Source organism: Notolepis coatsorum, assembly GCF_963971535.1.
Source record: "Notolepis coatsorum genome assembly, chromosome: 6".
NCBI lineage: Eukaryota > Metazoa > Chordata > Actinopteri > Aulopiformes > Paralepididae > Notolepis > Notolepis coatsorum.
In genome coordinates, this window is record NC_140170.1 from 47,589,761 (window position 1) to 47,733,939 (window position 144,179).

The window sequence follows — 144,179 nt, forward strand, 5'->3', positions numbered from 1 at the left end:
GAATGAATGAAATATAATATATATATAGCCTACGGCGCGCGTAATGAATGAACGCAGTATGGCTTATTATTCCATAATTAAGCCTATAGGCTACTGTTCATTCGTAGGCGCACACAAGACTTGTTATGGAATATTAATGCAGTCTATTTCCACCGATTAGCTTTTGTTCTTATTTATTTATCCACTGTCATTTCAGTGTTGGTGTACAGGCTATATAGTGTATTTCAATATAAGTTTAATTGATTAATGATATATTCGAAGGAATGCAGGTTTATAGCTATATCAACCCCCTCCAATGTACAGTAAATGACCAAGTATGGTTTTGTCAATATTCCAATGTACAGTTTTGCTTGTACAGTGTAAGTCTATCCCCCATCCACCCCTCCTGCCCAACCTCCTCCAACAGTTTCTACGTCAAATGTACTCTCTTTTCTGGACTCTTTTTGTATCACAAACAGTACTGTATTTGCAAATCTGGTATGTCATAAATGTATAGATGTAGCAGTACTGTCTATCTGTGTCGTGTGTGTCATATATGTTATGATGAATTGAAAATGGGGGACCCTGATGTAAACAAGACAAAATTCTTTCTCTGCATGGTCTGCATCCCCTTATGTAATTGAGCTGTACTGTACTGTACCCATTCAGCAATCTGTTAATAAAGTTTTCAATCAATCAATCAATCAATCAATCAATCAAACAAAGGTCTGTCCCATTGTATACCAATCAATGGGATACATTGCATCTTGACCTGCATTTTTTCAAATGTATATAATTAATCATTAAAACAGATGTGTAACAAATAAGAAATACAAATTCCACAGAAGGCATTAAATAATTATTATTTTCAATCATTTCACAATAATTGCATAATTGTGTTTGAATATCTGAGTAATTAAAGTAATTACACATTTGTCCAAAATAGCTGGTTCAGATATGGTTAAGCAGCTGCCCTGTGATCAGATTAATCCATATTATTTATTTTTCCGACATCAAATGCGTAATTTCTTATCGTACAAATATTGTCATATTTATTTTAATTATGATTAAGTAATTAATTCCAAGGAGGCCTGTAGCGTTGACGTGAAGGAATCACTATGAAAATACAGTCTGTCAAGTTATAATGAAATTTTAAATTAGTGAATCAATCATGAGATTTGATCGTGGCTGAGAGCAGATTTAAGAGTGCTCCTCAGCACTCTTAAATCTGCTCTCAGCCACGATCAAATCTGATCTCAGGAAAATTTGGGGACTCCCACTCCCAGCCCTAATATGTCTTAAATGGGCCGAAGACGAAATTTTTTGTCGTAACTTCGTTCGGGAATGAGACCCAATGACAAGTTCACTCTGAGTCCCCAATGTGCTGGTAATATGTCTTAAGTCGCTGAAACGGTCGCACAAATGATATGATCTGATATCTGCTTGGAGAATGGCATTCTGTCTTAAACTCGAAACGCGCGTTCCCGTTCAGGTCATTTGCATACAAAACAACGCCTCCAGAGTTCCTTATAAGGCAACTAGTGACGCAGCTGTGTGAAAATGGAATGGCGGAAGTGCTTTGCGAGTCTTGCGAGCCATCAAAACTAGATTAGATGAATGTATTGGCATCATATACAGCTCATGGTACACCTGCCGCAGCGCGCACGCACACACACACACACGCGCGCGCAGTACTGTATATGAATGAATGAATGAAATATAATATATATAGCCTATGGCGGGCGTAATGAATGAACGCAGTATGGCTTATTATTCCATAATTAAGCCTATACTGTTCATTCGTAGGCGCACACAAGACTTGTTATGGAATATTAATGCAGTCTATTTCCACCGATTAGCTTGAGTTCTTATTTATTTATCCACTGTCATTTCAGTGTTGGTGTATAGGCTATATAGTGTATTTCAATATAAGTTTAATTGATTAATGATATATTCAAAGGAATGCAGGTTTATAGCTATATCAACCCCCTCCAATGTACAGTAAATGACCAAGTATGGTTTTGTCAATATTCCAATGTACAGTTTTGCTTGTACAGTGTAAGTCTATCCCCCACCCACCCCTCCTACCCAACCTCCTCCAACAGTTTCTACGTCAAATGTACTTTCTTTTCTGGACTCTTTTTGTACCACAAACAGTACTGTATTTGCAAATCTGGTATGTCATAAATGTAGCAGTACTGTCTATCTGTGTCGTTTGTGTCATATATGTTATGATGAATTGAAAATGGGGGACCCTGATATAAACAAGACGAAAATCTTCCTCTTGTCTGCATCCCCTTATGTAATTGAGCTGTACTGTACTGTACCCATTCTGCAATCTGTTAATAAAGTTTTCAATCAATCAATCAATCAATCAATCAAACAAAGGTCTGTCCCATTGTATACCAATCAATGGGATACATTGCATGTTGACCTGCATTCTTTCAAATGTATATAGTTAATCATTAAAACAGATGTGTAACAAATAAGAAATACAAATTCCACAGAAGGCATTAAATAATTATTATTTTCAATCATTTCACAATAATTGCATAATTGTGTTTGAATATCTGAGTAATTCTCCACTTGCACAAATTGAAAGTAGGCACTTCCGGCTGACTTCCGGTTGCCAATAGTACTTCCTGTCCCATCCAAATACATTGGTTTTAGCTACTTTTCTCCCCTTATTTAAACAACTTTGTCGGCACAGAGAGGCAATGAAACGTTTGTATTATTATAGTATAGAATGTATTTAATAAGCAAACGTTTGTCAGCAGGGTTTTTGGGCTGTATTTCATGTAAAAACGTTTACTGTTAGTTTCCTTGCTCAGCCAGCATTAGCCTTCATTAGCTAACAGAAGCTAGTGGTTAAACAGGCCGGATTAGCTTTGAGCTAACTATCTTTCCCGACCCATGTATTCATTCCATTCTAAACATAACGTTAGTTTACAAAACATGACCTGTCTATATAACGTTGAGGAACAAATTATAAGTGTGTGGGTGTGTCTTTTGGTGAACATTGGACTGCAAACAGAAAATGCATCACAGTTAGACAGTAGCTACTGTTAGCTGCCGTTCCGGATTAGCTTTGAGCTAACTATCTTTCCCGACCCATGTATTCATTCCATTCTAAACATAACGTCAGTTTACAAAACATGACCGGTCTATATAACGTTGAGGAACAAATTATAAGTGTGTGGGTGTGTGTTTTGGTGAACATTGGACTGCAAACAGAAAATGCATCACAGTTAGACAGTAGCTACTGTTAGCTGCCGTTCCGGATTAGCTTTGAGCTAACTATCTTTCCCGACCCATGTATTCATTCCATTCTAAACATAACGTCAGTTTACAAAACATGACCTGTCTATATAACGTTGAGGAACGTTATCTCCCGGGACGAGTAGCCACGTTAGTTAGCCAACAACCAGCCAGGCAGCGCCGTTATCTCCCGGGACGAGTAGCCACGTTAGTTAGCCAGCAACCAGTCCAGCTAACGTTAGGTTGCTGAGGCTATTAGCACATCGACAAGCTGCTGCAAACACTTATAATTTGTTCCTCAACGTTATATAGACCGGTCATGTTTTGTAAACTGACGTTATGTTTAGAATGGAATGAATACATGGGTCGGGAAAGATAGTTAGCTCAAAGCTAATCCGGAGGGCAGCTAACAGTAGCTACTGTCTAACTGTGATGCATTTTCTGTTTGCAGTCCAATGTTCACCAAAACACACACCCACACACTTATAATTTGTTCCTCAACGTTATATAGACCGGTCATGTTTTGTAAACTGACGTTATGTTTAGAATGGAATGAATACATGGGTCGGGAAAGATAGTTAGCTCAAAGCTAATCCGGAACGGCAGCTAACAGTAGCTACTGTCTAACTGTGATGCATTTTCTGTTTGCAGTCCAATGTTCACCAAAAGACACACCCACACACTTATAATTTGTTCCTCAACGTTATATAGACAGGTCATGTTTTGTAAACTAACGTTATGTTTAGAATGGAATGAATACATGGGTCGGGAAAGATAGTTAGCTCAAAGCTAATCCGGCCTGTTTAACCACTAGCTTCTGTTAGCTAATGAAGGCTAATGCTGGCTGAGCAAGGAAACTAACAGTAAACGTTTTTACATGAAATACAGCCCAAAAACCCTGCTGACAAACGTTTGCTTATTAAATACATTCTATACTATAATAATACAAACGTTTCATTGCCTCTCTGTGCCGACAAAGTTGTTTAAATAAGGGGAGAAAAGTAGCTAAAACCAATGTATTTGGATGGGACAGGAAGTACTATTGGCAACCGGAAGTCAGCCGGAAGTGCCTACTTTCAATTTGTGCAAGTGGAGAATTAAAGTAATTATACATTTGTCCAAAATAGCTGGGTCAGATATGGTTAAGCAGCTGCCCTGTGATCAGATGAATCCATATTATTTATTTTTCCGACATCAAATGCGTAATTTCTTATCGTACAAATATTGTCATATTTATTTTAATTATGATTAAGTAATTAATTCCAAGGAGGCCTGTAGTGTTGACATGAAGGAATCACTATGAGAACACAGTCTGTCAAGTTAATACAATTTTCAATTACTCAATCAATCATAAGACTGCTCCTCAGCACTCTTAAATCTGCTCTCAGCCACGATCAAATCTGATCTCAGGAAAATTTGGAGACTCGCGCTCCCAGCCCTAATATGTCTTAAATGGGCCGAAATCTGGCTAAGACGAAATTTTTGGTTGTAAATTCGTTCGGGAATGAGACCCAATATTATTTACACTCACCAGTACGGGTTCAGAAAGAAACATGCAACATATATGGCAATCACACATCTAATTAATGAAATATACAAAGCTAAAGACAGAAAGGAAAACACTATAGGTATTTTTTTAAACTTATCAAAGGCATTTGATACAGTCAATCACAATATCCTCCTGCAGAAGCTCTCACATCTGGGAATAAAAAACAATGCACTGCTATGGTTCACCAGTTACCTTAAAGATAGACATCAGTCTGTATCCTATAATGGGATAAATTCTCCTTTTCTTCCTTTACTTTGCGGTCTGCCCCAAGGTTCAATTCTTGGGCCTTTGTTATATTTAATGACCTCCCTAACGTCTCAGACAGGCTGTCGAAAATTTTATTTGCAGATGACACAAGTGTATTCTATTCACATAAAGATCCTGATACCATCATTAGGGTCATAAATGAAGAACTTAACAAACTATCAATTTGGTTTAAATGCAACAAATTATCACTAAACATTAAAGAAACTCATAAAAAAAAATTTTTCTCAAATGTGTGATTTTTAACTCTTAAGTAGTGATCAATGACATCCCCATAGCTAGGGTGTGTTCTACACCAGGGGTTCCCAAACTTTTCAGGCCGGGGCCCAGAAAATAAGGCGTCAGAGAGCCGCGGCCCAATGCACATCGTCTGTCTTTTTTTTTTTTTTTTTTTGCCAGGCGACCGATTTTTTAAGCCAAATATCACTTCAATCCTATTAAGTTAGTTCAAGTTAGTTATTCATTTATATGTGCTATTTATGAGAGGGCTAACTTGTTGCAAAATAATAATGATAATAATAATAGCCTCATTAAAATACTATTGTTGCTTCGGTTGTTTTCAGCGTTTTATGTGCATAATCTGTTATTTAGTTTGAAATGTTCGTTGAAATAAGTAGATTTTTCGTTTTTGTTTATTTATTAAGTTAATATAAAACCATATAGTCACATTTTAGAATACAATAGAAAATAATTTTAGAATACAACTAGAAACACTGTCCTGGCCTGCTTCTAAGTTCAGTGGCCTGACAAAAAAAATTTAAATAAAAGAAATGAAAAATAAAAAAATAAAAAATAAAAATAATGTTTTTTTAATTTTTTTTTTATTTTTTTTAAATCATCTCGCGGCCCATCCGTGGCTGCTCGCGGCCCACCTTTGGGTAGCGACCCCGACTTTGGGAACCACTGATAGGACAGTCGGGGTCGCGACCCAAAGGTGGGCCGCGAGCAGCCACGGATGGGCCGCGAGATGATTTTAAAAAAAAACAATTTTTTTTTTTTTTTTTTTTTTTTATAAATTTTTTTTTTGTCAGGCCACTGAACTTAGAAGCAGGCCAGGACAGTGTTTCTAGTTGTATTCTAAAATTATTTTCTATTGTATTCTAAAATGTGACTATATGGTTTTATATTAACTTAATAAATAAACAAAAACGAAAAATCTACTTATTTCAACGAACATTTCAAACTAAATAACAGATTATGCACATAAAACGCTGAAAACAACCGAAGCAACAATAGTATTTTAATGAGGCTATTATTATTATCATTATTATTTTGCAACAAGTTAGCCCTCTCATAAATAGCACATATAAATGAATAACTAACTTGAACTAACTTAATAGGATTGAAGTGATATTTGGCCTAAAAAATCGGTCGCCTGGCAAAAAAAAAAAAAAAAAAAACCAGACGATGTGCATTGGGCCGCGGCTCTCTGACGCCTTATTTTCTGGGCCCCGGCCTGAAAAGTTTGGGAACCCCTGTCCTAGATCACCAATATTTCCCATATGGGCTTCCTTTACAAACTGTGGTCTGATGGCTTGTTGTATTTTGTTATTGTATTTTAGTTTTATTATATATTCTTCCTGTCATTAGTTGTTTTCTCTATACCAGAAATCGTATGGCATGGGTGCCTGCTTCGGTGTCTATGTGTGTGTTTGTTTGGGGATGGGGGGGGGGGGGGGGGTTATATTTTATCTTGATATAATGTAATTTTGCTTCCTGGTGAATGCCACATGCAAGCCCCTAGAGGGTTTTTAGGCAATTCTCCTACACATCCCTTGTGGATTATATTGTATTATATATGTAATTGTTTTTATATGTGTAAATAAACAAACAAACAAACAAACAAGAATTACATTTTAAATGTATACATTTCTGGGTAAACAGGAAATCTATGTGAAGGTCAAGTTTTAAATGACTGGTCAAAGCCATATATTTTTGTATGCATACATCATAGGCTTACCCACAATATATGTGACATATACATTTAAAACCAGATACAGTAATAACAGACTAACCTGCTGGGTAAGGCTCCAATGATATATCCTGATGTCCAACTTTGGTTCCAGACAGACGCTCCTGAATGATGTTGGATGTCAGTGGCTTCACTTTTATACTAAAACCAAAATGATGGATCGATGTCCACCCACCCCACCCTTTCAGTACAATAGCAGGTGTATTGAAAAGTGTGACGTCTGAAAGGAGTGGTATTCACATTGTGAATAAGTCACATTTCAGGTATGACAGTATAGGACAGTGTTGAGTGTTGCCATTGTGTCATAAGTGAGTTTGTATGTACAGTATATCCTGGTATGCATATGTCATAACAATAGGTAGACAATAATAATGTCAAGTGACATCTGTAAATTGGACAATTGAATAGGCATAGTAATCATTAGGTAACCAAGTGTAATCAGCTTACAGTACATTACTGTGTTATGATATGATATGATATGATATTTGCATTTATAATGCAACCCCCAGCCAACTTTTACATCTGTCCGGGGCGCAGCCTGGGGAAAAATAATAGGAATAAATGGACAGGACAAAGGAGACAGGGAACCAGGCAGACGGACAGACAGAGGACATAAGAACACCCCAGACACACAACACAACAGCAAAGTAACTCAGTGATCATCCAGAGTGAAAAGGTGGGTTTTAAGCGAGGCCTTGAATGTCTGTACGGTGTTGGCAGACTTGATCTTGTCAGGGAGCTTATTCCACAGTGTCAGCACCATCACTGCAAAGGCCTGGACACCCTTTGTCACCAGTTGTTAACAAGTTGTCACTTGTTAAAGCTGTGACTGAATATTGTTTATTTAAAATGTCAGAAAACACAAAACATTCCAGACCATGATGTATGGTATTATTGTAATCATCATGAGCAGGAAGTACAAACGGTTCCACAAGGTACAGCTGCCCATGTCACTTCCCGATCTAGATTATAGACAAATCTGACAAGACTGACAATGAGGACAAATTATTTTAATTGATAATTATATTTCAATTAAGTTAAGACTTTTTAACACTTTTTGGGCAGTTCAACATTTTTATTTATTGCTGAGGACAATAATATGATTTCCAGGTATAGTTTCACAGTTTCGATGCACTTTAGGTTAGTAGGCTATACTGTACCTTTCAAAGGGAGCTTGCTTCTCTGCAAGTGTTTCCCTTTATACCACTCTCCTTTGTCCAGAGGAACAGAAGGCCTTATATACTATAAGGGGCTCACTTAAAGGAAGTCACTAAGGGACCGCTATGGACAGCAAGGATACCTTTCAGAAGGTATACTGTACCTTAGCTAAGGAAGTTAATTGTGTGGGTATACACATTTCCTTTAGATTAAACTCTTTATACATGTCTTTTATTTCAATTGTCTTGATTTGTACATAAAAAGCCGTTTTCCCTATATAGGACATGGTTTGTCCCAAGAATCAGTGATCATATACCATGAATTGTGAAGACTCACAAAACGTTTTCTTGTGTTCCTATAACCAAACATGCTGTATTTTACAGCTATTTCACCAACTCTGAACCTAAACAAGCTTTATTTTAAAAAGCAGTTTTACAGACTGAAACTGGGTGCTCACATTCAACCTACATCTTGATGACGTCACAAGTCTTCATCCTCTAGTCTGTTTTTGTGCACGTTTTTCATGTTCAGAAATATTGAATGGACTATGATGAATGTGCAGGATTCTTGTACTTCCTTTCTGGGGGTTTTCAAAATAAAAGTGCGACATTTATAGCAGCGGAAAACGTTTATTTTGTACATTATCTAACGTTAACACGAACCTAAACTAACTTTAGGTTAGTTGTAACGTTAGTTTAGGTTCGTGTTAACGTTAGATAATGTACAAATAAAACGTTTTCCGCTGCTATAAACGTTGCACTTTTATTTTGAAAACCCCCAGAAAGGAAGTCATTATATTTGTTTTAGTGACCGTCCGGTTCTGTGTTAGCTCCGGTTAGCTACGTGCAGTAGTTAGTATTATATTATCAATACCAGCCATTGGATTACTGTTTTCTAAATTGGGGAGGCTTTTAATCGTCAAGGTAAGAGGATTTTAAGTCATGGTATCCATAAACTTCAATTGGTTCGGATCCTTTGAATGAATGAGAATGTCCACAAACACGGCTTCACGTAGAAATCACTGAGTGCTTAGGCAAAAAATAGTTCAGAGTATATTTGCTTAGAAAACGTAATTGTCTAATTCAATTATTTTTTATTTCTCCACGTGGTAAATACACAGGTCACAACATGTTTACATGAATGTTTTGGAGTTGTATTTGGAGTGTATTTGGTAACTGTAGGACACTGTAAGGGAACGTCAGGCTATTGCATCCCCCCACTTCCAATGATGAAGCTAAGCTACGCTAACGGAGCGACTGTTCCCAAAGCTAAATGCACGCACAGAGACAAAAAAGGTATGTATCTTCTTGTCTAACTCCAGGGAAGATGTTAAATAAGCTAATTTCCCAAAATGTTGGAGTTTTCCTTTAATTTAGACAGATAAAACATTAGGAACAGGTTTCTTATTTACAATGTCAATTTGGTCCAAGAGGCCCCAACGGCAATACAAAAAAAATATATATAATTATAAGCCTCAGCTTCAGCCTACACCTTTTCTGTAATTTTATTTTCTTCATTTTTTTGGAAGTTCTACTACTATGCTTTGTAAAAGAAAAAAGACAAAATCATTCATTCATTCATTTATATATTGTGACAGATCTCCTCCCCCCTCCTTTGGATATGTGAAGGATGCGAGATATATCTGTCACTTAGGTAGCTGATTAGTACTGATAGTACACACCTGCACATAATTAGTGGACACACACCTCACGTGCACACACAATCGTCCCACACACTACATTAACACTGAGATAGAGAGGAGTGAGTTGAGTGGAGTAAGGTGTTGGAGTTGTGGTGTAGAGAGAGAGAGATTTTTGTTCAGAGTTGCGACGGTGATAGAAAGTGGAAGGAGAGGAGAAAGCGAGATAGGTGTTCTTTGTGTACTGGACCCTGGACTGGCTGAGATACCCCCTTGTGTACTGACCCTGGACTGGATGACTAACCTGAATTGTGAACAATCCCTTTTTCTGTCGATGAGCCTGCTTTGTGTTAATGACCCCCGGACCGGATCACAACCATTCTATTGCTTTGTCCCTCTGGATTCCACCCTAAATGCAATAAATACCTGTATTTATTGATATTGCTCGTGTGAACATTCGCATTTGTTTGTATTTAATTGAACCGTGGCGAGCCTGTATATATAAGTGTGTGTGTGTGTGTGTGTGTGTGTGTGTGTGTGTGTGTGTGTGTGTGTGTGTGTGTGTGTGTGTGTGTGTGTGTGTGTGTGTGTGTGTGTGTGTGTGTGTGTGTGTGTGTGTGTGTGTGTGTGTGTGTGTGTGTGTGTGTGTGTGTGTGTGTGTGTGTGTGTGTGTGTGTGTGTGTTCTATAGCCATCCCCAGTCTTGCTACTAGTGGGTTGTATTCAATACTGCAAAGTAACACAGTAACCATAACTCAGATTTCAGAAATATTTGAAATATGTCAATACATAGATTGCGTTTGAAATGAACATTTTATAAAAACAAGTATTGTTTTTTTTTCATAAATGAGAACCATGGGTTTTCCACGGATTTACGACAAAAAATGTCCTCTCAGACAGGTTTCTGCCAATTTAAGACATATTAGCGCTAGTAGCGCAATTCCCCAAGTTTTCCTGAGATCCGATTTGGCCGTGGCTGAGAGCAGAATTTAAGAGTGCTGAGGAGCACACTTACTGTATGATTGATTGACTGATTGAAAATGTTATTAACTTGACAGACTGTGTTCTCCGTTCGTAGTGGCTTTATTTGGGAGGAATCATAGTGATTCCTTCATGTCAACGCTACAGGCCTCCTTGGAATTAATTACTTAATCATAAAATAAATATGACAATATTTGTACGATAAGAAATTGCGCATTTGATGTCGGAAAGATAAATAATATGGATTAATCTGATCACAGGGCAGCTGGATTAACCATATCTGAACCAGCTATTTTGGATAAATGTATAATTACTTTAATTACTCAGATATTCAAACACAATTATGCAATTATTGTGAAATTATTGAAAATAATTATTATGTAATGCCTTCTGTGGAATTTGTATTTCTTATTTGTTACATATCTGTTTTATTGATTAATTATACATTTGAAAGAATGCAGGTTATAGCCAACATGATTGGTACAATGGGACAGACATTTGTTTGATATAGCTATAACTTGCATTCCTTCAAATGTATCATTAATCAATAAAACATATATTGAAATACACTATGTAGCCTAGTACACCAACACTGCAAATTACAGTGGATAAATAAATAAATAAATAAATAAATAAATAAATAAATAAATAAATAAATAAATAAATAAATAAATAAATAAATAAATAAATAAATAAATAAATAAATAAATAAATAAATAAATAAATAAATAAATAAATAAATAAATAAATAAATAAATAAATAAATAAATAAATAAATAAATAAATAAATAAATAAATAAATAAATAAATAAATAAGAACTAAAGCTAATTGCATGGAAATAGACTGCATTAATATTCCATAACAAGTCTTGTGTGTGCCAGTATGGCCTACGTGTCTAATGAATGAACAGTAGGCTTATATTATTCTAGTTACTTGTTTCATTAGGATTTAGTAGATAATATATATATGCTCTGCCCTACATACAGTATAAGTACAGACTGTACTTATACTGTACGTAGGGCAGAGCATATACCTAGTATCTACTAAATAGTAGCGGCAGGTGTACCACGAGCTGTACTATATGTGACCCAGACCAGCAACCGTGCCTACAAGTCGGCATCTTAGGTTCTTCAAAAAAAGGAAAACAAGTTAAAAAAAATTTGGTTTTGTTATTTTTCGTTTTTTTTATATATATATTATTACAGTTTGAGTGTTGAAGAACATATTTAGTATAACATCGAACAGATATAATAACTCTAATTGTAAGAAGTCTGTGTTTAAAAAAGGCTGTTTTGAGACAGAAGTCTGTCCTCTGCACGGAACTTGTGGGGGGCTGGTCATTTTTGCATGTGAATAGTCTGCACGTTGAGAGGTACGCCCACACTTTGTTTATATTCAGATTCACTGAGCCCAGCTAACATTCACACAGAGACATTAACGTTAACGATGGACGCACAGAGCTTGTCAGCTGCTCTCAACAGGGGAAGAGAATATATTGACCCCTCGGATTTAATGCATGAGTTCATTACGGACTACATACACTGTGACAGTACAAATGAGCGGCCAGCTGTATCGGAATCATCATCATCCGACGACGAGGAGGGAGAAGGAGGAGAAGAACTTGTTTTAGATTCAATAGCACCGGCTGCAGAAGATGAGGATGAAGAAAAAGAGATTTGCGTTGAAAACTGTAGCATTGGGCTTTTTCAGCTGAATCGACCATGCGATCAGTTGAAAATATGTCTGAGGAAGTAAGAAAGATACAAGCTTTCGATTGTAACAGCCAGAAACGGCGAAAGGAAAATTCCGAAAGACCTGCCTTGTCTTGTTAATTATTGGATTATTGGAACATGCCAAAATGTTTCAGAGATGACTCAAAAGACCAAGAAAGTCAACGGCGTACGCGTGGCTTCACGGACAGCATACAAATTCCACGACATTGTCGTCTGTCATCCAACGTTCTGTTTTATTTATGGGTAAGTGTATTTATGATTGTATATTGTATTGTATACGTAGATGTAGATGTATGTTTTGTGTGGTGTGTAACCACAATCGGATCTACAGGACAGAAAAGTAGCGATGTTCATTTCAAACGTAATTCAAGTATTAACATCATGAACATGTCACAACGGCATGTAGAATGTATATTATCATCAATACATTAGTTTAGCAATAGGTTAAAAGTGTCTAGATAGTTAAACTTTTCGATTTGGCCATTCTACCCGTGAGGGCGTCCATTTTGGATATTTTGGGAATTGTAGTCTTTTTGCTGCCATTTTGTAATGCACATCGCTAGCGTTGGAATTCTTAAAAACTACACTTCCTGAAGGGATCTATCGGGTTCAAGGTTCATAGTTCTGTATGAATTTCTTTAATAACGCTTATTATTCGGGATAATATAACACAAAAGGTAACGTTTTTGACAAATATTGAAAGGCTTTCAAGTTTCTCTTCCCTATTGTTAAAATGTAGGAACAATTAGATCTGAAATTAGTTTCAAAACGGTTGCACTGTGGTGAAAATAAAAAAGTATTTTTACTGCTTTACATGCTGCTATGATGCCTGAATTTCCCCAAGGGGATCAATAAAGGAATATCTTATCTTATCTTATATCAGTTTAGGAATGAACTGAGTGACGATATTCTATATTCATATTAAAATTGCATTTTTGTTTAGGATCAGCGATGGGCTTCTCAAAAGCCTTTTCAAACAATACAAGACTGATGGCCTGACACCACATGAGAGGAAGAAACAGCCGTGGACCCACAAGCGTTTTTTGTCTCTGGCCGACATAAAACGGGTTGTGACGTTTCTGATCAACTATGCCGTCCTACATGCGATCGTGTTGCCTGGTCGTCATGCTGGTCACAAGGATTACACTGCAAAGTTACTGCCAACCAATGTGACCAAAGCTTCCGTGTGGCGCCTCTACAGATGTATAGAAGGTATGTTATGTGTGTACAAACCAGTCCTACCAGTCCTAAGTACCGCATTAACAAGACATTGAGACATTACTGCTCAACGATCAACATCAACTTGCCGCCCCGCACCCCCCGTCCCCAACCCCCCGGTGACATAACTCCCACTTCTCCATTACAACAATAACTGTGAACCGGACTTGCATTGCTGCACTATACACTATTCCATCTATTGCAAGTCAACGCCCCCCCCCCCCATCCATCCATTAACAGAGTTGAAACTGTATATTGTATTAGCATGTCTATTTTTATCATGCACATCTTATGACTTCTTATTACCTGTTTTTTATGTCTATTTCATTATTAGTATTATTGCACAATCGATGCGGCCATGACCACCCGCATTTCACTGTATGCCCTGGTATGTATGTGACGAATAAACCTCTTGAATTGATTTGATATCTCTGTCTGCTGATTTGTCATGACATGATAATATTTCTATTACATACTATTATCATACTACTGCTACTACTATTATTATTACTACTACAAGATTCAAGATTCAAGATTCAAGATTCAAGAGTTTTAATTGTCACGGCATACAGGTATACAATGAAATGCGGCTGGTCTTGCCCGCGACGATGTGCAATACAGTGGTACAACATATAATAGAATCCAATAAAATACAGTGGTACAACATATTAATAGAATCCAATAAAACAGTGCAATAAACAGGTACATGGTGTGCCATCTCGGTATCTGTACATTAGTATTTACAGAGCATATAGGACATGCTAGTTAGCTTTAGTAGTGCAATACACTGTTCCTGATGTTATACTATTTTAAGTGGCCTTTCCTCTGGCCATAAGTGTGCGTGTGTGCGGCATGAGTGTTAAAGTGGCTGCTAGTGTGTGAGCGTGCTCAGCGTGCGTGTCGTGTATGTACTTGTGTGTGGATAGTTCAGTTTCTGTGTCTCTCGATGTTCATTGTTCAAGGCTCTGATGGCCTGGGGGAAGAAGCTTAGCCTAAGCCTCTCCGTCTTAGTCTCTAGAATTCGCAGGCGTCTGCCTGACCTCAGCAGCTGGAACAGGCTGTTATTGGGGTGGTGGGGGTCTTTCATTATCCTGCAGGCTCTGGATTTGCACCTCTTGTTGTATAGAGCCTGCAGGGGAGGTAGCGCAATACCCGTGGTACGCTCGGCTGAGCGCACCACACTCTGTAGGGCCTTCTTGTCCTGTGCCGTGCTGTTCCCATACCAGGCAGTGATGTTTCCGGTCAAGATGCTCTCTACAGCTCCTGAGTAGAAGGACTGAAGTATCTTCCCCGATACTCTGAACTTCCTTAACTGTCTCAGGTGGTAGAGGCGCTGCTTCGCTTTCTTTACTACTGTGCCTATGTGTGTTGACCATGTCAGGTCCTCTGAGATGTGGACCCCCAGGTACTTGAAGCTGCTCACCCTGTCCACGGTAGCCCCGTTAATCCTCAGTGGTGTGTGTGTCTCCCGCTGTCCTCTCCTATAATCCACGATCAGCTCCTTGGTTTTACCAATGTTCAGGAGCAGGCTGTTGTCCTGGCACCAACGTTCCAGTACCTCAACCTCCTCCCGGTAGGCCTTCTCGTCGTTGTCCGAGATCAGCCCCACCACCACCGTGTCGTCGGCGAACTTCACAATGGAGTTGGAGCTGAACTTGGCCACACAGTCGTGTGTGTAGAGTGAGTACAGCAGGGGGCTTAGAACACAGCCCTGGGGGGACCCGATGCTCAGGGTGATGGTGTTGGAGGTCTGACCCCCCACCCTGACCGCCTGGGGTCTTTCACTCAGAAAGTCCAGTACCCAGGCGCTCAGGGCGGAGCTCAGGCCTAGCTCGATCAGCTTGTCCACCAGTCTGGTGGGGACTATGGTGTTGAACGCTGAGCTGTAGTCAATGAACAACAGTCTCACATAGCCCCCCTTCTGACGGTCAAGGTGGGAGAGAGTGCTGTGCAGTACCTGGGAGACAGCGTCATCAGTGGACCTGTTTGTCCTGTATGCAAATTGCATAGGGTCCATATCGCTGGGGAGAGAGGCACAAATGTGGTCCTTGACCAGCCTCTCGAAACATTTCATGACCACAGAGGTGAGTGCCACCGGTCTGTAATCATTTGGACATGTTGGGGAGGGTTTCTTCGGTACAGGGATGATGGTAGACATCTTGAAGCAGGCAGGGACTACTGACTCCGCCAGGGATTGATTAAATATGGCGGTGAACACCGGGGCAAGCTGGTTTGCACAGGACTTAAGTATGCGTCCTGTTATACCATCTGGGCCTGCAGCCTTCCTGGTGTTCACCTGCATAAATGCTCTTCTCACACTGTGTTCCGACAACGAGAGAGCGCCCCCGCCCCCCCGCGGTTGCCCCCCCCCCTCCACAACAGCCGGTGCGCCAGTGACGTCACTAGCCAGAGGGCTAGCGGCGACACTGTCTACACCGAACCGAGCGTAGAAGGAGTTGAGTTTGTCCGCTAGAGAGGCGTCGTCGCTCCCCATTGCGGGGGCGCTGACTTTGTAGTCAGTTATTGTCTTCAGTCCCCTCCACAAGCCTCTTGTGTCGTTTTGTGCCATTTGTGTCTCCAGTTTCTCAGCATATGTCCTCTTAGCAAGTTTAACAGCCTTGCGCAGAGTGTAGACTGAAGCCTTGTATTCTTCCATATTTCCTGACTCTCTGCCCAGGTTATAAGCCGTGGTGCGTGAGTTTAGGGCTGTTCTTATAGTGCTGTCCACCCAAGGTTTCTGGTTTGGGAAAACCCGCGCCGTCTTTGTGGGGACAATGCCGTCTGCCACTGTTGTTATGTAGCTTACAACGGTATCAGCATACTCGCTGACGTCACTGGCGCTTTCTTCAAACATGTCCCAGTCTGTATCCTTGAACGCGTCACGGAGCTCGGCCTCTGATTCGTCAGCCCACTTTTTTGTCTCACGTGACACGACGGCTTCGCGTGATCGCTGTTTGTATGCTGGGATTAAAAAGATGGAGTCGTGATCGCTCGCGTTTACAGAGCCCATCAGTGGCGGAGCCGCTACAGCCTTGTAGGCAGCTCTGAACGGGGTGTAGCAGTGGTCGAGTGTGTTTCCCCCAATACAAAGTGTTTGATTTTGTATACATTTTAAGGCTCAAAGAAGCTTAAGACAATAACATCTGATTTGTCATGACATACTATTTCTATTACATACTATTATCATACTGCTACTACTAGTACTATTATTATTACTACTACAATACAAAGTGTTTGATTTTGTATCTGATCTGTCATGACAGCATGCCTGTCACAGCACTTAATTATGTTAATACTATTCAGGGGAGAGGTACGCTGGGAGGTATTGTTTACGCCCAGCAGAAACTCTGTGTAGGTGTTAAAATGTGCGCTCACCTTTGAGAGCAGTCTTCCCTGCTTCAGTGGGGGAAAAATACTGCTACAAGATTTAAAATGAGCACATCATAATAATAACATTTCTCAGATTTCAAAGTATGACACATCATTTGAAAGCTTACATTCTGTACTTTCACAATCTGGAAAAAAAAATCTGGCAAGGCCGTGCTCTCACCTCTGGCTGCGTGGTGTGGGGCAGTGTGGGCCCCAGGTAAAATACCGCCCGCGCCCCTGCGGACAGACCAAAAAGTCCCTCTGCGGAGAGGGGAGCCCTGAGGAGGGGAACTCTTCTCTCATCCTCAAGGGGAGACTGTTCCAACCAAAGATGCCTGTGAACAAGTGTTGACAGCATCCTAGCCCTCCCTGTAGTTATAGCTTGCGGCTGGGTCAAAAGCTGTATAACCTCAAAAACATGTGCGATGTTTTTGACGTCGGGTGGCCCTAAGGTCCCACCACCCGACACCATTTTGGACAGAAAAGCCGCCAAATGAGCAATGTTATTGGTTGCTGCTAAATTCCATCCCGCGGCAGTATAAGCTTCATCAGCCCACTCAGCCACCTGCTGGGCCGACTCGCCCTCTGGCGTCATCATCCGGGTGGGATACTGTTCAATCATGCCAGGGCAAAGGGCCGATGCTACCTGGCCCTCTAAGCACGGCACACCTGCCTTGCGCCCTGTCATCAGCCCATCCACCCGTATAAAGGGTAAATAAGCCTCAGCAAAACCCCCCACATTAGACACCGATTGACCTTCAGCAATGAAACGGTTAAGAGGAGGGAAGAGTGGCGACAACCCCGCCGGGGTACATGGGGAATGGCGTCCCAACATTGTAGCATTAGCATTAGCTGCGAACTCTAGGATACTTGGAAAAACACCCAAAAGAGAGTCATGACGACCATGTTTTCCCAAATATCCCGCCCCCTGCGCCAATACATCACTCGGTCCTCTCACGAGACAACGAGCAGTATTACCCATGCTAGTATCAATGCCTGATAGCGCAGGCCCTACCTGTGCACGACTTAGCTCGACTGCTAACCGCCGTGCAACGTCCCTCGTCAACGTCCCTCGTCAACGAGACGGGGAAAACCCAGGACAGGACCACTGCGCTGTTAGGATGTGCCGAGAAGGTTCCGGGGGCTGGTGAACTTCTGGCAAATTCCCAACATTGTGTAATTTCACCTTACGCTTCATAACAATCTCCAGTTCAAGAAGTGCACTTGAGCTGCTTCCGCTTGGAAACTAAATGAGGAAGGGTGAGGCGTGACCACTTCCAGCGTCATATAGGGACGCATGGGGGTGGCGCGGTCAATACTTGGAAAAACACCCAAAAGAGAGTCATGACGACCATGTTTTCCCAAATATCCCGCCCCCTGCGCCAATACATCACTCGGTCCTCTCACGAGACAACGAGCAGTATTACCCATGCTAGTATCAATGCCTGATAGCGCAGGCCCTACCTGTGCACGACTTAGCTCGACTGCTAACCGCCGTGCAGCGTCCCTCGTCAACGTCCCTCGTCAACGAGACGGGGAAAACCCAGGACAGGACCACTGCGCTGTTAGGATGTGCCGAGAAGGTTCCGGGGGCTGGTGAACTTCTGGCAAATTCCCAACATTGTGTAATTTCACCTTACGCTTCATAACAATCTCCAGTTCAAGAAGTGCACTTGAGCTGCTTCCGCTTGGAAACGAAATGAGGAAGGGTGAGGCGTGACCACTTCCAGCGTCATATAGGGACGCATGGGGGTGGCGCGGTCACGTGCAAGTGGGTGCATTTGTTTTTGTTTCTCGTGCACGCTAGGTGCGTGGAGATAAGGGGTTATCTCAGTAGCAGAGTGAGACGCGAGGCCAGTTGAAATGGAACTGCTTGACCTCCAGAGACAAGAGGGGTGGATTTATTTCAGGATTTATTTAATTGAATACAACATTTAATTTGCACTTGTTTTTTCATATAAATCTAACTCTGAGGCTAAATAAATAACCTGTGATATTGTGAATAAATATGTAAGGCCAGATAATAAAGAATGGGTTAGAATATGGAACAATATTTGCACTAAAAACAAATGTTCTCATAATGCAGTATATTTGTATATATATATATATTTTTTTTTCATATTCTCAACCTTTGAAACACTATCAAATGAAACTTTTTTTGTGGTCACTCAGAATCCCGGTATCTTCAGGTTACACAATCTGGCCCTCTTTGTGAAATTATCTTATTTGCCGTCTTCCCCACAATGATTGGAAGTCGATAGTGGATACTGTCTCGTTTACATGTTGTGACTTGTGTATTTACCACATGTAAAGCCCTGTTGTAACTTCTGTCAATAAAACCAATGTGACTAGCTAAGAATGACTGCTATGGACGACTTTGTAAGAGTGGAAGGTGATGATGAATTCTGGACAAATAAAAATCCAGAACCTTGTCTATTTGAACCAGAATTTACAGAGGAAGAGATACATGTTCTGGAAGCAGAGTGGGCAAGAAGTTGAGGCGGAGATGTGGTAAATACACAAGTCACAACATGTAAAACGTGACTTGTGTGTCTGCGCAAGTTGAACTAACCTCACCAAATTCATGTCCAAATAATACTATTCGACACATCGACAATCTTCGATTGACCACCAGCCTCTCTGATGGCTTTCTAAAAATGTATCGCCAACGTAAGTTATAGCATCATGGTTTGACCACCCCTTCACTTAATGCAAAATTGCAGTAACGTTATAGCTAATCACAATATAACTGCTAACGTAACAGTATGACCAGTAGCTTCCTGATGAATAACAACCTTATTTCCTGTCCTTTACTCTGTAGTCTGACTGCTTGTCGCTTATCCTGTTGCTACTAGGATGAAACCTTGGCGAGGCGAGCTTCATCATCTTGCCTGTCTGTGTTGAGGTGACACAATGGGCAAACTCTGACCCAATACAAGCCTGTGGAATAGTGCTGCTAAATATTTTTCAATGCTGGTAACACATCAGTGGACAATTTGACCTTGAAGCTGATTTAGTTTGGACTGATCTGGACTTTGTCCTTGTCAGTGTATGGTGTGCTATCATGTGTTTAAAAGTAGAATATAACTACTTGTACTTGTTTGTATTAATAAACACGTTTACTTGTCATGTCAGCAGGAAGCCTGCAAAATCAGATCTGCTGTGTTCTGTAGAGGTCATTCACATTGTATGTTAGAGGTAGTGGTGGGACTCAATACAAAATTGTCATCGAATTAATTCGAGACTTTTTTGTTAATTAATCAAAATGAATCACATTTTAATCGCATATCAATATTTGATGCGAAAAGCTATTTTTTTTAATTCAAATGAATTTTGGTATAAGTGAATCAATGAATATACATTATACATACGTTTACGCAGCAAAATCCTGTGTTATGATTCAAGGTAGGAATGCTGAGTCCAATAGTAGAAAGGAAGAAGGAGGCAGAGATGGTGTTGCTCTTCTCAAAATATGTGTTCCTTTATTATCAGAAACACTAGAGCAAGATAATGGAACGAGGAAGCATAATGTAGCCAGGCTACAACTGAGAGATAATTAAGGAAAGAGAAAACCGTTCTCACAACGGAGCAAAAGTATTAACAAAACATAATAACAAATTCGGACCAGATGTCCCACTTCTGCCCGCGGCCGACTGCTCCCAGTACCTCTGTTGAAGATCCGACAACAGACAGGAGAACAAAGGATTACTATAAAGGCAAAATACCCAGCAAACCACACGCAGTAATTAGTGACAACAAATCACAGGTGACAAACAATCAGAGCTAATTTGCAGAGAACAGGGTGAAGTACTCCAGAATGGCAGTAGGGTTTCCACTCCTGAGAGAGGATAGAAACCCCAAACGTTACAGTACCTCCCCCCGACGAACAGCACTTTCACCTAGGGGCCTCGGGATGCAGCCGACGAAAATCTTCGATAAGGCTGTGATCTAAAATATCCCTTTGAGGCACCCAAGAACGCTCTTCTACCCCGTACCCCTCCCAATCCACCAAAAACTGAAACCCCCTACCCCTCCGCCTACAACCCAGGATCCTCCGCACCGTGTAGACAGTTTGACCATAAAGGATGCGGGGCGGAGGAACCCCGGGAAGTGGCGGGGACAAGGGCAATGAGAGGAATGGTTTCAACAGGGACACGTGAAACGTTGGATGAACCTGCATGGAAGCTGGAAGCAGAAAGGGAGAGGGAGATCATAAGTGGAAAGCCAAACCCTCTGCCCAGGATGGAAAACCGTAGCCGGACGGCGCTTGCGGTTAGCCTGCCGCTGAGCCCTAACAGAGGCCTTCTGCAGCGCCGTCCGAACCCGGTTCCACGTCCCGCAACAGCGAGCCACGTGGGCCTGGACCGAAGGCACCTCAGCCTCCCGCTCCTGTTTGGGAAAAAGGGGAGGTTGAAAACCATACTGGCACTGAAAGGGAGACATACCTGTAGAGGAGAGGAGGGGATTATGCGCATACTCTGCCCACGCCAGCCTCCTACTCCACGTCGCTGGACTACCGGCAACGTAGCACCTCAGAACACCCTCCAGATCCTGGTTGACACGCTCCGTCTGCCCGTTGGACTGTGGGTGGAACCCAGACAACAGGCTGACGGAGGCGCAGAGGCTGGAAGCAAATGCCTTCCAGAACCTGGAGGGCGAACTGAGGGCCCCGGTCGGACACCATATCCACTGGAAGCCCGTGGACCCGAAAGACGTGCTGCACCACCAGGTCAGCCGTCTCTCGAGCCGAGGGAAGCTTTGGAAGGGGAATGAAGTGAGCCACCTTGGAAAAGCGGTCCAATACCACCAAAATGGTAGTGAAACCATTGGACGGGGGGAGGCCAGAAATAAAGTCCAGGGATATGTGCGACCAGGGACGTTTGGGAATAGGAAGCGGTCTTACTACGCTTGCACAACGGACAGACCGCCACAAAGGAACATGTATCCCCCTCCTCTGTAGGCCACCAGAACCTCCTACGGATATTCTGGTGGCCCCAGGGTGGCCGGTGAGGGGGGAGGTATGTGCCCACGGCAGCAGTTGCGAGCGCACAGCCTTGGGCACATACATCCGCCCCGGAGGACCCAGTTTATAAGAATTATTTAAAATGTTTATTAGCAACGCAGAGCTTTCAAACCATCCCGTATATCTGTCCGAAACCCTCATGCAACTATGAGCACCTTTGACATGTTTCTGTGATACTTGTATAACGAACGGTTCGGCCAGAACCAGTCCTTCATTGTCAATCTAGGTTGGTTTCCTATTGAGGAGCAAGTGACTGTGGATTCACTCGGTGCATCACTGTCACATTCCTAGGCCCGGTCCTGGCTGGACTGGGCAGGATGGTAACATTGGGCAGTGCCCTCCACCTAACATTGTGCAGTGCCCTCCACCCAACAGTGGCTCTCTACCTAACATTGGCTCTCTGCATAACATTGGTCTCCTACCCTCTGGTGGCCATCCGCAGACGGTGCGGTCCAGTACACTGGACATCCTGACTACTGTTTTAACCTTAATTAATAGTGTGATCAATGTGGTGTCCTGGTGTGTGCTGACATTGACTTTCCCTTCCCTGGTGTGATGTGGTGCACTGTTTTGGGTTGTTATGAGTTGCTTTTGTGTTTAGTTGTGTTTAGTTGTCATTGCTTATTGTCTAGGTTGTGTTGTGATTCTGTGTTGGCCAGGTGTTCTTGATTGTTAATTAGTTGGGGGTATTTAGGTGTCTGTCTGTCCTCCCTTCCTTGTGGCGACATTCCTCCTGTCTCCCTCCCCATTTCCTGTCCACGGCGTATTGCGCTGTCTTCCTCTAGTAAGTGTTAGTGTTTGTTGTTTTGTTTTGAGTAGTATGTTAAGTAGTTTCTGTATGTTCTTTGTATTGCACTTGGTTCTACAGTAAACTCCCTTCTCCAAGCTTCAATCCTCGGCTCTGCCTCCATTCCCTTCTGCAAACTGTGTTCTAACCTACCCCATCGTAACAGAATCTCGCCACCATTAATGAATGCAGCAAGAAGGGCAAGCGATACCATTCGGGTCGTCCAGAGCCTGATGGCCGGTGATATGAAGCGGTACTCACCGGCCAAGTGGGTGTTCCTGCTCCAGAAGATCGATCAGGTCGCCACGGAGAATCCGTCACTGGAGCCAGCGATGTGGGAGATGGCTGAACGTGTTACTGCCCGCATGGAGGAGTATAAGCCGGAGGCTAGGGTAGCTAGCCTGCCGACTGTTCTCAGGCTTACGGCCAGCCTAGAGCCCCCCACAGCCGTTGAGGCTGTTCAGATGTCCATCGCTGTTCAGACGTCCACAGCTAACCCAGACCCGCCCGTTAGCTCCGTGCCTATAGCTAACCGGCCGTCCCCAGTTAGCACAGCTCCACACGTTAGCTCCGCTCATACAGCTAACCAGACGTCCACAGATAACACAGCTCTGCCCGTTAACTCCGTCCCTATAGCTAATCGGCCGTCATCAGTTAGCACAGCTCCGCCTGTTAGCTCTGCCACTATAGATGGCCAGACGTCTCCAGTTGGCACAGCTCCGCCCGTTAGCTCCGATCATACAGCTAACCAGACGTCCACAGCTAACACAGCTCCGCCTGTTAGCTCCGTCCCTATAGCTAACCGGCCATCCCCAGTTAGCACAGCTCCGCATGTTAGCCCCGCTACTATAGCTAACCAGACGCCCACTGCTAACCTAGGCTCCAGGTTCACGGTGAGTCTGGTACCCGAGACGGACCAGATGTCCCCAGCTAGCACAGTCTCCACTGCTAAACTAGGCTCCAGGTTCAGGGTGAGCCTAGTACCTGAGATGGACCAGATGTCCCCAGCTAGCACAGTCTCCACTGCTAAACTAGGCTCCAGGTTATAATAATAATACAATAATTATAATAATAATAATAATAATGCAGGACCTGTTGCAGAGGTCTTTATTCGGCATGCAACGACACTCAATGTTTTAGTGGTACACACAGCGGTTAGTTTTTTTAGCACACACACCGGAACACACACGCATGCATTGTCTCTTTAGAATCGCCGATGCGATTCGTCTCTGCGATTAACCCATCCCGTCGTCCTTCCCCCCCAAGGGCAGCCGGGAGCAGACAGGCGTCAACGTGAGCTGCGCCAGGGGACCAATCCAAGTGCTCCTGTCCGTCTTCGTCAAGGACGCCACAGCGTTAGCGATCTGTTGTTGTGCATGTTTTTCCATTGGGTTTTATCTTATCGGGGGGGAAACCCTTGCGAGCACGGGGAGAACATGCAAACTCCACACAGAAAGGCCTGGGAGATACCCCACCTGGGTACCTGGCATCATGGAAACCTGGTGCCCAAGCGGGAATCGAACCCTGGACCTTCTTGCTGTGAGCTGTGTTAACCACTACACCACTGTGCCGCTATAATGCAGCAAGAAGGGTGAGCCTAGTACCTGAGACGGACCAGATGTCCCAAGATAGCATTGTCCCTGCAGCTAGTCAGGTCTCTTCAGCTAGCAGGCCTAGGAGGGCTATCTTGACAGGAGCTGCTAGGCTCTCCCTGACTGTTAGCTTAGCCTCGGCAGCTAGTCAGGCCTCCCCAGCTAGCACAGTTCCCACAGTGAATCCAGGGCCCACAGTTAGCCTAGCCCCTGAGGCTAGTATGGCTAACAAGGCCTCCGCAGCTGGTCCAGCTTCCACGCCCAGTCCAGCCTTTCCTCTGGGTCCTGACTCCTCATCCCGGGATCCTACACCACGCCTCGCCGCCGAGACCGATCCGGTCTCCACGCCCTGCCCGGCCTCTACACCTGGTCCGGCTGCTGTGCCGGCTCCCGGCTCCTCGACGGATCCTGGCTCCCCATCTGGTCCAGCTCTGCGCCGTGATCGGCGTCCTGGTCCTTGCCGTGGTCTTCGCCGTGGACTTCGCTGTGGCCTGTGTGGGATCCTGCTCCGGGGGTCGTCGCCGCCGCACCTCCGTTCCGGCTCTCCCGAACCGGTCCCTAGTCCGGCGGCTGGAGGGCCTCTCGTCCAGGATCCGGCTCCGGGGTCCAGCTCCCCTTCCCGGGCTTCTACACCTGTTGCCAGGTCGTCCCCCTCGTCGGGCCTCGGTGCCCATCCCCACCCCCCCTCGTCGGGCCTCTGTTCCCAGGGCCTGCCCCCCACCCCGGGTTTCGGCGCCCGTTCCCATGCCCCCTCGTCGGGCCTCTGCTCCCAGCTCCGGCTTCCCTCTCCAGCTCCCTGTTTCTTTCCCCGCCTCCCCTCTCCGGGCCTCTGTTCCCGTCCCCACCCCCCCTCTCCGGGCATTTGCGCCCGTTTTCAACCCCCCTGGCTGCTATGCCCCTCCTGGAGTTTTCGCTCTGCCTCCCGGTCCCTGGTCTTCGGGTCATCTACCTGGGTCCTCTCCGGGGTTCCGGCTTCCTCCCTCACCTGCTTATGGACGTTGTTTTCGGGGGTCTGGAAGCCCCCCGTTGAGGGGGGGGTACTGTCACGTTCCTAGGCCCGGTCCTGGCTGGACTGGGCAGGATGGTAACATTGGGCAGTGCCCTCCACCTAACATTGGGCAGTGCCCTCCACCCAACAGTGGCTCTCTACCTAACATTGGCTCTCTGCCTAACATTGGTCTCCTACCCTCTGGTGGCCATCCGCAAACGGTGCGGTCCAGTACACTGGACATCCTGACTACTGTTTTAACCTTAATTAATAGTGTGATCAATGTGGTGTCCTGGTGTGTGCTGTCATTGACTTTCCCTTCCCTGGTGTGATGTGGTGCACTGTTTTGAGTTGTTATGAGTTGCTTTTGTGTTTAGTTGTGTTTAGTTGTCATTGCTTATTGTCTAGGTTGTGTTGTGATTCTGTGTTGGCCAGGTGTTCTTGATTGTTAATTAATTGGGGTATTTAGGTGTCTGTCTGTCCTCCCTTCCTTGTGGCAACATTCCTCCTGTCTCCCTCCCCGTTTCCTGTCCACGCGTATTGCGCTGTCTTCCTCTAGTAAGTGTTAGTGTTTGTTGTTTTGTTTTGAGTAGTATGTTAAGTAGTTTCTGTATGTTCTTTGTATTGCACTTGGTTCTACAACTCTTCTCCAAGCTTCAATCCTCGGCTCTGCCTCCATTCCCTTCTGCAAACTGTGTTCTAACCTACCCCATCGTAACACATCACAGTGACGAAAGGGGCTACTCGCGGCCAATGCATATCACAATGTGCGTGCACATAACATATTTTATATTCTTACTGACGTTGTTAAACATTCAACTCATTTCACAATTCTTGTTACTCATTTCACCTAACGTTATACTTCCTAAACGATAGTGTTTTCGGTACTTTTCACCGTGTACTGACCTGAAAGCATAGGATATGATCAAGAGGAATGAAGACACGTGTTGCTCAGTTGAACTCCAAGACTCCTCTGGCGAGAGAGGGCGGAAACTGTCACCTAGGGGGACCTGGCGGCATCACCTGAACTACATGGTTCCGCTCTTAACACTTTGATTGCCTAAGGCTAAATTCATGATATACCATCCCTTGCCAGCTCTATTTGTCTATGGAGAAGTTCCCCTTCTTTGCAGGGCTATAACCTTTTAAATTCTATTGCTAAATTGCCATTATTAGGGCCCATTCAATGTCCTATATGTATTGTTCAGGGTGTATGAACGTTAAACTTTTTCATTCACATATTCATACTAAAATATGATCTAAAGTATAAGTATGTTTTCATCTCTTTCTGCAGCTTTCTCCAGAACATGATTTATAGCCCCAAATGCATTATATTGATGATCAAATACAGTTTGATAGCAATCGGCGCGATATAAAAAAAATCCAACTGGACGGACTTCTGGAAGTTACTACACGTCATCGGGGCCCTGTTTCTTGTACCTGGATAACTGAGTTAGCCGGATAACTTTAACTGGATAACTGGGTTAGCCGGACTTTCCGGTTTCATGTACGTGGATTTTCCAAATCACCATGACAACATATCCAAAAGTTTGAGCCTGGTCGAAAGCAGAGTTCAAGTTCAAGTTAGCCGGATCACGCAGAAACACGCCCCCGCAAAGAAGTGACAGCCCGTTTCCTGAAACTATTCCCACAGTCTACGATCTGCATTATACCATTCTGAATTACGTTTTTGTGCTCCATTCTTCCAGAGGGGGCTTTTGAAATGTAAAATAGACCCAAAATGCTGATACTAAATTCACTTTGTCCTAAATAATGCACGTTATATATACCGTGGCGACGGTGGCGCTCGCTCGTGCGATGTACACATTATGTGGTTATTTTAATTGTAACTGGGATTAAGATGTCTGATGAGATGCGCTGTTTGACGGATTTGAGAAATTGAATGAGCCGTTGACGTCACATTAATGAATGAGGATAAAGAGATAAACTTCATTCAAAACAAAGGATATTCTAAACACGGGTCTCTCGTTCATTAATGTATAAACAATGAATTTATCCCATCTGGCCCAGTGGCCCAGCGGTAGTGCTCAAGCCTGCCAACCCAGCGACCGGGGTTCAAATCCCGGTGTTTCCAATATGATTTTTTTGAATATAATATTAATGATTATACGCCAAAGTAGCCTGGTTTTAAGTTAAAATATTATAAATCTACATGCATTGAGGATGTCATTCTTTATATAGCTCTCAACGTGCACCAAATTGAATTATTCCTATATTGCAAGAAGAAGGAGACGACTAGGGTCTCGAACCCCGGTCGTCCGTGTGAAAGTCAAAAGAACAACCCGTTAGACCACATTGGAGATAAGTTAAAGATTGACTATACATCAATCAATGGGTAAGAGAGCCGTATCGTAATTCTGTATAACAGTTAACTAATTATTTTCGCTAGCAAGATCTCATTTGATTATTCAATCCAGCAGGCAAGTTTAAAGAAATATAATCTGATTGATTGAGGTAATGAGGGACTTAGAATTAGCCTATAGATAACGCATTTAACTTGTCGGCGAGGCGATTGAGCCGTATTGCAATCTGTCAATAAAGTCTTAAATCAATTAATCAATCAATGCCGTTGAGAATCAGGATCTCTGCCATCGATACGTGCTGGCTTTTTACCTAAAACGGCCGTGCGCATTTAGCCTGAGTCGCAAGTCTGGCTTGAGTTAACGAGACTGAATCCACCTTCGTGAAACAGGAAAATCCCGGCTTCAAACATCGGGTTAACTGAAGCTGGATAATGACATCTTGATCGACTTAGTTGAACCACGTACAAGAAACAGGGCTGATGTTGACCGGATGGGCGAGGGGGCGTTTATAATTCCGTGGGCAGCGTTATACCATTCATCTAATGTGGGTCAAATGTTCATCATAGCAGTTAGTGTCGAACACGGTAATATTACACGCTAAAACTCACCCCAGTCTCCGCGGGCCGTTGGGCGATCAGCGTGGGGTAGACAGTTTTCCATTATGGGATGTCGAAATACCCGGTCCATTTCCAGGTTGTATAATACTATATATGTCCAAATCATGTTGTTTATCGAGTTATTTGCAACCGATCGATGTCCAGTATATCAAGATGGAGTCCCGAGACCTATAGCGAGTGCCCGGAAGTAATATGGGTTATCAGCACTTCATCCACATAACTTCCTGTTTGGCGCTTCTGCCGATCGGCCACCAGATGGCGCTCTTGAACCGCTAGACGATTGAGAGGAGCTCAGAACTGTGTGTGAAGGCTGCGGATGGAAAATATGATTCCGATCACAGATTTTTTAAATATTGATATTAAAGACGAGTTACGGCGTCCTCTGCAACTTGAGCATGGCGGGGAAGGACTCCTAAACACGTTTTCGGCACTTAAAGTGTTAACTTCCTGTCTAATCAATTCTCCATCTCACAGTCAATGTGAACTTGGTTAATTATATTAACGTATAGCTGGTAATATAACGTTTACCATAATGCTTCTAATCATTTAAATTAGATACTTACAATTGCAAAAATTACACAAGATTATGCACATATTCTTGAGGATACTACATATATGCAGTGAAAGGGTTAACATACTGTGTATTGTCACAGTGAAAGGGTTAACCGTTTGGTAGTGTGGCAGTGAAAGGGTTAACAATTGTGTGTATTGAGCTGTACTGTACTGTACCAATTCTGCAATCTGTTAATAAAAAATGTCAATCAAGGCTAGACTAAATTAAATCTCAAGTGAGGTGAAAAGTGAACGTTTGGTAGATGTCTATGTCATGGCGTTCAAACAACGTCTAAGCTTAGACGTTTAAACAATGTCTAAAATGGGGTGAAAATTGAAAGTTTGGTAGACGTCTAAGCTTAGAGACACTCCGGCTCAGCTTCTTCTCCCAGGCCATCAGAACACTGAACACTGAACTCTCCACTCACAAGTACACATGAACACATGAACACATGAACACACACACACACACACACACACACACACACACACACACACACACACACACACACACACACACACACACACACACACACACACACACACACACACACACACACACACACACACACACACACACACACACACACACACACACACACACACACACACACACACACACACACACACACACACACACACACACACACACACACACACACACACACACACGCCCTGGTGTGACAAATAAACCTCTTGATCTGTTGATTGTTATTATATATATTTTTTTGTTTGACCCTTCGTTTGTTATTTATATTGTTTATTGTTGTGTCCCTGTCTTGTTGTACGTTATGTGAACAAAATAAAGAAAATTAAAAAAGATTGGATCACAAAAGAAAAAACTCTGTACCTACATCTGATTAGCACTATTACTCAGTAGTATAATTTATATATTTTTAGCCAGTTTAATCACCTGTACATTGTGTATATTATTATTGCACTTTACGGTTACATTTGCACTCTGGTTGGATGCCAAACCTCTTTTTGTTGTACTAGTCTGTACTTGTGCTGACTGTACAATGACAATACATTTGTATCTAATCGAATCGCATCCAATAACACACTATCTATTTGACTATTTCCCCTCTCGCTTTTCCTGTACACCATAGTGAAGTGAAATATCTATGACCGCTGTTTAAATATGCTAACAATGTGACTCTGGTTGCCTTCAGGGTAACACCAGTCCACTATAATTATGCTCAGTAATACATCAGCAGCCCTGTCTGTTGGTTTCAAGGCCTTTGTTATTGGTAAGAGACCTCCTTATACTACATCCATAGGCATAGATGGGTGGCAGGTCCCCCTCAATATTGAGAAGAGGTCAATTTGTCCCCCTCAAATAATATAGCTAATATGAAAGACAAAAGAAATAAGGGGGTCAAAACATTTATATATCCTTACCTGTAACTATAGAATAAATATCTGAAAGCAATACAGAACGCCTGAGAGCCTTACTGCATTATAATCCACTATGTGTGTCAGCGGGTACCTGAATGTTGTCTTTTCCTTTACATAAATAAAGACATTTCCACCATAAATTGTTGCAGAAAATGTACAAATTGGTGCAGAAAATACACCACAGGGGTGCACGACTCTTGCTCAAATGTGAATCACGATTCTTCTCTCTAAGAATTGAGATCACGATTCACACGATTCTTATTTTTCGTCATCATTTAAAAAAAGTTAAGTAATATGGATTAACCGTGCAGCCCATCATCCGAGTGTTCCATGTTCGAAAAAAAATCTAAAAATAAAATAGCCGCCTATTCTTGGTCCTCGCCCCACAATGGTGGAACAAACTTGCCACCCGTTAGGACAGCCGAAACCTGACCAAGAAGACACTTCAATCAATAGCTGAAATGAAAGAATTGAAATAACTCAAATACAAAACTAACCTTCTTACTGTCCTCTATCATGCACTCTTCCTACTATACTAATGTCTTTACTACTATGCACTCAACACTGCTTGATGTCATCATAGTTACTCAGCTGTGAGAGTTGTATACCCTTCCCGCTGACTTTGTAGCACAGAACTTGGAAGTCGCTTCGGATAAAAGCGTCCAGCAGATGCTAGACAAGAGCAAGCTTTTCTCACAAATATACACTCTGCCCGGGAATTGAACCGGGAACCTTTCAATTAGCAGACAACCACTTCTCCTGAGCCACTGTCGCTGGTTGTGACGTCACCTCAAACTTCCGATGCCCCGAGGGAGATTCGAACCCCGGTCTCCCACACCGCGGGCAGCAACACAGACCGCTATACCAAGAGGTGAATTCACTTCTTTGTACCGTGTCTATGAGTCTTTTGAGGATGTGAGAGTGAGTTTAACCCATAGCACTGCTACTCACCCCAGCCCTTCTTGACTGCGCTTCACGATACCATCCGTTACATATATAACCATTTAATTGTTTGGACAGCTCATGTATTTGTAGTTTTGAAATCAATCCAGTTCACTCAAGTGTGAATGTGTTACATCACAAGAAAGTAATCAACCACTACAGTATTTAACTATAAATGAACATAACAGTCCAATTCACAATCTTTAGATAATGAAGTTTGAAAACATCCCATCTTTGTACTCAAAGACTTATCAGTTAGCGTTTGATTGTTTGGCTGCCAGAGGGAAACGCTTTATCTCGTGTTGTAAAAGTATTCATAAAACAGAAACTGCCACCTTTGATCACTAAAGCCATTGACAAAACACCTGATTACAGAAAGGGTATGACAATCATTTTTATTCAGTTTAGGAATAGATAGTATGACAGAATTACAACAAAACGTACTTTCCTACAAGTAGAACATTTGGTTTCTTAAATGGTACATACAGTGGGGAAAACCTTCCTCGAAACGAATGCGCCAGTTTATTTTCTTTTTTTAAGGCATTCAGACTCTCAAGAAGTTAACACTGTAAAAAATTATTGCACTGAAAAAAGAGCAAGTGTGACAAATATTACAAGAATGTCATTAATGAGTTCATAACAAGTTTGAATCTTGTTTCAGAGGAAAATATTTTCCAATGTATGCAAAAAGTTGATTCGCCACTTCTTATCCAGAAAGACTCCGTGGTCCTCTTCCTTGTTTACATTAAGTTAAATATAAGGGCTTTAACTTACAATGTGCCTATTCTACACACAGTAGGCAAGTCACAACACGACCGTGTTCGATGCACTTGGCAGCACTGATGCAAATATTCCCAACCCCACCCACCCCACACACACACTTTTCATATGTGATTCGACATACGTTTTAAGCCCTGATTCATAATTTCCATCAGTTGCACTCGTCTTTTCATTATGCCTGCACAGAGAAATAAAACCGACGGGGGTTTAGCCTTTCCAGACTTCAAATATTACTTTAAAGCGTTCTCTTTAAGACCACTGATCACCTGGTTTGATTCTCAAGCAGCGGTATCCTGGAGACCATTAGAGGAGAAGATGGCCCCAGATAGACTGCACGATATAGTGTACACCAACATATCAATTAAGCAATGCAACTTAAGATTTGGCCCTCTTATTACACATGTGATCCGGATGTGGCGTGACACACAGAAAACGTGTACTAACCACCATAAATGGCACAGGCATTCTCCCCTATTTAATAACAATTTACTCCTTATTGAACAACAACCTATCAGAGGCTCACGGCGTCCCATGGAATGTTCCACTTGAGCACCACAGGTTTCACAATTTTTTTTATGACAAGGATACATCGAGAGGCTTCGTCTCTGACTTTTATCGCCACTTACTTACGTCCTCATATAAGGTCCTTCCCCTAGACTCTGTTTGGAGGAAGGATATCCCAGAGCTGGAAGTAGATTTTGACTGGGATGCAGTCTGGGAAAATGTTCGGCTATCATCACGCAACCCAGATCACCAACAGATTAATCTTAACTTTGTTCATAGGACTTACCTGACCCCTAGACCAGCGGTTCCCAAACTTTGTTGGCCGTGAACCCCCTGTCACCTCCCGACCTATAGCTGACGCACCCCCCAATGGGTTTCTGTTAGAAAAAATTGTTGCTGGGGGGGGGGCACGGATAGAGAGCAATGATTGGAAGGACTCCCTTCTCCTCCTTCCTCCTCGTGTCACAGGGCTGAGCTATGCGCGTGAATACCAAACCAAGCCGCATTTCTCGGAGACGCTCTCTGATTGGCCGATGCCTGTTTCTACACTGGTTAAGCTTAGGCACTCTTTCGAAGTTGGTTAAGGTTAGAGTTTGTCTTATATAAAAGAAGCCGTGAAGCCAGACCAGCACTCTCAGGTTCAAAATTTAATGGCAGCCTGAAACAAACATGTTTCGGAATTATGTATTCCTTCTTCAGTGTTATAGCTAGAGTTTGTCTTAGAGCATGGCGATAGAAAGCCTGGTAGTTTGCAGGCTGTTTAGCGTGGAAATGGACAAAGACACAGCTCGTCACGGATTGGGCAAACGCGTCAGTGGCCAATCAGAGAGCGTCAGTCAGTGCCAATCAAAGAGCGTCAGTCAGTGCCAATCAGAGAGCGTCTCCGAGAAATGCGGCTTGGTTTGGTATACACGCGAGCTAGCAGAGTGAGGAAGAGCGGAAGACGGCTGGTTCTTCAGCAGACAGCGGTGTGCTCTTCAGAATGTACCGGGAGAAACGTTTACTGTATCCCCGCGAGTATAATAAGCAAAAAGCAGTGCTTACTAACGTTATTAGTTACGCTATTTCTGACCGAATTAGTCATTCATTTGTAAATATAAAAGCAGATTATTTTTCATAAGGACTTGGTGCATGTTTTCCACGCTGAAATATGCGGTTGAAAACGTGTATAAATATGAACTAAATGCAGATTTTGTCATAAAAAGGGATTTACTATCACACAAACGGGAAGATAAGTGGTTAAAATTCGGAAACAGTTGTAATCTTTTAGATATATTGAGGTTATGCTCTTAGTGCTCGTCCTGAAAAGATTTCTTTTTTTTAAATATAAAAAATTAAGAATTATATGGCCTTGAACTTGATGCAAACATTTCCTGCTTAGCATTATAACTCTGCTAACTCGTTAGGGGGGCATAAGAGTTTTAAGAAAAATAAAAATAAAATCAAAAACAATTCCTTCTTCTCATATAAATAGGGCGTAATGGCTCAATCACTTTTGTGGCTCCCATCGCCCGTCCGCTGCTTACGAGCGGTGATCATCTCTTTTGACACCTTCTTGCAGTCCCGGGCCAGACCCAGGAAGCACATGAGGTTTATGAAGGCGGTGGTGAGGTTGAGCTTGACGCCGAACTCGCTGGTGCGGTAGTCGAAGGGGAAGGTGTGGTGGTAGTTGTGGAAGCCCTCCCCTGGGGAAAACAACAAGTGAACAAATCAGTGTTTTGGGGCTGAATAGAAGAAGCCCTCCCCAGGAAAACAACAGAACCATCCATATTTGGTAAATGGCTGCTTTTTTATATAGCGCTTTTATCCAAAGCGCTTTACAATTTGTTCCTCACATTTTTACCCATTCACTCACATATTCACACACCGATGGCGGAGGCAACCATGCAAGGTGCCAACCTGCTCATTAGGAGCAATTAGGGGTTGCTCAAGGACACATCGACACGCTGCCCGGGAGGGAATAGAAGAGTAGCAGAATGATACTCAAATGGTTGATATGTATGCTTTTATCATTATATAACGATGTCAATGATTTTAATTTGGTCAATTGTGCCTCCTTAACGTAGATACAGACACTAAATATATACAGTATATTGTTATATTGAGGTCATTGATTTGGTATATTTCTCACACACTTGTACCATGCATGTGCACAATTGACAAATATACATTATACCAAATCAATATTAAAATCAAGGACATCAACAATGAATTTTGTAAGTTTAATTAATAAATAAATAAATTAATAAATTAGACAAGATTTAGTTTAACAAAAAGGAACAGACGGTCTTGAACAGAGTATTTAGATAAAGGCTCTGTGAAATAAAGAGTGTTTAGATAAAGGCTCTGAAATAAAGAGTATTTAGATAAAGGTTCTGTGAAATAAAAAGTATTTAGATAAAGGCTCTGTGAAATAAAGAGTATTTAGGTAAAGGCTCTCTGAAATAAAGAGTATTTAGATAAAGGCTCTGTGAAATAAAGAGTATTTAGGTAAAGGCTCTGTGAAATAAAGAGTATTTAGATAAAGGCTCTGAAATAAAGAGTATTTAGATAAAGGCTCTGTGAAATAAAGAGTATTTAGGTAAAGGCTCTGTGAAATAAAGAGTATTTAGATAAAGGCTCTCTGAAATAAAGAGTATTTAGATAAAGGCTCTGTGAAATAAAGAGTATTTAGGTAAAGGCTCTGTGAAATAAAGAGTATTTAGATAAAGGCTCTGAAATAAAGAGTATTTAGATAAAGGCTCTGTGAAATAAAGAGTATTTAGGTAAAGGCTCTGTGAAATAAAGAGTATTTAGATAAAGGCTCTCTGAAATAAAGAGTATTTAGATAAAGGCTCTGTGAAATAAAGAGTATTTAGGTAAAGGCTCTGTGAAATAAAGAGTATTTAGATAAAGGCTCTGAAATAAAGAATATTTAGGTAAAGGCTCTGTGAAATAAAAAGTATTTAGATAAAGGCTCTGTGAAATAAAGAGTATTTAGGTAAAGGCTCTGTGAAATAAAGAGTATTTAGATAAAGGCTCTGTGAAATAAAGAGTATTTTGGTAAAGGCTCTCTGAAATAAAGAGAATTTAGGTAAAGGCTCTGAAATAAAGAGTATTTAGATAAAGGCTCTGTGAAATAAAGAGTATTTAGGTAAAGGCTCTGTGAAATAAAGAGTATTTAGGTAAAGGCTCTCTGAAATAAAGAGTATTTAGATAAAGGCTCTGTGAAATAAAGAGTATTTAGGTAAAGGCTCTGTGAAATAAAGAGTATTTAGGTAAAGGCTCTCTGAAATAAAGAGTATTTAGGTAAAGGCTCAGTGAAATAAAGAGTATTTAGGTAAAGGCTCAGTGAAAACACGTATATTTTAATGAGACAGAGGTTGGATTTTTAAATAAGATCAGATCCATCTGTAGCCTGCATGATGTAATGGTGCAATCCTTTTCCCCATTAGTTCTACTCCTCAGTGTGCAAACAAGATCAGGTCGACCTGCACGTGGCCTGTCCCACCAAACTAATTATTGTTCTAGTATATGAGAAAAGTTGCGTTTGAGATCAATGCGGCCGGCCCAGATGGGTGCACCGCTCGGCTGTACAAAGTGGGTAAACATGCCTTGTTGTGAAGGATCAGATTAAACCGAATATGTATATTTATTTATATATATATATTTAATTGTATTTGTATATCGTTTGATATCCCCTGTATATTCCTTGTACAATATGCATTGAATATCCCTTTAGTCTACTAAACAGCCCATAATAGTTTCATTCTACCATTGGACGAGAACCTGGCGCCAGGTTGCCATACCCCTAGGTCCAAGTTCAGTCGTGCCGCCTAACATGTCGTGGCAAGCCCCGGTTCCGCGCAGGAATATGTCGGGCGAAATACGAATGGTACTATTTGTTCATAGCGCATATATATATGGCGCAAGTAAAGTAGAACTTTCTTTTTAGTCCAGTTCTTTACCCTCCAACAGAGTGACAGACGCAAAGCCTCCCCACGACGCACGTGCGGTGTAGTAAGGCCTACTTGGCCCCAGAATAGGCATTGAGATATTGTGTAGATTAATAGTTGAATAGTCATAGTTTGGCACTATACCGTCGAGTTGGACGTATTCTATTAAGCTAATAATAGTCTATTTATGTATGGTGCATCGTTCGGTTAGAGTTCTAAAGTTATCAGTACCCCCATCGTTCCTGACGTTATCTGGACGCTTAACCAGGCTGGTCAGACCCCTAGTGGTGATTGCATCCGAGGAGCTCCGGGCCAAGAGCGACTGGACCTGTATATTGGATTACTCTACCCGGACGACGGCGAGCCTTCCACGGCTTGGATTATGCTTTGTGTGCTTTGATTATTCCATGGATAAAGGCCAACACTGCGGAGTGTTGGAACTACCCCCCGGAGAAGACTCCAGGTGAGACGGCGCTCTACACCAGTGAGGTCGCCTCACGTCTCTCCGTTGTGGACCGGCAGCTACCGTCCACAGAGGGTCCAGCTGTATTCGTCTGCGGTCCGAGGTTCTGTGGGCACCGTGTCCAAGACTTTGGATTCTCCCAAGACACCGTCGGCCAGATGGGATACCGCCAGCGGCTTCTCTAACCCCCCCCTCCTACTGTCTTACAACCAGCGGGACCCCCCCCCCCCCTTAGTGTATCCAGCTATAATCATTTAAGTACCATCGCTATCGTTTCCTAAATATTCCAGGTTGTATACTTACTCCCTGCGTAACCAGAGATTGGACATTCAATGTTGATTTACCTACGAATACTCATTTGCCATAAAAGTGCATATTTCATATTTCAAATCATAAATGTAATTAAGTGATCGTTGTATACACCCTTTGCTGTATTAAACCTTCGATTTGGTACATTTGTGTGGATTCGTTTCATCAGGTGGGAAAGTGTTCATCATACTTATATCTTGTACTGGATGGCCAGAAGTTAAAGTACATGAGGTAGTGGTATTAAATATCATATCTAACAATACAGTCAGGGAATTGTACCCCTCAGTTACAATTGGTCCTTCGAGCCGGAGGGTAACTAGTGTAATATTAATATAGTGTTATTAATATCGAAATGGCCTATGATGAACACTCCACGAAACGATCCTCCTAACCTAGAACGCCCGCGGCGCAGACGACAGACACCTCAGTACTTAGAGGCTTACACTGTCAGTCAACTACCTAGCCTTCGACAAACGGTAAACGCGGTAAAAGTAGAAAGTAAAATTATGTCTGACCTTAACGACCAGGTTTCCCCAACCACAGAGGCCCTAGTAGGTCCTAATGTAACTGACCAAGCTCACGGTGGGGACCAGGAGGGAATTGACATGCCTTTACCCCCCGCCACTACTCCAGAAGTAGTCCCCGACCAGCCCCGGGAGGAAGACAACCCTACAGAGAGAGAACTCTGCACGGAAGAAGAGGAGGAGAGCGCCAAGGAACTAGAGCTCCAGGACTCCCCAACGAGTACCCCCAGGAGCGGCTCACGCAGGAGCGGCTCACCTCCACAACCGCCTTCCCCCAGCGAAGCGGAGAGGATACTACAACAGGCGTTCCTCGTCAGCCTGACAGCCTCTACCGAACGCGACCGACTCCAAGCGCAGATGCTTAGCGAGCGCGAACACCTCCAAGCACAGCAACGGAGCGAAGAACAGCGCACACGTCTGGAGATGAGACGCTTCCAGACAGAAGAGAATATGGCAAGAGACCGGGCCGACGCCCAGCGTGCCGCTGCCGGTGCCCAAAGAGACGCAGAGCGCGACAGACTACAAGCGCAACTAATAGAGCAGCTGATCAAAAGGACAACACCCTCTCCCTCCGCTAGGGGTTCAAGGAACTCGTCGAGACAACAGTCAAGGGCAGCGTCACCACAACAAGCAAGCGACCCTGAACTTGACCAACAGACAGAGCCTATACCCCCCGCAGACCCCCTTCACAGACCGGTCCAAGCGAGACCCAGCTACAAGGAAGGAGCGGCATACACTGCGGAGAAGCTAAATAAACGATTACAGGATCTGGAAGATCTGATAGAGGAAGAAGAGGGAGAAGAGGAGAACCAAGCCCGACGACAGCACAGTACTCCACCGGACCAGGAGGTCCCATACAGTCCAGGCTATACCCCTGCGGCGCTGCGCTACAGACCCCCGACTCTATTCACGGGTGAGCACGACGCACGACCAGCCCCGAGGAACAGCACCTGGACCAGCGGGCCATGGTACCCTGCCAGTACCAGCCCACAGCGAGGCGTAAGAGGGGACTCGCCCAGGAGGTCTCTCCCCCAACGCTCGCCGATGTATCAGCCATCCACGGCGTCATACAATGCCACACCGTCATTCCCAGACTTCGCCTATGAGTCGAGCACAGTACACGGAGCTCCGGATGTGCTTAGAGACAATGATGGTGGATGTCGCTGATGAACGCCACAAGTATGCAATATTACTGAAGCACCTGAAAGTACCGCGAGCGCACAATATAGCGCTAGCCTATGCTACCTCTTCGACTCCATACACAGCGGCCCTTGCAGCGCTGGATCAGAGATATGGACGTATATGGGATTACGTAATCCAGGAGATAAGGCATATTGACCGCCTACCCCCAGCCACAGACAATCGCTCACTAGACGACCTGTCAATCAAAGTGCAGTCCCTGGTAGGGATGCTGGGAGCGCAACGGGAGAAGGGCATGCATGAGCTATACGCCAACTCTAACGTCGAGAGGATTTTGGAGAAGCTGCCACCCGCAAGACAGGAGCGCTTTAGGCGGCAGAGGGATTACCGGGATCCCAACGGCCCCGAGCCATCCCTCCTTGATCTAGCCGACTTCCTGGCGAGAGAAGTCAGCAGCTTACGACTGGACACCTTCGGGCGGAGCACGCCAAGCTCCAGAGAGGGACCCAGGAGAATAAATGATGGAAGAAGATCGGTGACTGTCATGCACCAATCAGAGTCAGTACCGAGCAGTAAGAGTCACAGCACCCCCTCGAGAAAAGAGAAGTGGAAGATAGCGTACTGTGAGAAAGAACACTGGCTGTCACAATGTGACCTATTCACAAAGATGAATGCAGAAGAAGTGAGCCAATGGATAAAGTCCAACCGGCGCTGTTATCGATGTGCGCGGCCCCACATGGCAGCCGAATGCCGCCTAAAGAAAAGGTGCAGCCGGTGCGATGGAGCCCATCTAGATATACTACACGAAAGTAACGGAAGACGGCCTATACCTGCACCACGGAGCGGCACCAAGGCAAGTGTCATGTACATTGACCCCGCCAGCAGCAGCGGAGCCCAAGTGCTCTTAAAGGTAGTCCGTGTGACATTGAGCTACCAAGATAAAGTCATGGACACTTACGCCGTCCTTGATGACGGGTCAGAGAAGACCCTTCTGCTCGCCTCCGCTGCGACTCAGTTGGGACTGCGGGGGAGCAAGAACGAAATGACGATTCGGACAATAAGAAGAGATTTAAAGACGATAAAGGGCGAGAATGTCTCCTTCACCATCGCAGCCAACGGGCAGCCAGAGCGACGGTACAAGATCACAAATGCTTTCACCAGCCAAGAAATAGGACTATCGCAGTACACCTACCCTGTCACCAAGTTGATGGATAAATATGTGCACCTGCGCCAATTACCTATCCCGCTCATAGACGGCGCTACCCCGACCCTGTTGATAGGCTCCGACCATGCAGAACTCATAGTCCCGATTGACCGGGTCCATACAGGCCCCTGAGGCTGTCCTGCAGCAGTCGAGACCCGCCTAGGGTGGACCCTACAAGGCCCCCTCGCTAAATCTCTCAACCGAACAGCAGCCACTAGCTGCTTCCACTCCAGAACGACAGAAGAAGACACCACTCTCCTGCAGCATGTCGAGAGGCTATGGACCCTAGAGACAATGCCCTTTAAGAACGAAAAGAAAGATATTCGCTCTAAAGAAGACATTTACGCCATCAACCTACTCGAGCAGGGGACAAAGAGAGTCACAGTCGGCGGAGTGATGAGATACGCAACTCCACTCCTGAGGCGAGAGGGAATGCCCACCTTTCACGCAAAGAAAGACGCCACGGAGCGCTATCTACTGAACACAGAGCGGCGCCTAGCCAAAGACCCCGCTCAAGAGAGTGTGTACCGAGCTGAGATTGAGAAGCTAATCACAGCGGGACACGTAACAAAGATTGACATTAAAGAGGCCGATCAGACGACCGAATCATGGTACGTGCCGCATCACAAGGTCCATCACAACGGCAAGGATCGCATTGTGTTTAACTGCAGCTACCAGATCGGATCCCAAAATCTGAATAAAGAGCACTTGCCCGGCCCCACACTCGGCCCCTCCCTACTAGGCGTGCTACTGCGCTTCCGCCAGGACAAGGTGGCTATAAGCGGGGATATCAAAGGGATGTTCTTGCAGGTGAGACTAGTAGAGGAGGACAAGCCTCTGCTACGGTTCCTATGGAGAGAGAAGATCGGAGATGAGAACCCATCCATCTACCAGTGGGAAGTACTCCCCTTCGGAACCACATGCAGCCCGTGCTGTGCTACCTTTGCACTACAGAAACACGTCACAGAGGACCCAGCAGCAGATGAAGAGGTCCAACACAGTGTGAAGAACAGTTTCTACGTGGACAACTGTTTACAAAGCGTCTCGACTCAAGAAGAAGCCGAGGCTCTCCTAATCAAGTTACGCGCCTCCCTAATCAAAGGCGGCTTTGATCTCAGGCAGTGGGCCAGCAGCGACCCGCACGTATTGCGCAGCCTCTCCTCCGCGGACAAGGCTGCCAGCAGCGAGACCTGGATGGCGACAATCCCAGGAGAAGCCCAAGAAATGACACTAGGACTAGTCTGGCGCTTCAAAACAGACTCGCTCCACTATAGACACAAACCCTTGGCTCCAGAGCAAGGAAGGTCGGCGGCGATACCGACCACCAGACGGAGTGTGTACAGAACACTCGCCAGACAATATGACCCGTTGGGATGTATTCTACCTTACACCACCAGGGCAAAGATGATTGTACGAGCACTATGGGACAAAGACCAGGGCTGGGACGACCCAATACCCGCACACCTTGCCTCAACATGGAGAGAGTGGGAGACGGAACTCCGCTCACTCCCAGGTGTCAATATACGCCGCAGCTACTTCCCATCCACAGTGAGGCCAGAGACATGCCAGATTGAGCTACACGTCTTCAGCGACGCCTCCGAAGTAGCCTACGGATCGGTGGCCTACTTGCGTGCCCAAGAGATGGGAGGAAAGATACACACTGCTTTCATCCTGGCCCACTCAAGAATAGCCCCACGTAAGCAACAATCTATCCCACGTCTAGAGCTCTGCGCAGCCCTTGCAGGAGCGCATCTAGCCACGTTAATCCAACGTGAACTCACCATTCCGGTGCATAGAACAATCTTGTGGTCAGATTCCACGACAGTACTCACATGGATCAAGTCTGATTCATGCAGATACAAGGTCTTCGTGGGAGTCAGAGTCACCGAGATTCAAGAATTAACAGAAGAAGCAAGCTGGCGGTATGTGGACACCACACACAACCCAGCTGACGTCATCACCCGGGGAATGTCTCTGGATGACCTAACCCGTCGCAACATCTACAGTGACGGACCAGCATTCCTCAAGCTCCCGGAAGGAGATTGGCCTACGCCCACCCCGAGGGAAGCAAGTAACGAGGAGGCTGAGAACAAGAAACCTATGTTCTGTGGACTGAGCACTGTCGCCTCCACAGACCCCAACATAGATGACTGCATTACCCTAGAGAGTGCGCAACAAAGAACATTCCTGCGGCACCACCCAGAGATTCAGTCCACCACTGACATGTCAGCAGCTGACTACGAAGAAGCAGAACTTCTTCTACTACAACGAGCCCAGAGAGACTCGTTCCCCGATGAGCTAGACTGTCTACAGGGAGGAAACCCCGTCCCATCAGACAGCAGACTGATTCACCTGGCACCAGAGAGTGACGCCCATAATCTCATCAGAGTGGGTGGTCGCCTGCGGAGAGCCCCCGATCTACCAGATGACATTAAGTACCCGATCGTCTTGAACAGCCGACACAAGGTCACAGAGCTGATCATAAAGAAATACGACGAGGATGTACACCACGCAGGAGCAGAGAGAGTCTTCGCGGAGATCAGACGTCGTTATTGGATATTGCAAGGGAGAGAAGCAGTACGGCGCTTCCAGCGAACCTGTCTAGACTGCCGTAAGTGGCGCGCGCAGCCCAGCATACCACGGATGGCTGACTTACCCCCCTGTCGCCTCCGAATCGGCGACAAGCCATTCCACTCCACAGGCATGGACTGCTTTGGCCCGTTGTATATAAAGAGAGGAAGAGGCACCGAGAAGCGGTGGGGTATTGTATTCAAATGCATGACCACCAGAGCGATACATATCGAGCTCCTTCCGACCATGAGCACAGACTCATTCCTTATGGCCTTCCGGAGATTCGCATCACGGAAAGGAAAACCGTCTACATTGTTGTCCGATCACGGGACCAACTTCAAAGGTGGAGAAAGAGAGCTGAGAGAGAGCTTCCAAGCTATGGGCCCAGAACTTAAGACCCACCTCGCTCCAGCCCAGATTGACTTCCAGTTTAATCCCCTGAACGCACCCCACTTCGGTGGAACCTGGGAACGAGAAGTACGTTCTATAAAGACAGCCCTGTACGCCGTACTCGGAGCCCAGACTGTGGCGGAGGAAGTCCTAATGACAGTCCTCACGGAGATCGAGGGAGTATTGAACTCAAAGCCCCTCGGTTACGTCTCCAGTGATGTAGCAGATGTCGACCCAGTCACCCCCAACACACTCCTAATGGGGCGGCTGGACCCCGCGCTACCCCAGACAATGTACAGGCCTGAAGAAGCGAACGGCCGAAGAATGTGGAGGTACAGCCAAGTACTAGCTGACAAGTTTTGGAGCAGCTTCCTACTTCACTACCTACCGTCTCTACAGACCCGCCAGAAGTGGGTAAAAGAGAGAGACAATTTGACAGAAGGAACAGTCGTCATGATTATTGACCAGTCACTACCCAGAGCTATGTGGCCGGCTGGCCGCGTAAGCAAAGTGATCACCGGTGCCGATGGCAAGGTCCGAGCAGCTGAAGTACTCGTCCAGGGGCGCACCTACACACGTCCCGTGGCGAGGCTCATAGAACTGCCCCGACTCCCAGATACTATCGATGATGACCATGACCCTATGACTTTGTGAGTTGACTGACCCTCACAGCGGACCTTGAGTGGTAGACAGTGCGGTTAATCTGTCTCTGCTTAGCTAATTAGGTGGGACTAATTAGGGGGCGGCTGTTGTGAAGGATCAGATTAAACCGAATATGTATATTTATTTATATATATTTAATTGTATTTGTATATCGTTTGATATCCCCTGTATATTCCTTGTACAATATGCATTGAATATCCCTTTAGTCTACTAAACAGCCCATAATAGTTTCATTCTACCATTGGACGAGAACCTGGCGCCAGGTTGCCATACCCCTAGGTCCAAGTTCAGTCGTGCCGCCTAACATGTCGTGGCAAGCCCCGGTTCCGCGCAGGAATATGTCGGGCGAAATACGAATGGTACTATTTGTTCATAGCGCATATATATATGGCGCAAGTAAAGTAGAACTTTCTTTTTAGTCCAGTTCTTTACCCTCCAACAGAGTGACAGACGCAAAGCCTCCCCACGACGCACGTGCGGTGTAGTAAGGCCTACTTGGCCCCAGAATAGGCATTGAGATATCGTGTAGATTAATAGTTGAATAGTCATAGTTTGGCACTATACCGTCGAGTTGGACGTATTCTATTAAGCTAATAATAGTCTATTTATGTATGGTGCATCGTTCGGTTAGAGTTCTAAAGTTATCAGTACCCCCATCGTTCCTGACGTTATCTGGACGCTTAACCAGGCTGGTCAGACCCCTAGTGGTGATTGCATCCGAGGAGCTCCGGGCCAAGAGCGACTGGACCTGTATATTGGATTACTCTACCCGGAGACGGCGAGCCTTCCACGGCTTGGATTATGCTTTGTGTGCTTTGATTATTCCATGGATAAAGGCCAACACTGCGGAGTGTTGGAACTACCCCCCGGAGAAGACTCCAGGTGAGACGGCGCTCTACACCAGTGAGGTCGCCTCACGTCTCTCCGTTGTGGACCGGCAGCTACCGTCCACAGAGGGTCCAGCTGTATTCGTCTGCGGTCCGAGGTTCTGTGGGCACCGTGTCCAAGACTTTGGATTCTCCCAAGACACCGTCGGCCAGATGGGATACCGCCAGCGGCTTCTCTACCCCCCCCCCTCCTACTGTCTTACAACCAGCGGGACCCCCCCCCCCTTAGTGTATCCAGCTATAATCATTTAAGTACCATCGCTATCGTTTCCTAAATATTCCAGGTTGTATACTTACTCCCTGCGTAACCAGAGATTGGACATTCAATGTTGATTTACCTACGAATACTCATTTGCCATAAAAGTGCATATTTCATATTTCAAATCATAAATGTAATTAAGTGATCGTTGTATACACCCTTTGCTGTATTAAACCTTCGATTTGGTACATTTGTGTGGATTCGTTTCATCAGGTGGGAAAGTGTTCATCATACTTATATCTTGTACTGGATGGCCAGAAGTTAAAGTACATGAGGTAGTGGTATTAAATATCATATCTAACAATACAGTCAGGGAATTGTACCCCTCAGTTACATGCCTGGTGCAAAATGGACATGCAGCAGACCACCACTGCACCAGCTAAAACCAGGATATCCTTCACAAAATAAACATTAGCCACTGGATTAGCAAGTTCCGCCCCACTGTGTGAATGCCAGACGACATCAGCTGCAACGGGGCTCCCAATGTGGCAGACAGGGCATATAATCATGCAGCAGCACAGAGTTTAAATATCAACAAGCAGCACAGAGTTTAAATATCAACAAGCAGCACAGAGTTTAAATATCAGAGAGCTCCAAAACACAAGACAAAACAAGCAGCACAGACAGAGTTTAAATATCAACAAGCAGCACAGAGTTTAAATATCAGAGGGCTCCAAAACACAAGACAAAAGTGCCAAAATAGCATATATTCTTACCATATATCCTTCTATATACCTACTTACACCTGCGTATAACCCATTATAACCTATATAACCCTGTATGCTATATAACAATAATGCTGTATACCGTATATATTTATTCTTACCGAATATATATATCTATCCACGTCCGTCTGTATACATACCCGCATATAATCCTTTTTACATATCTGTAGATAGTGATACTATGTCTATATTTGTAGTACATATCCCTTACCAACTCTTACTAATATAAGATTATCCTTTATTAATCCCTTTGGGAAAATTCAGGAGTTGAGTTACACTGCTGGCCAGTATGACTTACTACCATTGTGTCTTTATACCTGCATCACTGTAGATATTGATACTACTACGATTATTCAGGCAACGATTCAATGCATCATGAAATCTCTTCGATTAATTTTCTATCAGTTAATTCCCCAAAAAATTTTGAATACACAAATGTGGCTGGGGGAACTGATTGACTCAGCATGAATGGACTATAGGTCAATAAAAACAATATACACACAAAAAAAAAACATGAAAAAAAAAGTTATATATTTTTTCCGATTATAATCTATTCTAACATTTTCAAATCGATGCAGTTGAATCGTCACATTAGAATCGATGCATTTCGATTAATCAATGCATCATTACACCCCTTATACACCCCTATCAGTCACTGTAAAATATTGTTAAATGATTGTGCATATTGTATTGTGTGAGATGATGACTGAATAAACTACTACTACAACTCGCGGTCCTTCCTTCCTTCCTCACCTAGGGCGCTGAACGCGACAAAGCGGTTCTCCCGGGGGTTGATGTCGTGGTCGTAGGGCCGGTTGCCCCACCTGTGCGCGGCGCTGTTGACCAGCCAGGTGGCGTTGAGCCCCAGCGTGTACCTCATCAGCCCGGGCACGAAGTAGCCCACCGTCAGGGACTCGCCCCACAGGTACCAGGGCACCAGCATGGGCATGAGGAAGCAGAGCAGCAGCACGGAGAGCTTGTAGTGCCTGGGGAGGACAAAAGAAAGGTTTTAGTTTTTTTTATTTGTCAGAACAAAATACAGGATACTTTATAATGAAATGCTTAGTAAAGAGAAAGTAAGTAAAAAATTAAGAAGTAAAAAGTAGGTAAAGTCAATACAATACAGAGTAAAATGAGTACCAGTGAGGTAGAATGCAGAGGTACAAAACGTGGGGTATAGGGTGCAAATGAGGTATGAATGTGGCGCAGGGTTTGAAATTAACGGGGGCTTGGGGCAAGATGCCCTCAAAAATGGACCAAATGCCCCCGAAAATCAGTTAAGGGGGGCAGAAAAAGCCCCAGACAGTTTATCAATTATATATATAAGCACCCGCAAAGCGCCAATGGCGGGCAGATTTGAACAAAATAGTCATGTAAAATAAAGGACAGTCGCCTTTTTGTAGCCCTCAATCTCTCCTTGTTTACACTGCTTGCACTGTAACGTTACGCCCGATTAGCTAACGTTAGCTTAATAACGTTAATGGGTTATAAATATGTGGAACCATTTCAAGAGACTGGCTAGGCTACAGTATGATGCGGGGGCTGTAGACAGTGGTGAGTTGTTAACTTGTTCCGTGTGCCGCAAGTATGTCAAAAAGAAAAACAGAAACAACACGTTTGTCATTGTCGTGTTACTTCACAGTACAAATACGTGAGTCCTCTGCTGTGGTTGTGAGTAGGGCTGTCTTAAATACTTCGAAGCTTCGTTCGATGGGCATGGGATTCGAATATGAAAATAAATTTTGATTATGTAAAAAAAAAAATTAAATGTTTTTGCTAAATCAACTCTGCCTCTCTTTGTTAATTACAACAAGCAATGCTGTCTGTTATTTAAGATGAGGTGTTATTTAAGATGAGGTCGGACTCTGCACTGACAGATTTGTGTTCATTGTGCTGCTTTTATAAAGCCTCAAATGACGGCTTACAATATTTCAAAGCAAAGTGTTTAGTTTGTCTAAGATTTAAAAAGGTTTAAACTTTACAGCACTCACAAAGTTGAACAAAGTGCTGTACAAGTCCCACAACATAAAAACATAAAAAATAAATGTAATACTCAATTTTAAATTTTATTTCGAAGCTTCGAATTAAAATCGAATCTCGGCCCCGAAGCTTCGAATTCCAAAAAAGAAATCGAAGGTCAGCCCTAGTTGTGAGTATCCTTTATTAGCTTAACTCCATAGCAACATCACACTAGGTGTATCTCTATCGCCCCTCCCGTACCTGCCCCTTGACCCAGAGTATGGTGGCCTGTACGCGTGTATGCCTTCTACAACGCTGTTCCGTTTCCGCATTGCCGTTTTGCGCTCTGATTGGCCGCTGAAGCACGCCCCCCAAGTGATGTGCGAACAGCCAGCAGCACTGCCCTGCAGCCTTCGCCGAGCTCTAGTTCTAACCAACTGTGAAAAGCCCCAACTTGAAACATGGAGTGGAGCGCGATGGAGATCAACCCCAAGGTTGGAAAATCACTTAGATTTCATAAATATTTACCCGTTTCTCATACGGTTAACGATTCAGAAACAATCTCCGTGTGTTTATGTCGTTGCAGATGCTCAACAAGGTGGGTTTGAGGCTGTCATGGCGGCGAAAGTGTCTTTATTATTTTGATTAGTTAACGTTATCATTAGCAGGTAAGTTATGAAGTCATTGTTTATCATAAAACCAACAGCATGACTGGCTCGTCTATTCTGTGCTAGATCAAGACACTATTTCAATAATGGATGACGGTGCGGAATTATCTTTTTAAAGCAGAGTAGGAGTAGAAAACAATTCATGAAAGTAGAAGATATAGGTGTGCAACCTTGCTAGCTGACGTTATATCTACAGAGTACTAACTGTTCTCGGTGGCGTGTATGCTTTCACCGTCATCCATTATTGAAATAGTGTCTTGATCTAGCACAGAATAGACGAGCCAGTCTAACATCGCGCAGCTGGCGAGATTCATGTCCCGGATAATGACGGGCGGTGCGGAGCTGACCGAAGTGCAACGTGATCAGCTTGCCCAGGCGACAGGAGCCATCCTGCATCTGATCCAGCTGCAGGCCGTCGCCGCTGGGAATGTACGCGCCCTGACCACTCTAGCCCAGTGCCACCTTTGGCTGGAGCAGGCGCGTGTGCCGGAGAGGAAGAGGACTCCACTTCTGACGGCACCCCTCTACGATGCTGGGTTCTTCGGGTCGGCGTTGCAGCTGATGACCTCAACCTGCAGGGAAATGCAGGAGGAGCGTTCCGTGCTCCAGCCTCATTTCCCCCCGCCCGATGTCACCGGTGGAGTCAGACGGAAGGCTCGTCGTCGAGGTTCCGCCGCCGAAGACGCCGCTGCTACCACCGCCACTGCTGGCCGTTCAGCGAAGAAGGCCAGGAGGAGAGAGGGCGCCTCGGCCACTGCAGCCGGCCCATCCACGCTCGGAGGTGACGGTAGGGATCGTCATGACCAGCCTCCAGTCCTTTACCGTCCCTCCGGGGCTCCCCGGGGTGGCAAGTCCCGAGCGGCTCGTGGCAGGCGTCGCTAGTGACTTTTTCCCTCTGTTGGTCCCCCATGTTCCCTTCCCGGCCCGGGCCCACCATATGATTTTTGTTAAATAAAAGGTCCCTCCTGGGAGGGACTGGTTTTGTTACAAACTGTGTGTTTATTCACTACATATGATGGGGAAACGATGTGTGAACCTTTCGCTAGTGTGGGTTTGATAGGAGGGCTAGACTTGTTGGTTGCTACATTTTCATGTTATAGAGCATAAGCAAGGCCTGCAGCTTACACTCGGTTGAAAAAGGTTTTTCTGCCTCGACCTGAAGATTAGGTATTCACATAAAGGTAGAGGTTAGTTGTGTGCTCTGTTGCTTAAACAGTGATATTGAGCCGCAACACTGTTGTGTTGGTCTGCAGTAATGCTCGTGTGTGTAAAGGTACCGCGGTTTTTCAGGCCGCTCTCTCTCTCTATCAAATCTTCTGTGTCTTGCAACATAAACACGGGTGTCGGGTTCACACATATATAACTTTGGCCTTGTTATAAACCCTGTTCACAGACTTGTCTGTGGCTAGCGTGCATTGAGTTAGCTTTGTGCTGTTCATTAGCATACTGGCTACTTAAGGTATCATATGGCTATTTGTTGTTGTCGTATTCGAGGGTTGGGCTTGCAAGGGGGTACCGGATAAACCCCTTCTTCCCTCTTCTGATTGGTAACCTTTTTTTTTACCCTCTTTTTCATTCGGTCCGGCCAAGCTGTTAGGCAGCTTGGCACGGGGGGGGGGGGGAGGGTTTCCCTGACTCCGCACCTATTACGGGCAGTTGAGTCATGGGTTTCCCCCCGTCATAAAATACGTCACTGGGCACGTTTCTATTGGACGACGGCTTCCGTGAGTTTTTTCAGACCCATGTGTGGTTCTGTCATTGTCAAGTTGTCGGGGCAGAGCGAAGAAACTTTTTGTTCTGCTACGCTCGATATACATGTAACTTGAGTCTGTTGGTCACATGGCTCAATGTTACCGTGACTTTTCAATTCATGGCTCACGTGGGAAGTCTCTCTGAGGATTCCCGTCTCCTCCCTGTGGTGAGGGTGGCGGGATGTAAAAATGAAAACAATTTTTACCCTCAGCCGTGTCACGTGGGATTCATGTCAGTCTGTGTTTCTTTCTTTTTTAATAAAAAGAGGAAAGAACGTGAAGCACGGCGGCTCCTTGTCGTTCTCCCAGGCGACTTGGAGGAACAATGTCTGGTGTCTTGTTAGACTATCCATTGATGTGTTTGGGTCTCGACGCGTACATAGTGCTGGCTCGGGGTGTTTCTGATAAGAAGCTAGTATGATATAGAACGATAGGTTATGAATATAACCGTAGTTCTATGAATATTAGTGACGCTCAGCGTCTGGACGCCACTGCAGCCTTTGATCTTGCCTTGTGTTGAAAGATTGGGAAGGAGGCGAGTGTGGGGCCACACACCTGCTTATGAAGGTAGCGGATAGGGGTGTGGCCAGACGAATGTTGGTATGTAAAGGTACATTGTGAGTTTTTATTCAGTGCATATGCACGAAGTGAGGTTAGTGCAGATGACGCTGAGCGTCACTAGTATTCATAGAACTACGGTTATATTCATAACCTATCGTTTTCACCTGAACTAACAGCTTTATTCCGATCACGTTTTTTGCCACCGATAACCGATCGTCTATGAGTCATATCGGCCGATACCAATCGTTTTTGGTTTTCTTATAGCAGCTGGCAGTATTATAATGTAGGTCTAACACAGGCATTCTCAAAGTCCGGTATAAATGATCTAATCTAAGAAATTAAGTAAAGTGAATAGTACTGGGTGTTAAGCATAACAGTATCTACGTTAATTTACTTCTGACCATTATAGTCAAAGTAATTTCCTATGAACTGAAACTTATAAGATGTTCTCAGTATTCAGTTACAGCTATGAAGCACGATAGCTAATTAGCCAACAGCTGCAAAAACAAATTATGTTAATTAAGACATTGATATCAGGAGCCATCTGTAGCTACTGCTAGTCGGCTAGATCAGGGGTTCCCAAACTTTTCAGGCCAGGGCCCAGAAAATAAGGCGTCAGAGAGCCGCGGCCCAATGGACATCGTCAGTTTTTTTTTTTTTTTTTTTTTTGCCAGGTGACCGATTTTTTAAGCCAAATATCACTTCAATCCTATTAAGTTAGTTCAAGTTAGTTATTCATTTATATGTGCTATTTATGAGAGGGCTAACTTGTTGCAAAATAATAATGATAATAATAATAGCCTCATTAAAATACTATTGTTGCTTCGGTTGTTTTCAGCATTTTATGTGCATAATCTGTTATTTAGTTTGAAATGTTCGTTGAAATAAGTAGATTTTTCGTTTTTGTTTATTTATTAAGTTAATATAAAACCATATAGTCACATTTTAGAATACAATAGAATAGAATTTTAGAATACAACTAGAAACACTGTCCTGGCCTGCTTCTAAGTTCAGTGGCCTGACAAAAAATAAATAAAAAAAATAAAATAAAAAAAATAAAAAATAAAAACAATATTTTTTTTTATTTTTTTTTTATTTTTTTTAAATCATCTCGCGGCCCACCCGTGGCTGCTCGCGGCCCACCTTTGGGTCGCGACCCCGACTTTGGGAACCACTGGGCTAGATAACGTTAGACAAGTTGTCTAAGACAACGCCTCATGTATTAAACTAAAGTGAATAGTTTACCGGGTAATTTAGTTTAAAGTTTAACAGTGACATTAGCTAAGTAGCTGACGTTAGCTCACGGAACAATAATAATAATAATGCAGGACCTCTTTAGGAGGGTCTTTATTCGGCATGCAACGAACTGGACATGCAATTGGAGCGGCACACACACACCGGGATACACACACACATGCATTGTCTTTCCTCAGTCGCCGATGCGCTTGAGACTCTGCGCTTGACCCATCCCGTCGTCCTTCCCCCCATGGGCAGCCGGGAGCAGATAGGGCGTCAACGTGAGCCGCGCCCCGGGGACCAATCCAAGTGCTCCTGTCCGTCTTCGTCAAGGACACCACAGCGTTAGCGATCTGTTGTTGTGCATGTTTTTCCATTGGGTTTATCTTATCGGGGGGGGAACCCTTGTGAGCACGGGGAGAACATGCAAACTCCACACAGAAAGGCCTGGGAGCAGTGGCGTAGCGGAGGCCCCCGCAACCCCCCCGGAGCTTAGGGGGCCCCACCCCCACTGTAGGCTATCCTCTTAGATGTCGTAACGCGCGGGAACAACAGGGCGCAGTGTGGCAGTGTGAGGAGCCCAGTATGGTTATGCGGGGCTGCAGCTGGATGCATCTCGCGCTGCTATGATTTGCTCACCTGCGATAGGGCTAGCTGATAACTAATGTTCATTGACAGCGTTCAAAACACAGCGGGAAGCGCCAGTAAAAATGCCGCAAATATCCAAGCGGAACAGGAGACGGCAAAGCTACGAAAATCAGGCAGCAAAGGTAGACTGACTCTAACGTTACTGAAGAATGCATCGGCAGTAAGCTCCCCACCCAGGCCGGCCGCCGCGCCGCGTCCACCGCTATCAACACGCCGGTCCCCCGGTCAGCTTCGCGTCAAGTCCAGGCAGACAGACAGCCCAGCCAGGATAGGCGGAAGGTGAGCTGGACATTAGGGTCGGCTGTTATGGGATGGACCTTGTGCGGAGCGCGCACAATTTTCTCACTTTATTATTGATTTAGGAGAGTGGGCGGGGCCTCATGGTCTGACCTGCGGGGGGGCCTTGACATATTGTGCAACGCCACTGCCTGGGAGATACCCCACCTGGGTACCTGGCATCATGGAAACCTGGTCCCCAAGCGGGAATCGAACCCTGGACCTTCTTGCTGTGAGGCGAGAGTGTTAACCACTACACCACCGTGCCCCTATAGCTAGTTAGCCAACAACTGCGAAAACGAAGCCAAAATGATATCAGACGTTGATATCAGGAGCTATCAGTAGCTAGCCAGCTAGATAACATTAGACAACGCCCCATGCATTAAACTAAAGTGAATAGTTGACTGGGCCATGCTTCAGTTATGTTGAAAGAGGTGCTCATGCACTCGACTCTTGCCGGAGCATTTGTTGACATGGGTCTGTGGGGGGGGGGGGGGGGGGGGCAAGGCGTGCAGCAGCAGCAGCTGTGTGTGCCTGAGAGAAAAGACAGCAAGCTAGAACTCCGCTGAGAATTGGATCATGTTTTCCGCGCGTGTCATCGATCGGTTTTCACGATTGGCAAAAATAAAGCATTATTGGAAATTCACCGATCCCATATTTATACTGAATATCGGCCGATACCGATCGATCGATCGGGGCATCACTACAGGAACAGATTCTGGTTTTCATCTGAACTAGCAGCTTTATTCAGGAACAGATTCTGGTTTTCATCTGAACTAGCAGCTTTATTCAGGAACAGATTCTGGTTTTCATCTGAACTAGCAGCTTTATTCAGGAACAAATTCTGGTGTTCATCTGAACTAGCAGCTTTATTCAGGAACAGATTCTGGTGACTAGCAGCTTTATTCAGTAACAGATTCTGGTTTTCATCTGAACTAGCAGCTTTATTCAGGAACAGATTCTGTTTTCATCTGAACTAGCAGCTTTATTCAGGAACAGATTCTGGTGTTCATCTGAACTAGCAGCTTTATTTAGTAACAGCCTGGTTTTCATCTGAACTAGCAGCTTTATTCAGTAACAGCTTGGTTTTCATCTGAACTAGCAGCTTTATTTAGTAACAGCCTGGTTTTCATCTGAACTAGCAGCTTTATTCAGGAACAGAGCCTGGTTTTCATCTGAACTAGCAGCTTTTTTCAAAGAAAACTAAAGGAACGGAGCCTGGTCACTTGCCAGACACGGTCACGTTGGGCACCTTTTAGACTTAGGAATAAATGCACATCAGTAAGAAATGACAAATTTATTCTGTAGTGTGGTAGTGAAAGGTTAACCTTCTGTAGTGTGGTAGTGAAAGGGTTAATGATGATTGCGTTTCCACTACTCTACTAGGGATTTATTGGAAGCTTTGCAAGCCATTGATCCCAGGAGCTCAACTGGAGGGGATCAATTGGATCTTCTCCTAAAACTGGCTTCAGAGGATTTATCACAGAGCAATTAACGCACACTCAATCTTTCCATCAAGTGTATTCACAAGTGTTTGAATAACAGCACATGTATTTCCATTACATAATAGGTGGCAATGATTTGTTTGTCATTTGCTTATGTGTATGATTCTTAACTGCGTTTTTATTTTGTTATTGGTGTGTATGTATATATGTATATTAGTATTTGTACTCCTGTTGGGGCCTCTTGGACCAGATCGACATTGTAAATAAGAAACCTGTTCTTAATGTTTGAACTGGCTATAAATAAAAAATAATTATGAGGAAGAAAGGTATGTGTTTTTACAATACAGTCGTGCAAATATACATATAGGCTATTTTTTGGTTGTCGTTTGACTTAAGTAACACCACGACAAATTACTTCGCTGTAAATTACATCAAAAGATGCCAGGTCACACTGGCGTTTCTTTCCCCTGGAAGACCTGAACTTCCCTGATGCAGTTATGGGTCATGTTTTGGTCTGATGACGAGTCACTTGACAAGAAACAGAGACACAGCACCTCACTATCTCAGCAGAGACACAGCGCCTCACTATCTCAGCAGAGACACAGCGCCTCACTATCTCATAAGAGACACAGCGCCTCACTATCTCAGCAGAGACACAGCGCCTCACTATCTCAGCAGAGAGCAGAGACACAGCGCCTCACTATCTCAGTGGAGACACAGCGCCTCACTATCTCAGCAGAGAGAGCAGAGACACAGCGCCTCACTATCTCAGCAGAGACACAGCGCCTCACTATCTCAGTGGAGACACAGCACCTCACTATCTCAGTGGAGACACAGCGCCTCACTATCTCAGCAGAGACACAGCGCCTCACTATCTCAGTGGAGACACAGCGCCTCACTATCTCAGCAGAGACACAGCGCCTCACTATCTCAGTGGAGAGAGCAGAGACACAGCACCTCACTATCTCAGCAGAGACACAGCGCCTCACTATCTCAGTGGAGAGAGCAGAGACACAGCACCTCACTATCTCAGTGGAGAGAGCAGAGACACAGCACCTCACTATCTCAGCGGAGACACAGCGCCTCACTATCTCAGCAGAGACACAGCGCCTCACTATCTCAGTGGAGAGAGCAGAGACACAGCACCTCACTATCTCAGCAGAGACACAGCGCCTCACTATCTCAGTGGAGAGAGCAGAGACACAGCACCTCACTATCTCAGCGGAGACACAGCGCCTCACTATCTCAGCAGAGACACAGCGCCTCACTATCTCAGCGGAGAGAGCAGAGACACATCGCCTCACTATCTCAGCGAGACACAGCGCCTCACTATCTCAGCGGAGACACAGCGCCTCACTATCTCAGCAGAGACACAGCACCTCACTATCTCAGCAGAGACACAGCGCCTCACTATCTCAGCGGAGAGAGCAGAGACACATCGCCTCACTATCTCAGCAAGACACAGCGCCTCACTATCTCAGCGGAGACACAGCGCCTCACTATCTCAGCAGAGACACAGCGCCTCACTATCTCAGCGGAGACACAGCGCCTCACTATCTCAATTCAATCAATCAATTTCTTTAATGACCACCCAGCCAGGCTGGTGGAATTTGGTGTCAGTGCATAGCATAGCAGTTCCAACATAAAACATAGAACATATAACATCACTTACAGCGTACATAAAAGAAAACACAATTACATAGATACAGTTCAGAGTTGTCCATGTCCATGTCAGCAGAGGTAAGGGGGGTTGCGGGGGGTACTACAGGGAGGGGGGGGGGTGCTACAGGGAGTTCAGTGTCCGTATGGCAGTGGGGAAGAAGCTGTTTTTGAACCGGGATGTTTTGGTGGTCAGGGATCTGTAGCGCCTCCCGGAGGGCAGCAGCTGGAAGATGTGGTGTGCTGGGTGAGTGGGGTCGGAGATGATTTTCCTGGCTCTCCTGATTGTGATTTGGCGGTGGAGTGATTCGAGAGAAGGGAGGGGGTGCAGATTATTTTTGAGGATTTATTGATGATTCTTTGTAGTTTGTTTTTTGAGTGAGTGTCCAGATTGCTGTACCAAACAGTTATGGAGAAGGTGAGGATGCTTTGTATAATGGCCTGGTAGAAACGGAGCAAGAGATGTTTATTGACTCTGTATTTCTTAAGCTGGCGGAGGAAGAAGAGTCTTTGATTTGCTTTTTTGTGTCTCAGTGTCTCAGTGGAGACACAGCGCCTCACTATCTCAGCAGAGACACAGCGCCTCACTATCTCAGCAGAGACACATCACCTCACTATCTCAGTGGAGACACAGCGCCTCACTATCTCAGCAGAGACACAGCGCCTCACTATCTCAGCAGAGACACAGCGCCTCACTATCTCAGCAGAGAGAGCAGAGACACAGCGCCTCACTATCTCAGTGGAGACACAGCGCCTCACTATCTCAGCAGACACACAGCGCCTCACTATCTCAGCAGAGACACATCGCCTCACTATCTCAGTGGAGACACATCGCCTCACTATCTCAGTGGAGACACAGCACCTCACTATCTCAGTGGAGACACAGCGCCTCACTATCTCAGTGGAGACACAGCGCCTCACTATCTCAGTGGAGACACAGCGCCTCACTATCTCAGCAGAGAGAGCAGAGACACAGCGCCTCACTATCTCAGCAGAGACACAGCGCCTCACTATCTCAGCAGAGACACAGCACCTCACTATCTCAGCAGAGACACAGCGCCTCACTATCTCAGTGGAGACACAGCGCCTCACTATCTCAGCAGAGACACAGCGCCTCACTATCTCAGCGGAGACACAGCACCTCACTATCTCAGCAGAGACACAGCACCTCACTATCTCAGTGGAGACACAGCGCCTCACTATCTCAGCAGAGACACAGCGCCTCACTATCTCAGCGGAGACACAGCGCCTCACTATCTCAGCAGAGACACAGCGCCTCACTATCTCAGTGGAGACACAGCGCCTCACTATCTCAGTGGAGACACAGCGCCTCACTATCTCAGCAGAGACACAGCGCCTCACTATCTCAGCAGAGACACAGCGCCTCACTATCTCAGCAGAGACACAGCACCTCACTATCTCAGCGGAGACACAGCGCCTCACTATCTCAGTGGAGACACAGCGCCTCACTATCTCAGCAGAGACACAGCACCTCACTATCTCAGCAGAGACACAGCACCTCACTATCTCAGCAGAGACACAGCGCCTCACTATCTCAGCAGAGACACAGCACCTCACTATCTCAGCAGACACACAGCACCTCACTATCTCATAAGAGACACAGCGCCTCACTATCTCAGCAGAGACACAGCGCCTCACTATCTCAGTGGAGACACAGCGCCTCACTATCTCATAAGAGACACAGCGCCTCACTATCTCAGCAGAGACACAGCGCCTCACTATCTCAGCAGAGACACAGCGCCTCACTATCTCAGCAGAGACACAGCGCCTCACTATCTCAGTGGAGACACAGCGCCTCACTATCTCAGTGGAGACACAGCGCCTCACTATCTCAGCAGAGACACAGCACCTCACTATCTCAGCAGACACACAGCACCTCACTATCTCAGTGGAGACACAGCGCCTCACTATCTCAGCAGAGACACAGCACCTCACTATCTCAGTGGAGACACAGCGCCTCACTATCTCAGCCGAGACACAGCACCTCACTATCTCAGCAGAGACACAGCGCCTCACTATCTCAGCAGAGAGAGCAGAGACACAGCGCCTCACTATCTCAGTGGAGACACAGCGCCTCACTATCTCAGCAGAGACACAGCGCCTCACTATCTCAGCAGACACAGCGCCTCACTATCTCAGCAGAGAGAGCAGAGACACAGCGCCTCACTATCTCAGCAGAGACACAGCGCCTCACTATCTCAGCAGAGAGAGCAGAGACACAGCGCCTCACTATCTCAGCAGAGACACAGCGCCTCACTATCTCAGCAGAGACACAGCTCCTCACTATCTCAGGCAAGAGAGATGACAAAGGAATGCCAATTGCATCATTAAAAAAAATCCCACATGTAGCCTATCTTGATGTGCATTCTTTAAGTTTTTTTTTCTTTCGTCCGGTTGTGGGACTCATGGTTGAGCCTCCTCGAGGTGTCAAAAGGCCTAATTTTAACAGGAAAACCTCTTGTATTTGAAACCCTAATCTCGCCATCACCCTCTCTTCAGCGGCCCATGTATCGTTTCGGAGCGCCTGCTTATCTGTTGACATCAGCAGCAAACCCGTGTTGGGACAACCTACACCGGCCTGCATTTACCATCCCGATATTTGCTCAGTCATGACTCTTTGCGGTAATAATGACCTTCTGGAATAGCGAGACCCAAGTGGGATACACTCGGTCCAAAAGGGTCCAAAACCGGAGAATCTTTCACACAAGACCCATTTGACACGGCCCTGGCTTTTAAAACTACATAGGGAAAGTAGGATGAGAGGGCTATAGTTTGAAGATGATCCAAAAGAAACCAACTTCCCTAGACAAGGTGTTCAGAGTGACATTGAATATATTCCATTTGCAAGATTTGTCAGTTTTTCAGGCTTTGAAATGCTCTTATTTTACATGTATACATTATTATGCACTATTTATCATTTATATTCTCTTCTAGAATTCCCGGCGAACATTTTTGTAACCATAAACAAGACGATTCAAATAAATGTAGTTGAAAGGAATATGCAAACATTATGGGAAATGCACTTAGCGTCTTCTCCAGAGTCGGAGAAGAAGATGCCAGTTTCCCCTCGGTGCGTTCACTAGAAAGTGATCCGACTGAGAGCTAGCCGAGCACAACCCTCATAGGACAACCCTAGCTGTTGGCCAAAAACAGTCCATAGCTGCTTCCATTCATTTGTGCTAGCACTGCCCGATTTCTTTGATTTCCTGATAGCTTTCTACTGAACACAGAGAGGAAATTGGTTATCCATCTTATCGTCTGACTGTGGAGAGCAAGATATTTCCTATAATGTTGGCATGTGCCTTTAAGTAAAAAGTATAGTTCCTTCTAAAATGTATTGGGAGTAAAAGTTCCCCCTGGAATTAAAATACACAAGTATAGCTACTTCTGCATTTGTACCTCATTGTCTGCATTTTTACTCATTGTACATCGTCTGCATTTTTACTCATTGTACAGTGTTATTCCTCTTTTACTGTATGAAGCACATTCTCAGGGGCTCATACAGAACCAAGCATTTCACTGTAAAGTACATGTACCTTATATGTGAGAAATAAAAACAAACTTGAAACTCAAAAACTGTAATCAAGTACAGTATTTGAGTAAAATAACTTGGCTACCTTCCTTCTCATCTCTTTTGAACCGTCATCTTGCATAGGCCAATGTACAATAAACTGCAATGTTAATAAGTATCATCAGTGGAGGCGGCTACGTGGCGTAGTGGGCAAGGCGCTCACCACGAAATCTGGAGACGCTGGGCTTGCCTGTTCGAGCCCAGCGCTCCACATTTGCTTTCAGTTTAGCTGGTCGTCCGTACTAATACACATTGGCCGTATTAGGGGGTGGGAAACTGATGGGTGGGGATCGGGCGTTGTGGACAGCGACTCCTACAGGTCGGTTGGTGCGCCTGCGCAGTAGAATCAGAAAGTGTCGGGGGCAGCGTGAGCCTCCCACGCGTTACTCCTCGCCACTGAGAGATCAGGCTACGCAGGTGAAAAGATGCGACTGCTGTTACCTCAAGTACCGGAGGGGACTTGTGCTATGTATGACTTAGTCCACATTGCAGCCGGCTTGTGGGAGGCAAGAAACAGCGTTCGTGACAGGGGAGGGTTGAATTGGATGATACGAAATTGGGATGGGAGAAAATATAGAAAATGGGATAAAAAAGTGGATCAAAAAAAATTATCATCAGTGGTTTTAAAATAGCATTGAGTACCTTAAATTATAGTAATTAACATAATCTGTAAACTAAAACTTGCTCACGGCCATTTCCCCAAGGGGATCAATAAAGGAATATCTTATCTTATTTTGGACCAAGATAGAAATGGGGGATTTAAGGCCTTCACACGTCTGGGGTACAAAGAATTTGGGGGACATCTTCGGCTTCACTTCTTGGCGAGTCACCGCGCACGCTTTTGAGAATCGGCTCAAAGTTTGCAGGTACCTTTACAAGCTAATCAAAGTACACTAAATACAGCGGAGACATGTTCGTACCCCGCAGAAGGGGCCCGGGTGCAGCAGGTTACCCCCCGCCCTGATGGGACATACCCCAGTCGTAGGGCTGGGCGATATGGCCTAAAAATAAAATCTCCCGCTTTTTTCACACCACATCCGATTTTAATAAAAAAAAATCTCTTAAAAACGCCAGGGAAATCATTCAAATAAGCTTTGTTTTTATTTGACACAAAAGATTTATCAAACCAAGATGAATTTCCCTATTGGGATTGAAGTGCAAACCTAACTTTCACCAATCTTCACTTAAATAATTTTTTTAATAATATATATATATTATATATATATATATTATATATATATATATATATATTAAACTAAATAAGACTCGTGCACATCTAGTTGGACCTCGACTGGAGGTGCAGGTCAGCGCAAGAGAGATATATAACTAAAGGGAGAAAACCTTCAAAATGAAAGAAGGGACCGCACACTCCTAGGACTGGTTTTTGCTTTTTTATTGCACAACGTGTTTCGCTTCCGCTTCATAGCACCTGAGGAAGCAGAAGTGAAACACGTTGTGCAATAAAAAAGCAAAAACCAGTCCTAGGAGTGTGCGGTCCCTTCTTTCATTTTGAAGGTTTTCTTCCTTTAGTTATATATCTCTCTTGCGCTGACCTGCACCTCCAGTCGGGGTCCAACTAGATGTGCACGAGTCTTATTTAGTTTAATATATATATATATATATATATATATATATATATATATATATATATATATATATATATATATATATATAAAAGGTTACTCTTGATCAAACGAAGATGAATGTCCCGAATGGGATTAATAGTGCAATAACTTGCCTTTTCACCAAACTTCACTTAAAAACAAATAAAGGTGCCTCTTGATCATCAACCAAGAATGAATTTCCCTATTTAGGATTAATAAAGTGCAAATCTAACTTTCACCAAACATGACTTTTTGTAAAATAAAAAGGTGACTCTTGAGAAAGAATTAGAATGAATCGATTTATCGCCCAGCCCTAGCCGCCAGTCGTCGCCCTCTCCCTTTTTCGTTTTCTCATCTTACCTCCTCTGGAACATGACCACCTTGTCCGCCCTCAGGTCGCCCATCTCCAGCTTGCCGCCCTTCTCGATGACGTCGGGGTGCTTGCGCACCAGCAGCCAGCCAATGTGGGAGAAGAAGAAGCCGCGCAGGGCGTTGTGGGGGTCGGCGTCCGTCTCGGAGAACTTGTGGTGAACCCGGTGGTCCCTGGCCCACTCGTAGATGTCATTCTGTGGACGCGGAGTCAAGTTAAAGTTACACCTACTGTAGACTTCAGTATATTTTATTCTATTTTTTTTATTCTATTCTTAGGCAATTTGATTTTTTTGTTATTCTTATTCGTGACCCGTCTAAATGTTGAGCGGTTTGCAGTGTCCCTCTGGATAATAAAAGTATTTCTATTCTATAAGTTCTTTATGGTCAAATGCACAACGATACAGGGGGCATTGCAGGTAATGAAATGTTTGCGTTTCAAGCACAATTAAGAAACTACAATGAATACAGGAATGGTAACAATAAGTAGTAGTAGGATAGAATATGAAATGAGGTAAGATAAAATTGTCATGCGTATAGTGTATGTGCATGTTAAGGTGTGTGTGTGTTCAATAAGGGTTATAAGAGATGTATATATATATATATATATACACACACACACGTGCATAGGGTTGGGTACCAAACTCTATACTTTTAAGGGTACCAACCGAATTATATCAGTACTACAGAGTACCGATTCACGCTAGATCAATCTGTACCAGATTTCTGTACCTTTACATGCAATATGCTATGAGGGAGGCTTTTCCACATATATATTACAGTCTTATCCCTTGGGTCTTTGGAAAGACCAGGCGAGGTTAGAGGAGTTTGATTATATTTACCGAGGATGGCCAGATAATGTTGATATTTAAACATTAAAAAAAAACATAATGAGATTTTAGGAACTGGTACCGGTTAAAATGTGAACGGTACCCAAAACTATACTTGCGCAGGACTCAAATATCTATACTGTATGGCCTGGAAATGCACAACTAGATTCATCATCACCAGATTAAGGGGCCCAGCAGCGAACAAAAGCGATTAGATGTATAATGCTCAGATCAAATGTAAATATATCCGTTGAAATCCAAGGAAAAATCATCTGCATACTGCATTCTATAATGTGACCAGCGCTGGTAGGATTTGAATGTGAATTCACCAATAAGAGTGTTTCTAAACTCAAAAAGCTCTACGTAAAAACATGTTGACGAGAGTATTAAGCGTCTAACGAATATCAATAGATCCTTTGCTAGCTATTGCTGTCAAGGCACTGACGATGATGATGATGATGGTGATGATGATGATCTTTCTAGGGATGCACCGATACTGCTATCGGATATTGGTCCGATAACTGGGCTAGAATAGAATAATGGTATCCCGACAATTTCCCTCAAGCTAAAATCCGATACCAAGAAACGCATCTAACGTGCCAGAAATCAAAGCAAAAGTGGCAATATAACTGAGAGGGTACACATACCCTCATCTCGCACCTTGCTGCCCATGCGCATGTCCAGTTAATTATATTGTATATTGTTTACACTTCCTTTTTATTTGATTACTTCTCCACTGTAGTATAATTCTGTGACCTGTACCATGTCTTCTACTACCTGTACCTCCCCTCCCCCTCCCCCATGCTGCTATGATGCCCGAATTTCCCCCAAGGGAATCAATAAAGGAATATCTTATCTCATCTCTGACACGTTAACTCTCCCCAATGGAGAAAAACATATTATATCTCAATAATCTTTGTCCAATACCATTAAAAAGTAACAGACCGGAACTCTAAATCATAAAAAGTTGGGGGGGACCGGTGTGTCCCTAAATGCCTCCCCCCTTCCCTCGGTGTGTCCCTAAATGCTTCCCCCTTCCCTCGGTGTGTCCCTAAATGCTTCCCCCTTCCCTCGGTGTGTCCCTAAATGCTTCCCCCTTCCCTCGGTGTCCCTAAATGCTTTTCCCTCCTTCCCTCTGTGTCCCTAAATGCTTTTCCCCCCTTCCCTCGGTGTGTCCCTAAATGCCTTCCCCCCCCTTCCCTCGGTGTGTCCCTAAATGCCTTCCCCCCCCTTCCCTCGGTGTGTTCCTAAATGCTTTCCCCCCCTTCCCTCGGTGTGTCCCTAAATGCTTCCCCCCCCTTCCCTCGGTGTGTCCCTAAATGCCTTCCCCCCTTCCCTCGGTGTGTCCCTAAATGCTTCCCCCCCCTTCCCTCGGTGTGTCCCTAAATGCTTTCCCCCCCCCTTCCCTCGGTGTCCCTAAATGCTTCCCCCCCCTTCCCTCGGTGTGTCCCTAAATGCTTCCCCCCTTCCCTCGGTGTTTCCCTAAATACTTCCCCCCCCTTCCCTCGGTGTGTCCCTAAATGCTTCCCCCCCTTCCCTCTGTGTGTCCCTAAATGCTTTCCCCCCCCTTCCCTTGGTGTGTCCCTAAATACCTTCCCCCCCCTTCCCTCGGTGTGTCCCTAAATGCATTCCCCCTTCCCTCGGTGTGTCCCTAAATGCCTTCCCCCTTCACTCTGTGTGTCACTAAATGCCTTCCCCCCTTCCCTCTGTGTGTCCCTAAATGCCTTCCCCCCCCTTCCCTCGGTGTGTCCCTAAATGCATTCCCCCCCCTTCCCTTGGTGTGTCCCTAAATGCCTTCCCCCCCCTTCCCTCGTTGTGTCCCTAAATGCTTCCCCTCCCTTCCCTCGGTGTCCCTAAATGCCTTCCCCCCCCTTCCCTCGGTGTCCCTAAATGCTCCCCCCCCCCCTTCCCGCGGTGTGTCCCTAAATGCTTCCCCCCATTCCCTCGGTGTGTCCCTAGATACTTCCCCCCCTTCCCGCGGTGTGTCCCTAAATGCTTCCCCCTCTTCCCTCGGTGTGTCCCTAAATGCTTCCCCCCCCTTCCCGCGGTGTGTCCCTAAATGCTTCCCCCCCTTCCCTCGGTGTGTCCCTAAATGCCTTCCCCCTTCCCTCGGTGTGTCCCTAAATGCTTCCCCCCCCTTCCCTTGGTGTGTCCCTAAATGCCTTCCCCCCCCTTCCCTCGGTGTGTCCCTAAATGCCTTCCCCCCCTTCCCTCAGTGTGTCCCTAAATGCTCCCCCCCCCCCTTCCCTCGGTGTGTCCCTAAATGCTCCCCCCCCTTCTCTCAGTGTGTCCCTAAATGCTTCCCCCCTTCCCTCGGTGTGTCCCTAAATGCTTCCCCCTTCCCCCGGTGTGTCCCTAAATGCTTCCCCTCCCTTCCCTCGGTGTCCCTAAATGCTTCCCCCCCCCCTTCCCGCGGTGTCCCTAAATGCTTCCCCCCCCCTTCCCTCGGTGTGTCCCTAAATGTTTCCCCCCCCTTCCTGCGGTGTGTCCCTAAATGCTTCCCCCCCTTTCCCTCGGTGTGTCCCTAAATGCTTCCCCCCCCTTCCCGCGGTGTGTCCCTAAATGCTTCCCCCCCTTCCCTCGGTGTGTCCCTAAATGCTTCCCCCTTCCCTCGGTGTATCCCTAAATGCTTCCCCCTTCCCTCGGTGTCCCTAAATGCTTTTCCCTCCTTCCCTCGGTGTCCCTAAATGCTTTTCCCCCCTTCCCTCGGTGTGTCCCTAAATGCCTTCCCCCCCCCTTCCCTCGGTGTGTCCCTAAATGCCTTCCCCCCCCTTCCCTCGGTGTGTCCCTAAATGCTTTCCCCCCCTTCCCTCGGTGTGTCCCTAAATGCTTCCCCCCCCTTCCCTCGGTGTGTCCCTAAATGCCTTCCCCCCTTCCCTCGGTGTGTCCCTAAATGCTTCCCCCCCTTCCCGGGGTGTGTCCCTAAATTCTTCCCCCTCTTCCCTCTGTGTGTCCCTAAATGCTTCCCCCCCTTCCCTCGGTGTGTCCCTAAATGCCTTCCCCCTTCCCTCGGTGTGTCCCTAAATGCTTCCCCCCCCTTCCCTCGGTGTGTCCCTAAATGCCTTCCCCCCCCTTCCCTCGGTGTGTCCCTAAATGCCTTCCCCCCCTTCCCTCAGTGTGTCCCTAAATGCTCCCCCCCCTCTTCCCTCGGTGTGTCCCTAAATGCTCCCCCCCCTTCTCTCGGTGTGTCCCTAAATGCTTCCCCCCTTCCCTCGGTGTGTCCCTAAATGCTTCCCCTCCCTTCCCTCGGTGTCCCTAAATGCTTCCCCCCCCCTTCCCGCGGTGTGTCCCAAAATGCTTCCCCCCCCCTTCCCTCGGTGTGTCCATAAATGTTTCCCCCCCCTTCCCGCGGTGTGTCCCTAAATGCTTCCCCCCCTTTCCCTCGGTGTGTCCCTAAATGCTTCCCCCCCCTTCCCGCGGTGTGTCCCTAAATGCTTCCCCCCCTTCCCTCGGTGTGTCCCTAAATGCCTTCCCCCCCTTTCCTCGGTGTGTCCCTAAATGCCTTCCCCCCCCTTCCCTCGGCGTGTCCCTAAATGCCTTCCCCCCCTTCCCTCGGTGTGTCCCTAAATGCTTTCCCCCCCTTCCCTCGGTGTGTCCCTAAATGCTTCCCCCCCTTCCCTCGGTGTGTCCCTAAATGCTTCCCCCTTCCCCCGGTGTGTCCCTAAATACTTTCCCCCTTCCCTCTGTGTGTCCCTAAATGCCTTCCCCCCTTCCCTCGGTGTGTCCCTAAATGCTTCCCCCCCCTTCCCTCGGTGTGTCCCTAAATGCTTTCCCCCCCCTTCCCTTGGTGTGTCCCTAAATGCCTTCCCCCCTTCCCCCGGTGTGTCCCTAGATACTTCCCCCCCTTCCCTCGTTGATAGATACTTCCCCCCTTCCCCCCCTTCCCTAAATGCTTCCCCCCCTTCCCTCGGTGTGTCCCTAAATGCCTTCCGGTGTGTCCCTAAATGCTTCCCCCCCCCCTTCCCTCGGTGTGTCCCTAAATGCTTCCCCCCCTTCCCTCGGTGTGTCCCTAAATGCTTCCCCCTTCCCCCGGTGTGTCCCTAAATGCTTTCCCCCCCTTCCCTCGGTGTGTCCCTAAATGCTTCCCCCCCCTTCCCTCGGTGTGTCCCTAAATGCTTTCCCCCCCTTCTCTTGGTGTGTCCCTAAATGCCTTCCCCCCTTCCCCCGGTGTGTCCCTAGATACTTCCCCCCCTTCCCTCGTTGATAGATACTTCCCCCCTTCCCCCCCTTCCCTAAATGCTTCCCCCCCTTCCCTCGGTGTGTCCCTAAATGCCTTCCCCCCCTTCCCTCGGTGTGTCCCTAAATGCCTTCCCCCCCCTTCCCTCGGTGTGTCCCTAAATGCCTTCCCCCCCCCTTCCCTCAGTGTGTCCCTAAATGCTTCCCCCCCGCCTTCCCTCGGTGTGTCCCTAAATGCTTTCCCCCCTTCCCTCTGTGTGTCACTAAATGCCTTCCCCCCTTCCCTCTGTGTGTCCCTAAATGCCTTCCCCCCCCTTCCCTCGGTGTGTCCCTAAATGCATTCCCCCCCCTTCCCTTGGTGTGTCCCTAAATGCCTTCCCCCCCCTTCCCTCGTTGTGTCCCTAAATGCTTCCCCTCCCTTCCCTCGGTGTCCCTAAATGCCTTCCCCCCCCTTCCCTCGGTGTGTCCCTAAATGCTCCCCCCCCCCCTTCCCGCGGTGTGTCCCTAAATGCTTCCCCCCATTCCCTCGGTGTGTCCCTAGATACTTCCCCCCCTTCCCGCGGTGTGTCCCTAAATGCTTCCCCCTCTTCCCTCGGTGTGTCCCTAAATGCTTCCCCCCCCTTCCCGCGGTGTGTCCCTAAATGCTTCCCCCCCTTCCCTCGGTGTGTCCCTAAATGCCTTCCCCCTTCCCTCGGTGTGTCCCTAAATGCTTCCCCCCCCTTCCCTTGGTGTGTCCCTAAATGCCTTCCCCCCCCTTCCCTCGGTGTGTCCCTAAATGCCTTCCCCCCCTTCCCTCAGTGTGTCCCTAAATGCTCCCCCCCCCCCTTCCCTCGGTGTGTCCCTAAATGCTCCCCCCCCTTCTCTCAGTGTGTCCCTAAATGCTTCCCCCCTTCCCTCGGTGTGTCCCTAAATGCTTCCCCCTTCCCCCGGTGTGTCCCTAAATGCTTCCCCTCCCTTCCCTCGGTGTCCCTAAATGCTTCCCCCCCCCCTTCCCGCGGTGTCCCTAAATGCTTCCCCCCCCCTTCCCTCGGTGTGTCCCTAAATGTTTCCCCCCCCTTCCTGCGGTGTGTCCCTAAATGCTTCCCCCCCTTTCCCTCGGTGTGTCCCTAAATGCTTCCCCCCCCTTCCCGCGGTGTGTCCCTAAATGCTTCCCCCCCTTCCCTCGGTGTGTCCCTAAATGCTTCCCCCTTCCCTCGGTGTATCCCTAAATGCTTCCCCCTTCCCTCGGTGTCCCTAAATGCTTTTCCCTCCTTCCCTCGGTGTCCCTAAATGCTTTTCCCCCCTTCCCTCGGTGTGTCCCTAAATGCCTTCCCCCCCCCTTCCCTCGGTGTGTCCCTAAATGCCTTCCCCCCCCTTCCCTCGGTGTGTCCCTAAATGCTTTCCCCCCCTTCCCTCGGTGTGTCCCTAAATGCTTCCCCCCCTTCCCTCGGTGTGTCCCTAAATGCCTTCCCCCCTTCCCTCGGTGTGTCCCTAAATGCTTCCCCCCCTTCCCGGGGTGTGTCCCTAAATTCTTCCCCCTCTTCCCTCTGTGTGTCCCTAAATGCTTCCCCCCCTTCCCTCGGTGTGTCCCTAAATGCCTTCCCCCTTCCCTCGGTGTGTCCCTAAATGCTTCCCCCCCCTTCCCTCGGTGTGTCCCTAAATGCCTTCCCCCCCCTTCCCTCGGTGTGTCCCTAAATGCCTTCCCCCCCTTCCCTCAGTGTGTCCCTAAATGCTCCCCCCCCTCTTCCCTCGGTGTGTCCCTAAATGCTCCCCCCCCTTCTCTCGGTGTGTCCCTAAATGCTTCCCCCCTTCCCTCGGTGTGTCCCTAAATGCTTCCCCCTTCCCCCGGTGTGTCCCTAAATGCTTCCCCTCCCTTCCCTCGGTGTCCCTAAATGCTTCCCCCCCCCTTCCCGCGGTGTGTCCCAAAATGCTTCCCCCCCCCTTCCCTCGGTGTGTCCATAAATGTTTCCCCCCCCTTCCCGCGGTGTGTCCCTAAATGCTTCCCCCCCTTTCCCTCGGTGTGTCCCTAAATGCTTCCCCCCCCTTCCCGCGGTGTGTCCCTAAATGCTTCCCCCCCTTCCCTCGGTGTGTCCCTAAATGCCTTCCCCCCCTTTCCTCGGTGTGTCCCTAAATGCCTTCCCCCCCCTTCCCTCGGCGTGTCCCTAAATGCCTTCCCCCCCTTCCCTCGGTGTGTCCCTAAATGCTTTCCCCCCCTTCCCTCGGTGTGTCCCTAAATGCTTCCCCCCCTTCCCTCGGTGTGTCCCTAAATGCTTCCCCCTTCCCCCGGTGTGTCCCTAAATACTTTCCCCCTTCCCTCTGTGTGTCCCTAAATGCCTTCCCCCCTTCCCTCGGTGTGTCCCTAAATGCTTCCCCCCCCTTCCCTCGGTGTGTCCCTAAATGCTTTCCCCCCCCTTCCCTTGGTGTGTCCCTAAATGCCTTCCCCCCTTCCCCCGGTGTGTCCCTAGATACTTCCCCCCCTTCCCTCGTTGATAGATACTTCCCCCCTTCCCCCCCTTCCCTAAATGCTTCCCCCCCTTCCCTCGGTGTGTCCCTAAATGCCTTCCGGTGTGTCCCTAAATGCTTCCCCCCCCCCTTCCCTCGGTGTGTCCCTAAATGCTTCCCCCCCTTCCCTCGGTGTGTCCCTAAATGCTTCCCCCTTCCCCCGGTGTGTCCCTAAATGCTTTCCCCCCCTTCCCTCGGTGTGTCCCTAAATGCTTCCCCCCCCTTCCCTCGGTGTGTCCCTAAATGCTTTCCCCCCCTTCTCTTGGTGTGTCCCTAAATGCCTTCCCCCCTTCCCCCGGTGTGTCCCTAGATACTTCCCCCCCTTCCCTCGTTGATAGATACTTCCCCCCTTCCCCCCCTTCCCTAAATGCTTCCCCCCCTTCCCTCGGTGTGTCCCTAAATGCCTTCCCCCCCTTCCCTCGGTGTGTCCCTAAATGCCTTCCCCCCCCTTCCCTCGGTGTGTCCCTAAATGCCTTCCCCCCCCCTTCCCTCAGTGTGTCCCTAAATGCTTCCCCCCCGCCTTCCCTCGGTGTGTCCCTAAATGCTTTCCCCCCTTCCCTCGGTGTGTCCCTAAATGCCTTCCCCCTTCCCTCGGTGTGTCCCTAAATGCTTCCCCCCCCTTCCCTCGGTGTGTCCCTAAATGCTTCCCCCCTTCCCTTGGTGTGTCCCTAAATGCTTTCCCCCCCTTCCCTCGGTGTGTCCCTAAATGCTTTGCCCCTTCCCTCAGTGTGTCCCTAAATGCCTTCCCCCTTCCCTCGGTGTGTCCCTAAATGTCTTCTCCCTTCCCTCGGTGTGTCCCTAAATGCTTTCCCCCCTTCCCTCGGTGTGTCCCTAAATGCCTTCCCCCTTCCCTCGGTGTGTCCCTAAATGCTTTCCCCCCTTCCCTCGGTGTGTCCCTAAATGCTTTCCCCCCGTTCCCTCGGTGTGTCCCTAAATGCTTCCCCCCCTTCCCTCGGTGTGTCCCTAAATGCTTCCCCCCTTCCCTCGGTGTGTCCCTAAATGCTTCCCCCCCCTTCCCTCGGTGTGTCCCAAAATGCCCCCCCCCCCCCCCTCCCTCGGTGTGTCCCTAAATGCTTCCCCCTTCCCTCGGTGTGTCCCTAAATGCCTTCCCCCTTCCCGCGGTGTGTCCCTAAATGCTTCCCCCTCTTCCCTCGGTGTGTCCCTAAATGCTTCCCCCCCCTTCCCGCGGTGTGTCCCTAAATGCTTCCCCCCCTTCCCTCGGTGTGTCCCTAAATGCCTTCCCCCTTCCCTCGGTGTGTCCCTAAATGCTTCCCCCCCCTTCCCTCGGTGTGTCCCTAAATGCCTTCCCCCCCCTTCCCTCGGTGTGTCCCTAAATGCCTTCCCCCCCTTCCCTCAGTGTGTCCCTAAATGCTCCCCACCCCCCCTTCCCTCGGTGTGTCCCTAAATGCTCCCCCCCCCTTCTCTCGGTGTGTCCCTAAATGCTTCCCCCCTTCCCTCGGTGTGTCCCTAAATGCTTCCCCCTTCCCCCGGTGTGTCCCTAAATGCTTCCCCTCCCTTCCCTCGGTGTCCCTAAATGCTTCCCCCCCCCCTTCCCGCGGTGTGTCCCTAAATGCTTCCCCCCCCCTTCCCTCGGTGTGTCCCTAAATGTTTCCCCCCCCTTCCCGCGGTGTGTCCCTAAATGCTTCCCCCCCTTTCCCTCGGTGTGTCCCTAAATGCTTCCCCCCCCTTCCCGCGGTGTGTCCCTAAATGCTTCCCCCCCTTCCCTCGGTGTGTCCCTAAATGCTTCCCCCTTCCCTCGGTGTGTCCCTAAATGCTTCCCCCTTCCCTCGGTGTCCCTAAATGCTTTTCCCTCCTTCCCTCGGTGTCCCTAAATGCTTTTCCCCCATTCCCTCGGTGTGTCCCTAAATGCCTTCCCCCCCCTTCCCTCGGTGTGTCCCTAAATGCCTTCCCCCCCCTTCCCTCGGTGTGTCCCTAAATGCTTTCCCCGCCTTCCCTCGGTGTGTCCCTAAATGCTTCCCCCCCCTTCCCTCGGTGTGTCCCTAAATGCCTTCCCCCCTTCCCTCGGTGTGTCCCTAAATGCTTCCCCCCCTTCCCGCGGTGTGTCCCTAAATGCTTCCCCCTCTTCCCTCGGTGTGTCCCTAAATGCTTCCCCCCCCTTCCCGCGGTGTGTCCCTAAATGCTTCCCCCCCTTCCCTCGGTGTGTCCCTAAATGCCTTCCCCCTTCCCTCGGTGTGTCCCTAAATGCTTCCCCCCCCTTCCCTCGGTGTGTCCCTAAATGCCTTCCCCCCCCTTCCCTCGGTGTGTCCCTAAATGCCTTCCCCCCCTTCCCTCAGTGTGTCCCTAAATGCTCCCCCCCCCCCCTTCCCTCGGTGTGTCCCTAAATGCTCCCCCCCCTTCTCTCGGTGTGTCCCTAAATGCTTCCCCCCTTCCCTCGGTGTGTCCCTAAATGCTTCCCCCTTCCCCCGGTGTGTCCCTAAATGCTTCCCCTCCCTTCCCTCGGTGTCCCTAAATGCTTCCCCCCCCCCTTCCCGCGGTGTGTCCCTAAATGCTTCCCCCCCCCTTCCCTCGGTGTGTCCCTAAATGTTTCCCCCCCCTTCCCGCGGTGTGTCCCTAAATGCTTCCCCCCCTTTCCCTCGGTGTGTCCCTAAATGCTTCCCCCCCCTTCCCGCGGTGTGTCCCTAAATGCTTCCCCCCCTTCCCTCGGTGTGTCCCTAAATGCCTTCCCCCCCTTTCCTCGGTGTGTCCCTAAATGCCTTCCCCCCCCTTCCCTCGGTGTGTCCCTAAATGCCTTCCCCCCCGTTCCCTCGGTGTGTCCCTAAATGCTTTCCCCCCCTTCCCTCGGTGTGTCCCTAAATGCTTCCCCCCCTTCCCTCGGTGTGTCCCTAAATGCTTCCCCCTTCCCCCGGTGTGTCCCTAAATACTTTCCCCCTTCCCTCTGTGTGTCCCTAAATGCCTTCCCCCCTTCCCTCGGTGTGTCCCTAAATGCTTCCCCCCCTTCCCTCGGTGTGTCCCTAAATGCTTTCCCCCCCCTTCCCTTGGTGTGTCCCTAAATGCCTTCCCCCCTTCCCCCGGTGTGTCCCTAGATACTTCCCCCCCTTCCCTCGTTGATAGATACTTCCCCCCTTCCCCCCCTTCCCTAAATGCTTCCCCCCCTTCCCTCGGTGTGTCCCTAAATGCCTTCCGGTGTGTCCCTAAATGCTTCCCCCCCCCTTCCCTCGGTGTGTCCCTAAATGCTTCCCCCCCTTCCCTCGGTGTGTCCCTAAATGCTTCCCCCTTCCCCCGGTGTGTCCCTAAATGTTTTCCCCCCCTTCCCTCGGTGTGTCCCTAAATGCTTCCCCCCCCTTCCCTCGGTGTGTCCCTAAATGCTTTCCCCCCCTTCCCTTGGTGTGTCCCTAAATGCCTTCCCCCCTTCCCCCGGTGTGTCCCTAGATACTTCCCCCCCCTTCCCTCGTTGATAGATACTTCCCCCCTTCCCCCCCTTCCCTAAATGCTTCCCCCCCTTCCCTCGGTGTGTCCCTAAATGCCTTCCCCCCCTTCCCTCGGTGTGTCCCTAAATGCCTTCCCCCCCCTTCCCTCGGTGTGTCCCTAAATGCCTTCCCCCCCCCTTCCCTCAGTGTGTCCCTAAATGCTTCCCCCCCGCCTTCCCTCGGTGTGTCCCTAAATGCTTTCCCCCCTTCCCTCGGTGTGTCCCTAAATGCCTTCCCCCTTCCCTCGGTGTGTCCTTAAATGCTTCCCCCCCCTTCCCTCGGTGTGTCCCTAAATGCTTCCCCCCTTCCCTTGGTGTGTCCCTAAATGCTTTCCCCCCCTTCCCTCGGTGTGTCCCTAAATGCTTTGCCCCTTCCCTCAGTGTGTCCCTAAATGCCTTCCCCCTTCCCTCTGTGTGTCCCTAAATGCTTTCCCCCCTTCCCTCGGTGTGTCCCTAAATGCCTTCCCCCTTCCCTCGGTGTGTCCCTAAATGCTTTCCCCCCTTCCCTCGGTGTGTCCCTAAATGCTTTGCCCCTTCCCTCAGTGTGTCCCTAAATGCCTTCCCCCTTCCCTCGGTGTGTCCCTAAATGTCTTCTCCCTTCCCTCTGTGTGTCCCTAAATGCTTTCCCCCCTTCCCTCGGTGTGTCCCTAAATGCCTTCCCCCTTCCCTCGGTGTGTCCCTAAATGCTTTCCCCCCTTCCCTCGGTGTGTCCCTAAATGCCTTCCCCCCTTCCCTCAGTGTGTCCCTAAATGCTTTGCCCCTTCCCTCGGTGTGTCCCTAAATGTCTTCTCCCTTCCCTCGGTGTGTCCCTAAATGCTTTCCCCCCTTCCCTCGGTGTGTCCCTAAATGCTTTCCCCCCTTCCCTCGGTGTGTCCCTAAATGTCTTCTCCCTTCCCTCGGTGTGTCCCTAAATGCTTTCCCCCCCTTCCCTCGGTGTGTCCCTAAATGCTTCCCCCCCCTTCCCTCTGTGTGTCCCTAAATGCCTTCCCCCTTCCCTCGGTGTGTCCTAAATGCTTCCCCCCCCTTCCCTCTGTGTGTCCCTAAATGCCTTCCCCCTTCCCTCGGTGTGTCCTAAATGCTTCCCCCCCCTTCCCTCGGTGTGTCCCTAAATGCCTTCCCCCTTCCCTCGGTGTGTCCCTAAATGCTTTCCCCCCTTCCCTCGGTGTGTCCCTAAATGCTTCCCCCCTCTTCCCTCGGTGTGTCCCTAAATGCCTTCCCCCTTCCCTCGGTGTGTCCCTAAATGCTTCCCTCCTTCCCTCGATGTGTCCCTAAATGCTTCCCCCTTCCCTCGGTGTGTCCCTAAATGCTTTCCCCCCGTTCCCTCGGTGTGTCCCTAAATGCTTCCCCCCCCTTCCCTCGGTGTGTCCCTAAATGCCTTCCCCCTTCCCTCGGTGTGTCCCTAAATGCTTCCCCCCCCTTCCCTCGGTGTGTCCCTAAATGCTTCCCCCCTTCCCTCGGTGTGTCCCTAAATGCTTCCCCCCCTTCCCTCGGTGTGTCCCAAAATGCCCCCCCCCCCCCCCCCTCCCTCGGTGTGTCCCTAAATGCTTCCCCCTTCCCTCGGTGTGTCCCTAAATGCCTTCCCCCTTCCCTCGGTGTGTCCCTAAATGCCTTCCCCCTTCCCTCGGTGTGTCCCTAAATGCCTTCCCCCTTCCCTCGGTGTCCCTAAATGCCTTCCCCCCTTCCCTCGGTGTGTCCCTAAATGCCCCCCCCCCCTCCCTCGGTGTGTCCCTAAATGCTTCCCCCTTCCCTCGGTGTGTCCCTAAATGCCTTCCCCCTTCCCTCGGTGTGTCCCTAAATGCCTTCCCCCTTCCCTCGGTGTGTCCCTAAATGCCTTCCCCCTTCCCTCTGTGTCCCTAAATGCCTTCCCCCTTCCCTAGGTGTGTCCCTAAATGCTTCCCCCCTTCCCTCGGTGTGTCCCTAAATGCTTCCCCCCTTCCCTCGGTGTGTCCCTAAATGCCTTCCCCCTTCCCTCGGTGTGTCCCTAAATGCTTCCCCCTTCCCTCGGTGTGTCCCTAAATGCTTCCCCCCCCTTCCCTCAGTGTGTCCCTAAATGCTTCCCCCCCCTTCCCTCTGTGTGTCCCTAAATGCTTTCCCCCTTCCCTCGGTGTGTCCCTAAATGCTTCCCCCCCCTTCCCTCGGTGTGTCCCTAAATGCCTTCCACCTTCCCTCGGTATGTCCCTAAATGCCTTCCCCCTTCCCTCGGTGTGTCCCTAAATGCTTTCCCCCTTCCCTCGGTGTGTCCCTAAATGCTTCCCCACTTCCCTCGGTGTGTCCCTAAATGCCTTCCCCCTTCCCTCGGTATGTCCCTAAATGCCTTCCCCCTTCCCTCGGTGTGTCCCTAAATGCCTTCCCCCTTCCCTCGGTGTGTCCCTAAATGCCTTCCCCCTTCCCTCGGTGTGTCCCTAAATGCCTTCCCCCTTCCCTCGGTGTGTCCCTAAATGCTTCCCCCCTTCCCTCGGTGTGTCCCTAAATGCTTCCCCCCTTCCCTCGTTGTGTCCCTAAATGCCTTCCCCTCTTCCCTCGGTGTGTCCCTAAATGCTTCCCCCTTCCCTCGGTGTGTCCCTAAATGCTTCCCCCCCCTTCCCTCGGTGTGTCCCTAAATGCTTCCCCCCCCTTCCCTCTGTGTGTCCCTAAATGCTTTCCCCCTTCCCTCGGTGTGTCTCTAAATGCTTCCCCCCCCTTCCCTCGGTGTGTCCCTAAATGCCTTCCACCTTCCCTCGGTGTGTCCCTAAATGCCTTCCCCCTTCCCTCGGTGTGTCCCTAAATGCCTTCCCCCCTTCCCTCGGTGTGTCCCTAAATGCCTTCCCCCCTTCCCTCGGTGTGTCCCTAAATGCCTTCCCCCTTCCCTCGGTGTGTCCCTAAATGCTTTCCCCCCTTCCCTCTGAAACCAAGAGAAACTCCTCCCCTTTACCTGGAAGGCCATGGAGTTGGCGAGCGCCAGGAAGACCCTCAGGGGAGTGGACGCCTTGTAGGACCGGTGGCTCCACAGCCGGTGGGCCCCGGCCGTTATACCCAGCGCACTGATGACAAAGCATGCGAGCGCTGAGAGAGAGAGAGAGAGGAGGAAAGTGAGAGACAACCGTTACTACCACACGGAGACACGTCTGACATGCACACAAAAACATCCAGTGGGACGAAGGGACAACATGTTCTGTCTATTTACCCCCCCCCCCCCCAGAGCCCTTCTGTCATGGGTTATTTATGTTGCGATGGGCTCTCTCTCTCTCTCTCTCTCTCTCTCTCTCTCTCTCTCTCTCTCTCTCTCTCTCTCTCTCTCTGACAGTGTGGGAGTACGAGTGTCTGCTCTCGGTCTCCCTCTCTCCGACTTGTTGTTCCAAACCCGGCTGAATGTGTTTCTATGTGCGGGCCAGACAAGGCTGCTAAGGATGTGGGAACCAGGAGCCTGAATCAGCAAATAAGGCCATTCTGTTGTGGTGCCATGTAGCTCACAATGGAATGCCTATTGGAATTGCGATTGTCCTTTGTCCCGCTCCCAAGTGAAATAATATGCAGCTCGGCATTGCGAAGAGAAGGGGGAAAGTTCGCGGTTGTTCGGTAAAACAAGTCACGCTCGTACCAACAGTCGTACCTTTTGGGCACGAACTCTATATTCTCTGAATAGTTTGTGTTGGAGCCAGATTCAGTCCTTAATATTTATTTAGTTAAAAATATGAAGCAATATTGTTTGGAAAACGATTTGAAATGAACTTGATTGATAACATCTTTTATTTGTTATGACTTGGATGTGTGTTGCTTCAACAACATGGAGGCGTGTCTGGTCCAGCCCATTTTGAACCGGTGATTACAGCACCCTAGTGTGTGAACTCACTTTATCAATGGACTGGTGCGCTAGTAAAAAAACATGACACTGGAATGTAAGGCATGCAGCCCAGACGGTTTTTGACCGTCGCAAGCGCTATGGATTTGGAACTTTAGAAATTGGAAACAGGACACCATGCAACGGGAATAAGCCAGCACACCTCCACGTCATCCGGTAGGAACCCATTCACGCTAAACAAAGCTTCAAGTAAATGACAATAAATACTCTTTTCTATAAACCAAACAATTCATCTCAGCTGTTTTCTTACGGAAAAGCGCATGCGCGCGTCAACCAAGGCTGTGGATCTCACATTGTCAAAAACCAGGCATGCAATACTTTCGCCTTTGTTTAAGGAACATCACTGGAATTGATTGCTGGAAATAACGTTACGTTTGTTTGCTTTGAAGATTGTGTATCGAACATTCCACGTTACTACTGGGAACGAGGTTAACTATGGACGGAGTTCAATGAATGGATACGCGCCACTCATTGGATGCGCGTCTGTGAAGCACTGACGTCATTTCATAGTGTTATCTGTCGTCAGATAATAATCAAGAAACTAATCAAGTCGAAGTATCAGTCGACGACGATGTTTGAATTAAATTGAAAAGCATGTGCAATAAATGCACCATTTCAGTTATTTGTTGGAACCAAATCAAACATTAAAAGGAAAATGGAACGTTTGGTGGAAGAAATTGACGCTGTACATTCCAATAGATTACAAGAATTGAAAGCATCTAGAAGCGCCAAATTGGGTGTTTTAACCAGAAGGAAAAATGAAATCTTTGATTTAATGAAGCATACATGCCAGGTGGAAATCGTTAAATCAAAAGTGGAAAACGAGTTCAACAAAGCATATCAAGAACTGAATGATGTAAATGATTGTGTCAAAACTTTATTGTCAGTAATGTCAGAGGATGATGTTAAACTTGATCAAAGTGAGTGGTACATCCTTAAAATAATACCAGTGGATGAATTCAAAGACTGTGTATTACAATGGATTGATCAAAATAAAAAGGTGACTGATGACGATGCTACAAGGAATATTGCAATTACAGTGGATGATATTGCTCCAAAGGACAGCGTTTCCAATGTGCGACCAAGACGCTCATCAAAATCCTCAAGATCATCCATAGCATCTCTTAAAATGCAATTGGAAAGTGAACAAGCTGAACTAGCAGTCAAGGCTGAAGGGCTTAAAAGGAAGCAACAGCTTGAGATAAAAGAAGCAGAGCTCCAAGCCGAGAAAGAAAAGCTTGAGATGGAAACTCAGATGGCTGCTAACAAAGCAAAGTTAAGCATTATCAAAGGATATGAATTATCACATGAATTAACACAAACTGTACCTAAAGAAATGCAACAATCGGATGGAATGAATGAATACCTGGAAGAATACATTCAAGAGGAAACGGAACAACAACCAGAAAAGCTGTCATGGACAGCTGGTTTGGACAGCACCAACATGGATGATGTTCCAACCAGATCAAGGCCCACTCACAAGGAACCAGTGGAAAGAGCAACACATGGAACTATGACAGAATATGAATCTGTGCGTAAAAAAATACCATCACAACTAACATATCAAAGGCATCAAGAATACGACCCTTTGACCTCAGTCTATGCCACGCATACAATTAATCCTCCTCTAGGTGGCACCAAAGTACAAGCTATGTCATATGAAAATACTTCATCTTTCAGACCGTATGACCTCCCTGCTTTTACAGGTGCATGCCACTTCATGCCACACGGTACAGATGCACAAGGACATGTAGGACCATCAACACAACCACACAGTAAAGGACCTACAACAAATACCCAGGACACAAGTAAAAAGCATGAATTTTACAGTCTGGTGAACCTAATGGAAGGTCAAAACAGGATAACAGAAACTCTGATTAAGCAACAAGGACAATTCACTTTGCCATCAATCACTATCCCTGTCTTTAAAGGAGACCCTCTGGAATACCAATTATTTATAAGAGCCTTTGAACATGGCATTGAGAGGAAAACTGAGAACCGCCAGGATATGCTGTATTTTCTGGAGCAATTCACATCAGGTCAGCCAAGGGAACTGGTGCGCAGTTCCCAATACATGCTTCCAGACACAGGTTACACTACAGCAAAGGAGCTTTTAAAGAAGCATTTCGGTAACGAACACAAGATTGCCACTTCATACTTGGACAAAGTGATCAGCTGGCCAATAATCAAAGCTGAAGATGCAGAGGCCTTGCAGGCTTATGCTGTGTTTTTCAATGGTTGTCTCAATGCCATGAGCTCTGTTGAGTACTTGGAGGAATTGAACCATCCAACTAACATGAGAGCCATTCTCAGTAAATTAGCCTACAAGACGCAAGAAAGATGGAGATTCAGAGCTTGTGAATTACAGGATCGTTATGGAACAAGGCCAACATTTCCAGAGCTGGTGGAATTTATAAACTATCAATCCAGAATCCTATCACATCTGTTGTTTGGAAGCTTAAATCCCACACAGACAAGAAGGCCCGTCATACCACCACCAGGTAAGCCCTTCCTCTCTAAAGACAGAAGGCCTAAGAGTGCATACAGCTACCAATGTGGCAAAGGTGACAGGCAGCTTCTACAAGCAGGCTGTAACCGAATGTGTGGATAAAGCACCAAGAAAAACAACCAATGAATGTTTACATTGCAAGGGAAACCATGAGCTCAGTTCATGTTCACAACTGAAAAAGAAAACGCATGAAGAAAAACTGGAATTCTTGAAGAAAAAAGGAGTGTGTTTTGGATGTTTTGAAGTGGGTCACATGAGCAAAGGTTGCCAAAAGAGACTTACCTGTCAAGTGTGTTCTCTCAAACATCCCACAATCCTGCACATCAACAGAAAATATCCTAATATAGAGAAGGATGAAAACTCTAATGATACAGCCGTGACAGTATACACAAATCAAGCTGAGGTGTGGAGTGACACTGGGGCCGGTAAATCAGAATGCAAACTTGCCATAGTTCCTGTAAAAATCAAAATGAAGAAAAGTGATAAGGTGATTCTCACATACGCCTTTATGGATCCAGGAAGTTCTGCAACATTCTGCATAGAGTCCTTGCTCAGACAGCTGCAGGCCACAGGAAGCAGAACTACCATTTTGTTAAGAACTATGAACGAGGAACAGGTCATAAAGACATCCATGGTAAACAGCATGGAAATCAGTGCTCTTGACAGCAATGAGTATTTGGAACTCCCAGAGGTTTACTCACACTCTGCGATCCCTGTGAAAGCTGAAAATATCCCAGACCAGGAGGATATAAAGCAATGGCCATATCTACACCAAGTGAAACTTCCTAGAATAAAAGCAGAAATCGGACTGCTGATCGGCAACAACGTTCCAAAGGCTTTGGAGCCATGGATGATAATTAACAGCCAAGGTAAAGGACCTTTTGCTGTTAAAACCACTCTCGGATGGACAGTCAATGGGCCACTCACACAGGGCACTAGGAATGTCGTTACCACAAACAGGATCTCTCTGGTAAGGATTGAGGAATTGCTGCAACAGCAGATGAAATATTATTTCCCAGAGCGCCAGCATGAAGAGCGCCTAGAGATGTCTCAAGAAGACCATATATTCATGGGAAAGGTCTCAAACTCAGTAAAGCTGCAAGACGGGCATTACAATATCGGATTGCCTTTACGGACTAACAAAGCTGAGTTCCCAAACAACCGCTGTCTCGCTGAGCAAAGGGTCATGAGCTTGAAATGAAAGCTGTTAAAGAACCCACAATTTCATGAGGAATATAGAACACTTATGGCTGACAATCTGAAGAGAGGTTTTGCTATCCAAACAACATCCGACAACAAGCAAAAGGAAGCCAAGGTTGGAAAGACGTGGTATATTCCCCACCATGGGGTTTACCACGCTAGAAAGCACAGGCTACGAGTGGTGTTCGACTGTGGAGCTACCTACCAAGGTGTGTCACTAAACTCTCAGCTTCTACAAGGCCCAGACCTCACCAGCAACCTCACTGGTGTCCTCACAAGGTTTCGGCAAAGGGCCGTTGCCTTCATTACAGATGTGGAGGCCATGTTCCATCAAGTGAGAGTACCGGATGAAGACTCAGAACTTTTAAGATTCTTGTGGTGGCCCGATGGAAAGCTGGACACAGACCTCGAGGAGTATAAGATGGTTGTACAAATTTTTGGAGCCACATCATCTCCAAGCTGTGCAACTTTCGCTTTACAGCAGTGTGCAAGAGACAACATTGGCAACTTTGACCCAGGGGTCATACAGACTGTGCTCAGAAACTTTTACGTGGATGATTGTCTAAAGTCAGTAAAGTCTGAGCAAGAGGCCATACAACTCGCCAAAGACCTCATCAGTCTGTGTGCCATGGGTGGGTTTAAGCTAAACAAGTGGATCAGCAACAGCAGGTTGTTGCTTCGCTCCATCCCAGAACAGATCCGAGCGCAAGGGGTGAAAGATCTAGATCTGGATCAGGATGCACTGCCCATCGAAAGAGCCCTTGGGGTACAATGGTGTACCCAGTCGGATTAATTTGCCTTCAAAATACAGCTTCAAGACATGCCGCTTACCAGACGAGGGATCTTGTCTATGGTGAGCTCTATCTATGATCCTTTGGGTATGTTGGCACCCGTTGTCCTCTCCGCAAAGCAGATACTGCAAAAGCTGTGCGGATTAAAGCTAGCATGGGATGATCACATACCTCAACACCTGCAAAGAAGATGGTTGACCTGGCTAGCCAACCTGTCCCAGCTGGAAAACTTCAAAGTTAAGAGATGCTTCATGCCAGAGGATTTTGGAAACGAATCACACAATTGGGACGAATCACACAAACCCGGCCAGACAAAAAGGGTTTTGTGAGACAAGTCGAGGTGCAAACCAAGACCAACACCTTGATCAGGCCCATCACGAAGCTTGTCTTACTCCTTGAGGCAAAAACATAAGAAGACCCCCCCCCATATCTCTCTCCCCCACCCCCCCCCCCCCCCACCATATCCCCTTCTTTTTCTTTCTCCCGGCCCCCCCCTCTCTCACACGGACATCGCACACATTACACACTTCGTGGACTGTGAGGCGCTTCTTTTGCGTTTTTGAAAGCTGAACTTTTGAATCCCTCGTTGGGGGGACCTTATGGACCGTGAGTTTTTGCGTTTTTGAAAGCTGAACTTTTGAATCCCTCGTTGGGGGGACCTTATGGACCGTGAGTTTTTGCGTTTTTTGAAAGCAGAACTTTTGAATCCCTCGTCGGGGGACATGGCTGTTAAAAAAAAAAAAAAAAGAAAAACGAATGTAATTTAGAATATGAAATCTGTTTCGTTTTGGCTGGCTCCTCCTGATTTTGTTGGTAATTGTACCGTTCTCTTACAGAACAATTAGGGGCCGGTTTGTTGGAGCCAGATTCAGTCCTTAATATTTATTTATTTATTTAGTTAAAAATATGAAGCAATATTGTTTGGAAAACGATTTGAAATGAACTTGATTGATAACATCTTTTATTTGTTATGACTTGGATGTGTGTTGCTTCAACAACGTGGAGGCGTGTCTGGTCCAGCCCATTTTGAACCGGTGATTACAGCACCCTAGTGTGTGAACTCACTTTATCAATGGACTGGTGCGCTAGTAAAAAACATGACACTGTAAGGCATGCAGCCCAGACGGTGTTTGACCGTCGCAATCGCTATGGATTTGGAACTTTAGAAATTGGAAACAGGACACCATGCAACGGGGATAAGCCAGCACACCTCCACCTCATCCGGTAGGAACCCATTCACGCTAAACAAAGCTTCAAGTAAATGACAATAAATACTCTTTTCTATAAACCAAACAATTCATCTCAGCTGTTTTCTTACGGAAAAGCGCATGCACGCGCCAACCAAGGCTGTGGATCTCACAGTTTGGCTATTAGATTCTGGTGTGTCTGTGTCAAGAGGGACCAGTTGCCCTGGGCTACACATTCTGAAAACCACTTGTATGGTATTTGGCCTTCAGATCTCCCTGATCTTCGAGGCAACATACTCTGGCTTTAAAAAATAATAATAATCATGGAGGTAACATATAGGCATAACTGTGTGTAGGTCCTAATGGGGGGGGGGGGGGGGTAGGGGTACCCAGAATATATAATAGTCTTGCCCACTATAGACACCGTTCGTCGGCCTAACGCCAGGGTGCGCCTGCTTTGCAATCATCACACAAGATCAGCACATTTCTGAGCTAGCTGGATGCATGGATTTGCAGGGGAACGGCGAAAGAGGAAAGTCCCCCTGAAACGCCTGTGTGGTGTCGCTGCCGGTGAATACCTACTACACGGTGGGTTAATGGTGATTACCTACACGAGGGTTTAACCCTTTCACTGCCACACTACAGCAGGTTAGCCCTTTCACTGCCACACAACAGCAGGTTAGCCCTTTCACTGCCACACTACAGACTGTTAGCCCTTTCACTGCCACACTACAGACGGTTAACCCTTTCACTGCCACACAACAACTGCAGGTTAACCCTTTCACTGCCACACACTACAGAGCGGTTAACCCTTTACTATCACGGTAACCGGCGAATAGTTAACAGTTGAATACTTACTCCACACGAGGGTTAACGGCGACGCGGAAGGGACGAGCGAGAGTCCATATAGCGCTCCGGTGTGCAATAACATCATCAGCACGATGTTCCTCCACACCAGCAACCGGGGCGGCTTGGGACCCTCCTTTTCCCTATAAGTGTCATCAAAAACATCCTCTATCGTCTCCATTTCTGTAATTTTTTCTGTATTTTTTTTTAAGTCAGTGGATTATTTTTTGATGGCGCAGCGATGTGGGTCCCGGTCTAGAGAGAAAAAGAGGGGGGAAGAGAGAGATATAGAGTTATACAACAACTGAAATACTCAGGAAACGGTACACAACACGGCGTAGCAGCCCGTCCGTCTAAAAAAAAAATTTTGAAACAGTACACAGTCGCACGTGCTGTTAATAACCATTTCACTGCCACACGACAGCCGGTTAACCCTTTCACTGTGACGACAATACAGAAGGTTAGCCTTTTACTATCACACAACCGACGGCGATGCGGAGCTAATGATGCTAATGATGGAGCATCGCCGTCGGTTGAATTGATTGATTGAATTTATTTGACAATCAAAATGACATACAATACCGGTACACACACTGTCGTGTGGCAAAGAAAGGGTTAAACAGTAAAAATTGAACAGTACAGTCGCTTGTTAAACAGTACAGTCGCACGCGCCGCTGTTAAACAGTACACAGTCACACGCGCTGTTAAAGGGGAGATGAAGCATAGTGATATAAACAGTCATAGCATCAAATTAGTATTTAGATAAACTACAGAAAAAAATCACATTATAAAAATAACGCGTTTCTAAGAAAAAACGACTTGTTATGTCCATTTATGTAGCATTTATGAACATGTGTGCCGCAATTTTTTTGCTGACGTCACGGTGTTGGTTTGGTCTGGCTCCTGGTTTACACTGCTGGTTATTAGCTGCCTAGTAAACATGGAGTGTCTTGAAGGTCAGTCAGTAAATGCAACGTTGCCTACCAAACAACGGGACCGCAGTGGTTCTTTTTGTATTGCTCCTGGCTGTTCAAACAAATTTTACCGTGTGAAAGAGAGAGGAAAGTTGGTTCATTTCCACAAACTACCAGTGAAAAAAACAGTGTTGTTGGCACGTTTGTTGGCAAGATTCGAATTTCCACGGTCAATAATTTTTAAGCGACATTTTTTAAAACACAAAGGACACCTCTTTCCTATGGTAGTAAGGTAGACAATGAGCTACAACCTTATTTTCACCTAAACGAGGCGTCCTCGGAGCTGTACATTTAATAATATTGATCTCTATGTGGAGTCGGCTGTGAGGCAAGTGCGCAGCCAGGGACCGTCTAAAAAGTGCAACAGCATAAAGAGACACTGCAAAAAGATTCACTAACCTCACTGTCATAGAATTTTGACAGCATACTGTGACATCACAAATGTTCTAGAATGTTTGATTATGACATCATACTGTGACATCACAAATGTTCTAGAATGTTCTATTATGACATCATACTGTGCCATCACAAATGTTCTAGAATGTTTGATTATGACATCATACTGTGACATCACAAAATGTTCTATTATGACATCATACTGTGACATCACAAATGCTCTAGAATGTTATATTATGACATCATACTGTGACATCACAAATGTTCTAGAATGTACTATTATGACGTCATACTGTGACATCACAACGGAACATGTTTGAGTTCCATTTGAATACCGTAAATCCTCTAATAGTGGAGGGTACTCGATTAAAGGACGGGCCTCTTATAATGGCAGAGGGTTTGATGCACGCAGACAAATAAAGGCCGGTCTCCAATATAAGGTCATATTAAAATGGCATATGGCATATTAAAAAAATATGGCATATTAAAAAATATATAATAATAATAAATACGTATGATACTGTATTGTGCGCTATATCATATCACATTATATAATCATATTATAATTCATTTGTATATTATATTGAACTATATTTGCAGTATGTACTATTATATTATGGTACTATATTGTATTGTATATATCATGTACTATATATCTCACATCACATTATATATGTGCTGTATACACTATTATGTACTATATACTATTATATATACTATTATATACTACAGGTATACTATACTGTAATGTGTACTGTAATGTGTACTATATGTGTGCACTGAAATGTGTACTATATTATGTATCTACTATGTATGTAAATAAAAAAACATTAAAAAACTGAAACGTAAGACTTCTCCCTAGCCCTTTTCGGACAATTGGACAATGCTGCAATAGCAGCTGGTAAAAGTTTGGTGATTTATGGAATGGCCGTTGTTATGTGTCCAAAGCCTGAAATAAAAAATAACTGAACTGAACTGAAGGTTGCAAAAAAAGTTTTTATTTTTATTTTTCCTGCCGTGATATAGAATGAGATAAACTCTTGCCAATGCAAATCAAGTGCTGCATCTCGCTACACTGACTATACCGTACATTAACGTTTCCCTCTGGTTGGTGTTAGCTTTAGCGCTAGCTAACGTTGTCATATCTAGATCTGTGGTGTCAGCTGGATGATGTTGACTTCGTTTGCAAACGTTAACGTTCGCTATTTATATATGAGTGTCATTTTTATTTTATTCTTATATAAGCCTCTCTCTAATAAAGGCCTGGTGCTCTAGTTGCAGCTGAGGTAAATAGAAGACCCGTCCTATATTTGAGGATTTACGGTAATATAAATAATATGTTTGGTAAGGCTGTCCCCGAAGCCTGTTTTTGGGATTCAAACTTCGTCAGGGTTCTTCGAACGGACGTTCGAACCTTCATTTTTAATAAAAAAAAATTTTTTCTATCCTCAAACTAAATCCTCAATTTGAATAAAGTGATTCATCTGATTAAATGAGTCTTTTTTATTTTATTAAATCAACTTTCCAGCCCCCTGTCAACTGTCAAATGATGTCAACTGTCAACCTGAATTAACATTCAGCATTCAATATGGTCTGATATTAACATTCAGTATTCAATATTGTCTGATTCAATATTAACATTCAGTATTCAAGTAGAACAGCTAGCTAGCCGTTGTGGACACTCACCTTTCCACAGCAAAACGGTAGGCACGGCACCTTTGGTTGAGAAATGGAGGCTTCAATCTATGTTGTTTAGTCTATCTGTTCAGTGTTGTTCAGTACTGTTTCAAGATGCACAATGAGATCTTATGAGATAATTGTTGAATATATATATAGAACACGAATGTGCTATTATGACATCATACTGTGGCATCACAAATGTTCTAGAATGTTCTATTATGACATCATACTGTGACATCACAAATAGTCTAGAATGTTTGATTATGACATCATACTGTGACATCGCAAATGTTCTAGAATGTTCTATTATGACATCATACTGTGACATCACAAATGTTCTAGAATGTTTAATTATGACATCATAGACCACTACACTTCCGCGTTACATTGAAATCGGGGAGGAGATTGCGGCGGGGGCAAATTAATGAATGTGGATGAGAGCCTTGACATTAAGTGATTGCAGATACGGCTGTGGGGGTGCTAGAGACATGATCGAATAGACTTGTATGCGCCTGACTCTCCTGAACACAGCGCGAGAAATTCCTAATCGATCAGAACTAAATTGGCAGCGAAAAAGACCGTTTTTAAGCATCGATTCCCCATGCACATGCGCAGATTGGCCACAGAGGGGGTGTTGTGTTGTGAGAATGATAAGATAGAATTAAATATACAGTAAAAGGAATACAGTACAAATATACAGAAGTCTACAGTAAGTGTAATATTGCACAGTGTTGTGCATTTATAATCAGTAGCTTAGGCTACAACTACATAGTAGGCTAATGACAGCCTATTCTAGTCTAGCAGGTGCTGGTATAGACGTATAATATATGACATATCACATATATGAAATTTTTTGCCTAGATATAATGTCATAGATGACTGAAAATCAACATTACTAGCCTATACCAGCAGCTTATATAGGAGCGGATGTAGGAGTGGTCAGGTAGATGGGGGCGTACACGTGGGTGAACGTTTTCATGATAGTATATGATTAAAGGGACAGTTCCAATGAGGAAAGCGCTCACTATTACTCATATAACTAGGGTTATAGAATAACCTTCGTTATTACATGGCGTTTTCACATTCGCCGAAATGCTTGCTTGTGATTGGTCAATAGCCCCCCGACTGCGGTCATTATTTTTCAATAATGACCGCAGATTTTTCAATAATGACCGCAGAGCGCAGCTGTTCGCAATCAAGCCCACTGACACACTGTTTCAGTGCAATTAGACACTGCCGTGCCGGCGATGACAGGGGGCGGAGCGACGAGCGGAGCCAGAACACAGAGGCTGCCCGCGATAATAATAATCACTTTATTTGGGCTGACAGAGCCACAGAACAACTGCGATTTGTCAAATGAATTAGGTATATTGTTAGTAAGTTAGCCATGTAATAAGCGGGATAATGTATAGCCTACTCGGTCATTGTCGCAAAATAATTGACCTTCACTACGTTTAAAACACCTCGGCGCGGCGCCTCGGTATTTTAAACTCCGTGTCGGTCAATTATTTTGCGACAATGACCTCGTAGGCATACATTATCCCTTACTTATGCTGCTCTGATTAAAGGTTATGTTAAAGTGGTATGTGGTCCAGTTATGCCGCTCTGATCAAAAGGCTATGTTAAAGTGGTATGTGGTCCAGTTATGCTGCTCTGATCACGTGCTCTTGAAGTTATCAGGCTTAGTATATAATCTTCATACATTTCTGCTATGTTTTCTACGCAAAATCCTTTTCTTCAAAGTAACTAGTAACTGATCGGTTCAGATAAATATAGTGGAGTAAAAAGTACAATATTTCCTTTGAAATGTAATGGAGTAAAAAGTACAAAGTTCCCTAAAATGAAAATGCTCACGTAAAGTACAGGTAGCTAGACATTTTACTTAAGTACAGTACTTGAGTAAAAATACTTAGTTACTTTCCACCACTGACAGTGTGTTCTCTTATTGTGCAAATATGTTACAATCACGGCCAGAGCCTCTCTCTCTCCCCCTGCTTCCACGCCCTTATATGGGCAGCTTCCTGTCGCTGTTTTCACACACTGTCACCCAAGTCCTATCTGCACACCTGAGACTCGTCAGGTCATCACCAGCTCTGATATGAGCCCTGCGGTTCCTGCCACTCACTGTCCGAGTGTTGCTACATCTACCCAGGATCACCTGCCGCCGGCCTACGCTGTCTCACGAGACACCACCCGCCAGGACGTTCCTGTGTTTCTTTTTTTTTATCCACTTTTTCTCCTCCTTTTTCTAGTTTTCTCCCATCCCAATTTACCTCTCGTGCCAATTCTCCCCTCCCCTGTCTTGATTGTTGCTTGCATGTGCCCCCCACTGGTCGGTCATAGGGAGGATAGAAGCCCATCACATGTCCCCTCCGATACATGTGGAGGCAGCCTGTCACTTCTTTTCACCTGAAATCATCCAGAAACACAACATTTCATATCACTTTTATGCCGATGACTCCCGAATCTACCTTCCCCTCAACCCCTCTGACACAGCTAACCTAGACTCTCTTAAAAACTGTCTTAGGGACATAAAAAGCTGGATGGCCCTCAACTTCTTACAGCCAAATGAAAATAAAACAGAGATCATTTTGTTTGGCCCCCCCTCTTCCACCAAAACACTCCAACAGCCTAAGACAACTCTCCACCCACCTCAAATCCCACGTCAAGAGCCTGGGTGTAATCTTTGACCCAGAGCTCAAATTCGACTGGCAGGTAAATGCCGTAGTCAAGTCATGCTTCTTCCAACTCCGCAACATCAGTCAAATAAAACCAATCCTTTCACCCGTCGACCTGGAAACAGTAGTCAATGCATTCATCACATCACGCCTTGACTACTGCAATGCCCTCTACACCAGCATCAGTCAGGCAGCCATGTCCCGCCTCAAAATGGTCCAGCACTCTGCAGCTAGGTTCCTTACCGGCACCAGAAAGAGAGAGCACATCACACCAGTCCTAGCCTCCCTACACTGGCTCCCAGTCCCACTTAGAATAGATTTCAAAATCCTCCTCCTCACCTTCAAGGCACTAACGGGTGCAGCACCCCTATACATCACCGAGCTCATCACCCCCTACGCAGCACCCAGGTCACTAAGATCCTCCAACCAGGCTCGGCTGGTCCCCCCCCCCCCCCCCCCCCCCCCGCACCAGACTAAAAAAGAGAGGCGATCGCTCCTTTAAGGCCGTAGCCCCCAAACTATGGAACCAGCTTCCCCTGGAGATTCGATCTGCCCCTACGCTGGAGACATTTAAGGCCCGTTTAAAAACCCACTTTTATTCCCTAGCCTTCGATTAATCCTGATTCTCCCACACCCTAACCCACACACTCCCATGCAATTTTATCCTGCCCCCTCCCTCTTGTATCTCTTCTTGTGCTCCTCTGTCCCTGGTGTGCTATACTGTACTTTGTGCTCCCCTATCCGCTTGTCCTATTTTTTTTTAATGTACTGTCCTGTCCTGTTGTGCCTTTTTGTATTTGTGTATTTTATAGGACATTGATTTTATGCTTTGACTGTACTGTACAGCACTTTGGTTGGCTCTCGAGCTTTTAAATGTGCTCTATAAATAAATTACTTGACTTGCCAGCGCGGACTCTCATTGGCGAGGAGTAACGTGTGGGAGGCTCACACTGCCCCCGCCATTTTCCTGTCTTTGCTGTGCAGGCGCCCTGACCGACCTGTAGGAGTCGCTGTCCACAACGACCAGACTACCACCCATCGACTCCCCTCCCGCTAACTCTGCCAATTGAGTCAGTATGGCGGCCGGCCCAAGCCGGAGGCAACGCTGACAGCCGGATTTGATACCGGTGTCTCTTGTGTTCTGGTCTTGGGCTCCAGTTAAACGCTACCCTAACAAAATAAACCTCTCAAAGCGCTCTTGTGCTTCATATATTGACCATATTGATCAAATTGTTTACACTGCCTGTGTTGTCTTTTACTACCTGTATACTGTGTTGTTTTACTACCTGTACCCCTCCCCCCCTCCCCCCCATGCTGCTATGATGCCTGAATTTCCCCAAGGGGATCAATAAAGGAATATCTTATCTTATCTTATCTTATAGTAAAATAAAAGTACAATAATTAAGACCAAACACTATACAAAATGCAGACAATGCTAAAATGAGGTAGAGAGGTAGTGCAAATCTTTTAGTAATAAATAGATAAAATATGGTGTAGTGAAAAAGTGTCTAAAGTGAATGTTATACATTATATGTTGTAGTCCGTGCAGTTTAGGTGAGAGTCAGACAATACAGTGGTAATAATGATAATAATTCATTACATTTATATAGCGCTTTTCTAGACACTCAAAGCACTCCCCACAATGTAGGGTGGAAATTGCCTCCTTCACCACCACTGGTAGCACCCAACCTTGGGCTATGCAGGCTCAATGGCTGCCATACACTGGCACCTGGCACACATCACACTACACACTGACTACCAGGGCCGGACTGGGGAAATAATTCATACCGGGAGATATAGCGCGAAATATAGCCCCAGTCAGGCCACTTTTTAAGCGGGGGGTCCCCCACCAGGAATATTTTAGTTACAAAGACTTAATTTCCTGCATTCTGGTGAATTTTAGTGCATGTGAATCACAAACTAATGAGCCAACAATTGCTTAGTACAATGTACTGTTATGAAACTCAAATAAAACTGTTGTGGCACTAGCAATGCTACTCTCTCCACCTTCAAAAGGAAAAAAGCAAGAGCACAACATATTTTTCTATTTACTATTATAATACAGTTAACCACTCTCTTCACCTATTCAAACAGAGCAAGAGCACAATACCATATTCACTTTACTGATGCACTACCCATCAACAGTTAAAATAGCCCTTTACTGTAACGTTCGGGGTTCTGTCTTAGGAACCCAACTGTCATTCTGGAGTTATTTCCCCTGGTGGTTGGTATCTGCACTCACTGTTGGCCACGCCCCATTCCTGATGTGTCACTCCCTGTTCTGTCACCACTGGTCGCTGTCACTTTGCTGTCACTTTGCTGTCAATTACCCTGTCACTAATTGACGCATTGGAATGTTGGTGTTTGACTATATATTCACTTGTTGTCCTCTCTATCCCTGTCGAGGCTTCAGACCGTGTTTCGTGTGGAAGGAGCTGGAGATACTGCTGACCTTCTCGCTCTTGATTATTTCTCATGTATCTACCTTGCTCATAAGTTGACGCCCGGCGTCTTTCTCTGGATTCCCTGTGCTCTGTGTTCTTACATTAAAAAGGCACCACTAAGAAAGAGCAATCATTCTCCGACTCGTATTATTTCCTCCTCTACTGGACTCACAATTGCTTACCTGCACTGCAACCGTAACACTTTACACAAACATTAAATAACAGACCTTTCATTACAATACTATAATAACAGTAGCCACTGCCAGAATAGTGACACATGTATCGCGTGTGGTGAGCACACGCATGCATGCACAACGAAGACAGAAGATTGCGTTGTCTCAATCATTTTAACTATAACTCACTGACAGAAATTTCCAACAAAAAGCATCAATTGTCAAATAATATTGATCACATTAACTAGACTAGATGTTTTTGAGGAAATTAGAAAGTGAACAACAACTTAACCCTTGTGTCTGATCAGATTCTTATTTCTTTGATAACTTTGCAGTGATTATGTTTGTAGCCATGTGGCAAAGGTGTGTAATCTTTGAATTATCTTGAATTTTTTTTAGACTTTCTCTTTCATAATTGTTTATTCAACTTCAGCCCCGATCATAACCACCACATTGTTTTTTGTAATGTCAGATTTAACAACTTTCAGAAAAGTGGGAGTATTTCATTTTAATCTGAAGTTGAATAAAATATTTATGGAAAAGAAAGTGGGAAATTATTTCAACATATAATCTTTTTATGGCGTTTTTCAATTTAGTCCCCTAATGTGGTAAGAGTATAACACTTTAGTTTTCAGACACAGGGGTTAAATTATTTATTTGTTTCTTGGCAGATTTAACATTGGGCTTTTGACAGGGGAGATGATGCATTGCATGGTAACGTTAGCTAGCTAACATCCACATGTTTATTTTTATCACTGACTAACCTGCTGGTTCCTTGACCTTGGTGCAAGAAAACATTTGACTATTGGCCCCGACAGGGAGACAATAGTTGTCAACATAACAGGAACGACAGGAACAAGCTCCGTGAGAGATAAAGCAGTTGATTTTGAGAAGATAATAGCAAACAAATCCATCGGTACCCTCACTGCACCCATACCACCAACTGACACAAGCAGTACAATTACACCACCCGACTTCAACTCACTGACTATCCTGATGAAAGAACAGATGGTCGCTTTCAAATTACACATCGAGGAACTCAAAGATGAATTCAAAGCACACGTCGATGCTAAACTCGAAGAGGTTATGAGAGCGGTCGCTGTACAGTCCGAGCGAATCACGACAGTGGAGAATACGGTGACAGATATTACACGGGCAGTCAAAGTGAACGAGAACACCATCAGCATTGGCATGACAGAGGTAACAAAAGAGATAAAAAGGGTGGAAGAGGCATGCCGGAGGAAAATACAAGATGTTAAAGATGAAGCGATGGAGAGGCTACTCGAAACCCAACGCTACCACAGGCGAAATAACATCTGCATTGTAGGACTTGATGAAGCAGTCAATTGCGCAGACGACAACTTTCCAACAGTGCTATCAGTGATTTTGGGTAACAACTTTCTAAACACAGTGCCGACAGTGGACCAAGCTTACAGAATCGGTACTCGGGAGCAAAGAAGCAACGGGCCAAGAGTCATCATTGTTACTCTGCGGAAGACGGCAATAAGAGATGACATCATCAAAATTGCTTGCATCCAACGGGGGAAGCTGAAACATGGTGAACACTCAATATTTATCTATGAGGATCTAAGCAAAGAGGCCATCGTTCGACGTCTACCCTACAAGGAGGTGATGCAGAAATTGTTCATGTCTGGCCTCAGACCAAGGCTAGCATACCCGGCGCTGTTATCGATCGTGGGCTGGGACAGCCATAGGATTGGATTACACACGCCTAAAGAAGCTGAGGAATACTGGAATCGACATGGAGCAGAACCCCCAAGGCAGAACGAAACACTGTCTGAAAACAGATAAGCCTTCTCATCTCTCTCTTTCTCTGTGTATATCAGTATTAGAATGACTTTATCTGTGCTCATCAAAAGTAGCAGATGATATGCAGGCCGTCTACACCAAAGCATATTGTGTATAATACGATTCGTAATGCATTATATTTTCAGACCTCTGGTCTCCGTGGAGACAAGAACATATCATTGACAATAAGAACAATCTGGAAGATTCTGGGCTTATCGCTCGACTGCTCTGGGTCACTTAGAAATCTCCCGAAAATACTATTAGTCATGAACCCTGGGTAGGAAGATCATTCTGGAACATAACAACAGTCTGTTAGTATATACTAGTGTATTCTACAACCTTCTAGAAGATAATGCACCATAACAACGAAGGCTTGCAACTCTAACATTAACATCCGGTGTGTATAAACATAGCATATGATCAATTGACTGAAGTGTAATCAGGCCTTAATAAAACTTTAAAAATAAATCAACCACACCTAAACGTATGAGCACAACAAGGTTATTCTAACAATTTAAGTAATCACTCCACTGATGTAGAGATTGGCACATTGTAGCTCTAAAAGGCTCTGTTTTTCTCTTTTATCTAATTACTCAATTCTGTTCTAGTGGCTTCTCCACGTTGAGTATTATTCTATCTCTCACTCCTTATTTTTATCTTTTTTTTTTCTCTCTCTTTTATCTTACATTGTTCTTTCCCATTGTTCTTCATATTAAGGTGTTAATGTTTCTCTAAAATTTTTTCCTTTTTTCTGATGTTTCCTACATAAGTTAGTAGAGGGTTCAAATGAATATATCGATGAAAGTTTTTTTTTTTTTTTTTTTTTTCATTTTTCATAATATTTCATCACAGTAAGGGAAGGCGCAAGACCAAAAGCGACATTCTATTGTATTAGAATGAAAATGTTAGATCCTATGGCAATTAGCATAGGAAGATTAGGATTACAAAGCTCAGTTTGGGCAATCCGGTGGCCTAAGGGAGAGAGTCATACGCAGAGGATGTGTTTTTGGAACACAGGACTGTACGACTCTCTGGGTGAGGGGAAAATAGGGGATTTTTATTTGTATATATATATATATATGTTTTTAAGCTCGGCTCTCAACGGGACCTCAATAATTGGATGTACATCTATTGTAGCTTCGCACTCCAGAAGCATTACCAAAAACCACACAAAAACATGCATAGATTATGGCTAGTTTGAATATAATGATATGGAACACTGGTGGGATAAACAAACAACACAAACGCAAAAGCGTGCTCACACTGATGAAAAAAGAACATGTGGACGTGGCTCTACTAAGCGAAACGCACATTTTAGAGGAAGACATAGATACGTTAGCGGATAACACATACCATAATATTAGTCACTCTTCTTTTTGTACGAGAACTCGAGGTGTAGCCATAGTCGTCAGACGTAAGTTAAATATCGAATTAAAGGGGGTATGGTCGGATGCGGAGGGGCGTATAACTATAGCTAGGATTGTACACAATAACAGGAAAATAGCGTTGGCAGCGGTATATGCCCCAAATTTGTACGAAGAGGGTTTCTTCACTTCACTAACCGATGAAATGTTAAACCATCCCGAGTACTCATTTATAATAGGTGCGGATTTTAATGCCATTTGGAATCCAAGGATGGACAAATCTTACCTCGCCTTTTCCAGCGAACAAAAACATTCATCTAAAGCACTAAAGGATTGGTCAAAGACTACAGGGGTAAATGATTTATGGCGTTCACTTAATCCCACAACCCGAAAGTACTCTTGTCGATCGGCGAGACATAACACATTATCCAGAATTGATTATGTCTTTGCATCCCCGAGATTATTTGATAAATATGAAGTGGAAATGATACCCAATGCACTATCAGATCACTGTTATTTACTCCTAAAAGCAACATTTGGTATACTATCTTCCCGGGCCCCAAGATGGCGTTTTAATTCGATGCTGCTTAACAACAAGGAATTCATTACACAACTCAAAGAAGCTCTCACAGTATTCCTACGGGAGAATGCAAACGCGGTGCAAGACCCCAGAATAATATGGATGTCGGTAAAGGGTATGATCAAGGATTTCACTGATAGATTTTCCTCCATAATGCGCAAGAATCAATGCACAAAACTGTCTGAACTGGAAACGCTTTACTCAACGTTATTTAATTCTTTAAAATACAACAACTCAACTAGACTAGAAAATCAAGTTAACTTACTAAAAACAGAGATCAATGCCATATACAGACAACAATCGGAAATGCAAATATGCAGCACAAGACAACAGCAGTACTCCCAAGGTTCTAAACCTAGTCACCTATTAGCCATGCGATTAAGAATTAATGCAAAATTTGCAGATATAACTGCCATTAGAAAACAACAAGTACTTGTAATAATAATAATAATAAACGATACATTCAAATAATTCTACTCCGACTTATATAAATCAGAAACGACCTTTGATCAAAACAAAATGGACACATATCTTAATCAAATTATTCTCCCTAAACTCTCTGAGGATGACGCTAAACAGTTAGAAGCACCGATCACACTAGAGGAACTCAAGAAGGCCATATCCTAAATGAAAAATGGTAAGGCTCCTGGAAGAGACGGTATCCCATCAGAAATGTACCTTTCTTGTTGGGACATAATTGGACCCTTATTACTAAATATGATCTTATACTCAGTCAAGGAGGGGAGCTTCCATAAACACGACAATATTGCACTCATTTCAGTCCTTCTCAAAAAAGACAAAGACCCCACCGAGTGCGGTAGTTACAGACCCTTAAGCCTCCTCGGAACCGATGTCAAACTGTACTCTAAGGTTTTAGCCATCAGATTACAAAAGCATATGACGTCTTTAGTTCATCCGGACCAAACTGGCTTCATAAGAGGTCGCCTGATCAATGATAACATAAGACGAATACTGCACGTACTAGATGCAGACAAAGAAGACACCATACCTAAGGCGATGCTGTCCCTGGATGCTATGAAAGCCTTTGACAGGCTGGAATGGTCGTTTCTATGGGCAGTATTAGAAAGGATGGGGTTAGGAAAAGGATTCATTGATATGATTAAAGTATTATACAAAGACCCATCGGCCATGATTACAACAGGTACATTCATCTCCAAAATCTTTCCGGTATCACGCTCAGCCAGACAGGGTTGCCCTCTTAGTCCCGGACTATTCGATCTATCATTAGAGCCTTTAGCACAATATATAAGACAATCCCAATCCATAGAACCAATCGTAATCAAGGGCACACAACATAAAATTTGTTTATATGCGGACGACGTAATATTGTTCATGCAAAGCCCCAACACCACATTGCCTCATCTACTCAAGCTGATAGAGAACTTTGGTGATTTATCGGGATTTAAAATAAATTGGCCGAAGTCGGCTTTCCTTCCACTTAACACCCATGCAAAAAAAGACACAACCCTCCCAGGTGAGATACCCATGGTAAAACATTTTAGATGCTTGGGTGTGGAAATATTTCCCACCATAAGACAAACGGTGAAGCACAATTACACAAAAATACAGAACAAAATCAAAGACGACCTGGACAGGTGGGCAAAACTTAAAAACTCAGTACAGGCAAGGGTATCAATAGTTAAGATGGATGTACTACCAAGAATCAACTTCATCAGTTCAATGCTACCGTTACCCCCTCCAGAGGGCTACTGGAAAAGATTACACTCCTCCACATACAAATTTATTTGGAATAACAAACCACCTCGCATAAAAAGATCCACCGCACAGAGAAATAAAGCAGACGGTGGCATGGCAGTTCCAGATTTTTTCCAATATTTTAAGGCTTACACATTAAGACCATTGACAATATGGTTTGATCCCCAGGCATTGGTATCCTGGAGAAAATTGGAAGAAAACATAGTAGCCCCACAGAGACTGAAGGACATAGCACACACTAAACTTCCAATCAAGCACTGTGAGCGGAAATTTGGCCCCATAATTACCCATGCAATCCGGACATGGCGGGAAACACAAAAAAAATATCCTAATCCTCAAAAATGGCATAATCACACTCCCATATTCAATAACAATGCACTCTTAATGGAAAAACGTCCTATAAGGCCATGTGTTATTGTGTGTATACATAGAAATATGCCAGTCACCTAAACAGAGCCCTGCAATATACATGGCTTTTGGAGACGGCAGCTATGTCTGTTGTGTAGCAGTTGTGTCTCCAAGGTGGAGACGGGGCACCAGCATCTTCTTGCTGTTGAGACGGGCAAGATTTTAGCCCTGGCTCCTCCCAACACCCATGCATGCTCTCTCTCTCTCTCTCTCTCTCTCTCTCTCTCTCTCTCTCTCTCTCTCTCTCTCTCTCTCTCTCTCTCTCTCTCTCTCTCTCTCTCTCTCTCTCTCTCTCTCTCTCTCTCTCTCTCTCTCTCTCTCTCTCTCTCTCTCTCTCTCTCACAGAAAAGCCACACAAATTGTATGAATAAAATAAAATATTTTTCACATTATCACATGCATTTCTACTTAGTTTTTGGAACACTTCACATGTGATTTACAGGATGAGGATACCAAATGTGATTTCACTGTATCACATATGAAACTGCATTACATAATTATGATGACATGTATACGCTTGTGTGATGGTATTGTGATCACATGTGGTGTGAAGGCTAAAAGTTGCATAGGATTTGCCTGGTGAATGCGCCAGAGTCTTCACATTTAATCTTATCCCACATCTGGCCTTAAAGGCAGTCTGTCTGTCTGTCTGTCTGTCTGTCTGTCTGTCTGTCTGTCTGTCTGTCTGTCTGTCTGTCTGTCTGTCTGTCTGTCTGTCTGTCTGTCTGTCTGTCTGTCTGTCTGTCTGTCTGTCTGTCTGTCTGTCTGTCTGTCTGTCTGTCTGTCTGTCTGTCTGTCTGTCTGTCTGTCTGTCTGTCTGTCTGTCTGTCTGTCTGTATGTCTGTCTGTCTGTCTGTCTGTCTGTCTGAAATAACATACCACAATACACAGTGAGAATCACTGATGAATGATCCATCTCTGTTCCCCACCACACCCACACTGTGATTACTACATTGCGATTATTGTATTATAAATTAATGCAATTTATTTTTATATTTTTATATATTTTTTGTACTACTTCATATTGATGCCTATGCCTATTTTATTATTGTATTTTGCACAATCAATGCGGGCATGACCACCCGCATTTCACTGTATGCCCTGGTATGTATGTGACAAATAAACCGCTTGCTTCTTCTTGATTCTTGATTGATGCTGCTGCTAGGCAGAGGAGACTGGAACAAAGCGTTTCACTCATCTGTTTCACTAAAGATTATTCTGATTTTGAATAAGGGCTCAGCCTGTCCTCCTCCGCCCTGGGCTTCCTCCTGCCCTTCCTCGCCATGACCATCTTCTACTGGTTCATCGGCTGCACCGTCACCCGTCACTTCAACAACCTGCGCAAGGAGGACCAGAAGAAGAAGAGGCTCCTGAAGATCATCACCACGCTGGTGGTGGTGTTTGCCTTCTGCTGGACGCCCTTCCACGTGTTGAAGAGCATGGACGCTCTCTCCTACCTCAACCTGGCTCCTGACTCCTGTGGGTTCCTGCGCTTCCTCCTGCTGGCCCACCCCTACGCCACTTGTCTGGCCTACGTCAACAGCTGCCTCAACCCGTTCCTGTATGCCTTCTTTGACCTCCGCTTCCGCTCCCAGTGCCTTCTGAACCTGAAGAAGGCCATGCATGGCCAGATGAGCTCCATGTCCTCCACGCTCAAAGCCCAGACTCAGAAGTCACAGGTACAGTCTCTGGCCACCAAAGTGTAGAGAATAGACGGGCAGGGGTTCGGCGGGGCTGCTGGCCAGTCCTCCTGACACCCATCCGTGGAACACATGTAAAAGCAAAGAGTTTATGTGTCCGTTGTTCAAAAGCTGGTGACACACAAGTGGGATAATGAACTCTGAATTGTCGCTGCTCGCCGTTATGAATTCCCTTTTTTTCTTCCCTTGTTGCTGATGCTGCCGTGAGAGGGGTGGGAGCTGCGTGTGTCCGACCAGACACTCTAACCCCTGGACTCTGGAATTGGAGCCCGCTGGCTGAGCTCCCTAGCTGCTTTTTACTCCCCTCGAAACACTCAGAAAAGATATATATATTTTTGTTTCTCTCGCTCTGCAAATGTTTTTCTTTGTGCTATGAGGGGCCTGTATTATGGTTTTAACATTCACATTTTGAAAATGAATTGTTGATACGTGTTGGTTCTATATCACATGTTAATCTGTTTACACTGGATAAAAAAAAATTCACTCACAGCACACACTCACTTTAAACAATCAACCCACTGCAGCACCCACTCTACACACTTTAGAACACCTAGACACACTTTATATTTATTGGCAAAGAATTTGCACTACAACCCATACCTCAGGACACCTTACTGTAAATTGTAAATTGTACCTAAATTGTACCTCATCCCATTTCTGCTCTGCACTATATAGTATATTGTATATTAGTATATTGCATAGTATATTGTATGGTAACTCAGTTACTGCTATCCTGCATTGAACATTGTATATATGTACATACTGAACACTTGTGTCTACGTACGTGACTTCTATTTTTTTACTTTTACTTGCTATACTTATTTTATTTCATACTTATCTTTTGTCTAGCACAAATAGCACAGTCTCTGGAGCGTAACAGAAAGAAGCATTTTGTATAAAAGTATTCTGTACTTCTGTATGACAACTATTAAAGAAACTTGAACTTGAAACTTGATTTTAGGTAATTTTGTAACAAAAATAAGGACATAACTGGGACTATATTCACACCCCATTGGCAGAGGCAGCGACGCAGGGCGGCAACCTGCTCACGTACACAAGCAATTAGGGTTGCTCATGCCTCAAGCACAATAGAAAGCAGAAAATTAAGGTGTTTTTAAGGACCTCTTTCAGATATAGCACCATAAATAAACCTTAAAGTTAAAATTAAGGAAATGCGCTCGGTTACATATAGAAAGAAAATTAAGGTGTTTTTAAGGACCTCTTTAATTTGTCCTGACAAAGTCAAATGAAGGGGTATTCAAAAGTCATTAATTATCCCTTATTTTATCCAATCACAAAAACAGCACCTTAAATGTAAGATTAAGGGGGTTTCCTTAATTGACACAATTAAGGGGTTCTACACGCAGGGGGTGGAATTAAGGTGAAATTAAGGGGTCCAGTTAAAAAATTAAGGGGCCCTTATTTTTTATTAAGGGGTATTGCATGTTTTCAGTGGCAAATTAAGGGGAAATTAAAGACATTTAAGGACTTCAAGTTTTGTAAGCAAGCAACATGGTGTGGCAACCTTCGTGAGGACTGAACTAAGCTGGTCAGCCAGTAGCCAATCCCAATCCCCACTTGGCTCCAACATCGAGTGGCTGGTTACTAAAATCCAGGAAACTTCAGTCATCAACATATACAAGCCCCCACCTTCAGAGCTGACTGCCACGTACCTCCCGTCCATAACTGCATGTGTTATTGTGTGTATACATAGAAATATGCCAGTCACCTAAACAGAGCCCTGCAATATACATGGCTTTTGGAGACGGCAGCTAGGTCTGTTGTGTAGCAGTTGTGTCTCCAAGGTGGAGACGGGGCACCAGCATCTTCTTGCTGTTGAGACGGGCAAGATTTTAGCCCTGGCTCCTCCCAACACCCATGCATGCTCTCTCTCTCTCTCTCTCTCTCTCTCTCTCTCTCTCTCTCTCTCTCTCTCTCTCTCTCTCTCTCTCTCTCTCTCTCTCTCTCTCTCTCTCTCTCTCTCTCTCTCTCTCTCTCACAGAAAAGCCACACAAATTGTATGAATAAAATAAAATATTTTTCACATTATCACATGCATTTCTACTTAGTTTTTGGAACACTTCACATGTGATTTACAGGATGAGGATACCAAATGTGATTTCACTGTATCACATATGAAACTGCATTACATAATTATGATGACATGTACGCTTGTGTGATTGTATTGTGATCACATGTGGTGTGAAGGCTAAAAGTTTCATAGGATTTGCCTGGTGAATGCGCCAGAGTCTTCACATTTAATCTTATCCCACATCTGGCCTTAAAGACAGTCTGTCTGTCTGTCTGTCTGTCTGTCTGTCTGTCTGTCTGTCTGTCTGTCTGTCTGTCTGTCTGTCTGTCTGTCTGTCTGTCTGTCTGTCTGTCTGTCTGTCTGTCTGTCTGTCTGTCTGTCTGTCTGTCTGTCTGTCTGTCTGTCTGTCTGTCTGTCTGTCTGTCTGTCTGTCTGTCTGTCTGTCTGTCTGTCTGTCTGTCTGAAATAACATACCACAATACACAGTGAGAATCACTGATGAATGATCCATCTCTGTTCCCCACCACACCCACACTGTGATTACTACATTGCGATTATTGTATTATAAATTAATGCAATTTATTTTTATATTTTTATATATTTTTTGTACTACTTCATATTGATGCCTATGCCTATTTTATTATTGTATTTTGCACAATCAATGCGGGCATGACCACCCGCATTTCACTGTATGCCCTGGTATGTATGTATGTGACAAATAAACCGCTTGCTTCTTCTTGATTCCTGATTGATGCTGCTGCTAGGCAGAGGAGACTGGAACAAAGCGTTTCACTCATCTGTTTCACTAAAGATTATTCTGATTTTGAAAAGGTATATTTGAATTGTGCACCTTTCTAATATAGCCACTAGGAAGTGTGTTCTCTAAGAGCCAGGAGGACTGTTTAAACCTATAGTTTAAACCTGAAAATGCAGTTCCAACCTTGGCTGTCCACCTCGCTCATGCAGCTCAGTGCACCTTGATTGTGAATCCATCTGGAGCTATAAGACAATTGACCATATTCACACGGCAGCCATTTTGCTCTTGTGTCATGCTCGGGTTGGGATTCCTTTCCATCCTGTTCTGGTTTGAAAAAAGGCCATATAGCTATATCAATGCTGTAGTGTAATTGGTGATTGTAATGTAAGAAGGAATCATGTCCAGTATATGTCCTGACCTGGCCCAGACATGTTCCAAATCCCTCTTTTGTACAGAGGGGCTGAGTATTGTAGACTAATGTGCTGTTAATAGCTCCCCCCCTGAGCATGACATAATAGCCGCCATTTGAATATGGTAAATTCTGAGTCTATCTGGAGAAATAAGACAATATAACTCCCCCTGAAATTCTTAGTTGACTAATAGTCCTAATAATAATAATAATAATAATAATAATAATAATAATAATAATAATAATAATAATAATAATAATAATAATAATAATAATAATAATAATAATAATAATAATAATAATAATAATAATAATAGAGTAGTCTGTCAAAAGGATTTTCCCATATTATTATCCTTCTGCAAATGTATGCAAGCATGCACAATTACATAATTACCTCTAATGTTTATCAAATACAATTTTGTTGATTGTTTTTTTTATTATTATTATTAATTTATACTAAATATTAAGCCCTGGGGGAGACTTTCATGGTTGTGATTATAAAAACAAGTCCTAGAATAGACTTGCATGCGAGGTAAGCACTACTGCATCACCTCAAAGTAAAACATATATGTATAATAATAATAATAATAATAATAATAATGATCAATAACTAATTAATATAACTAATATTATAATTATCATCATCATCATATCACCAATAGATTCTTATGGTTTGGGAATCTTGAATCGGTCATTAAAATGGGTGGTTGTGGTGGGGGAGGGTGATATAGGTTAAATAGGAATTAGGCCTATATTGCTCAGTTTTTGATCCCCATTCCTGCTCAAACATTAATTATTGCTTTATATACACTCACTGTATAGCCAAACAAAGTCTTGAAGAGCTTCCACCATAGGCCTAATTATCCATAACATCGAATACAAGTTCAAGTTCAAGTTTCTTTAATAGTTGTCATACAGAAGTACAGAATACTTTTATACAAAATGCTTCTTACTGTTACGCTCCAGAGACTGTGCAAGACAAGATAAGTATGAAATAAAATAAAACATGTGTTGCTTGTATTGCATTACACCTATAGTATCAAATGGAGCGACGGTTTTATGTAATACTGTTGTGCTCAATAATTTCAGAGAAAGGCAAGAAATTGATGCTCAATGCATTGATCTTAATAAACTATGGGCCACTAAAGTAGAATAGAACAAAGATAGTTTGTCAATGAGACGTTTCCTTTTGTTTAACCTTAGTGTTTGCTTGTCTTTTTATCATGGAAATTAATCCCCAGACTTGGGAATTGAATTCATACATCCCTTGAACTGCTATAATCAGCAGTTTGCAATGCATTGTCCATCTATAGTTTAATTACATTCTCACTTCAAAACAATAGACAACATTAAACTTGTCTTATATGTCTCCTGTGTCGCTGAAGCTACATCATTTTAGTGTAGCTTATCTGAGGCCATATACTGGGTAAACTCCCTTTATTTATGTGTTCTCGGGACACGAACAAGGGAGTTTACACTTCTCACCACCAGCTGACCAGTATATTGTTCGCCGCACTATAGTCAGGATTTGTTCAGAACTTAGCGCAGCTTTCTCCTGTTTTGTCTGGTCATGATGATAAACGTAATGATACATACAGCGTAATGATGTTGTCTCCTGCAGGGGTTGTTGAAGAACGGTGTAGGGCAGGCCTAACTGAAGAGTGCAATTGTTATTCGTAAAATAGATTTAGCTGTCACCTGTCATCCCTTAAATTGTCTATTTTAACACACTCTATTTTATAATTGTTTGTAACTTTGTAATGGTGTGCCATCTTGGCCAGGTCCCTCGAAAACGGGATTTAATCTCAAGGGATTTCATGTTTAAATAAAATAATTAATAAATACTTTAAATAACTAAATAAAAGGTAGGTAGGGAGGGGTTGGAGGGGAAACACTGTACAACTGTACAAGCAAAACTGTACATTGGGATAGTGACAACCATACTAGGTAATTTACATTGGAGGGGGTTGGGGGGGGGACACTGTACAAACAAGCAAAACTGTACATTGGAATATTGACAAAACCATACTAGGTAAATTACTGTACATTGGAGGGGGTTGGGTTAGGACATTTACAGGGGCCAGTTTCGAATTTCAGTCTCCCGTAGGTGTTCCTTGAGAGTGGTTTTGAAAGTGGGTAGTGATTCACATTCCTTTACAGATTTGGGTAGTAGCTTATTAACCAGATACAGTTCAATGAGATATGACACCAGTATGTTATCAATGATTAAGTTGACCAACTAGTAGACCAGGATAATTATGTTTTGGGATAGAAACATTCTGGAAGGCAAAATCATTTAAAATCTGGGACGTCATCCCAGGAGAGCCATTGAGTGCGCGAAAAGAGGTGAGAGAGGAGGAGGGGAGAGAGTGGGGGATGTGAGTGTTTTAATGGGGGGAGGGGGTTGTCCTGGGAGGGAACTAGGGGTGTGGATGGCCGAGTTTAAAAAGGCAAGCAGCACCAACCCTCACTCTCACATTAATCTGAACTCTCTTCCAACTCTTGCAGTCAACAGAGAAGGACGAACTCCTACTGTATTTATTTAGTCTCCTTTTACACCGATTTTTTACTTGATTTATTTAGCTGTACCTTTGAAGCTCTGGAATTTACAAGAATTTCTACAGGATAATTTTTTTTTCCTGATCTCCACTTCAGCATGGAAGCCACCACTATGGAATATGGATATCCCTATGAATATTATGATGACAATGAGACTGTTTGTGACTTCTCTGAATGGGAGCCATCCTACTCTCTCATACCTGTTCTCTACATGCTGATCTTCATCCTTGGTCTGTCAGGCAATGGGGTGGTCATCTTCACTGTCTGGAGATCCAAATCCAAGCGCCGGGCAGCAGATGTCTACTTTGGAAACCTGGCCCTGGCCGACCTCACCTTTGTTGCGACCTTACCTCTCTGGGCCGTGTACACGGCGCTTGGCTACCACTGGCCCTTTGGCGTTGCTCTCTGCAAGATCAGCAGCTATGTTGTTGTGGTAAACATGTATGCCAGTGTCTTCTGCCTCACCTGCCTGAGCTTTGACCGCTACCTGGCTATCGTGCACTCTCTGTCCAGCACCAGGCTGCGTTCCCGCGGCACCATGCTGGCCTCCCTGGGAGCTATCTGGACGCTGTCTGGCCTGCTGGCGGTGCCCACCCTGCTGTTCCGCACCACGGTGGACGACGTCAACAGTAACCACACCACGTGTGCCATGGACTTCCGCCTGGTGACCCTGAACCAAGACCACGAGTCCCTGTGGATCGCAGGGCTCAGCCTGTCCTCCTCCGCCCTGGGCTTCCTCCTGCCCTTCCTCGCCATGACCATCTTCTACTGGTTCATCGGCTGCACCGTCACCCGTCACTTCAACAACCTGCGCAAGGAGGACCAGAAGAAGAAGAGGCTCCTGAAGATCATCACCACGCTGGTGGTGGTGTTTGCCTTCTGCTGGACGCCCTTCCACGTGTTGAAGAGCATGGACGCTCTCTCCTACCTCAACCTGGCTCCTGACTCCTGTGGGTTCCTGCGCTTCCTCCTGCTGGCCCACCCCTACGCCACTTGTCTGGCCTACGTCAACAGCTGCCTCAACCCGTTCCTGTATGCCTTCTTTGACCTCCGCTTCCGCTCCCAGTGCCTTCTGAACCTGAAGAAGGCCATGCATGGCCAGATGAGCTCCATGTCCTCCACGCTCAAAGCCCAGACTCAGAAGTCACAGGTACAGTCTCTGGCCACCAAAGTGTAGAGAATAGACAGGCAGGGGTTCGGCGGGGCTGCTGGCCGGTCCTCCTGACACCCATCCGTGGAACACATGTAAAAGCAAAGAGTTTATGTGTCCGTTGTTCAAAAGCTGGTGACACACAAGTGGGATAATGAACTCTGAATTGTCGCTGCTCGCCGTTATGAATTCCCTTTTTTTCTTCCCTTGTTGCTGATGCTGCCGTGAGAGGGGTGGGAGCTGCGTGTGTCCGACCAGACACTCTAACCCCTGGACTCTGGAATTGGAGCCCGCTGGCTGAGCTCCCTAGCTGCTTTTTACTCCCCTCGAAACACTCAGAAAAGATATATATATTTTTGTTTCTCTCGCTCTGCAAATGTTTTTCTTTGTGCTATGAGGGGCCTGTATTATGGTTTTAACATTCACATTTTGAAAATGAATTGTTGATACGTGTTGGTTCTATATCACATGTTAATCTGTTTACACTGGGATAAAAAAAATTCACTCACAGCACACACTCACTTTAAACAATCAACCCACTGCAGCACCCACTCTACACACTTTAGAACACCTAGACACACTTTATATTTATTGGCAAAGAATTTGCACTACAACCCATACCTCAGGACACCTTACTGTAAATTGTAAATTGTACCTAAATTGTACCTCATCCCATTTCTGCTCTGCACTATAGTATATTGTATATTAGTATATTGCATAGTATATTGTATGGTAACTCAGTTACTGCTATCCTGCATTGAACATTGTATATATGTACATACTGAACACTTGTGTCTACGTACGTGACTTCTATTTTTTTACTTTTACTTGCTATACTTATTTTATTTCATACTTATCTTTTGTCTAGCACAGTCTCTGGAGCGTAACAGAAAGAAGCATTTTGTATAAAAGTATTCTGTACTTCTGTATGACAACTATTAAAGAAACTTGAACTTGAAACTTGATTTTAGGTAATTTTGTAACGAAAATAAGGACATAACTGGGACTATATTCACACCCCATTGGCAGAGGCAGCGACGCAGGGCGGCAACCTGCTCACGTACACAAGCAATTAGGGTTGCTCATGCCTCAAGCACAATAGAAAGCAGAAAATTAAGGTGTTTTTAAGGACCTCTTTCAGATATAGCACCATAAATAAACCTTAAAGTTAAAATTAAGGAAATGCGCTCGGTTACATATAGAAAGAAAATTAAGGTGTTTTTAAGGACCTCTTTAATTTGTCCTGACAAAGTCAAATGAAGGGGTATTCAAAAGTCATTAATTATCCCTTATTTTATCCAATCACAAAAACAGCACCTTAAATGTAAGATTAAGGGGGTTTCCTTAATTGACACAATTAAGGGGTTCTACACGCAGGGGGTGGAATTAAGGTGAAATTAAGGGGTCCAGTTAAAAAATTAAGGGGCCCTTATTTTTTATTAAGGGGTATTGCATGTTTTCAGGGGCAAATTAAGGGGAAATTAAAGACATTTAAGGACTTCAAGTTTTGTAAGCAAGCAACATGGTGTGGCAACCTTCGTGAGGACTGAACTAAGCTGGTCAGCCAGTAGCCAATCCCCACTTGGCTCCAACATCGAGTGGCTGGTTACTAAAATCCAGGAAACTTCAGTCATCAACATATACAAGCCCCCACCTTCAGAGCTGGCTGCCACGTCCCTCCCGTCCATAACTGCATGTGTTATTGTGTGTATACATAGAAATATGCCAGTCACCTAAACAGAGCCCTGCAATATACATGGCTTTTGGAGACGGCAGCTAGGTCTGTTGTGTAGCAGTTGTGTCTCCAAGGTGGAGACGGGGCACCAGCATCTTCTTGCTGTTGAGACGGGCAAGATTTTAGCCCTGGCTCCTCCCAACACCCATGCATGCTCTCTCTCTCTCTCTCTCTCTCTCTCTCTCTCTCTCTCTCTCTCTCTCTCTCTCTCTCTCTCTCTCTCTCTCTCTCTCTCTCTCTCTCTCTCTCTCTCTCTCTCACAGAAAAGGCACACAAATTGTATGAATAAAATAAAATATTTTTCACATTATCACATGCATTTCTACTTAGTTTTTGGAACACTTCACATGTGATTTACAGGATGAGGATACCAAATGTGATTTCACTGTATCACATATGAAACTGCATTACATAATTATGATGACATGTATACGCTTGTGTGATGGTATTGTGATCACATGTGGTGTGAAGGCTAAAAGTTTCATAGGATTTGCCTGGTGAATGCGCCAGAGTCTTCACATTTAATCTTATTCCACATCATGGCCTTAAAGACAGTCTGTCTGTCTGTCTGTCTGTCTGTCTGTCTGTCTGTCTGTCTGTCTGTCTGTCTGTCTGTCTGTCTGTCTGTCTGTCTGTCTGTCTGTCTGTCTGTCTGTCTGTCTGTCTGTCTGTCTGTCTGTCTGTCTGTCTGTCTGTCTGTCTGTCTGTCTGAAATAACATACCACAATACACAGTGAGAATCACTGATGAATGATCCATCTCTGTTCCTCACCACACCCACACTGTGATTACTACATTGCGATTATTGTATTATAAATTAATGCAATTTATTTTTATATTTTTATATATTTTTTGTACTACTTCATATTGATGCCTATGCCTATTTTATTATTGTATTTTGCACAATCAATGCGGGCATGACCACCCGCATTTCACTGTATGCCCTGGTATGTATGTGACAAATAAACCGCTTGCTTCTTCTTGATTCTTGATTGATGCTGCTGCTAGGCAGAGGAGACTGGAACAAAGCGTTTCACTCATCTGTTTCACTAAAGATTATTCTGATTTTGAAAAGGTATATTTGAATTGTGCACCTTTCTAATATAGCCACTAGGAAGTGTGTTCTCTAAGAGCCAGGAGGACTGTTTAAACCTATAGTTTAAACCTGAAAATGCAGTTCCAACCTTGGCTGTCCACCTCGCTCATGCAGCTCAGTGCACCTTGATTGTGAATCCATCTGGAGCTATAAGACAATTGACCATATCCACACGGCAGCCATTTTGCTCTTGTGTCATGCTCGGGTTGGGATTCCTTTCCATCCTGTTCTGGGTTGAAAACAGGCCATATAGCTATATCAATGCTATAGTGTAATTGGTGATTGTAATGTAAGAAGGAATCATGTCCAGTATATGTCCTGACCTGGCCCAGACATGTTCCAAATCCCTCTTTTGTACAGAGGGGCTGAGTATTGTAGACTAATGTGCTGTTAATAGCTCCCCCCCTGAGCATGACATAATAGCCGCCATTTGAATATGGTAAATTCTGAGTCTATCTGGAGAAATAAGACAATATAACTCCCCCTGAAATTCTTAGTTGACTAATAGTCCTAATAATAATAATAATAATAATAATAATAATAATAATAATAATAATAATAATAATAATAATAATAATAATAATAATAATAATAATAATAATAATAATAATAATAATAATAATAATAATAATAATAATAATAATAATAATAATAATAATAGTAATAATAATAATAATAATAATAATAATAATAATAATAATAATAATAATAATAATAATAGAGTTAGTAGACTGTTAGTAGTCTGTCAAAAGGATTTTCCCATATTATTATCCTTCTGCAAATGTATGCAAGCATGCACAATTACATAATTACCTCTAATGTTTATCAAATACAATTTTGTTGATTGTTTTTTTTATTATTATTATTAATTTATACTAAATATTAAGCCCTGGGGGAGACTTTCATGGTTGTGATTATAAAAACAAGTCCTAGAATAGACTTGCATGCGAGGTAAGCACTACTGCATCACCTCAAAGTAAAACATATATGTATAATAATAATAATAATAATAATAATAATAATAATGATAAATAACTAATTAATATAACTAATATTATAATTATCATCATCATCATATCACCAATAGATTCTTATGGTTTGGGAATCTTGAATCGGTCATTAAAATGGGTGGTTGTGGTGGGGGAGGGTGATATAGGTTAAATAGGAATTAGGCCTATATTGCTCAGTTTTTGATCCCCATTCCTGCTCAAACATTAATTATTGCTTTATATACACTCACTGTATAGCCAAACAAAGTCTTGAAGAGCTTCCACCATAGGCCTAATTATCCATAACATCGAATACAAGTTCAAGTTCAAGTTTCTTTAATAGTTGTCATACAGAAGTACAGAATACTTTTATACAAAATGCTTCTTACTGTTACGCTCCAGAGACTGTGCAAGACAAGATAAGTATGAAATAAAATAAAACATGTGTTGCTTGTATTGCATTACACCTATAGTATCGAATGGAGCGACGGTTTTATGTAATACTGTTGTGCTCAATAATTTCAGAGAAAGGCAATAAATTGATGCTCAATGCATTGATCTTAATAAACTATGGGCCACTAAAGTAGAATAGAACAAAGATAGTTTGTCAATGAGACGTTTCCTTTTGTTTAACCTTAGTGTTTGCTTGTCTTTTTATCATGGAAATTAATCCCCAGACTTGGGAATTGAATTCATACATCCCTTGAACTGCTATAATCAGCAGTTTGCAATGCATTGTCCATCTATAGTTTAATTACATGCTCACTTCAAAACAATAGACAACATTAAACTGGTCTTATATGTCTCCTGTGTCGCTGAAGCTACATCATTTTAGTGTAGCTTATCTGAGGCCATATACTGCGTAAACTCCCTTTATTTATGTGTTCTCGGGACACGAACAAGGGAGTTTACACTTCTCACCACCAGCTGACCAGTATATTGTTCGCCGCACTATAGTCAGGATTTGTTCAGAACTTAGCGCAGCTTTCTCCTGTTTTGTCTGGTCATGATGATAAACGTAATGATACACAGCGTAATGATGTTGTCTCCTGCAGGGGTTGTTGAAGAACGGTGTAGGGCAGGCCTAACTGAAGAGTGCAATTGTTATTCGTAAAATAGATTTAGCTGTCACCTGTCATCCCTTAAATTGTCTATTTTAACACGCTCTATTTTATAATTGTTTGTAACTTTGTAATGGTGTGCCATCTTGGCCAGGTCCCTCGAAAACGTGATTTAATCTCAAGGGATTTCATGTTTAAATAAAATAATTTATAAATACTTTAAATAACTAAATAAAAAGGCTTAGCTATCAATCAGGAGACGACCTATGTGGTTTACGTTTGCCGCACTGCACTTTTAATTGGTGATTGCAATGTAAAGAAGGAATCATGCATGTCCAGACCTGGTTCAGACATGTTCTGAATCGGTATTTTGTACCGAGAGGCTGAGTACTGTAGACTAATGTGTTGTTAATAGCAAAGTTGAAAAGTCAAGTGTGTATTTTGGTCATAATACATTTCAAGAATACATCAGATAATCCCATTATGTATGTATTATTGTGAGTGGGGTGCGTTTTATTGATTGATTGATTGATTGATTGAAAACTTTATTAACAGATTGCAGAATGGGTACAATACAGTACAGCTCAATACACACAATTGTTAAAGAGATGCAGACCAGAGAAAGACTTTCATCTCGTTTACATCAGGGTCCCCCATTTTCAATTCATCAGGACATATATGACATACATGACATACAGATAGACAGTACTGCTACATCTATACATTTATGACATACCAGATTTGCAAATACAGTACTGTTTGTGATACAAAAAGAGTCCAGAAAAGGGAGTATATACATTTGACGTAAAAACTGTACATTGGAGGAGGTTGGGTGGGGTTGTGTGTGGGGGGGGGGGGGGGTGGGTAGGTAGGGAGGGGTTGGAGGGGAAACACTGTACAACTGTACAAGCAAAACTGTACATTGGGATAGTGACAACCATACTAGGTAATTTACATTGGAGGGGGTTGGGGGGGGGGGACACTGTACAAACAAGCAAAACTGTACATTGGAATATTGACAAAACCATACTAGGTAAATTACTGTACATTGGAGGGGGTTGGGTTAGGACATTTACAGGGGCCAGTTTCGAATTTCAGTCTCCCGTAGGTGTTCCTTGAGAGTGGTTTTGAAAGTGGGTAGTGATTCACATTCCTTTACAGATTTGGGTAGTAGCTTATTAACCAGATACAGTTCAATGAGATATGACACCAGTATGTTATCAATGATTAAGTTGACCAACTAGTAGACCAGGATAATTATGTTTTGGGATAGAAACATTCTGGAAGGCAAAATCATTTAAAATCCGGGACGTCATCCCAGGAGAGCCATTGAGTGCGCGAAAAGAGGTGAGAGAGGAGGAGGGGAGAGAGTGGGGGATGTGAGTGTTTTAATGGGGGGAGGGGGTTGTCCTGGGAGGGAACTAGGGGTGTGGATGGCCGAGTTTAAAAAGGCAAGCAGCACCAACCCTCACTCTCACATTAATCTGAACTCTCTTCCAACTCTTGCAGTCAACAGAGAAGGACGAACTCCTACTGTATTTATTTAGTCTCCTTTTACACCGATTTTTTACTTGATTTATTTAGCTGTACCTTTGAAGCTCTGGAATTTACAAGAATTTCTACAGGATAAATATTTTTTCCTGATCTCCACTTCAGCATGGAAGCCACCACTATGGAATATGGATATCCCTATGAATATTATGATGACAATGAGACTGTTTGTGACTTCTCTGAATGGGAGCCATCCTACTCTCTCATACCTGTTCTCTACATGCTGATCTTCATCCTTGGTCTGTCAGGCAATGGGGTGGTCATCTTCACTGTCTGGAGATCCAAATCCAAGCGCCGGGCAGCAGATGTCTACTTTGGAAACCTGGCCCTGGCCGACCTCACCTTTGTTGCGACCTTACCTCTCTGGGCCGTGTACACGGCGCTTGGCTACCACTGGCCCTTTGGCGTTGCTCTCTGCAAGATCAGCAGCTATGTTGTTGTGGTAAACATGTATGCCAGTGTCTTCTGCCTCACCTGCCTGAGCTTTGACCGCTACCTGGCTATCGTGCACTCTCTGTCCAGCACCAGGCTGCGTTCCCGAGGCACCATGCTGGCCTCCCTGGGAGCTATCTGGACGCTGTCTGGCCTGCTGGCGGTGCCCACCCTGCTACGGTGGACGACGTCAACAGTAACCACACCACGTGTGCCATGGACTTCCGCCTGGTGACCCTGAACCAAGACCACGAGTCCCTGTGGATCGCAGGGCTCAGCCTGTCCTCCTCCGCCCTGGGCTTCCTCCTGCCCTTCCTCGCCATGACCATCTTCTACTGGTTCATCGGCTGCACCGTCACCCGTCACTTCAACAACCTGCGCAAGGAGGACCAGAAGAAGAAGAGGCTCCTGAAGATCATCACCACGCTGGTGGTGGTGTTTGCCTTCTGCTGGACGCCCTTCCACGTGTTGAAGAGCATGGACGCTCTCTCCTACCTCAACCTGGCTCCTGACTCCTGTGGGTTCCTGCGCTTCCTCCTGCTGGCCCACCCCTACGCCACTTGTCTGGCCTACGTCAACAGCTGCCTCAACCCGTTCCTGTATGCCTTCTTTGACCTCCGCTTCCGCTCCCAGTGCCTTCTGAACCTGAAGAAGGCCATGCATGGCCAGATGAGCTCCATGTCCTCCACGCTCAAAGCCCAGACTCAGAAGTCACAGGTACAGTCTCTGGCCACCAAAGTGTAGAGAATAGACGGGCAGGGGTTCGGCGGTGCTGCTGGCCGGTCCTCCTGACACCCATCCGTGGAACACATGTAAAAGCAAAGAGTTTATGTGTCCGTTGTTCAAAAGCTGGTGACACACAAGTGGGATAATGAACTCTGAATTGTCGCTGCTCGCCGTTATGAATTCCCTTTTTTTCTTCCCTTGTTGCTGATGCTGCCGTGAGAGGGGTGGGAGCTGCGTGTGTCCGACCAGACACTCTAACCCCTGGACTCTGGAATTGGAGCCCGCTGGCTGAGCTCCCTAGCTGCTTTTTACTCCCCTCGAAACACTCAGAAAAGATATATATATTTTTGTTTCTCTCGCTCTGCAAATGTTTTTCTTTGTGCTATGAGGGGCCTGTATTATGGTTTTAACATTCACATTTTGAAAATGAATTGTTGATACGTGTTGGTTCTATATCACATGTTAATCTGTTTACACTGGGATAAAAAAAATTCACTCACAGCACACACTCACTTTAAACAATCAACCCACTGCAGCACCCACTCTACACACTTTAGAACACCTAGACACACTTTATATTTATTGGCAAAGAATTTGCACTACAACCCATACCTCAGGACACCTTACTGTAAATTGTAAATTGTACCTAAATTGTACCTCATCCCATTTCTGCTCTGCACTATATAGTATATTGTATATTAGTATATTGCATAGTATATTGTATGGTAACTCAGTTACTGCTATCCTGCATTGAACATTGTATATATGTACATACTGAACACTTGTGTCTACGTACGTGACTTCTATTTTTTTACTTTTACTTGCTATACTTGTTTTATTTCATACTTATCTTTTGTCTAGCACAGTCTCTGGAGCGTAACAGAAAGAAGCATTTTGTATAAAAGTATTCTGTACTTCTGTATGACAACTATTAAAGAAACTTGAACTTGAAACTTGATTTTAGGTAATTTTGTAACGAAAATAAGGACATAACTGGGACTATATTCACACCCCATTGGCTCACGTACACAAGCAATTAGGGTTGCTCATGCCTCAAGCACAATAGAAAGCAGAAAATGAAGGTGTTTTTAAGGACCTCTTTCAGATATAGCACCATAAATAAACCTTAAAGTTAAAATTAAGGAAATGCGCTCGGTTACATATAGAAAGAAAATTAAGGTGTTTTTAAGGACCTCTTTAATTTGTCCTGACAAAGTCTATTCAAAAGTCATTAATTATCCCTTATTTTATCCAATCACAAAAACAGCACCTTAAATGTAAGATTAAGGGGGTTTCCTTAATTGACACAATTAAGGGGTTCTACACGCAGGGGGTGGAATTAAGGTGAAATTAAGGGGTCCAGTTAAAAAATTAAGGGGCCCTTATTTTTTATTAAGGGGTATTGCATGTTTTCAGGGGCAAATTAAGGGGAAATTAAAGACATTTAAGGACTTCAAGTTTTGTAAGCAAGCAACATGGTGTGGCAACCTTCGTGAGGACTGAACTAAGCTGGTCAGCCAGTAGCCAATCCCCACTTGGCTCCAACATCGAGTGGCTGGTTACTAAAATCCAGGAAACTTCAGTCATCAACATATACAAGCCCCCACCTTCAGAGCTGGCTGCCACGTCCCTCCCGTCCATAACTGCACGGTTATGGGAAGAGCAAGGCATACACTCATTAGGGGATATTTTTAATAACCAGGGTTTTTGTAGTTATGGAGAAATATGCACAAAGTTTAACCTCACCGAGTCCACATGGCTTTTTTACATACAGTTACGCCTATGTTTGAGGTCTCACGGTGTTCCATTAGACATACCAGTTGAACACCACAGATACCACAAATTCTTCTATGAAAGAAAAACATTGAGAGGTTTTGTATCAGGTTTTTATTATCAATTACTAACGTCTTCGTATGAAACCCTCCAACTAGACACTGTCTGGAGGAGGGATATACCAGACCTGGAAAGTGACTTTGATTGGCAAGAAGCCTGGGCAAATGTCCGTCTTACATCAAGGAACTCGGACCATCAACAAATCAATCTTAACTATATTCACAGGACATACTTGACTCCTATAAGACTGAACAGAATGGGCCTGAAACAAGACTCAAAATGCTCCCAATGTACAAATGGAGACGAAGGGACATTTATGCACATGTATTGGGACTGCCCACCAGTTAAGGCATTCTGGAAAGATGTGACCCATCAATTATCAAAACTCGTATCTTGGAATATACCAGTACACCCCTCTGTATTGCTTTTGAATGATGTTTTTGAGTTTGCAGTAAATCCACAGCTAAAGAGATTGGTTTTATCGGGTATCACAGTAGCTAAAAAACTGATCGCATCACGCTGGTTTCAACCGGAAAAAATGTGCCGGAAAGTTTGGTCTCTTACATATCTCGATGTGATTTATCAAGAAATATCTACAGCAAGAATTCTGGGTCTCAACGAATCCAAAATGTCAATGTGGTAAGAAGTGGTGGAGAGAATAAAAGCTAGCTTATAATGGTAGTGTCTGGTTAGGAGTGAGGGATAATGGAGGTACTATCCAAGGAGGGGTCCGGGAGGGGGGGGTTCGAGCTGGAGCATATGTGTGTAGGGTTTTAGAAAATAGGTATTAGGGGTATATCCTGTATAAGGCATTTGTATAATTGGTAATTTCGTTGGATATACACTGTATACGGTAAAATATTATTATAGACTTTTTTTTGTTTTCTGTTTCTGTACTTGCATGTAATTTTAGCCACCTTGACTGTTAGTTTCATTATGCATTGTGTGTTGAGTACTGACTTTTAATAATTTTTGTTTTGCAATAATAAAAAAAAAAAAAAAAAAAACATTTGATAAATGTTGCCGGGTTTAGCAGCATCTCCTGTAAGGGCCTTTCTTTTATCCCTCTCTCCTCCACCCTTTCTCTTTCTTCCACTGTCCATCTTGACATCAACATTAATTGACTTTCACTCTACTGTATCTCTCCCAAGTCCCTCACTACCTGGCTCAGTGCCATCTGCCATTCCATTCGCCGCCTCCGCTGACAATCAGTTGTATCGCCTGGTCCCGCCTCCACCAATCACAAGCGGCAGCACGGCTCCATTTGTGTGTGTGTGAGCCGCGAGAGGGAGAGAGTCAAGAGATATAGCTCTCCAACTCTGTCGCAGACAGTGAAATCCTGGTTGTTCCCCACCCACCTAGGTTATCTAACTATCGCGCCGCAACAACTAGAAACAATGGCCTGGCAAAAAAAAATTATAATAATTTTTTTTAAGTATAATTTATTTTTTTAATATACTTATTTTTTTTTATCTGTGCAGGCCAGGCCGCGTCTATTCTTTTACTAACGGATTTCCACTTCCGCGTTCGCGTTCTGCGATCTGATTGCCACTGACGTTTCTGGTGCGATCTGATTGGCCACTGACGTTTCTGGTCATGTGACATGTGCGCCCAATCGCGTGACTCGCCCATTTCTGCCTCGAACAGCAGCAAACTACCTAACGCCTATTTTATCACTGGTTAAGCTTAGGCGACTCTTTCGAAGTTGGTTAAGGTTAGAGTTTGGAATCAGGGCTGGTGTTCTATCGCCCTGCTCTAAGACAAACTCTAACCTTAACCAACTTCGAAAGAGTGCCTAAGCTTAACCGGTGGCAGAACTTGCCGTCACACGATTGGCGCGACCAGAAACGTCAGTGGCCAATCAGAGTGCAGAACGTGAACGCGGAAGTGGAAATCCGTTAGTAAAAGAATTCAGGCGGCCAGGCCACCGGGAAAACTCCCGGTGCTCCCGATGGCCAGTCCGGGCCTGCTGACTACCATACACTGGCACCAGGCACACATCACACTACACAATGGCTGAACGGCTCAGGAGACAGGGATTGATATCAGCCAAGGGCAAGGGATACCCCTCTGTGGTCATCAGTGCATAGCTAGGTGATCCTGTGTAAGTCACTGACTCCAGAACAGGCAAAACATCCCCTGACATTCCACCGTAAAGCAACATTAAACTGGTTTACCAGATTGATTCATCCTCTCTACGTGGCTGACCAAACAATCTCCGCTCAGAGCTATCAGCAATGGAAGTTCAGTTCAGTTCTTTTTTATTTCGGGTTTATGACACATAACAATCAATGGTAATTCCATAAATCGGCAACGTTTTACCAGCTGCTATTGCAGCATTGTCCAATTGTCCGAAAAGGGCTAGGGAGAAGCACTAGGCTTGTCGGGCCCTACCCCTGAAGACTTAAGATTTTTTTTTTTATTATTATTTACATACATACATAGTTAAAGTACATACATATAGTACACATTACAGTACACACATATAGTACACATTACAGTATAGTATACCTGCAGTATATAATAGTATATAGTATATAATAGTGTATACAACATATATATAATGTGATATGAGATATATAGTTGATATATACAATATAATATAGTACCATAATATAATAGTATATAGTGTAAATATAGTTTAATATAATATACAAATTAATTATAATATGATTATATAATGTAATATGATATAACGTACAATACAGTATCATATGTATTCTTTTATTAATATGCAATTAAAGCTCTTCTTCCCTTCTGTACCTATAGAAAATTTATTTATTTAGTCTAGATTTGAATTGATTTATGTTTTCACAATATTTTAGTTCATCCTCTAGCAGCCCATTGCACAGGGTGGCTCCGTAAGAGGAGATATACATTATTTTCAAGTTTGTTTTCATCACAGGTTTTTTGAAGTTCAATGGTCCTCTGAGGTTGTATCCCCCCTCTTTATCCAGAAATTTGCTTCTTACATTACCGGTAATTGATTATTTCTTGCTTTGTACGTAACTTGCAGAGTTTTAAAGTTTACCATATCAATGAACTTCAAAATGTGTGATTGTAGAAACAGTGTGTGTGGTTCCGATATCCTGCATTGTTTATTACTCTTATTTAGGGGTGTAAAGGTACACGTATCCGTACCGAACCGAACAAGTTTCAGTGTGTACCGTACCATACCGAACGGCTGTGTAGTGTACCGAACGAATACAACGGTATGTTAACCACTAACGACCGCCCACCGGGGGCTGTTTATTTTACAATCTAATATAATTAGAATTAGAATTTTTTTACAAGTCGATTATTAATTTCAATATAGAATATTCGTTGACAGCCCTACAAGTACAATTAGTTACTGTTATGGTTTGTAACCGACCCCAATCGCACAACACAAGACAGGTATGAGAGTAAGCCAAGAACGGGCATTTATTGAATAACAACAGAAAAGCGGCACTGACCCTTTAAGGGAGAACACAAAATACTGGAAAACAAGAACTTGGGAAAAATAGGCACTGTGCCTTTAAGGGGGAACACAAAACACTGGAAAACAAGAACTAGGGAAAAAGGGCAAAGTGCCTTTAAGAGGCGAGCTGGCTAAGGGGAAGGCTAAGGGAAAGGCTAACGGACAGGGCCAGGGCAAGGGAAGGGCAGGAACAGGGAGGACTAGGAGGACTGGACAGGGATGACTAGGAGGACTAGGAGGACTGGACAGGGAGGACTAGGAGGACTGGACAGGGAGGTCTAGGATGACTAGGAGGACTGGACAGGGAGGACTAGGATGACTAGGAGGACTGGACAGGGAGGACTAGGAGGACTAGGAGGACTGGACAGGGAGGACTAGAAGGAGAAACAGGGACAGAGGCCCGCGGAGGCGTGCTGGGGACAGGGACAGAGAAAACAGGGTTCGGGCCTTGGAACAGGGGGCGAGGGTCAGAGCTGCTTACAGGGATGGAGAAGGAGCGCGCAGGCTAGACGTCTGGAGGAGAGCGCGCCGGCTCGGAGAGACGCATCTGGCGCTGGGTCTGGACGGAATGGTGCGCGTCTGCTTGGAGAACGCGCCGGTTCGGAGAGCGCATCTGGCGCGGGGTCTAGACGGAGTGGTGCGCATCTGCTTGGAGAACGCGCCGGTTCGGAGCGCGCATCTGGCGCGGGGTCTAGACGGAGTGGTGCGCGTCTGCTTGGAGAACGCGCCGGTTCGGAGCGCGCATATGGCGCGGGGTCTGGACGGAGTGGTGCGCGTCTGCTTGGAGAACGCGCCGGTTCGGAGAGCGCATCTGGCGCGGGGTCTAGACGGAGTGGTGCGCGTCTGCTTGGAGAACACGCCGGTTCGGAGAGCGCATCTAGCGCGGGGTCTAGACGGAGTGGTGCGCGTCTGCTTGGAGAACGCGCCGGTTCGGAGAGCGCATCTGGCGCGGGGTGGAGTGGTGCGCGTCTGCTTGGAGAACACGCCGGTTCGGAGAGCGCATCTGGCGCGGGGTTCTAGACGGAGTGGTGCGCGTCTGCTTGGAGAACGCGCCGGTTCGGAGCGCGCATCTGGCGCGGGGTCTAGACGGAATGGTGCGCGTCTGCTTGGAGAACGCGCCGGTTCGGAGCGCGCATCTGCCGCGGGGTCTAGACGGAGTGGTGCGCGTCTGCTTGGAGAACGCGCCGGTTCGGAGCGCGCATCTGGCGCGGGGTCTGGACAGAGTGGTGCGCGTCTGCTTGGAGAACGCGCCGGTTCGGAGAGCGCATCTGGCGCGGGGTCTAGACGGAGTGGTGCGCATCTGCTTGGAGAACGCGCCGGTTCGGAGAGCGCATCTAGCGCGGGGTCTAGACGGAGTGGTGCGCGTCTGCTTGGAGAACGCGCCGGTTCGGAGCGCGCATCTGGCGCGGGGTCTGGACGGAGTGGTGCGCGTCTGCTTGGAGAACGCGCCGGTTCGGAGAGCGCATCTGGCGCGGGGTGGAGTGGTGCGCGTCTGCTTGGAGAACGCGCCGGTTCGGAGAGCGCATCTGGCGCGGGGTCTAGACGGAGTGGTGCGCGTCTGCTTGGAGAACGCGCCGGTTCGGAGCGCGCATCTGGCGCGGGGTCTAGACGGAGTGGTGCGCGTCTGCTTGGAGAACGCGCCGGTTCGGAGCGCGCATCTGGCGCGGGGTGGAGTGGTGCGCGTCTGCTTGGAGAACGCGCCGGTTCGGAGAGCGCATCTGGCGCGGAGTCTGGGGTGGAACACCGGAATACCTCCCGTAGAGAATTAGAGAGCGCAGTACTGTGTCCCACTCCAGGCAAACGGCGACAGGTGGCGAAGGCTTGCACCTCGTCTCACGCCGGAGATGGAACAGCATACAGACAGATAGGGAACCTCCCGTAGGAGTTTGCAGATAGAGATATGATACGGAACGACCCGACGAGGACTGGGGGGAAGAGCGAGGTATTTAAAGCCCACTGGGGTGCTAATTAGAACACACCTCAGGTGCGTGATGGTAATTGATACTTGAACTAGAAGTGTGTGTTCGGCACGGACCAATCAAACAGATAATGAAAGATAGTCCAAGGGTGTGGGCTGCTGAAGAGCAGACGAGACTAAACGAGCGCGAGGGTGGGGGCTGGAGCGGTGAGGAGACAAGGAATTAAAGGTCCAGGGAAAGGCGAACCTCACAGTACTCCCCCCTCCACGGGAGCCACCGGGCGACCCAAAAACACAGACAGAGGGGCAGGGGAAATGACAAGGCAACAAACAAAAAATTGGGCCATGCTAGCGGGGAAGCTACACCAAAGTGGGGCTAGCAAAGGGGCAGGGTAGCTGAGGGGTAACTAGGGAAGCCGAGGGGTAACTAGAGGAGCTGCAGGGTAACTAGAGGAGCTGAGGGGTAACTAAGGAGCTGAGGGGTAACCAGAGGAGCTGAGGGGTAACTAGAGGAGCTGAGGGGTAACTAGGGTAGCTGAGGGGTAACTAGGGTAGCTGCCAGGGCACTGATAGCTACAGGGCCTATGCTAGCTGTACTGCTACATTAACATAGAGGCTGCGCTAGCTGCCGGAGCTAGGCTAGCAGACAGGGCTGGAACAGGGGCACTGGAGAGGGGAACAGGGAAGGGGCTAGCAGAGGGAAAGGGTAGCTGCCAGGGCTCTGATAGCTACAGGGCCTATGCTAGCTGTACTGCTACATTAACATAGAGGCTGCGCTAGCTGCCGGAGCTAGGCTGGCAGACAGGGCTGGACCAGCATGAGAGAACAAGCTAGCTGGAAGGACAGTCCTAGCTGTGGGGAACTGACCTTGCTAGCTGAAGGGGCAGTCCTAGCAGTGAGAGAAAACTGACCTTGCTAGCTGAAGGGGCAGTCCTAGCAGTGGGAGAAAACTGACCTTGCTAGCTGAAAGGGCAGTCCTAGCAGTGGGGAAACTGACCTTGCTAGCTGAAGGGGCAGTCCTAGCAGTGGGAGAAAACTGACCTTGCTAGCTGAAAGGGCAGTCCTAGCAGTGGGGAAAACTGACCTTGCTAGCTGAAGGGGCAGTCCTAGCAGTGGGGAAACTGACCTTGCTAGCTGAAAGGGCAGTCCTAGCAGTGGGAGAAAACTGACCTTGCTAGCTGAAGGGGCAGTCCTAGCAGTGGGAGAAAACTGACCTTGCTAGCTGAAGGGGCAGTCCTAGCAGTGGGAGAAAACTGACCTTGCTAGCTGAAGGGGCAGTTCTAGCAGTGGGGAAACTGACCTTGCTAGCTGAAGGGGCAGTCCTAGCAGTGGGAGAAAACTGACCTTGCTAGCTGAAGGGGCAGTCCTAGCAGTGGGGAAACTGACCTTGCTAGCTGAAAGGGCAGTCCTAGCAGTGGGGAAAACTGACCTTGCTAGCTGAAAGGGCAGTCCTAGCAGTGGGAAAACTGACCTTGCTAGCTGAAAGGGCAGTCCTAGCAGTGGGAGAAAACTGACCTTGCTAGCTGAAGGGGCAGTCCTAGCAGTGGGGAAAACTGACCTTGCTAGCTGAAAGGGCAGTCCTAGCAGTGGGAAAACTGACCTTGCTAGCTGAAAGGGCAGTCCTAGCAGTGGGAGAAAACTGACCTTGCTAGCTGAAGGGGCAGTCCTAGCAGTGGGAGAGCTACACAAAAAGTGGAGGCCATGCAGAGAGACCGGGTTAGCTGCCTGGGCAGGGCTAGCTACAGGGCCTATGCTAGCTGCAAGGGCTGCATTAACATAGAGGCTGTGCTAGCAGCCGGGGCTAAGCTAGCAGACTGGGGCCATGCTGGTAGTAGAGGCCTAGCAAGCTGCAGGGGAGCTAACGAGGAGAGACTAACAGGCTAACAGGGGAGCTAACAGGGGAGACAAACAGGCTAACAGGGGAGCTAACAGGGAAGCAAAACAGGGGAGTCAACAGGGGAACTAACAAGGTAACTAGAGGGAACAAAAAAAAAGGCAAACTCAACATACACTGTCTGTGCTGGCTGGGGTCGTCGACTGGTCGGGTCGTACTGTTATGGTTTGTAACCGACCCCAATCGCACAACACAAGACAGGTATGAGAGTAAGTCAAGAACGGGCATTTATTGAATAACAACAGAAAAGCGGCACTGTCCCTTTAAGGGAGAACACAAAATACTGGAAAACAAGAACTTGGGAAAAATAGGCACTGTGCCTTTAAGGGGGAACACAAAACACTGGAAAACAAGAACTAGGGAAAAAGGGCAAAGTGCCTTTAAGAGGCGAGCTGGCTAAGGGGAAGGCTAAGGGAAAGGCTAACGGACAGGGCCAGGGCAAGGGAAGGGCAGGAACAGGGAGGACTAGGAGGACTGGACAGGGATGACTAGGAGGACTAGGAGGACTGGACAGGGAGGACTAGGAGGACTGGACAGGGAGGTCTAGGATGACTAGGAGGACTGGACAGGGAGGACTAGGATGACTAGGAGGACTGGACAGGGAGGACTAGGAGGACTGGACAGGGAGGACTAGAAGGAGAAACAGGGACAGAGGCCCGCGGAGGCGGGCTGGGGACAGGGACAGAGAAAACAGGGTTCGGGCCTTGGAACAGGGCGAGGGTCAGAGCTGCTTACAGGGATGGAGAAGGAGCGCGCAGGCTAGACGTCTGGAGGAGAGCGCGCCGGCTCGGAGAAACGCATCTGGCGCTGGGTCTGGACGGAGTGGTGCGCGTCTGCTTGGAGAACGCGCCGGTTCGGAGAGCGCATCTGGCGCGGGGTCTAGACGGAGTGGTGCGCGTCTGCTTGGAGAACGCGCCGGTTCGGAGCGCGCATCTGGCGCGGGGTCTAGACGGAGTGGTGCGCGTCTGCTTGGAGAACGCGCCGGTTCGGAGCGCGCATCTGGCGCGGGGTCTGGACGGAGTGGTGCGCGTCTGCTTGGAGAACGCGCCGGTTCGGAGAGCGCATCTGGCGCGGGGTCTAGACGGAGTGGTGCGCGTCTGCTTGGAGAACGCACCGGTTCGGAGAGCGCATCTAGCGCGGGGTCTAGACGGAGTGGTGCGCGTCTGCTTGGAGAACGCGCCGGTTCGGAGCGCGAATCTGGCGCGGGGTCTGGACGGAGTGGTGCGCGTCTGCTTGGAGAACGCGCCGGTTCGGAGAGCGCATCTGGCGCGAGGTGGAGTGGTGCGCGTCTGCTTGGAGAACGCGCCGGTTCGGAGAGCGCATCTGGCGCGGGGTCTAGACGGAGTGGTGCACGTCTGCTTGGAGAACGCGCCGGTTCGGAGCGCGCATCTGACGCGGGGTCTAGACGGAGTGGTGCGCGTCTGCTTGGAGAACGCGCCGGTTCGGAGCGCGCATCTGGCGCGGGGTGGAGTGGTGCGCGTCTGCTTGGAGAACGCGCCGGTTCGGAGAGCGCATCTGGCGCGGAGTCTGGGGTGGAACACCGGAATACCTCCCGTAGAGAATTAGAGAGCGCAGTACTGTGTCCCACTCCAGGCAAACGGCGACAGGTGGCGAAGGCTTGCACCTCGTCTCACGCCGGAGATGGAACAGCATACAGACAGATAGGGAACCTCCCGTAGGAGTTTGCAGATAGAGATATGATACGGAACGACCCGACGAGGACTGGGGGGAAGAGCGAGGTATTTAAAGCCCACTGGGGCGCTAATTAGAACACACCTCAGGTGCGTGATGGTAATTGATACTTGAACTAGAAGTGTGTGTTCGGCACGGACCAATCAAACAGATAATGAAAGATAGTCCAAGGGTGTGGGCTGCTGAAGAGCAGACGAGACTAAACGAGCGCGAGGGTGGGGGCTGGAGAGGTGAGGAGACAGGGAATTAAAGGTCCAGGGAAAGGCGAACCTCACAGTTACTGCACATTACATCACCCCTGAGTGGAACATGGAAAGCCAAACTTTCCCCCACTGTACCGAAAACCGTACCGAACCTTGACTTCAAAACCGAGGTACGTACCGTACCGTGGTTTTTGTGTACCGTTACACCCCTACTCTTATTGGTCTTTTTTGTAGGATTGTCAATGTTTCTATGGTTGTTTTGTATGTGTTACCCCATACCTCTGTGCAGTAATGCAGGTAAGGCAAGATCAAGTTTCAAGTTTCAAGTTTCTTTAATAGTTGTCATACAGAAGTACAGAATACTTTTATACAAAATGCTTCTTACTGTTGCGCTCCAGAGACTGTGCAAGACAAGATAAGTATGAAATAAAATAACATAGCAAAATTAGAAGCAAAAAAAGATGAGGTCACAGTGTTCAGTTTAGACATATGTACAATGTTCGATGCAGAATAGACGTAGTTACCATACAATATACAATACTGTGCAGTGTACTAATATACAATACTATATAGTGCAAGGCAGAAATGGAGAATGGGACGAGGTGCAATTTAGGTACAATTCACAGTAGGTGTACGAGTTGTAGTGCAAATCCCCCATCAATAAATATATATATCACTGCACAGTAGAGAGTGTGCAATGAGTTGGGATTGAGTACATGTCTCACCTTACTAATGATTGAGATGCTCTTTGCCATCTTAGCCCTCACACATTCTATATGGGGTTTCCAGCAGAGTTCATGGTCTAAAATCACTCCCAGGAATTAATTTTCATATACCCTTTCTGTTCTATTATTATCTATTATCAACTGAATGTCTGTTTTTATCGGAGTGAGGTGTTCTTCATTCAACTGGCTTTGCGTCGTGGAACGGGCCAACCGGTTATATATCGTATGGCTTGCGTTCTGCGCTGCCTACTGGAATATATCCCATATCAGTGTATATACTGAATAAATTATCCACATGTACCTATACACACCCATCCGCCTGGCCACACCCCCATCCGTTCCTCTACATAAGCAGGGGTGTGGCCATACTAACAGCTCCTTCCTTATTTTCACCACGGCGAGTGTCTGTATACACCACTTGAGTTTAGTGTAAAATGGTTGGAAAGGAGTTACGTCCCGGTCCGCCGGGCCCAGGTCCGGACTCGTTCTCGTCGACCTGTTGGCCTGGGTTAACGCCTTCTTGAGAACTGAAACACTTGTACTGCTGTATAGCCAGTGTATACCCGCAGTTGTGTTTTGGAGTTTTTTCTTGGGGGGGGGGGGTATAGGCAGGGGCGTAGCTGGGGGGGGTAGCTTAGGATGATTCCAAGGGCCCAGCACTGGGGGGGGGGGGCCCAAAAGAAGATTTTTCTTTTTTTTCTTTTTTTTTACTAGACATCACTCAGGTGTATTATTGATGCTCTCATTGATACTATGTTTGTTTCTGAAGTGTGTGTGTGTGTGTGTGTGTGTGTGTGTGTGTGTGTGTGTGTGTGTGTGTGTGTGTGTGTGTGTGTGTGTGTGTGTGTGTGTGTGTGTGTGTGTGTGTGTGTGTGTGTGTGTGTGTGTGTGTGTGTGTGTGTGTGTGTGTGTGTGTGTGTGTGTGTGTGTGTGTGTGTGTGTGTGTGTGTGTGTGTGTGTGTGTGTGTGTGTGTGTGTGTGTGAGATATATATAGAGATGGGGGAGGGCTTTGGTAGACTATTGCATTGGTCCATTCATTGACGATGAACGCAATGCGACATCCTTTACTAGGCTCACCCACCAACAGTGCAGGTGCTGAACTGCTGATCCGGATGTATAGGTAAAAACCATATTATGCGTTTTCATCAATAAAAAAATGGCCAAAGAACACGCGCTCGCATTGAGTGGGGGCCTACAAATACATTCTTTCATGGGGCCCAGAATCTGGAGCTACACCCCGTCTAGGTGTTCTAAAGTGTGTAGAGTGGGTGCTGCAGTGGGTTGATTGTTTAAAGTGAGTGTGTGCGGATGTGTGTGCTGTGAGTGAATTTTTTTATCCCAGTGTAAACAGATTAACATGTGATATAGAACCAACACGTATCAACAATTCATTTTCAAAATGTGAATGTTAAAACCATAATACAGGCCCCTCATAGCACAAAGAAAAACATTTGCAGAGCGAGAGAAACAAAAATATATATATCTTTTCTGAGTGTTTCGAGGGGAGTAAAAAGCAGCTAGGGAGCTCAGCCAGCTGGCTCCAATTCCAGAGTCCAGGGGTTAGAGTGTCTGGTCGGACACACGCAGCTCCCACCCCTCTCACGGCAGCATCAGCAACAAGGGAAGAAAAAAAGGGAATTCATAACGGCGAGCAGCGACAATTCAGAGTTCATTATCCCACTTGTGTGTCACCAGCTTTTGAACAACGGACACATAAACTCTTTGCTTTTACATGTGTTCCACGGATGGGTGTCAGGAGGACCGGCCAGCAGCCCCGCCGAACCCCTGCCCGTCTATTCTCTACACTTTGGTGGCCAGAGAGTGTACCTCTGACTTCTGAGTCTGGGCCCTGAGTGTGGAGGACATGGAGCTCATCTGGCCATGCATGGCCTTCTTCAGGTTCAGAAGGCACTGGGAGCGGAAGCGGAGGTCAAAGAAGGCATACAGGAACGGGTTGAGGCAGCTGTTGACGTAGGCCAGACAAGTGGCGTAGGGGTGGGCCAGCAGGAGGAAGCGCAGGAACCCACAGGAGTCAGGAGCCAGGTTGAGGTAGGAGAGAGCGTCCATGCTCTTCAACACGTGGAAGGGCGTCCAGCAGAAGGCAAACACCACCACCAGCGTGGTGATGATCTTCAGGAGCCTCTTCTTCTTCTGGTCCTCCTTGCGCAGGTTGTTGAAGTGACGGGTGACGGTGCAGCCGATGAACCAGTAGAAGATGGTCATGGCGAGGAAGGGCAGGAGGAAGCCCAGGGCGGAGGAGGACAGGCTGAGCCCTGCGATCCACAGGGACTCGTGGTCTTGGTTCAGGGTCACCAGGCGGAAGTCCATGGCACACGTGGTGTGGTTACTGTTGACGTCGTCCACCGTGGTGCGGAACAGCAGGGTGGGCACCGCCAGCAGGCCAGACAGCGTCCAGATAGCTCCCAGGGAGGCCAGCATGGTGCCGCGGGAACGCAGCCTGGTGCTGGACAGAGAGTGCACCATAGCCAGGTAGCGGTCAAAGCTCAGGCAGGTGAGGCAGAAGACACTGGCATACATGTTTACCACAACAACATAGCTGCTGATCTTGCAGAGAGCAACGCCAAAGGGCCAGTGGTAGCCAAGCGCCGTGTACACGGCCCAGAGAGGTAAGGTCGCAACAAAGGTGAGGTCGGCCAGGGCCAGGTTTCCAAAGTAGACATCTGCTGCCCGGCGCTTGGATTTGGATCTCCAGACAGTGAAGATGACCACCCCATTGCCTGACAGACCAAGGATGAAGATCAGCATGTAGAGAACAGAGCCCTGTTTCTTGTACGTGGTTCAACTAAGTCGATCAAGATGTCATTATCCAGCTTCAGTTAACCCGATGTTTGAAGCCGGGATTTTCCTGTTCCACGAAGGTGGATTCAGTCTCGTTAACTCAAGCCAGACTTGCGACTCAGGCTAAATGCGCGCGGCCGCTTTAGGTGAAAAGCCAGCACGTATCGATGGCAGAGATCCTGATTCTCTAACGGCATTGATTGATTAATTGATTTAAGACTTTATTGACAGATTGCAATACGGCTCAATCGCCTCGCCGACAAGTTAAATGCGTTATCTATAGGCTAATTTTAAGTCCCTCATTACCTCAATCAATCAGATTATATTTCTTTAAACTTGCCTGCTGGATTGAATAATCAAATGAGATCTTGCTAGCGAAAATAATTAGTTAACTGTTATACAGAATTACGATACGGCTCTCTTACCCATTGATTGATGTATAGTCAATCTTTAACTTATCTCCAATGTTGTCTAACGGGTTGTTCTTTTGACTTTCACACAGACGACCGGGGTTCGAGACCCTAGTCGTCTCCTTCTTTTTGCAATATAGGAATAATTCAATTTGGTGCACGTTGAGAGCTATATAAAGAATGACATCCTCAATGCATGTAGATTTATAATATTTTAACTTAAAACCAGGCTACTTTGGCGTATAATCATTAATATTATATTCAAAAAAATCATATTGGAAACACCGGGTTTTGAACCCCGGTCGCTGGGTTGGCAGGCTTGAGCACTACCGCTGCACCACTGTGCCAGATGGGATAAATTCATTGTTTATACATTAATGAACGAGAGACCCGTGTTTAGAGTATCCTTTGTTTTGAATGAAGTTTATCTCTTTATCCTCATTCATTAATGTGACGTCAACGGCGCATTCAATTTCTCAAATCCGTCAAACAGCGCATCTCATCAGACATCTTAATCCCAGTTACAATTAAAATAACCACATAATGTGTACATCGCACGAGCGAGCGCCACCGTCGCCACGGTATATATAACGTGCATTATTTAGGACAAAGTGAATTTAGTATCAGCATTTTGGGTCTATTTTACATTTCAAAAGCCCCCTCTGGAAGAATGGAGCACAAAAACGTAATTCAGAATGGTATAAAGCAGATCCTAGACTGTGGGAATAATTTCAGGAAACGCGCTGTCACTTTCTTTGCGGGGGCGTGGCTGTGCTTCATCGGGCTAACTTGAACTTAAACCCTGCTTTCGACCAGGCTCAAACTTTTGGATCTGTTGTCATGGTGATTTGGAAAATCCACGTACAGGGAACCGGAAAGTCCGGCTAACTCAGTTATCCAGTTAAAGTTATCCGGCTAACTCAGTTATCCAGGTACAAGAAACAGGGCCCAGGTATGAGAGAGTAGGATGGCTCCCATTCAGAGAAGTCACAAACAGTCTCATTGTCATCATAATATTCATAGGGATATCCATATTCCATAGTGGTGGCTTCCATGCTGAAGTGGAGATCAGGATAAAAAAAAATGTAATCCTGTAGAAATTCTTGTAAATTCCAGAGCTTCAAAGGTACAGCTAAATAAATCAAGTAAAAAATCGGTGTAAAAGAAGACTAAATAAATACAGTAGGAGTTCGTCCTTCTCTGTTGACTGCAAGAGTTGGAAGAGAGCTCAGATTAATGTGAGAGTGAGGGTTGGTGCTGCTTGCCTTTTTAAACTCGGCCATCCACACCCCTAGTTCCCTCCCAGGACAACCCCCTCCCCCCATTAAAACACTCACATCCCCCACTCTCTCCCCTCCTCCTCTCTCACCTCTTTTCGCGCACTCAATGGCTCTCCTGGGATGACGTCCCGGATTTTAAATGATTTTGCCTTCCAGAATGTTTCTATCCCAAAACATAATTATCCTGGTCTACTAGTTGGTCAACTTAATCATTGATAACATACTGGTGTCATATCTCATTGAACTGTATCTGGTTAATAAGCTACTACCCAAAGCTGTAAAGGAATGTGAATCACTACCCACTTTCAAAACCACTCTCAAGGAACACCTACGGGAGACTGCAATTCGAAACTGGCCCCTGTAAATGTCCTAACCCAACCCCCTCCAATGTACAGTAATTTACCTAGTATGGTTTTGTCAATATTCCAATGTACAGTTTTCCTTGTTTGTACAGTGTCCCCCCCCCCCCCCCCCCCAACCCCCTCCAATGTATATTACCTAGTATGGTTGTCAATATCCCAATCTACAGTTTTGCTTGTACAGTTGTACAGTGTTCCCCCCCCCCCAACCCCTACCTACCCAAACCCCCCCGCCCCCCCACACAACCCCACCCAACCTCCTCCAATGTACTGTTTTTACGTCAAATGTATATACTCCCTTTTCTGGACTCTTTTTGTATCACAAACAGTACTGTATTTGCAAATCTGGTATGTCATAAATGTATAGATGTAGCAGTACTGTCTGTATGTCATGTATGTCATATATGTCCTGATGAATTGAAAATGGGGGACCCTGATGTAAACAAGACGAAAGTCTTTCTCTGGTCTGCATCCCCTTAACAATTGTGTGTATTGAGCTGTACTGTATTGTACCCATTCTGCAATCTGTTAATAAAGTTTTCAATCAATCAATAAAACGCACCCCACTCACAATAATAAATACATAATGGAATTATCTGATGTATTCTTGAAATGTATTATGACCAAAATACACACTTGACTTTTCAACTTTGCTATTAACAACACATTAGTCTACAGTACTCAGCCTCTCGGTACAAAATACCGATTCGGAACATGTCTGAGCCAGGTCTGGACATGCATGATTCCTTCTTTACATTGCAATCACCAATTAAAAGTGCAGTGCGGCAAACGTAAACCACATAGGTTGTCTCCTGATTGATAGTGTCGTGGAAATATATTATCATGTTCTTATATATCTGTGTGGAGATATCATGTTATACAGCTTGAGTTTCAATATGACCAGATTGACTGGTTAATGTGTGTATGTCTCTTTAAGATCACTCTGACATCCTACCAGTCATAACAAAGTTGTTGTTTACTTCCAGTTACTGAGAAACCATTTTGTTTACCTACGTCATCATATCTGATATAATATGTTACGTCTGACAACTGTGTATTTAACATATGTCTGAACAGAACTCTTGGTCAATTCATGGCCAGACGCTACTGTGTAAACATGTGTCTCTGACTGTGGGTTGAACATTCATTGTGGCCACGGTGAAATAAACTTTTCTATTATTAATAATGACTCAGAATGATTAATGTAAACGGCTCATCGTTTGTCCTTTAATAATTCCCATTACAGATGGCGACGAGATGTTTTTTTTAACCGATGGGTGTCGAGGTCGGCCGCCAAACGGACTCTGCAGAAAGGGTGAATCCTGGAATTCCGGGGGAGCGCTGTCTCGAGGCTCCTCCGTGCGAGACACCGAGGGGAGAGAACCAGCTGCGCCGTCCGCTTGGCTGTCACCTCCGGCATGAACCTTGGGGACGCGTGATGAGGAACACTCGGTGAGCTGTTGACATTCTGATTTCTGTTTAAAAAAAAATTTGTTTTTAAATTTATAATTAGAGGTCTAAACTAGAACATGGTGCCGGTCAGAGCTATTTTTTAAATGTATATTACTATGTGCTCTGCAGTGGTTATTTTTTCATTGTATTGGTGTATTACTGTGCTTGGTAGACTGGCGATGGTTTTTTCTATAGTTTCTCAATCTTGGTACGTCCCGAATGTATTAGGCAGGGATTAGGCTCGTGCCTTATAGACGGGGTGCGGGGGCCTCCCACGAGTATAATAAAATATGTTGAGTTCAAGTCTGCATCCCGAAGAAGAGGGGTGGGGGTTTTTTGGGCTTCAAAATTATATATAGCGCTAGTTTCGCTCTGCAGGCTCTGTATTTGGCTTTTTCACATAGGGGCAGGAATTGGACTGCGCTGTGGGATTGTAAATGAGGGCTGTTAGGAGATAGCTGTGATTATCTTTAATTATTTTACCTGGTAAGAACTAGGGTATAAGGGTACTTTCTCATGGGGTCATGGACAAGGGAGGCAGTGCTCTGAGGGTTAATTCCATTTTTGTTTGTCTGTACTATAAGGGTTTTTTTTCTCACAAGAGGCGGGAACGCGGGACTGTGAGTCGGGAGAATTTACCTATGTTTTTCAGTCCTACCGTCATTTGCCATTCAGTCTGTTTTGACCTGTTCAGTACTTGCATGTTTATAGTAGCTGCTAGCAACGGCGATCATCTAATTTCATGTGACCTGCAGAAATCATTATGACCTGTTTGCCGACGAGACTCTTAGAGACGTTGTTTTTTGTTGTCATGACTTAGGGAATCTGCCCTGCTCGTTGGAGCTGATCAAGGTACTATAGAATGTCCTAACTTCAAGCCTGGAGGGGACCCTTTCTACCGTTTAGTGTGTAACTGTCTATAATGTGTGATAACGGGCAAATGTTTTTTAAGTGTGGCTGAGAGAAAAAAAAAAAAAAAGAGATTGGAATAGTGAGATATACAGCCAGCCACTCACATCTTTCCTTTGTCTCTTTTCTCCCACATACACCTATGTATGTACCCCTCTCCTTTGTAGTTTCTCAGGGGGGGGTCCTCCATCTCTGTGCCAAACCAATGCCCGCCGGCCCTACTGACCACTGCCCCAGTGAGAGGAAGCTGTTCCCGGAGAAGCATATGCCTACCAGCCTCAGCCTGCAGCTGGCCTACTACTCTAGCCTGCAGCGGGCCTACTGCTCTGGCTGGACACGGCGACGCAGCTATGAGCTACATCAGACACTGCCCAACAGCTGACCACAGCTGGGACAAGCACTGGCCGAGTCATTGGCCGAAGATAAAGAACTAAGACAGTTCAATCCTAACTGATTCATCAACAGGCTTTTAACGTCGGAGGATTGACTGGTTAGCCTGTTTTCAGTTGTGATAACGAACCAAGGACAGTGCGAGAGAACAGACCATCTCAACGACGAGGGAACCATCAGACTGGATCGGCCCGGGGGTGTTTGGTGGCGGAGAGGGGGGGACCTGCCTGAGATTCAACAACTGATTAAGAGGCAAGTCTGACCCACATCACATTACATTATCTCGGAAATATTGAATAACGATATGAAAGAATGGAGATGTTTTTTTTGCAAATTGTAGTTTTGTTTTGTTTTAGCTATCTGAGGGTATAGCCTTGAGCTTTTCCTCTGCTTGAGAGATTCCAAGCACTGTGCAGTTTGCAGTCACGTGTTCTTGCTGTAATCTGTTTTCGCTCTACTGAAAGGGTTTTGTGAGAATGTTTTTGTTTTGAATAAGGGGAATTATTATTCTGCAAGGTACTGCCCTGTGTTTTCTTTTGTGATTTCAATTTTTCAGCTTGGTGGTGGGAGAAGTATGGCCTTGACAAAACCAGAGGCTGGACTGTACCCTTGAGTCCTGCAACCACCGTCTGGGCATTTGCAAAGAGACGCTAATGATGGTTGCTGTTATGACAACTTCTCTTTTGCACGTGACACGGGGTCTATGCAGAGGACCTTTTGTTTTTTAGATAATAAAAATAGTTTGTGCTGAGTTTAATGATGATAATATGTTTGTTGTCTTTATGAAATGATAATGATTGTGATTAATGATTATCAAGAGGAGGGAACTGTCGTGGAAATATATTATCATGTTCTTATATATCTGTGTGGAGATATCATGTTATACAGCTTGAGTTTCAATATGACCAGATTGACTGGTTAATGTGTGTATGTCTCTTTAAGATCACTCTGACATCCTACCAGTCATAACAAAGTTGTTGTTTACTTCCAGTTACTGAGAAACCATTTTGTTTACCTACGTCATCATATCTGATATAATATGTTACGTCTGACAACTGTGTATTTAACATATGTCTGAACAGAACTCTTGGTCAATTCATGGCCAGACGCTACTGTGTAAACATGTGTCTCTGACTGTGGGTTGAACTTTCATTGTGGCCACGGTGAAATAAACTTTTCTATTATTAATAATGACTCAGAATGATTAATGTAAACGGCTCATCGTTTGTCCTTTAATAATTCCCATTACAATAGCTAAGGCTTTTTATTTAGTTATTTAAAGTATTTATTAATTATTTTATTTAAACATGAAATCCCTTGAGATTAAATCACGTTTTCGAGGGACCTGGCCAAGATGGCACACCATTACAAACTTACAAACAATTATAAAATAGAGCGTGTTAAAATAGACAATTTAAGGGATGACAGATGACAGCTAAATCTATTTTACGAATAACAATTGCACTCTTCAGTTAGGCCTGCCCTACACCGCTCTTCAACAACCCCTGCAGGAGACAACATCATTACGCTGTATGTATCATTACGTTTATCATCATGACCAGACAAAACAGGAGAAAGCTGCTCTAAGTTCTGAACAAATCCTGACTATAGTGCGGCGAACAATATACTGGTGGTGAGAAGTGTAAACTCCCTTGTTCGTGTCCCGAGAATACATAAATAAAGGGAGTTTACGCAGTATATGGCCTCAGATAAGCTACACTAAAATGATGTAGCTTCAGCGACACCGGAGACATATAAGACAAGTTTAATGTTGTCTATTGTTTTGAAGTGAGAATGTAATTAAACTATAGATGGACAATGCATTGCAAACTGCTGATTATAGCAGTTCAAGGGATGTATGAATTCAATTCCCAAGTCTGGGGATTAATTTCCATGATAAAAAGACAAGCAAACACTAAGGTTAACCAAAAGGAAACGATTCATTGACAAACTATCTTTGTTCTATTCTACTTTAGTGGCCCATAGTTTATTAAGATCAATGCATTGAGCATCAATTTCTTGCCTTTCTCTGAAATTATTGAGCACAACAGTATTACATAAAACTGTCGCTCCATTTGATACTAGGTGTAATGCAATACAAGCAACACATTTATTCGATGTTATGGATAATTAGGCCTATGGTGGAAGCTCTTCAAGACTTTGTTTGGCTATACAGTGAGTGGATTAAAGCAATAATTAATGTTTGAGCAGGAATGGGGATCAAATACTGAGCAATATAGGCCTAATTCCTATTTAACCTATAGCACCCTCCCCCACCACAACCACCCATTTTAATGACCGATTCAAGATTCCCAAACCATAAGAATCTATTGGTGATATGATGATGATGATAATTATAATATTAGTTATATTAATTAGTTATTGATCATTATTATTATTATTATTCATATATGTTTTACTTTGAGGTGATGCAGTAGTGCTTACCTCGCATGCAAGTCTATTCTAGGACTTATTTTTATAATCACAACCATGAAAGTCTCCCCCAGGGCTTAATATTTAGTATAAATTAATAATAATAATAAAAAAAAACAATCAACAAAATTGTGTTTGATAAACATTAGAGGTAATTATGTAATTGTGCATGATTGCATACATTTGCAGAAGGATAATAATACAATTCATGTGGCTTTTCTGAGAGAGAGAGAGAGAGAGAGAGAGAGAGAGAGAGAGAGAGAGAGAGAGAGAGAGAGTGAATGAATGAATGAATGAATGAATGAATGAATGAATGAATGAATGAATGAATGAATGAATGAATGAATGAATGAATGAATGAATGAATGAATGAATGAAAACTTTATTTAACAGATTGCAGAATGGGTACAATACAGTACGACTAAATACACACAATTGTTAAGGGGATGCAGACCTGAGAAAGACGTTTGTCTTGTTTCCATCAGGGTCCCCCATTTTCAATTCATATAGACATTTATGACATAGGGACATATAGGTATTTAGTACTGATACATTTGTGACTTAAACGGTATTCAAATATACAGTACTGTTACCCCTAGATCCTGACAGAGTATATACATATGATGGGGAGGGGACTGTACATTAGGAGGGGGTGGGTGGGTGGGAGAGAAATATACATACGGCGGGGAGGGAATATATACATGCGGTGGGGAGGAGACTGTCTATTAGGAGGTGGGGGGGGTTTTGAGCATTTACGGTGGCCAGTTTCGAATTGCAGCCTCCCATAGGTGCTCTTTAAGAGCGGTTTTGAATGTGGGTAGGGATTCACATTCCTTTACAGCTTTGGGTAGGGCGTTCCACATTGATGTGGCATAATTGCGAAACGTGTTTAGTCCCTTGTTTGAGCCGAATCTGGGTTTAACATGATTTGTTGAGCTTCCTCTGGTGTAGTGGTTGTGGTATTCACTGACCTTTGGGAAGTATTTTGACATGTACATGGGTACCTTAGTCGTATAGTGTATCTTGTAGACCAGGCCCATTGCAAGTTGCTGTACTCTGTCGTCTACTCTAAGCCATCCTAGGTTGTCAAAGTGGGCAGGGGTGAGGTGGGTTCTGGGGGTGCATGGGTGTTGGGAGGAGCCAGGGCTAAAATCTTGCCCGTCTCAACAGCAAGAAGATGCTGGTGCCCCGTCTCCACCTTGGAGACACAACTGCTACACAACAGACCTAGCTGCCGTCTCCAAAAGCCATATATATTGCAGGGCTCTGTTTAGGTGACTGGCATATTTCTATGTATACACACAATAACACATGGGTGAGATTTTTCTTTCATGTTCACTGTTGATTTTTCCATCCATCATTACAAAAGGTCCTAAAGTACTGTGGTAGAATAAACACTGTTAAACACTGTTAAACCAGATACATTGACCTCTTCCCAAAATCTGTTAGGCAAAAATACAATGTTCTCAAGGTTCTTGTTACTTATTATTACTCATCTTATTTCTTAACTAATGACAAACACGCACGCACGCATGCACTGTTGTGTATGCATCTGGGTAGGCATTACAACAGTGTTCACTTTAAGACGGCACGGTGGTCTTACGACAGGCTGTGAAATACGTCCCGATTGCGTCTAAGTGTGTGTTATTTCTAAACCTAGCCGCATTTCTGGCAGACGCTCTCTGATTGGTACTGACTGACGCTATCTGATTGGCCACTGACGCGTTTGCCCAATCGCGTGACGAGCTGTGTCTTTGCCCATTTCCACGTCAAACAGCCTGCAATCTACCTGGCGTTCTATCGCCATGCTAATAATAATAATGGATTGGATTTATATAGCGCTCTTCGTGCCACCCCAGTGACCCCAGAGCGCTTACAGAGTCCATTATTCGTTCATACACAGTCATACCGGTGGTGGTAAGCTACAATTGCAGCCAGAGCTGCCCTGAGGCAGACTCACGGAAGCGTGGCGAATAATCATCGCTTACGGCCCCTCCGACCACCACCAACATTCATTCACATGCATACACTTAAGTGTCTTGCCCAAGGACACAACGGCACAACATCATGCTCTATGACAAACTCAGCATGATGGCAAGATCGTCCGCATAGCCGTACTTTCTGAATGCTGTGACCGGGAGATCGTACTGTAGATGTAGATATTAAACAGCATTGGAGAAAGGACGACCCCTGTGGGACACCGTTCTTCGGTCTTCTGAGCCTGCTGCGCTGGCCATCGCTGGTGTGTAGGACAGAACTGTGATTAGACAGCATCTCCATGATAAACATCACCATATGCCGATCAGGTGCCGTCCTCAGCAGCTTCAGGTGGAGTCCACGGTGCCAGACTGTATCGTATGCGGCAGTCAGGTCCAGGTACACTACCCCAGCTTTCTCATTATCCTGGACGCTCTCCTTGATGTCTTGAGACAGTAGTGTTACCTGGTCCACTGTGGACCTACCACGACGGAAACCGGCCTGTTCCTGTGGGAGCTGTCGGTCAATCACTGGCTCAATGCAGCTATGGATCATTCTTTCCAATATCTTAAATGGAACACAGAGCAGTGAGATGGGTCGATACGCCTTGGGGTCTTCCGCAGGTTTGTTTGGCTTTGGCAGGGCAATTACAGAAGCACGACGCCAGGTCTTGGGGATCTTGCACCTCTGATATCATGCTGAGAAGTATGCACAGAGCCAGTCAGATGTTGTTGTGCTCTGGTGGATGATAAACTCTGGGTGGATGTTGTCACGGCCTGGAGATTTGCCCGTCTTGAGCTTACTCATGGCCTCACTGAGTTTGTCTGCTGTGAACTCTCCTGAGAGGTTGGAATCTGCACTGGCCACCTTGGAGAGGGAAGACACCTCCCGTGTTATCAGGCGGGTAACATCTTTGTCTGCGTCTGGGTAACGACCGTTTTTCAGGAGCTTGGAGGCGATGGCATCTGCAGTGACTGGGCAGCTTGGGGGCCTCGTACATCTGTCTGTAAGCTGGTTGATCGTTTGCCACGCCTTCCGACTAGAAAAAAAGTCAATTGATTCAACTACTTCAGTCTTCAGTCCATCTGTCTCTACGCGTGGTGTCCAGTCTCTGGAGCAGTGCCGCTGCAGTCGCATCCACATCTTCCCTGGAGCCAGCCCTCTGGTGGTCGCACAGGAGGCGGCTGCGCTCCTCGTCCCAACCGGGGATGTAGTTCCTGTTGTAGCCACGCGGGATGGTCTTCTTTGCCGCACCCAGGAGGACCACACAGTAGGCCTCATAGGTGGCGTCCATGTCGGCTGCATCTGGATCTGGCAGACCAGCTGACCTTTTATCCGTCTCCTGAGCAAATACCTCCCAGTTGGCCTTTCGAAAGTTCCATCTTTTGACAGGCTTCCCTAATACCGGTTGCACCGGTGATGGGACTTTAATGATGGATGGTCGGTGGTGTGAGTCGGGAAACCTGTCTCGGGTCATTGCTCCGGCACACGGCGAAGGCCAGGTCTGAGTTGGTAGAGGTGTTCCAGCGTGCAGAGAAGAAGCTTGGCTGGTTCCTTGGGGTCGTACAACAGCAGAGCATCGATGTTGGAGGCCCATTCGCCGAACGCCTCTTCGTTAGGTGTTGTGTAGTTGTAACACCAGTCTGTGTGTTGACAGTTAAAGTCACCTGCGTAGATGGCGGGTGCAGTTATGGACGGGAGGGACGTGGCAGCCAGCTCTGAAGGTGGGGGCTTGTATATGTTGATGACTGAAGTTTCCTGGATTTTAGTAACCAGCCACTCGATGTTGGAGCCGGGTGGGGATTGGCTACTGGCTGACCAGCTTAGTTCAGTCCTCACGAAGGTTGCCACACCATGTTGCTTGCTTACAAAACTTGAAGTCCTTAAAATGTCTTTCATTTCCCCTTAATTTGCCCCTGAAAACATGCAATACCCCTTAATAAAAAATAAGGGCCCCTTAGTTTTTTAACTGGACCCCTTAATTTCACCTTAATTCCACCCCCTGCGTGTAGAACCCCTTAATTGTGTCAATTAAGGAAACCCCCTTAATCTTACATTTAAGGTGCTGTTTTTGTGATTGGATAAAATAAGGGATAATTAATGACTTTTTAATACCCCTTAATTTGACTTTGTCAGGACAAATTAAAGAGGTCTTTAAAAACACCTTAATTTTCTTTCTATACAGTATGTAACCGAGCGCATTTCCTTAATTTGAACTTTAAGGTTTATTTATGGTGCTATATCTGTGAGGTGAAAAATAAGGGATAATTAATTACTTTTTAATACCCCTTAATTTGACTTTGTCAGGACAAATGAAAGAGGTCCTTAAAAACACCCTAATTTTCTGCTTTCTATTGTGCTTGAGGCATGAGCAACCCTAATTGCTTGTGTACGTGAGCAGGTTGCCGCCCTGCGTCGCTGCCTCTGCCAATGGGGTGTGAATATAGTCCCAGTTATGTCCTTATTTTCGTTACAAAATTACCTAAAATCAAGTTTCAAGTTCAAGTTTCTTTAATAGTTGTCATACAGAAGTACAGAATACTTTTATACAAAATGCTTCTTTCTGTTACGCTCCAGAGACTGTGCTAGACAAAAGATAAGTATGAAATAAAATAAGTATAGCAAGTAAAAGTAAAAAAATAGAAGTCACGTACGTAGACACAAGTGTTCAGTATGTACATATGTACAATGTTCAATGCAGGATAGCAGTAACTGAGTTACCATACAATATACTATGCAATATACTAATATACAATATACTATATAGTGCAGAGCAGAAATGGGATGAGGTACAATTTAGGTACAATTTACAATTTACAGTAAGGTGTCCTGAGGTATGGGTTGTAGTGCAAATTCTTTGCCAATAAATAAAGTGTGTCTACTCTAGGTGTTCTAAAGTGTGTAGAGTGGGTGCTGCAGTGGGTTGATTGTTTAAAGTGAGTGTGTGCGGATGTGTGTGCTGTGACTAGTGCATTTCTTTATCCCAGTGTAAACAGATTAACATGTGATATAGAACCAACACGTATCAACAATTCATTTTCAAAATGTGAATGTTACAACCATAATACAGGCCCCTCATAGCACAAAGAAAAACATTTGCAGAGCGAGAGAAACAAAAATATATATATCTTTCCTTAGTGTTTCGAGGGGAGTAAAAAGCAGCTAGGGAGCTCAGCCAGCGGGCTCCAATTCCAGAGTCCAGGGGTTAGAGTGTCTGGTCGGACACACGCAGCTCCCACCCCTCTCACGGCAGCATCAGCAACAAGGGAAGAAAAAAAGGGAATTCATAACGGCGAGCAGCGACAATTCAGAGTTCATTATCCCACTTGTGTGTCACAGCTTTTGAACAATGGACACATAAACTCTTTGCTTTTACATGTGTTCCACGGATGGGTGTCAGGAGGACCGGCCAGCAGCCCCGCCGAACCCCTGCCCGTCTATTCTCTACACTTTGGTGGCCAGAGACTGTACCTCTGACTTCTGAGTCTGGGCCCTGAGCGTGGAGGACATGGAGCTCATCTGGCCATGCATGGCCTTCTTCAGGTTCAGAAGGCACTGGGAGCGGAAGCGGAGGTCAAAGAAGGCATACAGGAACGGGTTGAGGCAGCTGTTGACGTAGGCCAGACAAGTGGCGTAGGGGTGGGCCAGCAGGAGGAAGCGCAGGAACCCACAGGAGTCAGGAGCCAGGTTGAGGTAGGAGAGAGCGTCCATGCTCTTCAACACGTGGAAGGGCGTCCAGCAGAAGGCAAACACCACCACCAGCGTGGTGATGATCTTCAGGAGCCTCTTCTTCTTCTGGTCCTCCTTGCGCAGGTTGTTGAAGTGACGGGTGACGGTGCAGCCGATGAACCAGTAGAAGATGGTCATGGCGAGGAAGGGCAGGAGGAAGCCCAGGGCGGAGGAGGACAGGCTGAGCCCTGCGATCCACAGGGACTGTCGTGGTCTTGGTTCAGGGTCACCAGGCGGAAGTCCATGGCACACATGGTGTGGTTACTGTTGACGTCGTCCACCGTGGTGCGGAACAGCAGGGTGGGCACCGCCAGCAGGCCAGACAGCGTCCAGATAGCTCCCAGGGAGGCCAGCATGGTGCTGGACAGAGAGTGCACGATAGCCAGGTAGCGGTCAAAGCTCAGGCAGGTGAGGCAGAAGACACTGGCATACATGTTTACCACAACAACATAGCTGCTGATCTTGCAGAGAGCAACGCCAAAGGGCCAGTGGTAGCCAAGCGCTGTGTACACGGCCCAGAGAGGTAAGGTCGCAACAAAGGTGATGTCGGCCAGGGCCAGGTTTCCAAAGTAGACATCTGCTGCCCGGCGCTTGGATTTGGATCTCCAGACAGTGAAGATGACCACCCCATTGCCTGACAGACCAAGGATGAAGATCAGCATGTAGAGAACAGGTATGAGAGAGTAGGATGGCTCCCATTCAGAGAAGTCACAAACAGTCTCAATGTCATCATAATATTCATAGGGATATCCATATTCCATAGTGGTGGCTTCCATGCTGAAGTGGAGATCAGGAAAAAGAAATGTATCCTGTAGAAATTCTTGTAAATTCCAGAGCTTCAAAGGTACAGCTAAATAAATCAAGTAAAAAATCGGTGTAAAAGGAGACTAAATAAATACAGTAGGAGTTCGTCCTTCTCTGTTGACTGCAAGAGTTGGAAGAGAGTTCAGATTAATGTGAGAGTGAGGGTTGGTGCTGCTTGCCTTTTTAAACTCGGCCATCCACACCCCTAGTTCCCTCCCAGGACAGCCCCCTCCCCCCATTAAAACACTCACATCCCCCACTCTCTCCCCTCCTCCTCTCTCACCTCTTTTCGCGCACTCAATGGCTCTCCTGGGATGACGTCCCAGATTTTAAATGATTTTGCCTTCCAGAATGTTTCTATCCCAAAACATAATTATCCTGGTCTACTAGTTGGTCAACTTAATCATTGATAACATACTGGTGTCATATCTCATTGAACTGTATCTGGTTAATAAGCTACTACCCAAATCTGTAAAGGAATGTGAATCACTACCCACTTTCAAAACCACTCTCAAGGAACACCTACGGGAGACTGAAATTCGAAACTGGCCCCTGTAAATGTCCTAACCCAACCCCCTCCAATGTACAGTAATTTACCTAGTATGGTTTTGTCAATATTCCAATGTACAGTTTTGCTTGTTTGTACAGTGCCCCCCCCCCCCCAACCCCCTCCAATGTAAATTACCTAGTATGGTTGTCACTATCCCAATGTACAGTTTTGCTTGTACAGTTGTACAGTGTTTCCCCCCCAACCCCTCCCTACCCACCGCCCACCCCCCCCCCCCCCCCCCCACACACAACCCCACCCAACCTCCTCCAATGTATAGTTTTTACGTCAAATGTATATACTCCCTTTTCTGGACTCTTTTTGTATCACAAACAGTACTGTATTTGCAAATCTGGTATGTCATAAATGTATAGATGTAGCAGTACTGTCTATCTGTATGTCATGTATGTCATATATGTCCTGATGAATTGAAAATGGGGGACCCTGATGTAAACGAGACGAAAGTCTTTCTCTGGTCTGCATCTCCTTAACAATTGTGTGTATTGAGCTGTACTGTATTGTACCCATTCTGCAATCTGTTAATAAAGTTTTCAATCAATCAATCAATCAATCAATCAATCAATAAAACGCACCCCACTCACAATAATACATACATAATGGGATTATCTGATGTATTCTTGAAATGTATTATGACCAAAATACACACTTGACTTTTCAACGTTGCTATTAACAACACATTAGTCTACAGTACTCAGCCTCTCGGTACAAAATACCGATTCGGAACATGTCTGAGCCAGGTCTGGACATGCATGATTCCTTCTTTACATTGCAATCACCAATTAAAAATGCAGCGCGGCAAACATAAACCACATAGGTTGTCTCCTGATTGATAGCTAAGGCTTTTTATTTAGTTATTTAAAGTATTTATTAATTATTTTATTTAAACATGAAATCCCTTGAGATTAAATCACGTTTTCGAGGGACCTGGCCAAGATGGCACACCATTACAAAGTTACAAACAATTATAAAATAGAGCGTGTTAAAATAGACAATTTAAGGGATGACAGGTGACAGCTAAATCTATTTTACGAATAACAATTGCACTCTTCAGTTAGGCCTGCCCTACACCGTTCTTCAACAACCCCTGCAGGAGACAACATCATTACGCTGTATGTATCATTACGTTTATCATCATGACCAGACAAAACAGGAGAAAGCTGCGCTAAGTTCTGAACAAATCCTGACTATAGTGCGGCGAACAATATACTGGTCAGCTGGTGGTGAGAAGTGTAAACTCCCTTGTTCGTGTCCCGAGAACACATAAATAAAGGGAGTTTACCCAGTATATGGCCTCAGATAAGCTGCACTAAAATGATGTAGCTTCAGCGACACAGGAGACATATAAGACAAGTTTAATGTTGTCTATTGTTTTGAAGTGAGAATGTAATTAAACTATAGATGGACAATGCATTGCAAACTGCTGATTATAGCAGTTAAAGGGATGTATGAATTCAATTCCCAAGTCTGGGGATTAATTTCCATGATAAAAAGACAAGCAAACACTAAGGTTAAACAAAAGGAAACGTCTCATTGACAAACTATCTTTGTTCTATTCTACTTTAGTGGCCCATAGTTTATTAAGATCAATGCATTGAGCATCAATTTCTTGCCTTTCTCTGAAATTATTGATAGCACAACAGTATTACATAAAAACGTCGCTCCATTTGATACTATAGGTGTAATGCAATACAAGCAACACATTTATTCGATGTTATGGATAATTAGGCCTATGGTGGAAGCTCTTCAAGACTTTGTTTGGCTATACAGTGAGTGGATTAAAGGCAAAGCAATAATTAATGTTTGAGCAGGAATGGGGATCAAATACTGAGCAATATAGGCCTAATTCCTATTTAACCTATAGCACCCTTCCCCACCACAACCACCCATTTTAATGACCGATTCAAGATTCCCAAACCATAAGAATCTATTGGTGATATGATGATGATGATAATTATAATATTAGTTATATTAATTAGTTATTGATCATTATTATTATTATTATTATTATTCATATATGTTTTACTTTGAGGTGATGCAGTAGTGCTTACCTCGCATGCAAGTCTATTCTATGACTTATTTTTATAATCACAACCATGAAAGTCTCCCCCAGGGCTTAATATTTAGTATAAATTAATAATAATAATAAAAAAAAA

The 144,179-nt window shown here is 45.3% G+C and overlaps 4 protein-coding genes and 1 pseudogene across 5 annotated transcripts; 2 read left to right on the top strand and 3 right to left on the bottom strand.

The window, feature by feature from the left end:
* Positions 1-34,112: 34,112 nt before the first annotated feature.
* LOC311229461 (acyl-CoA desaturase-like) lies at positions 34,113-82,931 on the bottom strand (the record flags this gene model as incomplete). Its single annotated transcript, XM_084315542.1, has 5 exons — positions 34,113-34,312; positions 46,451-46,683; positions 61,457-61,662; positions 75,291-75,421; positions 82,763-82,931. The coding sequence occupies 5 exons, from the start codon at positions 82,929-82,931 to the stop codon at positions 34,113-34,115; spliced, it is 939 nt and encodes a 312-aa protein (XP_084171668.1).
* Positions 82,932-83,318: 387 nt separating this feature from the next.
* LOC311229462 (apelin receptor A-like) lies at positions 83,319-98,935 on the top strand (the record flags this gene model as incomplete). Its single annotated transcript, XM_084315543.1, has 2 exons — positions 83,319-83,334; positions 98,227-98,935. 2 exons carry the CDS (start codon positions 83,319-83,321, stop codon positions 98,697-98,699), a joined length of 489 nt encoding a protein of 162 aa, XP_084171669.1. The 3' UTR covers positions 98,700-98,935.
* Positions 98,936-104,547: 5,612 nt separating this feature from the next.
* On the top strand, positions 104,548-113,208 carry LOC311229463 (uncharacterized protein; the record flags this gene model as incomplete). Its single annotated transcript, XM_084315544.1, is given in 4 exon segments — positions 104,548-105,600; positions 111,991-112,016; positions 112,138-112,652; positions 112,655-113,208. Coding segments are annotated over 4 exon segments (2,148 nt in total).
* A 13,508-nt stretch (positions 113,209-126,716) lies between these two features.
* LOC311230048 (apelin receptor A-like) lies at positions 126,717-129,180 on the bottom strand (the record flags this gene model as incomplete). Its single annotated transcript, XM_084316190.1, has 2 exons — positions 126,717-127,697; positions 129,082-129,180. The coding sequence occupies 2 exons, from the start codon at positions 129,178-129,180 to the stop codon at positions 126,717-126,719; spliced, it is 1,080 nt and encodes a 359-aa protein (XP_084172316.1).
* Positions 129,181-140,369: 11,189 nt separating this feature from the next.
* LOC311230050 (apelin receptor A-like) lies at positions 140,370-141,430 on the bottom strand (annotated as a pseudogene). The gene has a single exon. The product of its transcript is annotated as an apelin receptor A-like (transcript).
* Positions 141,431-144,179: the final 2,749 nt, after the last annotated feature.